Genomic DNA, 141,032 nt, shown 5'->3' on the forward strand with positions numbered 1-141,032 from the left:
TATACTGCTGTACAGCTAATAAATAATAATGGATTACCATGTGTGCTCACTGGCTGATTCTTTGTATTTATTAACTGTTTGTCCTGGCAGTGATTTCCAGACTGTAGTCTCTCCTCCTTATAGAAGGATGCTTCAGGCCTGAAGTTACAGTGTGTCTGTGCCTCTCGTGGTGGGTCTTTTCCTCTACCTGTGCTAAATGCAAGGTACCTACATCTTAAATCATGGTGTGCTGGTTTTGCCAGCCACAGGTGAATGTAGGCACATAATCAAATGCGGTTACTGTGGCCAAGCCAATACACTGCTAGTGTACAATCTGACTTGTCTTCTAGCAGCTTTTTTTGTATGCCATGGACCTAAGCTGCTTGCTCAGCTGGGCCTGAATGGAGGACCATGCCCAGATGAGATAATAACATAAAGTGTGCTGGACTAGCCACTCACTTGTTTAAATAAGTGTTTTCTTGCTTGAGCAAGGAGTGGGAGCAGCAGTTGCTTTTGTTGACATTGTCTGTGACTTCGTCATCTAAACAGTGGGAAGATTAGTCTCATTTCTCAGAATACAATGAAGATAAAACTTGGACTTGCCATAGTGTATGTTCCTCTACTTAGAATGAATTCTGAAAGTAGCTTAAAGAGCTGATAGAGTAAAGCAGTTGGATAACTTCAAACTGTGTAAGTTCTGGTTAGTTACTAACTTCGGAATGGAAGTCACTGCAAATGACATAATAGTACTCCTTTGCCACAGCCCGTTATTGGCAAGACAGGAAAGAACACACACATCAATGTGATGCAAGTTCAATCCACCTTATTATTCTACCTATCTAGCTTATATATCCTTTCAGCAGGCTCACATGTTCACACACTTTACAAAGCATCGTTATTGGTTGTCTAGCATTGTCCAGGTGTATCTGCTCAGTCTCTAATTGACTGCTGTGTCGACTCTCTTCCCAGGTGCATATACTTCCTCTTATCTTGCTGTAAAATAGCCAGGGCCCTGACACTCCTTAGAAAGAAATTCCTTAAAAGCACAAAAAGCAGTTGCTAGACATAATTTTCAGTAGATGTTGGGTTGGCTAGGTGTCTCTGGTTCCTTTGAACTTGGAGAGGGGGGGAAAAAAAAATGTGTGTCTAGAGGTCAGTTTGTGAAATCCTGAGCAGGATGGAAGGTTGCCTCAGCAGGTGGAAGATGAAAATGCAAGGCCTTTCTGGCAAGGATGAGCCAGATCTGGCCGCAGAGGAGGGTGGATTCTCAGCTGGACAAGGAGTTTGTGTCATCAGAAACCGTAAGAGATGCTTCAGATGGAGACACAGCTCAGAAGGAAACACCATTTGCATGAGCCTAGAGCAAGAGAGGCTTTGTGGAAGGGAACTAAGCTGTCTTCAGGCACTGTGCTTTTCTACAATATGCGTCAGTACTGATGGAATAAAAAGTGTGGTAACAACTGCTGTTGCAGATGACTGTCTCAGTCCCCTCCTGTCTGTGCACAGTCCAGGACTTGTGCTGTAGCACCACCGTGTGCCAGGTGGGTTGCAGTGAGCGCTGTCCCTCCTCATGTTACAAATATGATGGGAAAAGAGGGGTGCCGTGATCTCTTAGAACCTGTGGTTTAACCCACTACTGAAAAGGGGAGCATGAAAAATGTTGCAATGCTGCTTTGTTTTAAGTAGTGGTCTGTAATGGTGCCCCGAGGAGGTCTTACATGCGTTCTAGCGGAGATCTGCCTTGGTCCACACCAGCACTACTGTACAAGCTCCCATAAGCAGCAGTTTGTGCTGTTCCCAGGTGACAGCAAAGCCCAAGGCACATGTTGCCAGCTGCCCCAGTGTTCAGAGGAACTAGGAGAAATTGCTTGCTGTGTGAATAGCTTGCTGGTAGGCTGGAAGAGGAGAGGCTGCCAGGTGGATCTGTCTAAAAAGTACAGAAATGACTGCTTCCAAATTGTCTTTAATTGTCTTTTATCTACTGGCAGGCTGTCATGTTTCTTGGCAGTTCTTGCCCTGTTAGTCACAACCCACTGCAGCAGCACATGTGGGAAGATGAAGCTCATTTATCAGGAACTCAACTCCTATTGTGCTTTTTATGAGGAAATGATTTCTAAGCAACATTACTTAACAAAATAGCTATGCATAGTATTCTTAAATTATCAGATTCACTCTGCGTGTATTGTAGGCTGCTTTTTGATTTTCCCAGAAGGCCATACAAGGGTTTAGTAGGGATGGGAGCAGTCACCCTGTGGCCATTTTCCTTTTTGCTCAGACAGGTCTGTCACTACTCTTTCACTTGATAAATCAGCTGACCTGGTTTCTGCATACTTGCTCAGTAAATAGTACTGTCATGCAGCCCATTTTTGATGTGCCTTGAGCTCTGGCTTTTGCAAGGGGCAGGTGTCTCCATTTATGTTCCTCCCACAGGCTTCTGGTTTGCCCTTGGTTGAGCTGCTCTGGAGAAATCCAATGCAGTGTTCCAGCAAGCCCTTGAATATGGGTGGCCAGGGTGGTAAGTGCCAGCATCTCCAAGTGATGTAGCCAAGTCTGAATGCAGGCAGCACATCTCTGCCCTAGAAAAGTATAAAAAGCACAGTCTGTTCCCACCATTATTATCCTCACTGGAAAAGCTGTGTCCTGGACAGCGCATGAAAAGGTATGGTTAGCATGCATCATTGTAGCACCCACCAGCCTGGCCACACTGAGTTAATAGGCACTTGGGTGTTTGGAGGTAGGATTAGCTCACCTGGTTTCCAGACTGTGGCCAGTATCTCTCCCTTAGTGCAGTAACTGCAGACTGATGTAGAATAAGAGGAAAAAAGTCTGTGAGCAAGTCCTGCTAAGGAAGGGAGGTTGTGCAGCTGCAAAGAGTGCTGTTACAGGTCCGTTTGCTCTTTCTGCTGGCATCCAGATCTCATCTGACTTGCCTGGCTGCCATCTCTGGTGCTGTGGGCTGCTCTCCTGAGGGGCCCACGCAGAGAGGGGCGGGGTCTCTGAGTGATTGCTGCAGCCTGCCAAAGGCACATTTGGCTTCCAGCAATTGAGAGCTTCCCCGGGTTAGAGACACTAGTTCCTTTGAAATTACTAACGAGGTACTAAGCCCACTTCTTTAGCAGAGAGTATCAGACTGAAGTTTCAGTGGTACAAACTATGGCTTTTCCTCTTCTACCTCAGTGCAGGAAAAGTGATGACCTCTTTACTCTTTTGTCTTCAGATCATTGCAATGGTCTTCATGCAGGTGGTTCTCTAGATGAGAAGAGAGCAAGTGCAGATCAGAGGACAGTTCAGGAAGGGAAGTGTGGCTCAGCTCCTTAGATCTAGAGGATGAAGAGCCACCCTGGGCAGAGCAGGTAGCATTTTCAGAGCTGCTTGACTCATACAAGGCTTATGGAGGGTAGGCAGTGCTGCCTGTGGGCAGAGTGAATCCAAACTAGCCTTGACACAACTGGGCGTGTGGACATACTGTCCTAAGCTACCCTGGTGGGAACAAGGCAAGAGCTGCAGTAAATTTGCTGGTCTGAGTGTATATTTAAGAGCAGCCTTTGAAACTTCAGCCAGAGCTCTGCAAGCTCCAAGGGAGTCTTCAGCTGAAAGTCAGGCAAGTGTGGCAGAAGGCCAGCATGCATGAATAGGAAGAAAAAAGGAAGCATAGAGAAGGTAGAAGGGGGTATCAGGTTACCCAAGAGTAGGCATTGCCTGAGCATACAAGGGTGGAGTTGGGAAAGCCAAAGCTTAGCTGGAGTTGGACCTAGAGGATGTGAAAGGCAAGAAAAAGGCTTCTATATGAAGGATGCTGTCTTCAGCAGCAGCAGCAGGAGGGATGAGGAAAATGTGGGTCCACTTCCTAGTAGAGCAGAGGGACTAGTGACAAAGGACATGGCTGAGGTACTCAGTGCTGCTCTTGTCTTGATTTTTACTGGTGAGGTCTGCCCTCAGACCTCTCAGGTCCCAAGCCTCATGGCAGTCTAAGAGGTACGTCTGAAGGTGCTGAGAAAAGAGGTCTATGTCAATGTGAAGCTGTGCTCTTATCATCTTGGGAAGGTCTTGGCAATCTAGGGAGGTTTCTGATGACTGGAAAAAAGCGTATGTCCCACCCATCTTCAAGAAGGGCAACAAGGAAGATCCAGGGGACTACAGGCCTGTCAGAGGCACTTAGATCCCTGGAAGTGAATCACTCTGGAAGCTTTTTTTCAGGCACACCAAATATAGAGCAGTGACTCGGAACAGCCACCACGTCAAGGGGAAATCCTGCCTGACAGGCTTTTGCATTCTCTGAGGACATGTCTGACTGTGTGGACAAAGGGAAGGCTGTGGATGCTGTTTATCTTGACTTTAGCAAGGTCTTTGACACTGTCCTCCACAGACTTCTTATAACCAGACTAGAGACACAGGGTCTGGAGGACTTGAGGATGGGTAGAAAATTGGCTACCCTATGAGGCTCAGAGTGCTCAGCAATACAAAGCCCTACTAGTTATGAAAGGTGTTCCTTGGGGATCAGTTGTAGGACCAATGCCTTTTAGCATCTTTCTTAAAGACCTGGCTGATTGCCCAGGGTGAACTCTCATCACGTTTGTGCCTGATACCATACTGAGGGGAGCGGTTGATAAAGTGGAGGACAGCACTGCTGCTCAGAGGGACCTCAACAGGCAGGAAGATTGAACAATGAAACCTCATGGAGCTGAACAAAGGCAGATGCAATGTACCCCCGTGGGAGGGAACAGCCCATGCAGCAGACCAGATTTGGTTGGCTGCCAGTGCAGAAAAAAAGCCCTGGAGGTACTGGGAGACAGCAAGCCAGCCAGGAGTCAGCAGGGTGCCCCTGTGCCAAAGCACCAGGACAGGCTTAGCAAGAACACAGACAGCAGGCCGAGGGGAGAAACTACTGCCCTCCATTTGGCTCTGGTGAGACCACATCCAACACAGTTTGGGCTCCCCAGTGGAGGCCAGACAGTAGCAGACTGTCCAGCAGAAGCCCCTGAGACCTGGGAAGGTCCTAGTATTCCAGGATGGTGCAGGAAATGCCCAGCCCCAATACACTCCGGATGCTCAGGAGGAAGAAAGAGGAAATGGGTTCCTCTAGGCATCCTGACAAAAGTATGCTTGCACAACAGATGGGGAACACTTGTGCACCTGGGAACACTTGTTCCTCTGTCCTCCTCTTGGGGAAGATGTTCTGGTACACTGGCGCTCAGCACGTCCTGGCACACGGGACCCAGTGTTTTGGAAGATAAGCTTGGAGAAGGGGCTTGCTGGGAGGTCCTTTGTGCTTCTAAGCTTCAGTAGGAGCTATCACCTAATGGGTACAAGAGGACAGTCGTTCTCTCCATGTCCTGAATATCCTTGCTAATGCCATGAAAAGCTGGGTCCTACTGCCCCTTCTGAGATGCTCAGACACCAATAGCATGCTCTCTTGTCATTCTGGAAGAGCCATAGATTCAGAGCAGGCTGTCCCTGAGGGAAATGCCTTGAACACTCTGCCTTTTACTGGTGCTTCTCTGCTTGTTGATGTGGCTCTCAATGCTTGGAGGAATGCTGCTTCCACTGTTCTGTTCTTACCCCATAAGGAGGTACCTCAGTGAAAGGTGGTCCCTGCCCTGAGCTATGCTCTCTCCAGCTGCCTTCCCTGAAGTGGTGAATCAAGGCTACTACATGTTGTGGTTGGGCTCTGCGGAGACAGCAGTGTCTGCAGGGAGATCACTTCCTGTCTTGCTTTTGCTTTTACAGAAGATTTGAAAATGCTGTGTTGTCTGCTTGGCCCTGGCTACCCGCAGCAGTATCACCCAGCTCTGCCAGGAATCAGCCTGTCCCAGGCTATTCCACCCCTGGAAATGCTCCTTTGAGAGCCCTTGGTTGGCAGATCTCTGCTCAGGGCAGCCTGGAGATTGGTGGTTTGTCAAAAATTATAACTTAGGGGGATGAGGCATTCGGTACTCTCCATTCCAGTTCGTGCCAGTTGTGGCCTGCTGGCTCCATCAGCACATGCCCCGAGGTTCTAGTATGGTCTGCTGATCCAGTACTGAGAGGTTTGGGTTCCATGCAGTTCTGCAGCACCACAAGGGTCACAGAACAGCTTTCTACAGCATTCCAAACACCTCCAGCATTTGGCCCAGGCCAGAGTTTTTCCTGGGATAGGAGAGTGTTCAGCGTACCAACACTGCTCATCCACATTGCCCCAGGGAGGCCACCCTGTCTCTGTCTCTCCTCCTCACTTTGGGCCAGCAGTTGTGCCACAGTGGTGCTCACCAAGGAACACTTTGGCATGACACCCAGTGCCTTTCTGCTCAGGAGCAGCCACATCTGCAGTGCCCTGCCTTTGGCACTGGAACCCTTCATCTACCCAATGTAATGTTAGGGCCTGGGGCAGCCCCTCATCCAGTATCCTGCATGGGAGCAGAGCTGCTCTCATGGTTCACAGCCATCTTTGGGCACTGAGGCAGGAATGTGCACCCCAAAAATGCCCTCGAGGGCATGCAGGGCAAGAATAATTCAGGACCCTCAAAGCTTAAAGGCTGGAGAAGATGCTGCTCCCAGTAAGGAAGAGCCGGCAGCATGCACGCTCGTTGCCCATGAGAAATGATAGCTTTATCCCATGTGGGAGAAGAAAGGCTGAAGGAGATGCTCAGAAGTGCAGCCCTCCTCCCAGGTAGGCTTATGGCCTTGCTCATGGCTGGGCCTGGCTGAGGAAGCTAGCTGGGGGCCTGGCAGCTTGGGTGCAGGGTTTAGCGGGCCTGCATGGGCTGCTAGCTCCGTCGCTTTCATTTCACTTCTCTTGCTCACTCAGTAAATCTTGCCTGACGGGGCAGGAAGAGGCACCGAGCACTGGAAGGGGGAGGAGGTGCCAAGGCAGTGACACTGCTGGTTGGTAACCTCAGCGCTTCCTCCAAGCAGGGTGCCTTTTGCTCCAAGCGGGATGCTGAAGGATGCTGCCCTGATACCTCTGTGCCCTTCCCTGGGTGGTTGCTGTGGTCCCAGCAATGGCTGTGTCTCCCGGAGGGATCCCTGCTGAGCTGCAAGGTAAGCGTTATCCACCTCAATGCTTCTTGGCTGCCACACAGAACTTGCTGATCTGGGTCCTGCTCTGTTGCTCTCATGTGTGTACTGGGGCTGTTGGGGCTGCTCATGGGTTTATTATCAACCCCAGCTCAAGGGGATCTGAGCAGAGCCTCGGACATGGGGCTGCAACACCTGTTCACTTGATGGTGCTGCTTAGACCAAAAGCATCCCCTAATAACAGGCTGGGTCATCAGGAATGTGGTTTGCCGAGACTTCCACTGACCAGCAGGGTTTTCAGGTGCAGGATGGTGCCACGCACACCTGCAGGCTTGGGATCCCCACACCAGCCAGAGGATCTCCAGCTGTTCCGTGGGACAGCCTGACTGGCACCATGCTTGGCAGGGAGGCATGGCCTACAGCCTTGCCGGGGCTCTCAGGCATCAGAAGGGATGTGTGAAATACTGTGACTAGCCACTACCAGGCCTTCAGGGGAAGTTCCCAGACTTCCAAGATCTGACTGAAAAAACAAATGACCACAGGAGGTCAAGGGGCTCTAGCTTCACCGCCACCATTGTTGCTTGTAGTGTGATGGGAAGGCATGGATTGCTAACCAGCCCTGAGCTAACAGGGCTACCTGCAGCTTCAGTGAGGGCCAGAGGGAGCAGTGTCGTTGTGAAAACTTAGTCCGCTTTGCAAGGAACAGGCAGTTGCAGTTCTAGTCACAACAGCCTGTTCTGAGCAAAAGGTCTGAATCATGAGAAGGAGAGAAGCAGCTAGGCAGAGAGGTGAAACAAAGCTCAAGATGAGAGACAGTAAACAGGAGTGGGGTTTAGGCTTGCCTATAACAACCATAGGAGCAACAGGATTGCAAATGTGGGAAGGCCAGCACACATGACCGCTGGTGCACATCATGGCCAAGAAAATTTCCAAAATAATGGAAAGGCAGAATACCTCCCTGGATGCACCATGGAGAGGGCAGGACTCAGCTGAGGCACTGAGGAGCTTGTGGCGGAAGGGTACCTGTAGAGCTCCCCACTGACCCTATGACTAAGAGCAGGAAGAAAGGAAGAGAAACAGGGACCCAGGTGGAGCACAGTACCAGATTCCGATGAACAAGGCTATTCCAAAGCACGTGCAGTGTAATCCTAGCGTGGGTAGGCAAACACACATTATGTTGAAGTCAAAGGCCAGACATCCTAATAAAACCCTGAGTGAGCCCTGGGAGAAGTCCTGAAGGAGCCCACACAAGAAAGCCAAGCAGTATATCTGTGGAGGACAAACTGGTGGCACCCAAGCACTGTGCTTGCTCCCAACTGTAGCCAAGGCTCCACATGCCAACGAGCAGGTGGATGTGTCTATCACCTGAGCACCAGACAAGATACAAACCAGGTTTGTGAGGAAGTGCACAGCTTTCCTGAAAAGCCGTTAGGCACCGACAACTCAGTCTGACGCAGCATCCAGCACTGCTGCAAAGTCATGGAGAGCAAATGATCAGTGTCTACCTTCAGAAGTGGCTAGAGAAGAACTAATTCCTGGAGGTGCATGGGATGTGGGGCTAAATCAGTTCATGTTTGTGAGGGAGAGTGTAATACCAAAACCAACTGCTTCCTTTCTGCAAGGCCACAAAGTAAAGAGCCTCTCCGCCAAAAGGGGTGAATGGCCAGATTGAAGAAAAGGACCTGTGCCTGGTGACAGGAGTTTTCAAATGGCCTCGCACAAGGGGTTGCCACTATGAACACAGGATGGAACTGGGGGGAGGGTGTCAGGGCATGTAGCTAGTACTATATGGAAGTGACTGGCACATCATGAGGACAAATCCATTCTTGGCTCAGACATGGTAAGGACCACATCTCTGTGTCCTGCTTGAAGTAGCCTGGAAGAGTGCTTTGTGCCTTCAGTCTGTGACAACTTGATGGCAGATCCATGCTGCCTGGGGATGCCCACCCTTGCCAAGGAGGAGGTTTGTGATGTTGTGGTGCTAAAACCACTACTGTGGTTTAGGGGAGCTGGAGCCATGCACGGACCTTCTCCTCAGAGGGATATGCACATCCAGATCCCATCCCTCTCCCCTTAACCTGAGCCCTCGTTCTTGGTGTGGGACTGGGGAGCTCAGGCTGTGTTTGGGGTCACAGGGACCATCTTGGGCATGCTGTGCCAGGCACCCTCCTGGGCACCAGATCACAGGTAAAGGACTAAGCACGTCTCCTAGCTTCAGCCAGATCAGTTACACTTGACATTGGTCTTTTCAGAGGGCATCACCGCCTGCCTGGGGATGAAGACGATCCTCCTGGTCAAGAGTGTCCAGCTGCAGGTGAAACCCAAGTATGATGACTACATCTTGGTACGTTCAGGGTCCAGTACTCCACCCCTTGGCTGTTAGCCTAAGCTTGATTGGGGTCCCGAACCCACAGCGCACACAGGGAGCAGCATCTACCTCGCTGGGCTGTGCAATAGGGCGGTAACCAGACACACAGTAGGGACTGAAGGGGGTGGTTAAACCCAACCGACTGGGCAAATGGTGTCATCAGAGGTATGGAAGACATTTATGTCTGTCTGGATCTTCCCTGCCTGTGCAGGACTTGCAGGGCCAGGCACACATCTGCCCCTCCTCCCAGCACCTTGTAGGGCAAAAACAGGATGGACCCTACTGCAGGTTACAGAGTGCATTGTGTGAATTAGCCAGTAAGTTTTCTCAGCTTATGCTCTCCCCGGTTTCCCCAGGCAGCAACTTAAGTGCTTCAGTGGGCTGTTGGGCTTCAGGGCTTCAGAAAGGCTGTTGCCTGGGGCGGAGGTTGGGGGGGGGGCGCTAGTCTGAACAGGATGCCAGGTCCTGTGTTACCCCACTGTCACCCTACTTTCTCCTGCCTAGGTGCTGACCCCCTGGCGAGCCTATGTGCTACTGGTGACACTACCAGTGAGGGTAAGTGTTGGGGTCCCTCTACTCCATGGTAGACCCGTGCTGCTCCCAGGAGGACCCCACTCACTGCCTTGGGATGCCAGCCCCAGTGCGGGACCAGGTGTCCTGCATGGTGACCACAGGTACCCTGGGTCAGGAGGTCTGGAAAGCCCCAGGGAGCAGTATTAGTCTGTGGGGCTTGCCCCCAGCATGCAGCAGCATCAGGGGCTGCATTATGGCACATGAGGTAGGGTGGGTCAGATAGAAAATGGGAGAAGGAGCTCAGATCAGGACACTGGCAGCCAGGCTGAGATTTTGGGGCTGGAGGGCTCTGGCCAAGTGCAGGAAGAAGCTGTGGTCGGGCACTGCCCTGGGTCATGGGAAAGAGCTTGGAGTCCAGGGTGCTGATGCATCTCTGTCAGCACTGAGGCTGATCCAGCCCTTCTCTCCCACTAGGTGCACAGCAGTTTCAGCTTTTTGGAGGTGCAAGAGATCACAGTGCGAGAGCCCAGCCTGGTGAGTGGCACTCACTGGGAAAGCCTCCCTGGGCAATTCCCACATGGGGCATGTTGGCACCCGGATTGCCAGGGCACATTTTGCTCATCTCCCCCCCTTTGGAAACCCTGGCCTGGAGCCTGCTGCAGGGTCTGCGGGAAGTCGTTGCCCACTGTTTTACATTTGGGGTCACCACTGCAGAGCTTTGGGAGCTTCCCACCATATTTATCCCTTGGCCACCTCGAAAGAAATCCTCTTACAGCTTCGCCCATGTTAGCACCCTCTAGCCAGAGGTAAGGGGAGGCGCTCAGGGGTGCTAAGAGGGGAATACAGGTGTCTGCACCCACTCTCCTCCAGCAGACCTGGCCATGCATGCTGCAAAATCACTACTGAGAGCTGTAGGCAGCTCGTGCCTTCCTTGGCATTTGGGTGACACCTCCGGCACAGCAGGGACAAGGTGATAAATTGCAACTGGCTTACACAGGCAAAGCCAAATTTAGAAGGAAGGTGTTTTAAGCCCTGTTAATCCTCTTAACAACAAGGCATGCATGCATGGTAGATGGAGCAGGCGCAAACCATGAAGGAGAAGAATGGACTGTCCCAAACTGGACATGTCAGCTGAAACCAAGGCTGCAGTTCCTGTTAACCTCTTTCGCTCATTAAAGCACCATCAGCAGTGATAGCCCTGACTTGCAAACAGGGCTTCTGCTGCTTGACATTAGAGAGACAATCCTCTCAGGAGCAGGATGCGTATTTGAGCTGTGCTTTGCTTAGAGATCTTTAACAGGAGCACAGAGTTAAAGAGGAGATAGGCAGAGAGAGCAGAAGAGGAAGCCATGAGCCTTCAGACAGCATAGCATCAGGAGGCTGGAAATGCCTGGTGTCAGCTGACAGCTTCCACACAGACTGGGAAGTACAGGTGGGAAAGTTAGGGGAAGAGCTAGAGCCTCACGTATCCTGGGAGGGGATGTCAGGAGGAGAGGCACATTCTGCCGAGGTATGCTCCAAGGATGCGAGCAGAGACAAGTGATTCGGGGACAGGACGGCATCACCTGGGCACTTACAAGGAAGTGGAAGAACAGCTAACTTCAGATCATTGGCTTGTCTCTGAGACCATTCGATTGGGACCACAGACCTGAGGCTGTATGACAGTTCCAGTGGTTACTCACCCGCCAGTCTGAGCACCTGGCTGGGGAAGGCAGAGACTGGCCCTGCTGTCAAACATAGAGCCCTGCTCTGAAAAGAAGCTCTACCTTTATGCTGCCCAAGCAGATAATTGTCATCTCCCTCCTACATTTCAGTGCGTAATTAAATTGGAGAATGTGTTGCTGTGGGATTTTTGTAGGAGACAAAAGCTAAAAAAGCATCAAAACCAGATGAGACAATTTCAGGGGGGAAATCTCCATCAGGGGCTGTTTAACACATCAAACTGGCTGTGCCTTAGCTGGGAATAGGCAGATGCAGCAAGCCAGCTGCTTCTGTGCAACATTGCTGTCCACCACTTACACTAGAGATGGGACCCTGGGCAGACAGTTGGGTACACAGACCCAGGCATTTCTGCTCTGCTGGCCCTGCCATCTCAATTTTGCAGGGGCTCGCTGTAGCAGTGCAGGCAAAGAGGGGTTTTTTTCTCTGCCGGGATAGCGAGAGGCAGAGCTGATCTGGAGGCAGTTCTGAGGGTGGAGGGAGGTTTTGTTGAGGATGAGCAAGTTCAGGCACTGAAATCAATGCCAAATGGGGTCTGTCTTGGTCATTTCAATCCCTAAAGCTCTTGGTAAGAAAAGGGCAGACCACTAGCGAAGCTACTGTGTCTTTGAAAGCTAATCACTTGGACCAAGGGAAGGATAAGGGGGTGTTAATGCCTTGGTCTGGCACATGACAGTATGTTTACTCCATTTCATCCTAAATTCCTGTTGTTCTCAGCCTTACCTCCACTTACAGTGCTCTGGCTAGAATTATAACTACAGAGATTGGATGCTTGCATTAAGAGTGTAGCCCTTGCAGTGCCTGGCCAATTGCTGTCAGCGTCATGTCTGCAGGTTTGGGATGCCTCACATTGCAAGTTTTCTCAGATGTTTCCCATCCTTTGGCCTCTGCAGGTTGTCATAGAAACAGATATGTCTTCTTATGTCATCCGGCTTATGTCATTTGATGATTTGGAGTAAGTTGTCATCCATGTCACCATGTCACTTAAGAAGGTCTTCCCAGATTTGTCCCCTGGGTAAGGGTTCCCTAGTCCTCAGGGACTAACCTGTAGGAACTGGAGGGACCATGTCACCTTGGAGGAAACATTCTTTGCTCAGACAGAGCCAAAAAGCAGCTTGAATGTCCAACAGGGCCTTTTAATAGGAGGAAACCTTGCTAATGGAAGCCAAATGTTCCTCGTTCCCTGATCGCATTGGGAAGAATATTTTTGGTCACTCTCTGGGCCTGGCAAATGGGTTATAGTTAGGCATATATTGCGGTGGGGATGATTTTCTCCCAGCCTGCTCCCTGGTCCGTCCCCCAGAGCACTGCTCAAGAACTCGCCCCCCAACCTGTACGAGAGGGTACGGAGGATCACAGACTCCCTGGAGGAAATGTTGCAGAGCAACCAAGGGCCCTGTGGTAAGTGCTATTCTCCCTGTACACATACCAGACAGGGGCAGGAGGGTTGGAATACCTCAGAGATCAACCCAGTATCCACACAGTCATTGTCAGTGGCTATTTGTGGCTCCCCCACGTCTGGTGGCAAGGCAGCTCCTGCACTGGCTTATGTCTGTAGGAGCCCTGCCAGCAGGCTGCACTCTCCACCAGCGTACCCCATCTCACAGAGTAGGAACGAGGTGCAGGGTGTGTGAGTGAGGAGCCGATCTGGCAGGCTGGGGAGATTGCAGCTTCCCAGAAAGGAGCAGGATAGCTGTATGGTGAGGATGCACAGTCACGGATGCGTCTACCCATGAGGGTGTGCAACTAGAGTGGGTTTTATCTACCTAATGTGATACTGCTGCAGCACCAAGCCTGGGTTCTAGCTATTTGGAGTAGGAACTTTAAAAGCTCCAAGGGTTTTAGTGGGAGAAGAGTTAGACTAACATAAACTGGGAAGCAAGATGGTTGCTAAAAAAACCAACTACATGAACGTAACCCTGTCATACCTCTGCTGCCACCATAGCAACGCAATTTGCCTGACATTTCTGAGGGGCAAGGGGGGTTGTTACAGCATGGAAACTGGATCCTAGGTCAATCTCTAGGATCGTGGGGTTGTGGCACAGGTTTGGAGCTGAGATGTCTGTGGGCACATTGGAAAAGCAGACTGTGCCCCAGCACGACAAACTAGGAAGAGCACAAGGAATCATAATGAGGAGGCCACAGTGATGTGCAGGGGAGGGCTTCTGCCTGATGTTGGAGCTGTGATGTTTGCAGATGCAGGATGTTGGGGCCAGGCATACAGGAGACATGTGGGAAAAGCAGCATATAGTCCAGATGCCACGTCCAGGCAGGCTGATGTGGCCCGGGTATGGTTTCCAGAGCAGGCCAAGCTCCACCTCTGCCATCCCAGTGCCTAGTTTTACAGTCCATGGTCATAACCACTGTGTTTATAAGGAAACAAAACCTCTTAGTAAAAGGATGCTGAGAGAGAACAGGCAATAAGGACCTAGGATTTCCTACATGGATCAGGTGAAGGGAGCAGAGTTATTGCCTCAGCTCCCTGAGTTGTGCATTCCCTTTCAGGATGGCAGTAGACTGAGCAGGACTCTGCAGCCCCTTTGAGGAGGGCAGGGAGGGCCTCTGCCTCCCACTTTTTGTTTTCTGCCTACCCTAAATGTCTCCTCAGTGTTCCTTTGGGGAGGTCTGCTCACAGTGCCCTAAATACTGCCTTCTCTTTGCAGGTGGGTTTTCAGAGACTTATGCTGCTTTATGTGATTACAGTGGCTTTACCTTTCGTGAGGAGATCCAGTGGGTAAGCTGACCCACGCTGCAGAAAGGAGACAATCATAGCAGGTTGTTCAGAGGGCATGGCAGAGGGATGCTTGCTGGTGCCTCCACCCCACTCTGCAGCCACACAGCCATTCCAGGCAGCAGAGGCATCCTGAGAGCTGGGAGTATCTTGGGCACCAGCTACCTCCCAGGGCTGGGAGTATGCCAAGGTCAAGGAACATCCCAGAGGGCTGGGAGCATCCCAGGGATGGAAACTACAGTTTTACGTTGCTTGAGTGCTCCCTTCTCTTTTGATGTGGTGGAATGAAATGTAGAGAGGGATGAGTTACCTTGGATTAGGAAGCTTCCCAGGCTGATGTATAAGAAAAGCCCTTGGAAACCCATAGTCCTGATGGGTATCTCCAAAGAGAAGAGCTGGTGACAGCATAACCAGCCATGTTGAGACACAGCCACAGCAGCACAGGCTGTCCCCCTCCTCCTGTGGGGCACCAGGTGACTGTAATTCACATCTTTCCAGGCCCTCATCCCCACCATAGAAGGGGTTCATTGGTTTCTTCTGGCCAATCCTTGTGAAAGCAGTCAGGAAGCCACTACAACATAGGGTTGCACCCGTATGGGACACGTGCTCTTGCTGCCTCTGTCCCTAGGAAGGTTTCAGGCTCTGGATTTAGGCATGAGGCTCCCAGCATCTGTTTAGGCTCTTGAGAACTGTGGGAAATGGGTTCTGGGTAAGGGTCCCCGATGAATCAGCCTCTGGGCAAAATACAGCTCCTTCCGTTGACAGCACAGCTTGCCAGGCATGCTAGCAGATGTCGAAGCCCTTCCCCAGACCTGGCACTGAGCCCTGTCTGAGTATCTGTCTGTCTGGCAGGATGTGGACAACATCTACCATAGCCAAGACTGCAGGGAGTTCAACCTACTGGATTTCAGCCACTTGGAGAGCTGGTGAGTCATTCAGCCCCACCAGGTGCATCCAGGAGCACACCATTTCTCAAGCACCTTGGCCATGCTGCCCTGTATCCACCAGCACTTGTCTCCTTCCTTGCTGTGCATTGCAGGAGTTTTTCTATTCTGTTGTTGGAGGTTTTTATCTCTTCATGTGTTCCAAGGATGGTAGGTTTATGTCCTGCTGGCTGTGGGCAGATGTTTCCCCAGAGAAATCTCCAAATTAGAAGGAGAATTCCCTCTGAGAGCCACCTCTGTCCCTCCGGGTGGCTGTCTCAAGAGGCCAGAGAGACTTCCCTATCTGTTTTTAACATCTGCATAACCCTAAGAACCAGCTAAGGAGGTGAAAACTGAAGACTGTGTCAGTCTTTCAAGCTCGTGTCTGTCAGGTGTTTCCTTATGCAAAGCAGCCAGCTCTGCTAAAAGAGCTGCAAAAATTTGCAATTCTCTGTCTCCCCTCCAGATTGCAGCCCTGCTAGTACCCCAGGTTGCTGTTACAGAGTTTTGGCCTTGTAATGAGGCTATGATTTCAGGTTGTGCCCTGAGCCTTACGTTCAGGTTGCCCTAGCAGCTCTTCCCATCAGCAGGGGCCTCCAATCCCTCTATACTTATGTATTTAGACATATTTAGATAGATATAGACCTATCCAGAGATGTGACCTTAGAAAGAAGGAGTGAAGGATTATCTGTCGGAGAAGGTAGTTGGCCAGGCTCTCATCTACCAACTGGGAAATAGTAAGAAGGTTTGGGCTTTTCATTTTGGGGAAAAGAGGATCTGTGTTTGGTCCACCTGAATGGGGACATTTTTTGGATATTTCTTTGGACCAGAAAGTCAGAAAGAAACTTTCTGTTCAGTCAAGCATAACATGCGCTGTTCCTTAAATGAAGATGAGTTTTAAACAAAAATGGACATTCTGATGGGGACATCCAAATTTTTGATTGATTTTCTTTTCACGGGAACAATCTGGTAAAACTGAGCTCTGTTTGTGAGGTGCTTTAAACTCACAGGCCTTCTCCAAAAATGCCTTAGCCTGACTGCTCAGTCCTGCTCTGGTGAACACTGTGTTTGTGCACCCTGGGCCCATTTGTGGAGGTATACCCTGGGGCAGCTGTGGCTGGGTATACCAAAGCTGTTGTGGCTGCGCACCAGGAGGCAGTTGTGCTTGCATGCTCCAGGGTGACTGTTTTTGCACCCAGTGGTGGCTGTGCCTGTGCACCCCAGGGTGGTTGTGGCAGTGCACCAGGAAGCAGTTGTGTGCATGTGCCCTGGGGAGATTGTGTTTGTGCATGCTTGTGTGGTTGTGGCTGTGCACCCTGTGGCGGTTGTACTTGTGCTCCAAGGAGGGGTGCATATGAGTGGGGCCCAACTGGCTGCTTTGTCAGGCAGCCACCCTCAGTCTGGCCCCTGACTGCCTTGTCCTTGTCACCCTGCAGAGACGTGGCACTGCGTGTTGCTGCCTTGTCCTTCAATCTGTGGTTCACAAAGCTCTACTGCAAGGACTTCAGACTGGTGAGTGCCCATCATGTGGCACAGGTCCTGGTGGAGCTGTGTCTCCTGGAGATGGATGGGCTCTCAGAAAGGCTTTCTTTATCTGCAGAACCTGGAGATTTCAGAGCAACTCCTGTATATGCTCAGCAAATCAGTGACACTGGAGGAGTTGGTGCTGGAAAACAGGGGGCTAAAATCGTAAGGAAATACACTGCTTTTCTGAGGGTATTCTGTACTATTGATGTATCCCGGACAGCACTAGATAATTTCTTCTGGTCAGCACAGGGAGCTTCCTCTATCTTTACTCCAGCTATTTGGCTGATTATGTCCTCAAAGTGTTAAAACAGTAACAGTTTTGGTCAGACTTGAATCCATAGGTAAAGCATTTGAGCCATGTCAACCCGCATCTAACAGGACAAACTCCTGCCTTGTAAATTGGAGGCTGGAGGAGGGGGAATGCTTGTCCCTCACAGGTGCTGAAGCACTGATTTGTGCTGGAGGCAGGGCTTGCACCTTCATTAAAGTGGCTGAGGGATCTAAGGATGTCAGAGGGATTCCCAGTTTAGGACTGGTGGGGCTCCTTAATAAGGTCACTGAAATATTAAAGTATACACAGGCCCTGCAGCCTGCCCTGCATGGGTAGAAGACAGCAGAGCTGGACTGCCAGTGTTGTCAGGAGGATGCAGAGCCCTGGCATGGTGCTGAGCAGGATCTTAGCAGCCCTGCCCAGCTCACATTGCATGCATAGTGCAGCGTAGGCCAGCTCACTCCCATGCCAGAGCTGGATGTCCCTGCAACTGGGGTGCTGATGCCACATAGCTTGGACAGGGTGAGAGCCCACTGAACAGCATCCTTCCCACAGCCTGGAGGCCAGCAGACCTGGCTGCAGCCTTGGTGAGGCTTTGCTTTTGGATGGAGCCTGTCATCCTCGTAGGAGCCAGTGCTGCATCCCCACATGGCTACAAAGTGGGCAGCCATGCCTCTCAATGGTGCCTGTACCTTTGTCAGACACATAGCCCTTCTTTCTGCAGTGACTTCGCTTAGAGGATGGCCCAGGCACTCAGCAGACATCCTGACTCTGTGCTGCACACTGTCAATCTTGCTGGCAACCAGCTGGAAGACAGAGGTACCCCACACCCCACAGTAGCAGATGTGTTTAAGCTCATGCAAACTGCTATTTTTCTCCTGTCCTGGGCCTTCCCTTCATCTCTTTCCCCAACTCTGTATCCCATTGGCAGCTGGGCAAAGCAGCTCCCTGCCTGGAAGTGCCTATGGGGAAAGCAACAGGAAGGGGCTGGCTCCATTCTCAACCCCTAATTCCCTGTGTAGCCTGATGACGAGCACGTGGAGCAACCCATGGCCTCCTTCTGCACTTGCAAGGCAGCCCAAGCCACTCATCACTGTTTCTGTGCCTGCAGCAAGCAGCTCAGAGAGCTGTCCTTGTTGGCCTGCACTGTGGGGACAATACTTAAGGGTGGCGGAGGCACCCAGACCTCCATTTGCGCTGTCACGGCTGCTCAGGGCTTTCTACTCTTCCATCAGGGATAATTGCCTTCAGCCGGCACTTTGAGAAGAGGCCCAAGGGCCTGCAGAGCCTCAACTTGGCCAGGACATCACTCACTGCTAAAGGTACAGCCCTGAGACAATATTCCCTCCGCCCCCTTCAGGTCTCGGTGAGGAGGCCAGTCAGACTGACTCTGTCCACAGCATTTATGGCTCAGCGGGGCCAGGCTGACATCAAAGAATCTCCCAGAGGGGATGGCATGGGTGGGCTGGGGCCATGTGCCCTTGATGAGGCATCTCGGAGAATGGCACACTCTGCCCAGAAGCAGCTTCACCACTGGCTGCAAATAAAATGTCTCCAAAATGATGTTGCAAAGCCTGGCTGGGCATAGCATACTTGGGTGCACGGGATGAGGAGAAGGAACAGTCCCCCAGGGATGCCATGCACAGGATATGTCCAAGAACACAATGTCCTGCTGCCCTGGACATAGGAAATTGCCCCTTCTTCTGCTCCATGGCTCTCCACAGTGCAGGGATGCACTCTGTCCAAGATCCGTGGGCATCTGTTTCTTTGGCCTACCCTCAAGCAGGAACGAACACATTATGCCAGGCCCTAGCAGCTAACGAAGCCATCCGCTCTTCCCTCCAGCACTTGGACCTCTCCAGGAACCCCAGCATCCTGGCCATGGATGACACTAGTGTGAGTGCTATGGGCTGAGAAGGGTCAATGCTCTGACATTGTAGGATGGACTGTCTCCTGCACACATGGGGGGCACCTCTTCCTCTGGTGGCCTTGCTGCTTTTAGGAGAGAATTGAGAGAGCTTGCCTTGGTTCATTCAGAAGCTGATCTCTGCGTGTGGCCCAGGCACTCAGAAGTGGCTGTTGCTGGAGGGTCTGAAACCAAGGTGCTTGGCATCCCCGGGTGCATTTGCGCAGAGGTGCTTGGCTCTCTGGAAAGCCATGGCTGTGACATCTTCCTGCCTATCTGACAGCAGCTGTGGGACTCTGCTGTGGAGACACCTCCCCGTCCTCACGTGAGGATCGGAGATGGCATCTTGAGCAAGGAGACACCCCAGGCACCGAATGGCCCATGCATGCAGTGTGGGTCACTGTGTGATTCATCACCATCTTCACTTCTGCTCCCTAGTTAGAAGGAAGGAAGTTGGCCAGATTGGCTGGGATTCTTGCGGAATGGGGAGTCAGAGGGTACCCAAGGTGGATACCAGGGGTGCTGGATGAGCTACTGAATCCTCTCTCCTGACAGAGTTTGCAGAACCTCCTCTGCCAGTGCGACTCACTCTCTCACCTCAGCCTGTCTGGCACTGACTGCTCTTTAGACACCGTGAGTACGCAAGCAGGGGGACCCCAGATAGTTATCAGTGCCCAGCTCCAGAAGCTGTGCCACACCCCAACAGGTGTCCCCAGCCCCATTACTTGCATCCTATGTGGCATGGGGCTGCATAGGCCCAGGGCCAGGAAACTTGTTGGGTCAGAGGGGTATGATGGCAGCCAGCTCAGCAATACATTGTTTTGCATCCCATGGGCTGGGAGACACCAGCTTCAGCAGGAGGAAGAAGAGAGCTGGGAGCAATGGTGGTAGCTGGCAGCCCAAGCATGGGCAGACCTCCTACCTTAGGGTCTCCCACACTGTCTCTTCTCATCTGGCATGCATGAGGTGCCATGGCGCTAGCTGGATCTTTGACCTATCTCAACTTACTCCCTCCTGCAGCTCTTTGGAGCACTGACCCATGGATGCTGCACCAGCCTTGCCCATCTGGATCTTTCCAAAAATGTGTACTCACACAAGTAAGCCCAGCACATGAAAGGGAGGGAATCTGTGCCGTGGCTCATCATTGCCCAGTTGGCCCAGTGACTGCCTGGCACCTCCTGAGGCAGTGGGCAGCCAGTGCCAGCTATAGGCATGCACAGAAGGTGATGCTATTTTGTGCTTTTCCTTTCAGGAGGGTGAAAGATGTCTCTCCTGCCATCAAGCAATTTTTCAGCAAGGCCTGTGCCCTCAGGCATGTTTCACTGGCAGGTACAAAGCTGCCTCCAGATGTTGTAAGGTAAGATGGGAGCAGCATGCTGGCAAGACATCCAGCCACTCAGAGTCCAGCTCCAGGGCCTGACCACCCCTGTTACCCCTGTAGAGGCTCAGCAGGGTGATGGAGAGGCTCTGGGTCTGCCAATGGGAGCAGATTATGGGCAAGTGTTGTCCAGTGGGACATGGCTTAGGACTTTGAAGTTAGAGGGGACAGATGAGGATGCTGGATAAGAGTGGCAAAATACAGAGCTCTGCATGCTGGGAAACAACCCTTTCCCTATCCTCCTTGTCCCACTCGGCAGCCCACAGAGGGTGCTCTATGGCAGGTGTCTGGCACCCACACTGCTCTAGCCAATGGCTTTGGTGGCTTTTCCAGGGCTTTGCTGCAAGGACTGGCATACAACAGTTGCATCAGTGACCTTCACCTGGATCTCAGCAGCTGTGAGGTGAGGGGGCAGCCTGTGTATAGCGAACACCCGTGAGTTGTTTGAGCCCAGCAGTGTTAGAGGCACAGTCTCCAGTCAGGGTACCTAGGGTATCCCTAGGGGTGTGCATCCCTGAGGGGAAGAGGCCATGGCAGAGGAGGCAGGTGCTCATTCCCATATGGGAAGATCCATCCCCAACTACCATGGGGCTGAGGTGACCTTCCTGACAGCAGGCTTATATTTGCAGGGCTTGGCACCTTCCCATATACTGACATGTTTCTGTTTATTTCAAGCGGAGGTCAGCGGGGGCCCAAGTCATCCAGGATCTCATCTCTAATGCCAATTCCATCAGTGACCTGGATTTGTCTGATAACGGTAGGTCATTTTTCCTTATCTGGGAGTGCAATCTCCTCCACCTGTGGGCACAATTGCCTCAGGGTGTTTGGCAGAGGCTGAGTTAGACCCGGCATCTCCTAAGCTTGTAGAAGTATCCTGGGGAGATGGAGCAGCTTTGGAGAGTTGAGCAGGGTCACATCAGGCTGTCAGAGATACTCTTTGCACTCTTGAGCCATAGCTGACCTGTTGCCCTTGCCTGCCTATGACTGCACACCTATACTAGGCTCAAAGTGTACCCACTTTCTGGTGCCCACGCAGTGTCCAGAGCTTTGTCTCAGCAGAAGGCTGTGAAATCCCCCACCTTGAACTACGGCTGCGCCTTCTATGCTTGTCTACCTTTTGACCATGCTGCTTAACATAAATTAGACTGTGCTTAGTCTTTCACTAGCAGCAGCCAGAACAGTACAGGCTATGCAAGCATCTAAGCTAAAGGTTTAGTGGACAAAGTACAAAAGGACAACCAAGTCATACCAGTGTTCCACAAGGATGTGAGTACCCAAACACCTGGAGTGGATTCCTCCGAGGCAAATTATCACTTCTCTGAGATTTTTGTCTTTCTACCCTAAAAACAAAACCTACACGCCTTCCCCAAGACAGGAAAAGACTTGTTTGTGCTCTTCTTCCCCACAATGATCTCCTTCCTGCTATCCAGCAGTCTCCTAATGCACCAGACCTTTTCCATCATTGCATCCAATTCTGGCCAGCAACAGTGGCCCTCACCTCTCATGTCCATGACATTCTTCCCTGTACAGGTCTGCCTTCTTGTAATTTCAACCACGCAACATCAGACTCATGTTAAAAATATATGAGTGCTCATTTTCCATGTACCATTGCAGTTTAATTCCTGCACTTCATCAGGATCAGTTAGTTAAATGGCAAAATTATTGGGGAAATGTGTAACAAGAGTTCATTTCTGGGCTTCAAAAGTGGTGACTAGTTTAGCTGGACACTTGGTGGAGCCAAGGCAGTATTGGGCCTGTGTGGCATTGGCTCCTTCTGTGCTCGCTGCTGAGCCTACAGAGAGTCAAGTGCAGTTTCTCCAATATTTCTTGAAACACTCTGGAGAGATCAAGCCTGCCTCGACTTACCAGCTAACCTTGTCACATGGCACAGGGAATCTCACCAAATGTGGACATACACAAGTCCATGGGTCCTAACGGGATGCACCCATGAGTGCTGAGGGAGCTGGCTGATGTCATTGCAAGGCCACTCTCAATCATCTTTGAAAGGTCATGGTGATCAGGAGAGGTATCTGAGGACTGGAAGAAAACAAATGCCACTCCAGTCTTCAAAAAGGGCAAGAAGGAGGGAACTTCTGGCCAGTCAGCTTTGCCTCAATCTCTGGAAAGGTGCTGCGGCAGCTAATCCTGAATACTACTTCCAAGCATTGTAAAGGATAAGAAGGTGATCATGAGTAGTCAGCATGGATGCACAAAGGGGGAAATCATGCTTAAGCAACCTGAAAGCCTTCTAGGGTGGAATCAGTGCCTCGCAGATGAAGGGAGAGCAGTGGATGTTGTCTCCTTTGACTTCAGTAAAACTTTTGACACTGTCTCCCATAATGTCCTCATGTGTATCTCATCCAGGAAAGCAGACTTTGGGCTCTTCAGAGACCTGCTTGGAGGAATCTCATGTATTAAGGCCTTAGAAGGAAGGGGGTCCAGGGGAGCTGGCTAGTATTCAAACATCACTTCCTCCAAGCTCAAGAGCGGTGCATCCGTATGAGTAAGAAGTCCAGCAAATGGGGCAGGAGACCTGCAGGGATGAGCAAGGAGCTCTTGGCCAAATTCAGACAGAAGGAGAAAGTACACAGAATGTGGAAGAGGGGACAGGCTACTTGGGAGAATTTTAGGAATGCAGTCAGCGTATGTAGAGATGCAGTGAGGAAGGCTAAGGCCCATTTGGAATTGAGTCTGGCAAGGGATGTTAATGACAACAGGAAGGGCTTCTTCAAATACATCAGTAACAAGAGGAGGACTAGGGAAAATGTGGGCCCACTGCTGAATGGGGTGGGGACCCTGGTGACGAAGGATACAGAGACAGGCAGAATTACTGAATGCCTTCTTTGCTTCAGTCTTCACTGCTAAGAGCAGCCCTCAAGAATCCCGGATCCTGGACGTAAGGGAGAAAGTCTGGAGAAAGGAAGACTTTCCTTTGGTTGAGGAGGAAAGGATTAGAGATCTTCTGGGCAAGCTTGACATACACAAATCCATGGGCCCTGATGGGATGCACCCAGGAGTACTAAGGGAGCTAGCGGACATTGTTGCCAGGCCTCTCTCCATCATCTTTGAAAAGTCATGGAGAACCGGAGAGGTGCCTGAGGACTGGAAGAAAGCCATTGTCACTCCAGTCTTCAAGAAGGGCAAGATGGAGGACCCAGGCAACTACAAGCCAGTCAGACTCACCTCCATCCCTGGGAAGGTGATGGAACAGCTCATTCTGGATGTCATCTGTAAGCATATGGAGGAAAAGAAGGTGATCAGGAGTAGTCAGCATGGATTCACCAAAGGGAAATCCTGCTTCACCAACCTGATAGCCTTCTATGATGGAATGACTGCCTGGGTAAATGAGGGGAGAGTAGTGGACGTTGCATACCTTGACTTGAGCAAGGCTTTTGACACTGTCTCCCATAACATCCTCCTAGGCAAGCTCAGGAAGTGTGGGTTAGATGACTGGACAGTGAGGTGGGTTGAGAACTGGCTGAATGGCAGAGCTCAGAGGGTTGTGCTTAGTGACACAGAGTCTAGTTGGAGGCCTGTGGCTAGTGGCGTCCCCCAGGGCTCAATACTGGGTCCCATCCTGTTCAACTTGTTCATCAATGACCTGGATGAAGGGACACAGTGCCTCCTCAGCAAGTTTGCTGATGATACCAAGCTGGGAGGAGTGGCTGATACACCTGAGGGCTGTGCTGCCCTTCAGAGAGACCTGGACAGGCTGGAGAGTTGGGCAGGGAGGAACCTCCTGAGGTTCAACAGGGGCAAGTGCAGAGTCCTGCACCTAGGGAGAAATAACCCTAGGCACCAGTATGAGCTGGGAGCTGACCTACTGGAAAGCAGCTCTGCAGAGAAGGACCTGAGAGTGCAGGTAGATGACAAGCTGACTATGAGCCAGCAATGTGTCCTTGTGGCCAAGAAGGCCAAAGGCCAACCTCATTGGTTGCTCATCCAGCCTGCGCTTCATCAGCTTACATAAAATCACAGGATCAGTAAGGTAGGAAGAGACCTCTAGAGATCATCTGGTCCAACCTCCCTGCTCAAGCAGGGTCACCTAGAGCCAATGGTTCTGTGATTCTGTGGGAGATCTGACTGGGTTATTTGCACCACAGTTTCTTTGACTGGCACAGGGAATGACAGGAGATGATGACCATGCAAAAGCTGCAGCTTTTGAGAGCCCCGTGGCAGGGCATGTACTCTGAGCCTTCAGCTCCCCAGGTAGCTTTCCTTTAAGTGGAGCAGGTAACCAGGACCCGGGCTCTTTTCCAGCAGCAGCCAGGGCTTATGTGTGCCCCAGTATCACTAACAGAAGGGCAATCCTCCTCCATCTGTGCTGGGGAATGGGATGGATCCGATCAAGACTCAGCTGAAGGATAGCATCTTCATCACAGGATGCGGGATAACTTATTTGGCTACTGACTTCTCTTTCCTCAGGCTCTGTATAATTCTCATTTCACATCTTTCTTGCCACAAACTTCTACAGTTCACTTAATTCAAAGTAATCTAACATTGCAAGCTCGAGTTTTGAAATTAACCAAGATGTTTAAAAGCTTTGTCTGAGCTGAAACTCTTTCAGTCCCTGACAGGATCCCTGCCCCGTCTAACCTCAGCCTGCCACAGCCTCTGAAGCCACAGGGTTGCGAGAGAGCAATCCTACTTATTGCAAGCATCAGTTCTACAGCCTTTTTAATTCCACCTGCAAGTCCTTGTAATATCTTAAACTGGCCTCACAAAGATCTCACAGTATATCATGCAGTGCCTCTATAGCTGGATCACTCTAGGAAAGCTGACGTGTTCTACAGTCATTCAGAAACTTGTGCAAAATCAGCTCATGGCTTCCCTGACTCACAAATGCTCCAAAAACTTGCTGCCTTCCAAAAATCTCTAGCCAACCTTTTCCAAAATGTAGTTTTATTTTGTTTTTCCCCAAATAGAAACTCTGTGCTGGAGGGATAGTGAGTGCCTAAGAGCTGCATGCAGTCCAGTAGTCCTCCAGCTAATATCTCAGCACCACAGACTTTGCAGTGGTCACTTAATAACAGCAATTGTTTGCTCCATTGTGCTCCAGTTAAAAATTGAAAAAAGAAGAGGGAAAGACAGATGCCCCTAAAACATTGGTCACAGCCAATGCAGTACCCGTTTTGCAAAGATCAAGGACTCTTAAAGCATATTGGCATGCCACTGATTTCTCTGCTGTGTTGGATGGGGGTTGCATGGAGGATGACGATGCCAGGGAGGGCCCTTCCCTGGCCACAGCTCCATCACTCTGTGTGTGCAAAGGCAGTCAAGGACAAATCTGTGGTAGTGGGCTGGAGAAAACTCCTCTTGGAGTTATGTTGTCTTGGGCTTTGCCTGGTAGGTCTTGGGTGCCCCTTGCCCTGGGACGGTGGAGTAATGGGGTGAGAGGTCCCTGCCCAGATACATGTGCAGCAGCCGGGCCATAAGCCACACTCTAGCCACTTGGGAACCTGCTGACCTCCTCTGTAGGCGTTGGGGTTCACCAGTCCCTTGGAGTCCTGCTGACCTCCTTCCCAGTTTCTGGGGATCACCAGAGTGGCAGTATGGGGATACTCTGTGTTTTGCTGTCGATAGGATATAACCTTTGCTTGCTGAATTTTCCTGGGAAAGCTGTAATCATGAGAATGGGGGTACAGGCCCTAACTACAGGAAGGATGTCTGGGTGCATTCTGGGACAGGGCTGAGGGGGGAGGGCAGCAGAAAGCAATTCCTCTGTAGCCCCATAAGTGCCATAAGTGCTCCCTGCAGCTCAGCACAGCCTTGCCACCCTAGTTCCAAATCGCAAGACTCTCACAGGGGATATTTATTTGCTGGGTGAGACTCCTCTCAGCCCCTGGTTTTACCTGCCCTCTCAGGGGCAGATGAATAGGTCTTTGCCCTCCGTGGGAGAGCCATGAAGAGGATGAAGACATTCAGGGTCTGCCTGAGATTCCCCTCTGCAGCCTACTGGGGCAGTATGGCAGGTCTGTGGGTTGCCGTTGGTGGGCCACACAATCACCTTGGTCCAGCTTTTGTGGTCTGGACTGCTCAGAGCATCCTACTGGGTGTCTCATGGCTGCACTCATCTCTCATAGGTTTTGACTCTGATATGGTGATGCTGGTGCTGTCCATTGGCAGAAGCAAGTCCATTAGGCATGTCTCTTTGGGGAAAAACTTTAACATCAAATCTAAGTAAGTGCAACCTGTGGCATTGTCTTCAGGCCAGTGGCTGCTCTAGCACCACGCACCTGCCTCACTTCTCTCTCTCTCTCTCCATCTGAGCCTTGGGCCAATCGGGAATGCAAGGAATTGCCTCGTCTTCCTTCAAAGGCCTGCTTGCTCTACTATACCAGGGACTCATGGGGGGACTGTCACCTGCTCCTGACCCAGTCTGTGCTGGAGGGCAGGCGTCACAGACACAGGTCACAGCCTCTTGAAACATAGGTAGGAGTCAGGAAGGAGGCTGACAGATGTGTGGTGGTTTTGGGCAAAGGCAGAAGGATTGAGCTTTCCCAGCTGTTCTTGCTGTTCTGGGGGAAGTGATGCTGGGATGCATGTGTAACTATCTGCCTCTCCTGCAGAGATGGGCTGGTGGATGTCCTGCACCGTGTTGTCCAGATTACCCAAGAGGATGACTGTGTAGGTACCTCCTGCTGCACCAGGGGCCCTTACTTGCCCCAGCCATCCTGCCTGTGCCCTGCCTCTCATCAACCGCCATGACCCCAGGGCTCTGTGCAGACTCCGCTCCAGGGATGCTGTCCAACTTGGCATGACAGACACATCTCTCCCTCCTCTTCCCCCTTCCAGACTCTCCAGTCCCTGTCAGCGGCTGAGTCACGCCTCAAGCTGGGAACCAATGTCCTGCTCAGTGCCCTGGGCTGTAACACCAGTCTCATTGCTCTGGACATCAGCAGCAATGCCATGGGAGACACCGGTGCCAAGATGCTAGCCAAAGCCCTGCAAATCAACACAAAGCTCAGGTAGCATGGGAAGGGCATCCTTCTCACATTGTGGCAGGTGGTCTTGACACAATAGTCCTCATGATACTGATACTACTGAAAGAGGCTTATTGCGGCTCCTTGGCACCACAGATGCAACCCTGCCAGTCCCAGCAATCAGCTGAATGCTGTGACCATATCTCTCTTGGCAGTCAGCTGCTGGTGCTGACACATGACATGTGAAAGGCAGGAGAGTATTTAAATCTCTTCCTCTGCATGGCAGCTCCACACCAGCACTTGCCAGCTCTTTTCCAGGCTCCCATGAAGTTCAGAGTGCTGGAGCTGGAGCCTTGTGCTCATTATTCATCCATGCTTTGTTATCAGTGCCCTAGGCAAGAGATGGCAGAGAGCAGTTTCTTGTCCCTAAAATGTCACTTTTTTACCATATTATTCCTGAAAAGGAAAGGTAAAAGTTTCTGGTGGAGAGAGGGAGCTGGGAAAGGTCTGTCAGCTGCAGACATTCCTCTGTGGGACTTCTGCCCCTGCCAGCAGAGTGATGCCTGTCTGAGTAAGGCTGCCCTGCTGTGCATCCCCTCCAGACATCCAGCTACTTTGCAGCCATCTGCAGGGGAAAAGTTTAGCTTTTGAATCATGAGGTTAAGATTTTTAACCCCATTTCCCTGCCTCCTGGTTTGTGGGGTCAGCTTGGCTGAGGCTTCCTGGCACCTAGCAGGACAGGCATAGCTTGTTATGGTCCCGCCTGTTCCTGGCAGCCAGACACCTGCCCTCTATGCCAGCTATCAGTTCCTAGCTGGAGAGTAGGTTGGTGTCCCATTTGGTGAGCTGACATAGGCTACTGTTTTGGTCTGGAGAGGACTCACTCTTGTACTCTTTGCAGGACCGTGGTTTGGGACAGGAACAACACAACTGGCCACGGACTCCTGGAGGTGGCTCAAGCCTTGGAGAGGTAGAGAGGGGGTTGTTTGGTTGACCTGCCCTGCTACCACCATGCACAAGAGACTCTAGCACCAGGACATCACCATTCCCAAGCCCTCTTCCCACTAAATGCAGAAAGGGTATCTCACTCAGAGCCAGTGGGTTGGAAACAGTGCTTAGGGGAGTTTCCATACAGTGTAGTCACTACACGGCCCTGGACTTGCAGCTAGCAAAGCAACCCACAACCCACTTGTTGACCTCATCTTCATTAGTCATCTCTGTTGCTTCAGAGCCCCAAGGCTGGCTGTGGCCCACATTTCCCCCTTCCAGCACCATGGATCACTTAAGAGGAAGAGGGACAAGTTTTACAGCCATGGAGAAAAGTCTTGCTCCTAAGCTGTGGTACCCACCAGAGCTGAGAGCCTACATCAGGAGTGCTGAGGATCTCTATCCAAACCAAGCACAGAGTTTTGTCACTCTGAACCATACCAAAGTCAGCGTACGGTCAGCACAGTGTGATCTGCTCAGGCATAGGTTGTTTTTTGTGGGGATCTGGCACTCTGCTTCCTCCTGCCCACAAAAGATGGAAAATAAATGTTCATTTACTGAGACCACTGTGGGGTCTCATACATGGCCATGCAGATGCACAGGGAGGCAAAACACTATAGGGGCTCCAGTGGTTTGAGTCGAGAGGGCCTCAGTCTGAGTGGCCAGAGAGTACAGACAGGCAGCCACTGTGACCCTGGGGAGTTTACTCATCTGCTCGAGCTTAGCCATCCCCACAAGCCCTGTCATCATGATAATGCTTTCCCCACGCAGGTGTTTCATGGTGAAGATAAAACTATGAGGCTGATGTGCCAGGGTTTCTGCCACTGCAAGGCAGGAGATGCCATGTAGATGCTTGCTTGCAGCAAAGGGGCTGGTAGTGCCACTGTCCTGATGCTCACCTGTGCCATTGCCTCACAGGAACTACACCCTCAAGTCTGTGCCCTTGCCAATGAATGATGTGGTGCAGGTGTATCGGAGCAACCCTGAGAAAACAGAGGAGGCAGTGCACAAGGTGGGGCTGGGGTCTGGGGGAGATGGGCTGGGGTGCCAAAGATGCCTCCTCACGGGGTTATTTACATGCTGCAGATCCAGCCCTGCCTGACAAGGAACCAAATGCGACACATGCTGCCCACACAAACCTTCTGGCTGCAGCAGGGCATCCTGACCACCTCTTCTGAACAGGCAAGTACATGAAACCACCATGTTTGGCTGTACAGCCAGCTGTTCTGCTCCAGCATGAGTAATCTTGGCTAGCGCAGGACATCAAAGCAGACCTCTGCCCACCTCACACTGATCCTTGCAAGCAGCACAGACCACTTTTCACTTTTTGTGAGCCCAGGACAGAGCAGGCCACGGAGAGGAGAGCAGGACTGGGCAGGAGGGAAGGAGGCTGAGGTACTCAAGCAGCCTTCATCCTTGTGCTTCACACAGATTTGGTGCTGAGGAATTTAGGGACTGCTCATCCCCCTCCCCCCCTCACAGTATGCTGCCGTCTTCATGTGCTCAACACATGCTTGCAAGAAATTCCCTGCTGTACAGCATTCCTGGTCACTAGTCAGGGAGGACCTTGTGGAGCATTACCTGCATGTGCTCCCAGTGCTCAATCAAGCAGCACCCATGTGTCCTTCTCCTGGGAAATCACAGAAAGGACAGAGACTTACAGTGCTGCTCAGGCGTTGGTGCATGACAGCATCTCCTCTATGCTCCAGATTGTGAATGAAATCTGCCTCAGCGTGCAGAAGCATGTTGACATCCTGAGCTCCTGCCTGGGCAGGGAAGTGGAAGCTGACATCCTCTTTGCAGAGGAAGCCATCAGGAACGCCAGCCTGTCCGTCAGTGTAAGTCTGCCACACTCCCAGAAAATTGCGGTCACCTTCCCTCTGCTTTGCCTTCCTGTTGTGGGAAAGAAACATTCAATTCATGGGGTTTAAATCCAACACCAAGCAGTTTATTGATTTATTAATGACATTTAACTAGCAAACAGTGAATTTTCAAGATCAATATCATAAATGCAACAGATATACATCACATTACTAAACACTCGTAAAATGTTAAAAAACAGCTTCAAATTTCCGAGCCCCCTTCAAATCCCGAGATGGTCTAATCCACATACATAGATACACACAGTTGTGTGCATACCTTCCCCAGGAACCGTGGGCTATAAGCACATCCCCTCTTCAAAAGAGGAGATTCCCCTGCTTGCACCACCCATCTTTGGGAGCTGCGAATGCTCTGGCTTTGGGCTCACCCATTCTGCTTCTTACAATCTGCTGATGCCGACACTGGTGATAAACCTCCCCATGTTCCTCCAGAGGGTCCCTTCCTTGGGGATCCCCATACTCTTAGCTGCATTGGCTGGATGCAGCCTCCCACAACATGGTGAGGAGAATGTTCCACCAGGCCATGATACTGGTGGAGGCCACTCCTGGCAGTGTTAGACTCTGTTAGACTGCTGCTGTTCCCACTTCTTTCTCCTGATTACACATTTTCTTTCTTCTTCTATACTTCCTTTCAAGCTGCCACTTTTTTTTTTTTTCTTTTTCCCCCCCCTCAAGTCTCTTGGCCACCCCCTAGTTACTGTTTAATCCAGCTAGTGGGCATCTTCTTCCTTAGTGTTATCACTTACTATCTCATCAGCTGCTGTTGCAGGGGAGAGGTGTGGGTCTCTCCACACACCTGAGCCTGTGCCCCTATCCCAAGCCTGTCACTATGTCCTCGTCCCTATGTAGCAATTGTCTCTACATGAGCTGGCGAGGCCAAGAGCCATGGTGCCTCCCCAGCTCCACTGGGCTTTTCCAAGAGATACACTGCATCTCTCCATCCCAGCAGGAGTGAAAATTTGCACAAATCTATGAGCAGTTTGTTAGAGACTGGAGATGTAGAGGACTCCTGGGGGCCAGAATTTCCTTGAGGCCACACCAGAAAGGATTTGCATTAGGTGTTTTGGGGACAGAATTGCTTCAAATACAGACCATCACAACTGCTTGCTTGCAAGGGGCTGGCACTGACTTTACAGCCTACAGTGGCACTGACTTTACAACCTACAGTGAGACCTAACAGAGTCGATGATGCTACTGCAGACAAGGAGAGGAGGGGCTTTTGCCACTTACTGCCAAGTCTCCTGGTAGCACCTGGAGGCTATACCATGGTGAAGATGCTCTGCAGGGACCTGGCACTGTTCTCCAAATGTTGGGGACAAATGGTTGTGCATGGTGAGTACGTATTCCTGCAACAGGGTGAGAAAGAGGTTACTCATCAGCCTCCTGGGTTAGGGAAGGCCTCTAGAGAGATTTAACTAAAGAAGAGAGTGCTGATGCTGCAGAGATACTGGAAGGGATAGGAAAAAATAAACAATGTGAGAGCAGATTGGGCACAACGAGAGGAAAGCTAATAGACTCTGGGGGCAGTGCGCAGGGAATGACCAAGAGGGAGAAGAATGCAGAGAGGCTGGGGGGCCCAACTTCAGCCCAGCGTGGCTAGTAGATCCCTGGGTGTCCTCAGCTAATGCAAGGAGAGCTTTGCTACAAGGCAGCCGTGGACCAGGACTGAGCCTACCATACATGGCCAAGCAGAGGAAAGATAATTTGCTATAGGCTCATCCACACTTTCTCTCCACCCCTTGCAGATTTTGCCTCTGTTGTATGAAGCAGGAAACACCCCGTACCAGAACGGCAAGCTGCAGCATAAGATGGAATGTCTCACAGAGGAAGCGTCACAGGCCTGTGGCCAGGAAATCCAGGTGGGTGCCTGCTAGGAGCCACCGCAGCAAGCAGGGAGCCACCAGTGGCATGGGAGGCTTGTCAGCCTCAGCCCAAGATGTGACAAAGCCCCAGAGGCAGGGACTGTCCTGCCAAAGGGATGACAGCTGCTCTGAGCCTGACACACAGTGTGCTCCAGCAGAGCACCTACTGTGCACCTTCCATCACTCAGGTCCCTTCTGTACACAACATCTCCTGAGACAAATAGGAAAACATCTGAATTCTGATAGAAAAGATGCATAAAATTCCTTTTTCCCACCCCTAAATTCTGGATTTGCTGCAGGCGATCATGCAAGCCATATTGGACACAGTGCACAACCTGTGCCCGGCCATGGTACAGAAGAGGGGAGTCAGGGACCAGCTGGTCAATGCCATGTCAGAGCGCATCTATCTCCAGGACCCCCTCAACCTCAGTTCTGTCCTGGACCGGATGGTCACTGATGTCTTCAACAAGCTGAAGTGGGTGACATGACTTTTTCCCTTTTTGCTCAGCTGCATATTTAAGGGGCTGCTGCACAGCTGTCTCTCTCTCTCATGGGGCAGCTCAAGATCAGAGTCACCCCATGTGGCTGTGCTGCCAGGGAGAGTGTGGGGCAGAGGGACCCAGCTGCCGTGTTTACCCAGCTTTAGCTTTGCTTCCCAACCTGATCCAGCTCGCACCCCCTGCTACGAGTCTCTGGGGAGCCGGGAAGTCCTGGGTGGAGGAGGATCATGCTCATGCAGGCACATCCTCACTGCTGAGAAAGGAGAGCCCTGAGCATTGGAGGGGAGGTACTTGGCATCCTCTATCCCTGCCAGGACATGACCAGCACCTGCTCCAGGTCCTGGTTCCTGCATGGAGAGCAGGAATGGGTGCACATGTCTGGGCAGCAAATTGCCTGGGCATGTTCTCCGTGATGTGTCTCCAGCAGCATGGCCATTCCCTGGCTGAGCCTCTAATTCCCTAGCAGGGCTCTACAGGGAGGTTGCACTCCAGGGACACCTGTGCCTGTTCAGCTCCTGGTGCAGCCAGGCTCAGCGCTTGTGGGGCTGTGGCCACCCAGCTCCTTACCCACGTGTCTCCCACCGAAAATGAAAACACCTATGCAGGCCACCCCACTTATTGGGCTGAGGCAGGGCTAGCTCTGACACCTTCTCTCTGGTCCCAGTGAAATCAAGCTATCTGTCACAGCAGCTGTGGCTGACTGCATTGTGGATGCCATGCTGGGAGACCTGACTGTTGCTCAGTGCAAGTTGGTGAGTGCCAGAGGGTGCCGCTCTTGTGGGTCATGATGGGGATGTGGGATGGGTGTGTATGTTGGCATTGCCCAGGCACCAGCCAACACAGTGGTTGCAGATTTGCTGTCTAGAAAGCAGGACAATTTCCACTCAGGCTGCCTTTCCTCCCAAGTAATCCTCTCCCACAGTTGTCCTGGCAGAATTAACCCTATACAGCTCTTCATCAACCCAGAGTGAGGTCCAGGAGCTGCCCCATGGCAGAGAATGTTGGGTGGGTGCCAGGAGGAAGCCGGGCAGCAGCTGCCCCCATACCAGGGCTCTCTGGATGAGGCAGGAGCAGAGCAGCCCCACCAAGGCACAGCCACGGCTGGCCGTTGGCTAATCAGGCCTAAATCCACTCATAAATCCCAGGCACTGGAAGGGAGTGGAGCAGCACAGCATACACAGTGCAGCCGAGTGCACTTCAGCCAAGGGAATGATTTAAGCATTTCCTCATGATTTTAGGCAGAAAGCCTCTCCAAGCACGGTCTGGACCTCCAATCACTGCAGCTGGAGTCCATTGAAGATGATGCCACTGTGCCAATGAGGGGCAGAAATCCTCTGGATATCGCTGAGAAAGGCTTTGCTGCGGAGGAGGTAGGGCTCAACTCCCTGCTCAGCTGTGCTATGCTAATGAGTGGGCTACTAGAGGGGTCAGTGACATTAGGAGCTATCAGGCCTGACCCAAGCCTATCACTACATGATTCCCTCACCTAGGATGGTTTAGTTAGGTGCTGAAGATGAACCAGACCAAGAGAGGGTGCAGCCCTATGGATTTAGGGGTGTCAGAGGGGTTGCAACAGGCACAGGACCAAGGCTGGCTATGTCTTACTGCCATGGGGAAGACAGGAGGACACTGCTCACCGTAGTCAGCTTTGCAGAGCAAAGGTAGCCAGCATCGAGGCTGTGGGTGACTCCCAGGCAGTGCTTACCTGTGGTGGCCTCTGTTTGGCTCCATTCTCTTGGTGGCCAGGCAGCGAGCGCATTGCTGGATTTGTGAGCAGCTTCTTTCTCCTCCTCTCCCTGCAGCACAAGATGGCTCTACGGAGGAAAAACATTTCAGGAGCATTCGGCCCATGCCAACCATGAGAAGTAAGGCTGCTGCACAGCTGTCCCTGCCTCTGTGCCCTGCTTTGGTGTACATCCATTATGGTCTGGAACAGTGGGCTGCTTGCATGCCTGTAAGGGCATCGCAGTGGCAGGGGGCTCACACCTCACACCAGAGGCATATGATATTTATGTGGGGGCCACTGTTAAGCGCACTCTTCTGACAGTAATGTGGGGAAGAGCTGGCCTTTCGTCGCCCAATGTTTTGAGCTGCATAGGATCCAGATACACTGCTTCCTCAGGAGAGAATGGAAAGTGTGTGGGTGATTCTGAAAGCTTCAAAGCAGCATGCCTCTAGTAGGGACATCTCCTTGTACCATGCTGGAGACCACTCCGAAGGACTGAGCATTGCTTAGCCACCCAAAACATCCAGGGGCTCTGATTTAAGGCCTCAGGATTGCAATGTGGCAGAGGAGGGTTTGCCAGAGGCTGTTCCTAGGGCTGCAGACAAACCTACAGGGCGGCTGCCCAGAGAGAGTAGTGCTGAATTGTCCTGGGCTTTTCTGCAGCTGGTTTTATCCCACAAAGCTCTGTGTGCCCAGGTTGGCTGGGAACTACTGGATCTGAGGAGGCCCAAGGAAAACGACCAGCCTTGTAGTGACTTTTCTCTTTGGGGACTTTGGCAGTGATGCTTGTTGGCATTGAGATCCCAGGCTTCAGCAGAAGCAGAGTTCATACTAGACCTGAGTGCCTCACATCCAGCTATCCCTGTGCCTGCCCTAGATGCAGAGGACTCTTGAAATCTGCTGAGCCTAGCCTTATCCTCATCCATCATAGCTGTGCTGTGTATGCTGCAAAACAAAGTACACCTTTGGTAGCTCATAGTCCTTCCTGCAAGCTGGGCCAGGCCTGGTGTAGCCCATGCTGCTCTCCTGCTGCCTCGGTGTAGGCCTGTGAGGGGTTTGGTGTGTGTCTTTGGACTTGTCTGCAGGAAATCACTTGCGTCACTCCCCCACAGCATCCCATGCTCTCAGCTTTGCCAGCTAGGTGCAAAAACCTCCTTGGAGACCTCGTTCCATTGCGAGAATAGCAGGATCTGGCACCAAATGAGCTGCAAAGCTGTTGCCCAAGGCTGACGTGCAAGCTCTCCTCACCGTCAACAGTGTTCGCACAAGCTGTGGAGGAGCTGCCTGGCTCTGCTCCCCTCCCCTTCCATTTGCGTGGTGCAGCAAGCACCATGGCGCAGCGCTGCTAAACCTCCACCACCGCTGCATGCAGGCTAAGGCTGCCACGGTGGGGAGGTCTGCCCGGGGTTTAGCCGAGGCGCTGGCCTCAGGGCCTGTTCTCAGCCTGGGCCTCTTGCCCTCGCAGGTCTCTCGGAGCTGGAGCTACAGGCAAGCAGGGACACAAGCGGGCTCCGAGCACACCGGGCGCCGCTATCACTCAGCCCCGCCACGCCAAAGGCATGCTCTGCCTCCACAAAGGATGCTGAGCCTGCGAGCAGCTTGCTCCCTTGCATGCAGCCCGCATCTGCTGAATCCCTTATGGACCTACCAACCGAAGGGGAGCATTGCACCAAAGCCAGGCCCCAGCCCAACCGCAGGCACAAGCAGCCTCCAAGCAAGCCAAATGTAAGACTTGTTTTGTTTTTTTTTTCCAACCAGGCAGTTTGTGGGGTAGGAGGAGGGAAGGCTTGTGGGTTTTTTATTCCCCCCTCCCCTCAATGGGATGAATTCTCTTAGTCAGCATTTATTGCAAGGCAGGAACATGAGATGGGCAGAGTGCAGAAGATTTGTGATATTGCACTCCAGCTGCTACTGTGTGCACCTTTGAGGTGGGGGGAGTTGAGAGGATAGGCAGTGGTTTTGGGAGACCGGAGGAGTCTTTCCTTTTCCTCCTGATGAATTTGGCATTCTGCAGAACTGTGAGACCTGAGACACAGGCAGGAAAAAAAAAACATTGTGTGCAGAGGGCTGATCTGTTCGTGAACATCTCCATCTCCCTCTGTCCATCTGCGATGAATTTTCTCTCAAGATTCAAAAATTCTTTTCTGGATCAGCCCCAAAACACTGGTACTAAAATGTGAACGCAACTATCATGGCCCTTGGCAGAACTATGCAAATTGCTGAAGCCATCAGCGGAAGATTGGCTCCAGGGCTCTGCTGGCCTTGGCATGGCTGGATTTAACCCCAGAGCTTTCCCACACCTGCAATATGAATGTACAGGGAGTGATGCTCATAATCTACTGGATGTGTTTGCAGTGCCTCAGACTGGTCTGCAAGCAAAAAGTTACTTTTGGATGTAATTGGGCCAGCATCCATGGAGAAGACCAGGCCTGGGAGAGATAGGTGGTGCTGAGGCAGGGGCTGGAGGGGGGTCAATATGTGCTGTGGTGGGGTGCTTTGGAAAGGCTGGAAGCACTTTGACTGCTGTCTAAGCAATCTCTGCTCCTTCACCCGCCTTTAGAAGGCCTTTGGGGGGCAGCCCCCCACCACACACCTAAAGCAAGTGCAGAAGGGTTGGGAGTGCTCTGGAGAAACAAATCATGGGGGCACTGTGTCAGGTGGTCCAGTTTGTCCCTTGTCTCCCTGCCATCATGACATAACTGGGTCCTGCCATCTGCTGGAAGGCCACGGCATGCATGTCCATGGTGATGCTTATCCGGTCAGGCCCTGTGGTTGGAGCCTGCCTGCCCGCTCCATCAATCTGTTCCGGATAGGCAATGTTCTGCCGAACATTGTCTGTGTGTTTGGTGAGGGCAGGCTTTGATGGATGCAATGTGACAGGTAAAGCGGATATTGGACTGCTGGAATGGATCCTGAGAGGCATAAATCCAGCTGTAATGAAAAGTCATTATGGATTGAAATGCCACCGACCGAGAAGTGCTTTCCGCTTGTCAATTGGAAGCCACCAATCTCGTGCCCTGTGCCAGAGCTTGGCAGATGACATGATTCTAAAGGAAGGTCAGACCATGGTATAGACATGGACATGGTCCAGGCTTGGACACAAAGTGGCTGATCTTTGTCTGAACCACAGCAGTGCTTTGAGTTGGTTGGAGTTGGACTCAACAGGGGAAAACCAGTGAGGATGAGTACTAGGCTCTATGTGCAGATGACAGGACATGAAATAAGCCCTGAGTGCCCAGCTGCATGGCTCGCAGGCAGGCGTAGGCTGTGCAGGACACCCCATAGGATACTTTGCCCCTTCCTCATGGACTGTTGAGCACGGACTCCCTTGGGTGTGGGTTTTCCGGACCTAAAAGCTCACACCTTGATGCCTGCAGTCAGCATCCACAGCTTCTGCTCCATGGGGGAGTTGGTTACCTCATGATGCCCAGCTTCTCTCTCAAAGCCTGGCCGCCCCTTCTGAGGAGCCATATAGCCTAACCTTTATCCTTGCCTCCTGGTGGTATGGATGGATGGATGGATGCAGCCTGCACTGCGCTGAGGGCTGACTGCAGAGCCGTTCTCTCCTAGGCCTCCAGCTGCTTGCTTCATCAGGAGCAGGGAGTGTAAGTGTCCATTCCTTGGTTCTCAAAGCAAGGAACCTTCCTGCCAAAGTCTTCCTTTCCACATGGCCCAAGAGTCTAGGACAGCATACAAATGACTGACCCAGCTATGGGAGATCATTTGCAAGAGTTGGTTCTGACATCGGGCCAGGGCTGTCCTTGCTGATGCTCAGTGCCCACAAGGTGAGCAAAGGCAGGATCTGCCACAACGTGCCCCCAGGGAGGGTCGGAAATGTACTGTGGAGCCATGTGGGCATCCTGCAACACAGGCACTTATGGGTAGAGAGAGAGAGCACATGGGCACCAGACCTTCTCCACAGTAGTGAGCAGGAGTATGAGTGCCCAGCACACGGCAGCGCACCACAGCGGGGGTCCTGGTGTGATGCAACAGAGGAGGGCAATGCTGGGCCAAGGAGGCCACTGCAGGGGAATTGCAGTGGCTGTTCAGGCGAGGTGAAAGGCTGGTAATAAGCTAAGGAGATCTAGGGATCCTGACAAAATGGTGACGTGCCAAGTCATCATGGGATCCTGGCTGGATCACAGTGTGATAACATCCTGATTTGGCTTTAAGGCCAGATGTATGGAACAGGGAAGGGGACATCCTGGTCTGTGGAGGTGCCAGCCCATCCAGCCCAAAGGGTTTCCAGGTCCTTTCTTGCACTGGCATCCACAAGCCTCCTCCCGGCATAGCAGAGAGGTCTGCACGTGCACATGCATGGGACAGGATACGCCTGTATATGACGCATATGTACGTATGCATGCATGGTGTATAATTTTGCCTGCCTGTGTGGCCTCCCAGGAGGTGGTAGGTAAGGGAGATGTACCTACTGCTGCCCACCTGCTGCTCAGGCCTGGTCCCAGATGATGGCCATGCTTGCTTGCAGGTGCAACCTGTGGCCTGTGAGAACAATGAGGACAGGAGCATCACCCGTGTGGATGAGGGCCTTGAGGACTTCTTCCCCAAGAAGCTCATCACAGAGGACCTGCCGTAAGTGAAAGTGGGTGCCCACAGTCCTCTCAGTAGTGATGGTCCAGCAGCCAGCACCACCAGCATGCTCCTGTCCCCTGGTGCACCATGTTTCTGCAGACTACCACCACCTGCAATCCACACTCCCATGCAAACATTGTTGGTTCAAGGTCAGGGCAAAGTGCTAAAGGGATACTTGGGAAAACAGCACCACAGCACTTCTTACCCTAGGCACCTGGTAGGGCAGAGCTCTGCCTGGCCTCAGAGAGCATTTTCAAGGGCAAACTGGCAGGAGGACATTGTGAAGGCACTTGTTGGGTGAGATGCAGGCAGGGCTGGCTTCCCACAAGCTTTGGGGGGAGAACAGTTGTATAAGAGTTGTGGAGGTCTGTCCCACAACAAGGAGGGAATGATCCACCAGGGTCTAGATGAACCATGCCGTGAGAGCTTCCCCAGGTCTACCCAGGGCTGGCTGAGCCCAGCATCCAGGGCTGGCACTGGGTCCTTGGGTCAAACACAACCCCTCGGCAGCCCTGACCTAGCATTTCCCAATGCCTCATCTCTCCCGAGCCCCACAGCACGGGGGACCTGCCCTGGATCAGCCCTTCTGGCATCTTCAAGCTCTCGCACCCTCAAGAAGAAAATTGGGATCTTTTTCACATTCAAGAAGCCCAAGTCCAGCCGGGGCTCAAGGTGTGAGAAGGAGCCTGAGGGCAGTGTCACAGCCCCCAAAAGCAGACGGTCGGTGCTCAGTGACATTTTATGGCCCCCCAGCAAGGCAGGAGAGCCACTGAGCAAGTCTGAGGAGGGGAGCCTCGCTGCCGAGCCCCAGGCAGAGCCTGAGCACAGCCAGACTCCTGACTCTGCCTGCAGGATCAGGCCCAAGTATTCATGGGAGGGCAAGTCTCAGTCACTCGTACTGCTGTCCAGGGAGGATGAGGACACACTTGGGGTCAGGCACAACAAGGTAAGCACTGCCACGGCAGTCCTCAGCAAGCCACCTTGGATGACTGTCATCGACTTGGCTGCTGGGCGCTGCTGCCTCTGAGGATGCTGATGGTACTGGGGCTGCATGCCATCAGGGACTGTGGGACAGAACCAGGGCACAGGGCTGCAGCCCACCCATGACTGAGAGGGAGAGGAGAGCAGGCTGGACACCACAGGGATGTGGGGATCCATGAGCAATGACTGGGGACAAGCCCTACTGGGTTGTGTCCTTGCCTCAGTAAGGGCACAACTAGGGTTGGGGGACCACGCACTCAGCATGCCATCAGGTTGGTGCTGCTCGTCCTATGAGGAGTGCTGCCTCATGGCATGGCTGTGTCTTTCCTGCAGAAGAGGCACCTGGATGAGAATGACGGGGAGCTTCCCAATTCCTTCGAGCAATGTGTGCACATCATGCTCCACCGCACGGGTGTCACAAAGGGCCTGGCCACCGAGGGCAAGAAGCAGCAGGTGGGATCGGCTCTTCTTTAGGGACACATCCTGCACCCAGGGAGGTGGAGATGGTGGCCCATGGGACAAGGTGACCCAGGCCCCAGTCTCATTCCCCTGCCCAGGCCAGACCTGACAGCATACAGGTCTGTCATCACTGCCCGTAGCCTCTGTCCCCTAACCCTCTGCAAGGGAAGCAGCGCATGGATCATGGAAGGTGTCTAGCCATCTGTACCTTCTTCACCAGCATGCACCCATGCCACGCACACTCCTCCCCTCAAGCCCTGGCAGCACACTGCTGGTCACAGGTCCATCAGCCCTGGTGCTGCAATCCCATCGCTATCTCACCAGATTTCTTTCTCTTGCAGAGCAAAGACAGCGAGATCAAGAAAGCTGGTTCAGATGGTGAGGTGCTGTGTCCTGCCCCCTGCTTCCCTCTGCCCTGGCCCTCACCAAGGGTGGCACAACTGGGCATCCTTAGGACCCCATGGGCTCCTGGATGCATGTTTCACGGCAAGGCCAGCCCCCACATCCCATGGCACACAGCTAGCAGGAACTGGGCCAAGCATCACCAGTTTCACTCAGGGCTGCTTTACCCTGTGCTTTAATCACCTCACTGGGTGCTAATGGCATGGGGGTGACCCACTCAGCACACTGTTGCTGACCAATGACCTGTGCTTGCAGGGGACATTGTGGACAGCTCGGCAGACTCACCACCACCCTCCCTGAAGGCGCGCACACACTCCATGTCCACAGGTAGGTCAGCTGTGGGCACAGGTGGACGTGCACAAGTTGCATGGGGCAGAGGATTGGCAAGTGGGGGGAGTCAAGTCTTTCCCACTGTTAACATCCAGCAGCGCTCTATGGGGCCAGCACATTTGAGTCAACATGTACCACTGCTCCAGCCAGTGGGCACAGACACCCTGCTCAGGGTACTGATCTGGCCGTAGTAGAAGGAAATCCAGCCATTCTCCCTTTGTTGCATACACGGACAGAGACATCAGCCCAAGCTGCTGTCCTGCTGCTGGCCCTGGGGACCAAAGCCCACCTATGTCCTGTGTCCCTTGGGTAGGTGCAGGCTGACAGCCAGCACTTTAGAGTTACCCGGCCCTCCTCAGAGCCAGACTCTGGGGAAAACCCTACACGTGGGATATCCATAGCTCTACCCTGCCTTTCCCACAGACACATCCTTACGGAGCAGCCCGGCCAACATGATGGAGGCCAGCATAGGATCTGCTGCTCTCAGGCCAGCCTGGAAAGTTCTGGAGAAGCAGCTGAACACAGAGCTGAAGGGGAAGAGCTCAGACCTGCCCTGGCGCTCTCCCCCCCCCATCCCCAAACAGAGCAGGCAGCTGGAGCCAGCAGGCCGAGAGGGATGGAGCAGCAGCCTGTCACGGCTTGGGAGGAGCACACCAACAAGGCTGCTGCAGAGGGTCAGCCACTATGGGGAGTCGGGCACCAACACCACTCCACTGAGCCTGCCAGCACCTCCTGATGCTGAAGGTATGGGCATACAAGCCGCAGAAAGGACCGTAAAGAGGGGCTAGCCCATTCACAGCAGAGGCAGCCAGTGCTGTGGGAATTTGGGGATGGAGGCCAGCTGAAAATTGAGCCTTGAGCCACCCTCCTCTAGGGAGGAAATGGATACAAAACCTAAAAACGCTGGTTCCCTTCTCTGCCTGGCCCTGATGTGCCCCATAGGCTCTCCCAGGACACCCTGACAGGGCTGCTGGGGAGGAATCACAGGACATGCCTGCGGCAGGGACCATCTCCCCAGCCAACAGTTCCCCCTGGTTTTTCCAGACAATCTCCTGGCTCTGGGACTGGTTGTACCGAGCAGGACCAACCGCAGAGCTGTCTCCATCCACGAGGACCAGCTCAGGGAATCAGAGAGCCTGATGGAGCTGGAGCGTAAGTCAAGGCCAGAGCAGGAGCCCCAGGTGCTGGGGAACAGAAACACCCAGCCCTGAAGACCACAGGCTGTGCAGCTGGGTTTGTCTCAGGATAGAGGAGGTCCTCATCACTCCCATTCAATAAAGCTCTCAGCAGCTGAGGATGACTCAGCCAGACAGGCACAGCCCATGACAAAGGCCTAGCAAAAGCCCTACTGCCCTGGCTCAACCGCGGGACAGACAGGAAGGCAACAGGAGGGAGGGGATGGCTTCACCCTGGCAGCACAAACACTTGCCCTCTGGCGCAGCCCCAAGGGGCTGAGCTTACTTTGGGATGCAGGTGATACAACAGCAACGCATATGGGAACATGGCCTCCAGCGCCTTCCCTGAACAGATCAACAGAGCAGGGCAAAAGCCCCAAAAGTCCATCCATCCCCTTTTCCCTTTCACAGTGTTTCCTACAACACACTGGGGAAGCCACATTCATTGCGGCCACATCCAGAAAACTGCTCTCATGACACTAGTGCTCTCAGCTCCCGGCTTCACCTTCAAGCTCAAGCCAGGCTGCTCCAACCACGTAGCCAGCTTACGTAATGCCGCGTTTTGTTTCCTCCAGATGTAATGATCCCCCTTCGTCTGCGGCAGTCACCTGTGCTGAAACGGAGGAACAAACGCAACTCCCTTGCGGACCCAGAGGTGACCAGCAAGCCCAGCCCATCCTTGGATAGCATGGGTAAGGCTGGGCAACAGGAGACTCTGAGCTGCCTTGCCCTTTCCTGAAGTAAGTGTGATGGCAGTGATGGCTTGTTCCACACTAACACCAGTATTTGTGGCTTTTCCAGATGCTGTGATGCAGGACCAGCCCAGCACTGGGGACACACCAGAGGAGCTGCAGCCTGGAGCAGAAGCAAAAGAAGACCAGCCACAAGCTGTTGTGAATGCACAAGGCTCAACCCTAGACCAGCAGCTGTTACAAAGGCAACAGAGCCACTTTTTGCTGCAGGGACAGCCTGGTTGGGGCCTCATCACAGAGCGGCTGGGGCCACTGGCCAAGCTGAACCAAAAGCCAGGCCATGAGCTGTTCTCAGAAGGGCACAGATTTGCAGCTGCTTCTCTGCCCACTGCCTGGGGCAGCACACAGCATAAGCAGGGCACAGTCTCCCCAGCACCGGGCCAGGCTGGAGCCCATCTGAAGAGCAGATGACCAACACAGCAGAGACATGCCAAGCAGCATCGCCTTCCATGGTCTGCCTCTGCTGACACGCCTGTGGGCTGTGGATGGTAATAGGGAAAGCTGGACCTCTGGACCAAATGCATTACTTACACTGATGTTTACCACAAGAAGAAAGATACTTGCTTCCCCTCTCCACTACCACCTTTTTTTTTTATACAAGAGCTGTGTATTTAAAAAATATATGCTTTTTATTTTTAATCCCCACAGCATAACTCTGAAGGCTATTTTGTAATGAACAGCACAGGACCCTACCCAAAGCAATCAATAAACCTCCAAACTACTGCACTGAGTTCAGAAGGGGGATCACATTGCAGGGCCTCTAGGCTGCATCTTTGCCATCACTGCTGCCTATACTACAGTGGGATCAGAACAAGTCCCCTTCCTGCTGGCTAGGCCGGGTCACTTGTACTAGGCTGTGATACTTCCACAAAGGAGCAGCGTGCCAAGGAGGTGGGAAAAGGAGGCTAGCTCATACACAGGCTGTGCACTGGGTCACTCACCAGTAGCACTGTTTCATATCTCCTTTCCCCTTCCCAAAATGATGGTGCTAACCTCTAACAGGTCATGTCCCCAGCATCTGTAGAGCCTGGGTCTCCAAAGCCAGGTCAACACCATTCAGCTGTTCCCTTGGGGACAAGGCCGCTGGTCATGTCTCCCCTCCCCCCCCACCCCAATTGCTTTTCCCACACAGTTCTACAGTTTGTTTTGATGAACCAGTAAACAAGACAAGAGGCTACTTGTAGCGTACTCAGGCTCCACAACGTCTTGGCTCAGGACTCCACCTCCCTGTCTGTAAGGATCCAGCAGGCCCACTTCAGCATTGCCTTTGAGATCCTGCAAAATCAAAATGTGAGCCCGGGTGAGAAGGGACTCAGCTGGCAACATTGTGCCAGGGAAGTGGGCACATGAAGTTGTCTGCTGCATGCAGTGGTCTGCCTGGTCAGAGGACACAGTAGGTCTCTGTTCTGCTGTGAAGGGTAAGTCAGAGTTCAAGGTCCAACAAAGATGCAGGGACCCAGTGCAGGAGTCTCCAAGGGGACTGTATCCTGAGATGTAAACAGCAATGTCCAGGTGGCACAGGGCCAGCAGCCCTAGAGCTAGCGCAGCAGTAGCTAACTACGCCTGGAGAACAGGCACAGCTGGCTCCACTCAGGGCTATGGATGAGACCTGGCTGAACATGCCCATCATTGCACTGACCTTACAGATCTTATTTGCTCGCAGAGCTCAGGTGATGGGGCCTCATACCTGTACTGGACCGGCTTCTCCTTCACATACTGCAAAAGGGAAAGGGACAGTGAGCCTGGAATCGGAGTTTGGCTTGCCTTCCCGTGGGTAATCAGCCACAAAAGCAACACCACACCTCCACACGTCCCAAGACCCCTTGACAAGCAGAGAGAAAGTCAGGGATCTCTCCTTCACTCGGTCCCAGGTCTTCCAATCCTACTTTACCTGGAGATGTGGCAGAGGCTCCAATGGAGCACCAATTTCCACCAAGCTGGGGCACATGCTCCCTCCCTAGCATGAGGGCATCCTTGCCTAAGACCCCACTGCCATGGACCCTCTCTGAACCTTGTGCGTAGCAGCTCTGCTATGCCTCTTCGAGAGGCAAGGAGGGCTGGTTCTGCTCTCTCCATTGACACCTGTTTTCAACTGCACAACCCCACCAGAGCCAGGTACTGTTACACAGAGACAAGGAGAGGCCTCAGCCACTTCATCTTTACCGGCTGCAGAGCTCCTCGCTGCTCTAGCCTGGAGTCCAGACCACTCAGTGAGGATGCCTGCTCATTCTCCTCCTTGGGGGGTTCCCCTCCATGCTGCAGCCTGGTCGCCTCTCTTCTGCTCTTCTTTGCTCCCCAGGCGCTCACAAACTCCAGCTTCCTGATAGAGTCTGTCTCACTGCCCTGGGGGACGCCACTTGAACGCTGCTTGTGCTGTAGTCCCCGGAGGGACCTACGGAGGTCAGGCAGTGCTTGGCTGTCTCCCACCAACAGCTTCCTCTTGGCACCCACAGACTTTCTGCTGCTGCATGGGGCATCCCCCTGAGTCCTAGCATGAGCCAGGCCAACCTTTGTCACATCCGGAGGGAAAGTTGTGTCATTGGAGTCTGCCTGCTCTCTGTGAGGTGTCCCTTCAGTTAGGGATGCCAAGCGGCTACTGGGCAGGACAGGAAAAGTTGGAGACAGAGACAACTGGTTGGCCTGGAAGCACCTTGATACTTGCGGGTCTTGAGCAGCAGAGGGAGCTCTGCAGGCTGCCGCCGCAGCTGATGTTGCCTGAGACAGGCCAGCCTCCACAGCACTGATATTGCTGTATGACTAGAGCAGTGAGGGGGATGAAGTCTCCACTGGGGAATCCTGCAACAAGCTCTGGGGAGAGTCCTGGCTAGATGATTTCAGAAAGTCAGGAGTGTTGCTGTCAGCAGCCATGTCCAGTTGCACCTTTGGTGCATGTGGAGAACCACACTGAAAGGCTTTCTCTGGTAAGATAGAAAACACTGTCACATTGGGCAAGAGGGAAAGGGGCATACTGCTGGTAGCACAGCGGAGCACAACCTGTCATATGCACACTGGGGAGGTGGGCATCAGAGCGCAAAGGAGGCAGGTACAGAGAACTTAACACTGGAGATCTAAGGCCACCACAGCACTCTTTCCTGGCCAGGGGAAAGAAGTCCAGAATCAAAGAGGAGCTGTGTGTTTATCCAGTGAGAGAAGAGGGGCTATTTGTGCCCCATAAGACACACTGCACCCTGCACAGCACAGGGACTTACCTTCTGGGGAAGTCAGTGTTAAGGACACTGGAGGAAGCCTGTCCAAGGGGTTGTCCAGAGAAGCCTCTGAGCTCTGTGACAATGCTGTTGACTCCACAGCTGCAAAAGCAAGTCAGGGAATCGATTTTAATGAGCTTGCAGAGGAAAGAAAGCTGCTGTCCACTCCTAATCCTGCTATCCACTTCCAACCTTGTGATGGCTACAAAGAACTGTGTGCAGGGTCTCAGAGATACAGTGCTCAAAGGGGCACTCTGAAACGTTTTTTTCCAGTTAAATTTGGGGTGCTAGAGCTTCCCACTGCCCTGGGTTGCCCATTCCCATCAGCCTCATTTCAGCCAGGCTTCTTCTAAAACTTCAGCCTGCCCCTCTATGAGGCAGAGTGGAGAGAGACACTGCATAGAGGGCGGGCAGGCAGGACGAAGACCTCCCTCTGTGCCCCTTCTTCAGTGGGACTACCAGAGAGACTGACCATCTCATTGCTGAGGCAAGCAGAGGCAGAGCCAGCTGGCTATGCTGGGGCACCACTGCATCATGCTCACAGAGCCCACACTTCCCAGGAGGAGATGAACAGTACTGCCAACCTTCTGCACTCTGGTACACGAGAAACTCTGTAGAAGCTGCAAGTGCCCTGCAAACCTGGTCCCCATGAGGGACATGCAAGAATAGTTGCCACCACAAACACACATCTTTCCTGGTATCAGACAGCCTGCATCAGATCTTGCACTGTCCAGAGCAGTAGTTTCTCCCTTGGGCTCCTCTTGTGCACAGAGCTCTTGCAGGTGCTTCTATAGCAACGCTTGTGCTCAACCACAACGGGGTGACACAGGCCTGCCCCGGGGCAGAAATATTGACAGTCAAAGCTGTTTCAGTGCAGAACCCGTGCTCTGACAGGTGACTCAATCAAAGGCCAAACATCACAGGAATGAGCACTCCCCTTGGAACACAGCAGTCAGGCCACTGCAGCCTCTTCATCAACAACAAGCAGTGCACCAAGAAAGCTGCTCTCTTCTCTCCACGGCACTTGACATTTACCAGTAGAAAACTGCAGCAAAGTGCTCCTAGCACAGCAAATAGATACTGCTCAGTAACAAGACAGCAGTAATGGGACTGCTGCCTGCTTGCTCAATGCACAGCTGCAAGTCCTGGTCTCCCAGAGACCCACCTCTGCTAGTAATTCTTTCTCTGCCTAATGCAAGAAGAAAATGGGCTGAGTACACTTCAGAGAAAAATACTAAGAGTCTGGACTGGAGCTGCAGGTCCTGCTACTCACGGCTGACTTGGGATATGGCACTTTGGTCACCTGGCACCATTTGGTCATCACTGCTCTTCCCTGGAGTCATTTCACATGCATCTGCAATGACAGAAGCATTGCTGGTCACATCCTAGTACACTGCGCAGCCAGAGCAAACTCCCCATTCCAGAGAGGCCCAGGCAGCCTAGAGGAATTCCAGCACCTCGGAAGTAGAGGAACTAAGATGCCAAGAAAGCAATGTGCCAAGCAAGCTCACAAGCTACACACCCTGCAGAACAAAGAAACCTCTCAGGATGCTCTGCAATCTGTGGGCCTGCAGCTGTTAACATTTCAGCTTCTAGGAGTCTGAGTGTTGTGCTTAGTCCATAACCATTTTAAAGTCCCCTATTTCACATGCTTGGGCTCTGAACTGCCCACCTGTGATGTTCCAGGCGAAGCCCCAGACTGACCTACCTTGGAGGCATCACAAACTTCCTCCTCTTCAGGAGGGATCACCAAGATGTTGGCTGGCACCATGAAGACATCCTCACTTGGCTGAAATGAGAAGCATCACTTGGCTTCTGCTCTGTCACCTCACCCTAGCAGTAGAAGCACACCCAAAGACAGCAGCCAAATATGTATCTCTCTCCCCAACTCCAGCTCTGCCCACTGCTCTTTCCCTTCCTTTTCCCATCCACCCCTAAAGCAGCCTATCTCCACAAGGTGGCACAGCCCTGTCTCAGTCACAGAGACAGCCTACAGGTCAAGCAGGTTCATAGCAGCCCAGATTGACCTCTTTCTTGCGCTCTGCCTCCCACTGTGTCACAAGAAGTTCAACCTTCTCTGCTGCAGGCAGCTCTTTGGGTATCTGTAAATCCAAGCATTCCTCAGCATTTTGCTTCAAAATCTCAAGCTGGTTCTGCCCTATTGCATCAATCAGCTGAGAGATGGATGGCTCTGGAGCAAGAACAACACATGGATGTTAGCACAAAAGATGCCTTAATTCAGGTACATGCCCTAAGCAGCCCCATTTGCAGATGCTTTTACTCTCCAGTGCACGACTGTCACATGCACTGAAACCCAGGGAAACACATAAAACTCAGCATTTCCTCTGTATCCAGGAACTATCTTTGCCTTTTTCGACCCAGCCACACAGCATCCTCACATATCTTTGAGGCACATTACAAGGACTATTCTGTCATGAATGTACAGCCATTTCAGAAGGGCATGCAGTAAGATGGGGAAAATCGAACATCACTAATCCAGTAGAGACAACTCTACCAGAACCAGGGAAAGAAAAGGATGTGTTCAAAGTTCAAGACAATCTAGCACACACATCCTCAGCATCCTGAACAGGACAAGGGGCAACCGGGAACCCAAGAAGGGAAGCCCTTCAAATTGCAGGCCTAGAACAGACCCTGCAAGCAGAGCTCTGGCAGAGGGGCTTCTCCAGTCTCTCATCTGGAGCAGCACAAGCATGGGTCTGCCTTAGGCTTAGCAACACTGCCTTTCAACACTGCTCTGTGCCTCTTTCTCTTCCTATCAAGAGAAATACAGCCACAGCAAAGTGCCCCCTGAAGTACCTAAGGTTTCCAAATGCTGGCGTGGATGGGACTGAGCCTAGCTTCTGACAGGCAGCAGACACATTGCTGCTCCCCACTATTCTGGTGACCAAGGGTAAATCCATGCTGGTCTCTGCAGCAAGAGCATGCTTGGGGCTTCTCACAGAACCTGGGTTGGCCAGGCATAGCACCCTGTCCAATTTCAAGACTGTGTCATTCAGATCATCTGTGAAAGGGGCTACTCGGAGATATCTGTGCTGTGCCTGCCTAACACAGGCCAAGCGCAAAAGAGCCATGAGTCACCCACTCTGTTCACCTCCAGACAGCCACAAATTTACATGCCTCCCATAACCCTTTACCTGAGCTGGGGTGGCTTTTCAGAGAGAAACTCCTCCTGTAATGATGAATGAGGAGAGAAAGCCAGGTTAGGGTCAAGGCACATCCCAGCCAGTAGCCCTCTGCAGAGGGCTTAACAGATGGTGCACCCTGTCCTGGAAGAAGCAGCTGGTAGAACTAGTGGACTCCCCACTGGGGTCAAGATCCAGCCACCAGGCTCCCCTCAGTATCCCACTATCACCCATCAAGGAGCCTTGTTCCCGGAAACAGGCTTATGAGGAGCCGTCCAGGTCTCCAGAGCTGGGGCTCTTTGGGAGATGCAGGAGTGAAGAACAAGCTATGCAGAGATTTTGCTCAGCCTCATCCAATTAAGTGCCTTGCTTTTCACTTTCTGTTAAGCTCTGTCACATTCTGGGGCAAGGAATCGCACAGATTAACCTGGAGCCACCATAATATGCAGCTGCCCTCCCTAGCCAGTGCTAGCCATGTACAGAGCCTGCACGCATCTCCTCAAGGATGGTGTCTGGATACATTCCCCAGCAATCACTAGCCCTGTACTTACAGCCACAGCTCCTTTATCTTCTGTAGCACTGATGGCTCCTGGTTCCTGGAATAACAGAGGGACTAGTTACTGATCCAGTATTTCATCCAGCGCATGCAGTCTTTCAAAGCTTGCACGCAAACAAATCCTCTTCCAAAGGGCCGATGATCTCTACCACAATCAGATCATACTGGCAGAGCTTCCAGCCTTGTACTGCCAGTGCACACCGTTGCGCCGACGACTCCCAGCCTCAGCAGCATGGGGCAGATGCTGCAAGCGTAGCTCCAGAGAGAGGAGGGAGCCACACAAACCAGAGTAACCCAGCCCACACTTGGGGACATACTCATCTGACGATTCCAACCTCTTCCTTTCCATGGGCAGCACAATGAACCGCTGGGCAGTGAGAAAAAACTCGCAGTCCTCCTACAGGGCAAATGGAGCCCATAAGGCACAGGTGAGTGGTTCCCTCCACCCCCAGACCTACTGAGCACTCATGAACCCACTCAAGCACCACTAGCAACCCTCCAGCCTCAGTGAGGGACACATGGGTCATCCCCTCCCCTTCAAGAGGGGGTTTTGGACCTTCCCAGGTCAGTTCACAGCACTTTCAGTGTCAAGAGGGCTTAATCTGCTGCTCTGGTTCCTTAAAGACTACAGCACTAGAAAGTCTGAACACAGCAATCACAGACACCAAGCAGGAGCAGATCAAGGACTAGCACTCAGCTCCAAAATGCAGCAGCAGACCCTCCAAAAGCCAGCAGCCTGAAGCCAGAAAGGCACCTTGGAGCTGTGCAAGGGGAGAGCAGGGAGCTCTCTGCTCTTCCCTTGTGTCACAAGCAAGTGGCACAGGCCTCCTCTAGGCATGGAGCTGGCAGCTGCAGAATAGCAAGAGGCAGCAGTTGGACGGCCAGGTTGATGAGGCTTCTGCTGACCCCAGAGGAGGTGTGCCATGTCCCCAGGAAAGGGTTGTGCCACTCCCTGCCCTGTCATCCAGCACCCAAGACAGGCTTCCTTCACTGCCACAGAGCCTTCCAGGAGCTGAAGGCCAAAGGCCAAAGGCCTGTTGTGGTGAAAGGGTTTCCAGCAGCATGAAAGGAGCTAAACCAGCCTTCATTTGACCCTGGCCCCTTGATACAGCCCCATCAGTGCCTCAAAGCATAAAAGCATGCAGGAAGCAAGGCAAGGTCAGGGAATAGGTCACCTTCACTCATCAGAAAACAACAGTGCCTTACCAGTCTGGCCTCCTCGCAGAAACACAATGTGTACCTCTGCAAGATGATAATTCTGCAAATAAGGCTGGAAAGCCTGAACTGCATATGGGAATTAGGAAAAGAGCAGAGCAGGACCATCTTGGAGAGATAAAGGAGTCATCTAGCCACACAGCATAGCTCCCCTTTCAGCTACTCCAACCACACAGCGGTGCACTGGAACACATCTCAGAATGAGCATCAGGGACTGAACACAGCACAATGCTCAGAGCTACTTTGTATCCCTGGCTCAGCACCAGTAACTAACCAGTCGCTACTACCAGCCAGAAAACAGGGAGGTTATGTCCAAATGGGGAAACTGAGACAAGTTACTAGCACTGAAAGAGCAGATAACTGAGTCAGGATTAGGTCTCCATGCCAGGCTTTGATACCTGGTCTTGGATCTCTAGACTCAGCCCCAAACAACACAATAGGGCACGAAGAAAGAGCATACAGGCATATCCAAGACATTTTCCTTCTGTTTTTCCTACTAGATCAATTTGTAAATTTTCCCCTTTCCTCCAAGTAAACATACAAACAATTCTTTTTGTGAAAAGAGTGATGGGGAAGACATGCCAACCACAGACTAGGAAAACAAAGCATGCAAATATCCAGTAATTGGCTAGCTTTTGCCTCTCTAAGTTAAAGCCTGTCAAGCCACCTTCACAAAGGCCATAGGCTCTTTAGACATTTCTAACGATGACTACATGGCATCACAATTTCTGCCACCACACCCCTGTGCACCCTAGTTGGTCATGACTGGAGTATCGAGTGCCAGTGTTTCTGCCTGCTTCTTCTAGCAGCAGGTGGCTCTTCCACACAGACTTCCCATCCTGCCACTGATTTAGCTTAACACAACCTGAAACAAGGCCAGCCAGGAGCCCCACTAGCAGCTGCGGTGAGCAGCTTTCCCAGCCATAGCCAAGTCAAGATGGAATCCACTTTTCTTCAGCCTGCAGAGCTTCTGATGTAATAACCACATGGATGTGGTAGGACCCATCTGAGATCTGAAGGACAGCATCACGGAGTTCTCCAGCTTGGCCTGGAGCACTTGGCTCACTCAAAGCCGATCAAGAGATTGAAGAGAAAAGAAAAAAAAGTCTCATTTTCTCATACAAAGTGTTCCCAGGGACCAAAGAGAGCACACCATGCTTAATCAGGAGCCTAGACTCTTAGAAGAGGAGGTCACCATTTACCATTAAGCTAGAGGGTAAAGTTCACCTCAGTGCCCTGGGGTCTTACATGTGCCCATACCTCCTGGCTGGACCAAGCAGACTCAGTACTATAATGCAATTGAGGATGCATCAGATTTGTGGCAACATTGCTGGGGAGAGTAATCAAAGGCAAGGTGAGGAGAAGCCACAACAAAGAATTTTTTATTCAAGTCAGCTGCGGGAATGAAGGCAAAGTGGTCTTGGGAGGCTTACGACACGTGCCCTAATGAAGCAGAGGAAAACACAGAACTGCACTAATTAGCAGAGTTATTGAAGTCATTCTCTTCCTTCTCTGGAGATTTCTGGAGAGCAGCTCTGCAGAGAAGGACCTGGGAGTGCTGGTGGATGACAAGTTGACCATGAGCCAGCAATGTGCCCTGGTGGCCAGGAAGACCAATGGTCTCCTGGGCTGCATTAGGCAGAGTGGTGCCAGCAGGTCAAGCGAGGTGATCCTGCCCCTCTACTCAGCCCTGGGGAGGCCTCCTCTCGAGTACTGTGTTCAGTTCTGGGCTCCCCAGTACAAGAGAGACATGGAGCTACTGGAGAGAGGCCAGCGTAGGGCTATGAGGATGATCAGAGGGCTGGAGCATGTGCCCTCTGAGAAACGGCTGTGAGAGCTGGGCCTCTTCAACCTGGGGAAGAGAAGAACTGAGGGGGGATCTTATCAGAGTGTATAAGTACCTGAAGGGAGGGTGTCAAGGGGCTGGGGACAAACTCTTTTCAGTTGCCCCATGTGACAGGACAAAAGGCAATGGGCAGAAATTGAAGCACAGGAAGTTCTGCCTGAACGTGAGGAGAAATTTCTTCACTGTGAGAGTGACACAGCAGTGGAATAGGTTGCCCAGAGAGGTTGTGGGGTCCGTTTCTCTGGAGATATTCAAAGCCCACCTGGATGCACCTGTCTAACATGCTCTAGGTGACCCTGCTTGAGCATGGAGGTTGCACTAGATGATCTCCAGAGTTTTCTTCCAACCTTACCCATTCTGTGATTCTGTGATTCAAAACCCAACTGGATGCAATCCTGCCTAACAAGCCCTAGGTGACCCTGTTTGAGCAGGAGGGTTGGACTAGTTGATTTCCAGAGATCCCCTCCAACCTCAACCATTCTATGAGTCCCTTGAAGAAAGTTCCTGGTATACCAACCCTGAGCTAGTACTAAGCCAACTTCACGCTGTAACAAAGCAACCCTTGGGGTTGCTCATGGGCATGATGCTCAGGGCATCAGTCTGCCCTGCAAAATCCTACATCTACATCCTAAGCAGGCCAGGAGTTGTGGGTCAGCCCCAACCTGCCTTAATCCATGCTCTCAACTGGGAGTGGGAACTGTGCCAAAAAGTAGGAAACCAGTGATTTCACCACCCACAATCTTCAGACAGGGACCTCAGGGTCTTCTCTCACTGTCATTTTTTCTCCCCATCTCATCTCTTCTTTCATTTAAATCATAAATCGTGCTCCTTTTTCCTCCTGTTAGTAAGGAGCCATCTGAGCTGCCTCAAACACCTCTTCTTCCACGACAGCAGAAGATTGACCTGAAAAAACAGCTTAAAACAACGGTTTCTGCTACAAGTTTCCCAGTTCTCAGAAAGACCAACAAAAAGAAGTGCTACAGCTGGGTTTCTCCAGTAGCCGGGTCAAAAGTACAACCAAGTACAGAGACAGAAACTGCAAATCCTATTCTTGCTGGGTCTCATATTCATTTGTGCACCCAGTTGTCCCACAGCATCTTCATCCAGCCTTACCTCAAAAGCGACTGTGAAGTATTAGAAGGCACCAGTCAATAATTCATATATGTATATACATAAATATATTTATATAAACATATATATTAATATTTATGTTAATATAAAATGTAACATATTTTACCCTTATGTAATTATCTTAATAATTAGCCCAAAATTAACAATAATTCAGCCCTCTACAATGCTTGCTCTGAGACAGAGAAGCTGCTACTGGGTTGCAAAGAGACAACGGGCCTAGAAGAGAATGTCACAGCTTCAAACACCATATAAGAGGAGTCAGCAAGCAAAGCAGCACTGTCCCAGCTCTGCTGTTTTTCTCCTTCTTCCTTTATTCAATCCATAGGGCCTTAAATAGGCAAGAGTTCCCTTATTAAAGCTCTCTTCTGCCGTGTTGGATAGGTCACTGTCCAAAGACTTAGTCAGCACTGCATGTTGCTAAAGATTTCCAGGAGCTAAGCAGCAGGTTTTGTGACCTACAGCCCCATGCCTTGAATCACAAAGCAAAAGGATCTCTCAGATTAGCCAGCATGCAGGACAGGACTATCTATTTTGGTCCCACCAAGCCGTATGCTCACCATCAGACAGGACAGGGATTATGAGTCCAGACCAGGGGACCAGACACCAGCAATGCACCCTTGTGCCAAGAAGGCCAGTGGTCTCCTGGGGTGCATTAGGAAGAGCCTTGCCAGCAGGTCAAGGGAGGTGATCCTGCCCCTCTACTCAGCCCTGGTGGATGCCTCATCTCAAGTACTGCATCCAGTTCTGGGCTCCTCAGTACAAGAGAAACTTGGAGCTACTGGAGAGAGTCCAGTGGAGGGCTACTAAGGTGATGAGGGGACTGGAGCATCTTTCACATGAGGAAAGGCTGTGAGAGTTTGGCCTCTTTAGCCTAGAGAAGAAAAGACTGAGGGGGGATCTTATCAAAGTGTATAAATATCTGAAGGGAGGAAGTCAAGAGGATGGGGCCAGGCTCCTTTCAGTAGTGCCCAGTGATGGGATGAGAGGCAAATGGGCACAAACTAAAATACCAGAAATTCCATCTGAATATAAGAAAAAATTTCTTTACTGTGATGATAACAGAGACTAGAACAAATTGCCCAGATTGGTTGTGGAATCTCCATCCTTGGAGATACTCAAATGGCATCTGGACGTGATCCTGGGCAATGTGCTATAGGTGATCCTGCTTAAGCAGAGGGTTGAATTAGTTGATCTCTAAGGGACCCTTCCAACCTCAACCATTCTGAGATTCTGTGATACCTTCAGAACATCCTCTTTCTCAGCAAGTCCCACTTCAGCCTGATAGGTTGCCCACTATCAGGCCCATTCATCGCAAATAATGTGGCAAAACAAAAAATAGGACACAGAGAAGAGAAAGGCAGATTTCAGGTGAGAGGCTTGGAGGAAAGACTCTTTGCACGAGAGTCTATCACACATACTAGAGGCACAAAAGCTAGCTAAAGCCACAAGAGCTGGGCACAGCACAGTTACTCCACCTTCAGAAAACATCAAAAAAACCCAACAAAAAACAAACAATCAAACAAAAAAGCTTAGAGGAGGAGTCACCCATCCAGAACCACTGAACTGGGAATTGTTGAGTATTTTCAGGAATTCAGATTTCAAATGCTATTTGTGCAAGTTAAGACAGTTCCCTCGGTACCTACCTGCAGGACCTGGCCTGCCAGGAGATTCTCATTGATACCCAGCTGCTCATAATTCACCAAGAGATTTGCAATCCAAGGCTGCAAGACATAGACTTTAGAAGGAGACATGTTCTTGTTTTCGTACACAAACCTGCAAAAGAAGAGATGAGGCACCAGATCTGAACAGCAGATTGTAAAAATGTAAAAAGATCTCCAGAGTCCAAGCAATGGCTTCACACACCAAGCAACACGATCCCAGCAGAAGACTCAAGTGCCCACTGACAGCAAAACGCACCCACTTCTCAGTGATGGCATCCTAAGCTGCGTCTGACCCACTAACTCTCAGATGAGTGGCACCAGGAGGAAGCCCTGACGAGGGAGGTGCAGCAGTAGAGACACCCAGACCCTATGGTATCCACACAACACAAAAAAAGGAACATCCTGACTGGCAGCAAATGAGCCACAGGACCTCAGCAGCAGGAGCTTTGCGCTAGCTGTATGCGACCTTTTGCCAGTCTCCCACCCAGCTCAGAAGATTTTTTTTCTCCCCTTCCATACACTTTCTTATCCTCCATCCTCCTCCATCCTCATCCTCTTCCTCCATCCTCCTCCTCCTCCTCTGCCCAGGCCTTGTTGGTAACTCTTTCAATCCCAGCGAAGGGCACCGCCCTCGCTGCAGGCCCGCAGTGGCCTTCCACCACCACCCTGCCCCTTCCTGGCATCCCTCCTCCTCCTCTTTCTTGGCCTGTCCCACCTAGGCTCCGAAGCCTGACCAGTCACCGCGGCGGCACCCAGCCGCACCGGCTTGCCCTGCTCCTCCACTCCCAGCGCCGCCATAGCCCTAACCCAGAACAGCGAAGGGAACCACCTGCGGCACCACCCGGAAGCGGGGCCAGGGCGCAGGTGCAGCTGCTGCCACCACCATTGCTCCGTCTCCAGAAGGGGGGTATGTGGTTCTAGGGGTTTCTGGAGAAGGCAAAGGCATGAAGGGATGGCGGTAGCAGGGTGGCACCAGCCCAGTGCCTGCAGTGTCATGGGGTTGGTCTGTGCCCTGTTGCACCTCCAGGAACCCAGGCTGCTTTCCCACTGACAAGCTGGCAGAGGACAGCTTGGTCAGATGGGCCTGTGCCTGGGCTTGGTAGCGGGCACCATGCAGGCAAGCTTCCATCCCAGGGAATACCTGCTTGGGGAGGACACTCAGCTTCATTTGCTGAAGCTTGCCTGCCCTTGGCTTCAGGGCATGGATTATAGTCAAGAGACTGGAGAGAATTTCCTAGAACCAAGGGCTGGTGCAAGCCCTCACGAGGAAATACAAGATACTCTGAGTCGCAGAGGGCACCTGCACAGTCAGTGCGATACCAGCACAGAGGCAACAGGAGCAGCATGGGAGGGCTTGGTGTCCGCTCCGCTCTGGTCACTGGGGCCAATTGAGGAATCAGTCTGGGAATTGTCAAGCAGCTCCTGCAGATGCCAAACCAACCCGAGTGGGTCTTTGCAGCCTGCCGGGACCCCAAGGGAGAGTAAGCACAGGTGAGGTTGGACCAGGCTGTGATGGAGCTGGCTCTGTTGAAGAATGGAAATGCAGGGCAGCATGTCAGGGCTGGGAGGGAATTTTTAAGGGCTCAAATGGTGACCTGCATCTTTACAGCATGGCTGCCTGGGAACAAGGCAGCCCAGCTGGCACAGCCGTATGACGAGCTGTGCATGAGGTGTACAGAGGGTCCAGGGCTCCTGGAAGACAGGCAGGGAGCTCCTGGCACAGCCTGGCGCTCATCTCCTCAAGGGCTATAGTCACTATAGATATAGTGACTCCTCCTCCAGTGGTACCTGATCCTTCTGCAAACACTGTGTTGGGCTGGATATTTTACTGTGATCACTTAACTGCTGCATTTTTTTTTTAGCATTCCAATAGATGAAAAGAGCTGGCTCTAATTTGCCTTACTTGGAAAGGACAGCCGTTAACACAGACGTGACTTCTGCAAGGGTTACGGGGTCTCTACCAAATTCACTCAAATATTGAAAAAAAAAAAAAGATTTGAAATATATTGAGTGTAGAGAATTGGCTGGACGAGCATGGGCATCAGGCCATACAAATGAGCAATCCTGACTTGTTGATGTGGAGTAACCTTGGAGACACCTTGAAGGGCAAGTAATGAGGGAGTAAGTATGAATGCTATGTAAAAACAGGATGAAGGAGTTGGCAGATATGTTGATAGCCAATAGCAGAGGGCTTTGCGGCACGTGAGCTTTAGTAGTAATACAATTAGATATTGCCAGCAGGGTGCTTGAGCGTGTGACAGCATGTAGGGGTATATAAGCAAGCTGAGTTGCTGAAATAAAGGAATCATACTGCTAGCTCATATTGAGTCATCTTGGGATTCCGCAAGCCCGCCTCCAACAATTGAGTTTCCTGGTGGTTCTATTTTAATACAATATGCAGATGATTTAATGATAAGAAGCAAAATTCTGATGATTGTGGATACTATATATTTATGCACTGCATTAGCAGCTAAAGGGCATTGTGCACCTCCATCTAAGCTCCAGCTGTGTTGTACAGAGGTGAAGTATTGAGGAGTCATTCTGAAGGAGGGACAGTGAATAATTAATCCAGAAGGAATAAAAGCCTTAGCTGAAGTTCCTCACAATTCCTCCTGCAGCTGCATCTGAAGGGAACTGGAAACCAGCAGAAGGGGAATGCGTTCAACCTCCGACTGGTGTTACATGGGAAAGACCCAGAAATGATGTGAAGCTGTCAGGCCCACCTGAGCCATGCGGCACCCTGCATCCCTTCCACTGGCTGCTCCCTCCCTCCTCACTCAGCACACCTTCTCCTGGGCTCCTGCTTCACAGGGCGAAGGTCCTAGAGGTCAGTTCTGTGTGTTTGGGAATGTTAAGTGACTTTTGGCCTTTGGAGCGATGAGGACTGATGCCCAGGCAGGAAGTGGGTCTTAGAGAGCTAGAGAGACTGTACCTAGAGCGAAGTCTTTGTGCAAGCCTGAGTGGGTGGGGCGGCAGTCGAACAGGCTATAAGTAGCATTAAGGATCTGAGTGAGCTAGTCAAGCTAGAGCAGAGGCAGGAGCAGTAGCATGGGAGGGCTTGGTGTCCGCTCCGCTCTGGTCACTGGGGCCAATCGAGGAATCGGCCTGGGAATTGTCAAGCAGCTCCTGCAGATACCAAACCAACCCGAGTGGGTCTTTGCAGCCTGCCGGGACCCCAAGGGAGAGCAAGCACAGGTGAGGCTCAGTGGAGCTGACTTTGCTGGGGGGTGGAAGCACAGGTCATCACATGCTGCCCGGGGGGCATGTTTGGGCCAGGAGAAGATTTGTAAGGGCTCAGATGGGAAGCTGCAACCCTGCACCGCAGTTGCCAGGGCACAGGGCAGCCCAGATGGCACGGCCGTGCGACGAACTGTGCATGGGGTGTGCAGAGAGGCTACGGCTCCTGGAGGACAGGCAGGGAGCTCCTGGCACAGCCTGGCACTCATCTCCTCAAGGGCTAGAGGGAAAGGCTTGTGTCTGCAACAGGAGGGCAGAGGGTGAGGTAGTGGCATGTGATGTGTGCAGGAGGCACGGAGCCGTGTCCGGCTGGAGCAGGGCACCCAGGGTAGGCCGCTGGGCATGGGGCAGTGCAGGGACAGAGCAGGAGTGACAGTGGCTGCGCTGGCACAGGCTGAGAGCTGACATCTGCCCAGGTGTCCCTGCCTCTCTGTTGTGCCCTCTCTTGCAGGAGTTACAGCAGTTGGCCCCCAAGCACCCCAACCTGGTCATCATCCTGCTTGCTAGGTGCTCCTGGCTGTGCCCCAAGGGTGAGGGGCCCTTGCCCAGGCTCCCCTCATTAACCAGCACTGTCTGCTCCCACAGCCCAGCCACTCACCTGGCATGCTGTGCACACTGCAGCAACCCAGTGAGAAGTGGGAGCGGTGCCAACAGTCCCAGCATGTAGTAGGGGAAGCAGGCTCACTGCTGTCACTCCTGCCCACAGCCTGTCTCCAGCCATGCCAGAGACTCCTGCCTTCCCGCCTGGCAGGGAGTGGCCCTGAGCTCCTCTCTCCTCTGGGGCCCCCTTTCTCCCACGTGCCCTGATTCCTACCCCAGCACATCCCTGAGGACACATGGGGCTCCTGTGCCCTCGCATCAGGTCGTCATGGGAGGCACAAAGGGAAGCAGGTGCTTACCTCGCTCTGTGTTGGCTCTGTAGAAGTCACTGACCCTGTCAGCATCCAGGCAGCTGCAGCCAGAGTCAGGGAGCACCTGAAGGGCTCTGGGCTGAACCTCCTCATCAACAATGCTGGGATTGCAAAGGTGATCTCTTTGGATACTGAGACTGTGGAGAACATGTCCCAGGTGTATGCCACCAACACTACTGGGCCCCTGCTGGTGAGCCAGGTGAGAACCCCCACCTGTGGCTTTGCAGCTCTGCTCCAGGGAACATTGCTTCCCCTTGCCTCCAGCTCCTGGTGCTGGGAGATCCCAGGCAGGTGGGAAGGGCTGAAGGGAAGGGCCTGCTCTCTGCTCCAGAGCCCAGTGGGCTCTCGTCCTGACAACAGCCTTGTATTCTCCAGCTCAGATGGGGAGTGCAAGGAGTCATGAATCAGTGCCAAGGAGCAGGAACCTGGTGGTCTGAGGCTGCGAGAGCAGGAATCTGCTCTCTGATGTGGTGCTGACGTGATGCAGTGTGGAAGGAGCAGTTCGAATCTCCTAAAGTGCATCTACACAGGCCCTTCTTTCCTCTCGTTGCAGGCATTCCTGCCCTTGCTGAAGAAGGCTGCCCAGGGAAGCTCGACCTCTGAGCTGAGCTGCAGCAAGGCAGCCATCATCAATATGTCCAGCATTGTTGGCTCCATTGAGAAAATATGTTTCTGGGATAATGTGCAATATATCTCATACCGCTGTAGCAAGGTACTGCCACGCTGTGCTGGCACAGCATGAGCCCCCAAGCTTTTTATCTCCCAAACCCCCTCAAGCCCTTTTGTGACTCCTCTCCCTCCCTCCTGCCATCTGTTTCCACTTGCAACAGTTCTTGGGAGTCCCTTTCTCCCTCCCACGGCACTCGCTTCCTTCCTGTCCATGCCAGGAGATGCTGTATGCCACTTCCCAGTGCCATTCTCAGCTGTGCTGAGTGCCGGTGCCTGGAGACTGTGGCAGCACTGTGTGTCGCAGGGAGTTCTGCTTGCCTGCCCTCCTCTGCCCCTGCCTTGGAGTCTGCACACGTTCCCTAGGGGAGGGCACTGTTTTCCTCCCCACGGTGATCCTTGTGGTGCCTCCTTGCAGGCTGCTCTGAACATGCTCATCAAGTGCCAGTCCTTGGGGTACCGGCAATATGGCATCCTCTGCGCTGCTCTCCACCCTGGCTGGGTGCAAACGGACACGGGGAACTCAGCAGGACACAAGGTAGGATGTTTTCTGGGGCAGGTCCAGAAGAACCTCATTGTTCAGGAACCCAGAGCGTCCTGTGTACCGAACATCCTGAGAGCTGCCGAGCTCCAGTGGAGCTGTGTGGACAATGCTCGGAGCTTGTGGCACAGGAGGGAAGGAGAAGGCAGGCAGGAAGCCTTCCTGCAAAGTGCTGGTGTCTCCTCGCTTCACTCACCCCAGTGAGCTTCAAGCCACGGGCTCAGGGAGGTGTTGGCCGAAGCAGGAGCCTGCTCAGACCCTTAGAAGGCCTTGAGCACAAAGTTGTGTTTCTCCTCTGTCCCTGCAGCCCCCACTGACAGTGGATGTGAGCGTACAAGGAATGCTGAATGTGCTCTGCTCCCTCTCCGAGAAGGACACGGGGACTTTCCTGGACTGGGAAGGGAAAGCACTGCCCTGGTGAGACACCAGCCCAGCGTCATGCCCGGATCCTGGCAGCAGGTCCCTTTGCTGCTGCACTGTGCTGTGCCCACGTCCTCAATAAACCCGTGTCCATGAGCAGCAGTGCTACCGTGTCCATCTGTGACTGCAACCGGATGTGTGTGGGGGGTATGAACTTGCAGAGGGCAGCCTTCTTCCTAGGCAGGACTCCTTAGCGTTTTGTGTAGCAGTGCCACCAGGCTAGCTCTCCTGACTCATGGCTGTGCATGGGGATCCCCATGAGTGATGACCTGTGGGTTCTGTGGGAAGGTAACTGTGCTCTGGAAACATGGTCTCCAGGAAGCAAATTATCCCGGGGCAGGTGTCCCAGACTGGTGCCCGTCTCTGAGGAGCTGGGTCACCCCAGGGGCTGTGGGGCCCACATGGGTACTGAGGGAAGGCAGCACAGGGCTGGCAAAGATCCTGAGCAGCCGTCAGGCTCCCTTTCCCCCAGCTGGCTGTGCTCGCGTGCCACGTGGACACCACTCCGACCTGGGATAGCTCAGTGGGACTGGGGAGTCATGGGAACTCATGCGCCCTCTCCCCATGTGGGGCTGCAAAAGGGTTGCTCTACAACAAACTGTGTCCTGCCTCCTGCATCCTCTCCCATGGGTCTGGAGCCCACCGGGAACTCCTGGTCTTATCGACGCAAGATGGGACGCAAGGCACTCGCACAGCCAGGGGACAGTGCAAGGAGAGCTGGCCTTCAGGCTCAGCCAGAAGCTACCAATCCATCAGGGAGCTCAGGATGGCATGTCCTGTCCCTGTCTGGATGTTCTGCGGATGCAGCTCACCCAGGACGTGGAGGCTGCTAGCTGAGGCGAGGGCTGGGGAATGGTGCCCGGGGCATGCCCAGCTGGACAAGGCTCCTGCAGGGAACAGGGGAGCTCTAGCCTGAGGACAGTGACCCCCAGCCCCTGGGAGGGCAGGAGGGAGGCTCAGTGCACATGAGGCCACCCGCTTCAGAGAGGGACTGAGCACATGCCCCAGGCATTGCTGGCAGCATGCATGTTGAGGGTGGAGAAGGGCTCCCAGCACGTCCCTGGGGGTCGCCAGTGGTTTGGGCTGTGGATGTGTGGGGACATGACAGCTCAACTGGGTCCTCGCACTTCCCCTGGGGCCAGCTCTACAGTGACAGCCCAGGGCCAGTGAGACTTGGCCCCACAGTGACAGCTTGGGGCCAACCGGATCTGACTCCATGGTGACATATGGGGCTGACAGAGCCTGGCAACAGTCAGACCTCACGATGACAGCCTGGGGCTGCTGGGGCTGGCCCCTCTCCTGCCTGCAGGCTCCGTTGTTCCCCAGAGATGCCTGAGCAGAGAGACACTTCCAGCTTCTGCTTGTGGCCCTTGGCCTCCACTGGGAGGGCAGCAAGAGGCACCAGGTCCCAGCTGGGCCAGGAAGGGCTGAGGGCCCGTGCATCTGCCCAAAGGGTGGGCTGCAAAAGGCTGCGGGCAGCAAGCTAGCATGGGTGCATGGGCAAGGGAAGGGCTGGCTGGGTAGAAACCCCTTCACAGGCATTGCTGCAGGGACACAGCCTCATGCCAGTGGTGACAGGGGGATGCCCTGCCCCATGTCTGGGAGGGCACAGTAGCAGGTCTCGTGGCGGGGATAGACACCTGCCACTCACAAACAGTAACCAGGATGGGGGACCAGGAGCACACTGGTGAGGGCTACCCACTCACAGGCAGCTGCTGTGGGGAACAGGAGCAGGGAGCTGGGTCATCACAGGCATAGGCCACCTGGCACAAGCCCCATACTGGCAAAAGGCTGTGCATGCAGAGCCAGAGGAGAGAGGTGTCCGCTCCTGCCATTTACAGAGGCAGGGGGACAGGGGCACTGCAAGACTCCAGGCATGGGGTAAGAAAGAAGGGAGTGAGAAGCTGACTCTCATGTCCTTCCTATCTCCCTGGCAGCCTGAGTCCAGCAAAAGATGAGCAGCAGACTGTAGGCGCTGCAGCGGACAGGTGAGGGGAAGGCTGGCAGGGACAGCGGACATGGGGCTCCAGTACAGCTCCAGCTCCTGGCCAGCAGTCTATCACCAGGACACGCTGTTTCCTTCCTGGTTGAAGAAGGTACCTGTAGTGTCCTGCTAGAGGCTGGCCAGCATGGTTAGGATGCCCCATACACTGTGCTCCACCATCAGAGGGGCCTGCAGAAGGGGACAAGGGTCAACATCACTGCTGTGGACTGAGACTTGCACAGAATACAGGAAGGTCTGACCAGAGAGTCTGGCTATCCATGTACCTGGCCTACCACAGCTTACTGCCTGCTTGCTGCCAGCTCTCAGCCACCATATTGTCCTAGCATTAGGTGGCATCACACAATATCCTCTCTTTCAAGATACTCTGCCACATCTTCTGCCGTGGCACAGCTACGGCCCTGTAATCACACCTTCAACTATTCTGCCAAGGGCAGCACATCTCTCATGGTAGCTAGTCTGTCATGAAACTTCAGTCAAGGTAGCATGTACATTGCAATAGCAGATACAGCATGGCACCTCTATCATTGGAGTTTCTGCAGTGGTGACACATCCATCACAACAGCACATCTGCTGCAGTACCCCATGTCTCATAGAAGGCTCTGCTGGGGGCTGCACACCTCTTGCGATAGCACATCTATCCTAGTGTTTCATCAGCATGAATCTTGTCCCTTAGGCCAGCACACCAATCCTCCTGGCACATCCCCAGGCTATCACAGAACGGTTGAGATTGGAAGGAACATCTGGAGATTATCTAGTCCAACTCCCTTGCTCAAGAAGGGTCATGTTGCACAGGATCACGTCCAGGTGAGTTTTGAATATCTCCAGAGAAGGAGACTCCACAACCTCTCTGGGCAACCTGTTCCAGTGTTCTGTCACCCTCACAGTAAAGAAGTCTTTCCCCATTGTGAAGCTCTTCTCCTGACATGCATCACAAATGGCATGTGTTCTGCAGCTACCCATCTGTCACAGTTACGTGGCATGTGAGCCGATGCCTGCGTTGCTGATGAGCAGGTTTAGGCCCTAGCCTTTCAGATGGGTCTTCATAGCCTGCCCCTGGGATGCTGTGCAAACTCAGTGTGTCTGCCAGAGTAAAAAAGGATGTGGAGGAGAGCTCTGACAGTTTCCACAACTGCAGGAGATGGGTACTGCCTGGCATCCTGCCCTGTTGTGGGATAGGGTCCTTGCCTCCCTAATGGTACTACACCGCTCATCAGCTCTCTAATATAGCTCACTTCTTCCCACCTCCAATTTGCAGCACCAAAATAACCCTGAATACCCCATGCCTTCCTTGTGTGCCCTCAGAAATATTGCTGTGGTTGGACTAACTCTTTTTAAACAAGTATTATCCAAAAAGGAAGGATTGGTCTGAGTAGATCAGAGTGCTAAACACATCAAAATGAGCAGCAGCTTGTCCTTGCTTATTGGTTTTGCCCAGAAGCCTGGGCTTCACAGACTTAGCTGTGAATATATATAACGCATCCCTTGGGAGGATGTCTAGCTATTTCTCAACATTAGGCTCAAATTTTAAGTTGTTTCTGATTTTGAATATTGAGTTAGGCTTTCTGTTGTGCTGAGGTTTTTGGACCCAGCACAGAGCTTGGACACATTCAGGTGCTGCTCAATTTGGGACTGATTTTGCTGGAAGTCCAAATCCTTTCCCCAGCTGACTCATCCACACACTCCATGCACAGTATCAGCATCTTTAGTGTGTGCGTGTAGCTTCTCCTCAGGATTCAAGAGCGCACTTGTGGCTGGGTACAGGCCGTTTCACAGCATACTCTTCAGTGACCTTTTGGGGGGATAAAATTAACTGATTTCCAGGCTCTGTCACTCACCATGAGGGATCTTTCACCACTTTGGTGAATGATTAATTTCTTTGGACTAGCTGAGTCATTGCAACAAGGAAAAGTCATGGCATGCTTATCGGTAGCCCTTTGAGACCCAAAGCACTTGCATAGTAGAGCGCACACTTGCCTTCCCACACGCCAGCAGCCCAGTGTGCAAGCTGCATGCAGGATCAGAGCCAGGTGTGTGGGATGAGCTCATTTCTTTTGCTACGCCAACCAAATCAGCTTCCCCTATGCAATGGCTGAATTGGTTCCTAAAAGCAAAGTGAACAGCTGAGGGTCTCAACTTTGCCACAGTCAAAGAAATAAAAGGATAAGAAAGGGAAGGAAGGGAATGGAATGAAGAGACAGGTCTTACACATTTTAGAATTAATTTCTAACATCCATTTTTGAAAAGTGTATTCCTGTTATTGGTTGGAAATTATCTTTTCTTAACACGGAGAAAGAACATTTGGAGTAGCTTCTCTTTTTGAATCTATTTTGTTGTTGTAATAGGATTTTTCATCAGTTTTTAGCTTACTTGGAGAGTTGACTCCCTTCTGGATTGCACTCGTTTTAGTAAAGACTTTATATTGAGTGGCCAGCCCCTTGAGATGTCCCTTTTATGCTGGCCAAGCTTTGGTGAGGAGAGTGAGTGTGCTCTTTGCATCACGTATTACCAGTTGGGGATCTCAGGTAATTTTAAAGATGCTATCACTTATTACAAAGAAGGCGTTCTACTTTTAGTATTACGAGAGAAAAATTCACTGCCTATTTTTAGTAAAGATTGACTTCAGGAATGTCTTTTTGGCTAAGAAATGATGAACATTTACTTGAACTTTTTAGATGAATTTTTAACAAATAAACAGGTAGGTAGAAATTGATACAGTATCTGCATTTCCTTGATTCAGTTTCCTTATTATTCACTCTACGGAAGTACTTTGGGAATGAGCTCTGGCTACTTCTTATTTCAGTTATTACAGTGGTGAAACTTTTATTGCAAATGTTCCCTTAGCTGCATGTTTTTATTGATTTATTTATTACCAACTCTTTTTAAAAACCCACACTCTGAGCAGCCCTCACTCTCTTAAGACACTACTGTCTGCCCCCCCAACACACACCTACTCCAGCACTTTCTGTATATTTAACACTTCACCCCAACCCCAACCTTCTCCGGGCACCTTACATCCTTACCCACCACCCCGGCAGGCAAGTGCGCACAAATACCCTATCTTTAGACACATGAAGTGCTGTCCTGTCTTCTCTCCCTGTTCCACTACAAGCCTTTATGCTGTCCAGATCTGCTTGCTACCTTCTCCTGCTGCTCCCCAGTACTGCTGACAAAGGTCAACAAATTTGGTCACCTTTGAAAAGGATAGGAAAACTCCCCAGTCCAGGCTGCAAACATCCCATACCAGACTGTGTCTTTGGGCCTGAGCATCAACCTGCAATATCAACACCAACAGAGAGACAGATTTCCCATGTACATCCTTTTAGCCTATTTCTTCTCCCTCTCTTTGCCAGCAGCAAAGGAAAGGATGACCAGAATCACCTCCAAACAGGCATCAAACCAATCCTTCTGCTCAGGAACTGTCCAGTAAGTTTGAATGTTGTGTCCTGCCTTACTTTGGTTTGTGAATCTATGTGTCACAGTCCAAAAAGCCAGGCAAACTCAAGTACTGCATTCAGCACTTTTGGGAACTGGTGTGGTACCTTTCTCATAAAACTTGCTTGGTCAAGCTGTCCAGACCCACCCCCACCTGCCTCTGAAGCTAGTTTGACTGCTGGTTTGACAGAGGACAGTGCTGCTTGGCAGGAGGGAGTGGGCCAAGACATTCATGAATTTCCTCCCTGCCTGGCGGGGCTGGAGCTGTCTGGCTGCCAGCATTAAGGCAGGGTATCTAACAAAGCTGTCCTCTGGCCCTGAGGAAAACAGTGGGCTAGAGACAATACCCAGTGCAGGGAGAAAGATTGCTCCATAGCTAGCTGGACCAGTTTCACGTTGGAGTGCTGGGCAGGTAATTCTCTCAGGGCCTGGAAGCGAAGTGATGGAGCAGGGGTTAGATGGCGCTGGTGACCAACAGCATGGCTATGTATCCCAGATGCAGGACCACTCATCTGTGCCAGCCCAGCCGTCAGGTCAGCCCCAGCCAAAGCCTGTCCAAGATGGCTTTGCACAGGCTAGGGAAGGATTTGGTGGCCGATACACCTGAGGGCTGTGCTGCCATTCAGAGAGACCTGGACAGGCTGGAGAGCTGGGCAGAGAGAAACCTCCTGAGGTTCAACAAGGGCAAGTGCAGAGTCCTGCACCTGGGGAAAAATAACCCTAGGCACCAGTACAAGCTGGGGGCTGATCTGCTGGAGAGCAGCTCTGCACAGAAAGACCTGGGAGTGCTGGTGGATGACAGGTTGACCATGAGCCAGAAATGTGCCCTGGTGGCCAGGAAGACCAATGGTCTCCTGGGCTGCATTAGGCAGAGTGGTGCCAGCAGGTCAAGGGAGGTGATCCTGCCCCTCTACTTAGCCCTGGGAAGGCCACATCTCGAGTACTGTGTCCAGTTCTGGGCTCCCCAGTACAAGAGAGACATGGAGCTACTGGAGAGAGGCCAGCATAGGGCTATGAGGATGATCAGAGGGCTGGAGCATCTGCTCTATGAGGAACGGCTGCGAGAGCTGGGCCTGTTTAGTCTGGAGAAGAGAAGACTGAAGGGGGATCTAATCTGTGTATAAGTACCTGAAGGGAGGGTGTCAAGGGAATGGGGACAAACTCTTTTCAGTTGGCCCATGCAAAAGGACAAGAGGCAATGGGCAGAAACTGAACCACAAGAAGTTCCGCCTGAATGTGACGAGGAATTTCTTTACTGTGATAGAGTAGTGGAACAGGTTGCCCAGAGAGGTTGTGGAGTCTCTTTCTCTGGAGATATTCAAAACCTTCCTGGATGCAACAGTGTCTATCATGCTCTAGGTGACCCTGTTTGAGCATGGAGGTTGCACTAGATGATCTCCAGAGTTTTCTTCCAACCTTACCCATTCTGTGATTCTGTGATTTTAGTGCATTCCCAGCAGACAGGGCAGTGCAGCGTTCTCCCGGATGGCATTGCCAGGGATGTAGGGAATTTTGTCGTCCAACCAAGAGGCTGGCAGGAGAAGGGGTCCTGCTGGATTCAGGCTCTCACACAACAGCTTGGGTGCCCCTCCAGTCTCCTCACATGCAGCTGGGTCAAGCACAGCCATAACCATGAGGCTGGCCTGGGCCCCAGTTGCTGGCCAGGGGGCTGGCAGCTCCCCAGAGACATAGTGAGAGTGTCACATGGGAGTGACTCAGCCAGCCTGCTCCAAGCTGGGAGCCAGACCCTGCAGAGACCTAGCAGGGCCATGGGGTCTGCAAATTCCCCTTCGCTCACCCAGTTTGTGGCCATCCCTGTGCCTTTCTCCTGCACTGACCTACCATCAGGTTCGCAGCAGGTGGCAAAGATGTGCTAGGGGGCCTAGGGGCTTGCAGCAACCTACCTCACCAGCTCCAGCCCAATGTCTGAGTTGGACCCTCCCACCAGGACACTTTGAGCCAGCACAGCCACTCTCTATGCACTGGGTGGTGAAAAACAGGCTGCACCTGGCAGAATTTCCAGGTGTTCCGCAGGAACAGGAGATGAGGAACAGGCCATGGTGTGGCTCTGGGCTCCTGTGGAGATGGTGACAGTGCTGGCAGCAGCTTGCCCAGGCTCAGGTTTGCCAGGCTAGGGGCCGAGGTTGGGCCAGGAGTGCCCCAGCATGGTGAACAAGGGGCCAGATGTCCCCCATCTGGCAGCATTACCCAGTTTTCCAAGATTTGATTCCTTCCCTGCAGCCCCATCTGCAGTTCCTGTAATCATGGAATAAGGATCACTTCCATTCAGTGCTTGGAAGGATGCCTGAAACGCAATCAGAAACCAGAAGAGATCTAAACAGGTCTGAAATCTGACATTTATTATACAAGCTGGCAAGCTCAACTTGTATAAACGATCTCCCTCAGAGCACCCAGGAGCCAGCAGAGGAGGCCCCCAGCTCTCCGCAGGCAGCTGTCTACAGCTGTCAGGGCACAGCCTATAGCCATCACCTTTCTCCCTGCTGGAGGACAATGCAGGGAGGCTTATCAGACCAACACATCTCTGCTAAGCCAAGGCTCCTGCAGCCAAAACCAGCCCAGATGCATGGATATGGGGAAGGAAGGAGTAACATGCTGAAAGAAACAAGGGACTGCCACACAAAAAGTCTCAACAGAAGTCTCACGGTCTGTGTTTGGCCCAATATTTGGGGCAACCTGAGCTTAAGATCGGGGAGGAAATAAGAAGAAAGTAGTGGGGATGGGTGTGTTACATCTGGATGTGTCTAAGAGCATCTCTGCTGCTCAGCCCTGCTCAGCCTCTCGGAGGAAAGTGACAGGCTGGCTATTCCTTGAAGATCCAAGTAGTTTCAGACCTGGCACTCACCAGAGAAATATTCTGGCTTCTGCCAGCAGCTGCTAAATGGGGGAGGGGTAGCTAAATTTGAAAAACCTGTTTTCAGCTGACATAGTGCATGGGAAGAAGAAGCAATGTTTCCTTCCATCTCAGTGGGTAGACTAAGGCCTCCATGCAGGGTGTACATTTCGGAGAATGGCTGGCATTAGACTGATCCACTGTAGAAGGCTTTTATTATGGGCATAATCACCCATGCAAGCAATTGCACTATACAGTCTTGCCTGTTCCTGCTCCTATCCACAAGGCAGCACCTAGAGCAGACATCCCATTGGAAACCAACATGACTAGAGTTTCTTCTTTTTCTTTCTAGGCTCCTGGGAAAGGAGAAAATACACATGAGAAAAAGGCAGCTGAAGGACCAGATCTGATGAGAACAGCTGCTGGCCAGCCAAGCACAAAGCTGAGGAAGCCAAGCAGCAAGCAACCTTTGGAAACATCCAACTGTTAGCCAAGGTAATGGCCAATATTTCGGCCATCTTCGCCATTTTGGCCAACCAGACAGCAGCACAGACATGCCAGGGCACAGGTCATGGCTCAGGAAACACTACTTGAGGGCAGGTTTCCCAAGGGTTGCTGTGGGAAAGAGATGAGACAAATATAACCAAGATCTCCGTGCTGTCAAAGCACCCTGTGACTCTTAAGAATGGGGAGGACATCAGGAGGACTCAAATCCAAACCCCCTTCAGAGGCAGCTCAACACAGACTTCACACTAGGTTGCCCGGGGCTTGATCAAGCCAGGTCTTAAAACCCCCATGAAAAGAGATCCCACAGCCTCTCTGGGCCCATCTTTCAATGTCTGACTATCCTCACAGTGAACTTTTTTTCCTCTAGGTCAACCTTCTCCATTTCTACCTTATAAACACTGCCCCTTTCACTCAGGCTGTGCACCTCCCGTTACCTGCAGATCCCTGACTGCATGAAGTGAGCACAATTGCTGCATATTGAACAACTGCAGTACATCTTGTTTGTGAACTGGTCCCCTCAGACCCGCTTTGCAACTGCTACATCCCACACAGGGGGCCCCGCCGTATTGACTGAGAGGCAGGCAAGGAGGGCCTTGATCACTGCTGGCAGCCACCCAGTGGATCCACCCTTCCAGCACTGGCTCTTTCTCCCCCTTATTCCCCTCCTGGCCCTGGCCTTTCTAGCAGCCTGTCGCCCCTCAGACGCCAGCACCTCAGGCCTGCGCACCAAAGCGAGCCCGTGCTGAGCTCCCCGAGGCCTTGCCGTAAGGCGGGATCACAGCGCCTGCAGAGAGCATGCGCAGAGAGAATGCGCGGCGCTGCCTGCGTGGCGCTGCCTGCCCGGCGCCACCAGCAGCGCTCCACAGCGAGGCCGCGGCACCTCAAATGGCCGCGCCCTGCCCAGCTTCCGCCCAGCTTCCGCCCAGCCGCGTCACGTGGCCTCATGTCCCGCCATTGCATCAGCCAGCCACCGCCCCGCCCCTCAGCCTGGCAAAGGGGGCGGGGCTTATCCTGAGCGACGACAACGACGACAGCTAATCGGAGAGGGGCGCCCGGTGCGGTCGGTGGGGGCGGGGCAGCTCTTGCCGTGCGGCCGGTGGTGCAGAGTGAGGGGCTGCGGTGGCGGCCGTGCAGGTAGGGGGCTGGGGGGTGCTGCACCAGACTGGGTGCTGGCGGCAAGGCGCTCGCGGCATGCGCAGCACTGCTGGGCGCGAGCCTGCCGCAAAGCGTGCCGGGAGCCTGCCTCTGTCAGCGGCCATGGCGGATGCGGGGGCCAGAGGCGGGACCTGCAGGACCTCTGCCGGGGCTCTGGGCGGCTTGGGGAGCCGTCGGCATTTGGGTTTGCCCCCACGACCTCTCTTTGCCTCTCAGAACGGTGCCGGCCGGGGGAAGGTTCCCCGCAAGGGGGACGGTGGTGAGAGGGTGAAGGCAACAGCACCGCTGGTACTGGAGCCGCTGGCAGAGGCTTTTCTTCCCGCCTCTCTCAGAGGCCGAGGACAGTGCTAAGTACCGGGTACAATATACAGGAGCTGGTCTTCTGTCACTGGTGTGGGTACGGTAATGTGACTGCTTGCAGGGGTGATTTCCAGGCATCCTTACAGCTGACCCAGCTTGGAGCAGGTGGGTTGGAGCAGGCGATCTCCAGAGGACCTTTCCAACTGCAGCCATTCTACGATCCTATGATTTATTCACCTCGAATGGTTGTAGGACTTAGCAGTTCTCCCCAGAGATAGGGCAAGGCAGACGCAGTCTCTGACTAACAGTTCATTATCCAGGTGAACTTGGGATCTTCAAATACATGGTTTCAAAAAACAGGTAACTAGAGCTAGAACTGCAGACATCTGGGAGGTTGGAGGGGGTATGTTTTGGATCAGCACCATTTGGGACGGACTGATGATTAAACTGGGGAGTTGGTGAAAGTAATTGTTAATGTGAGGAAACCCTTTTAAGGGATAAAGGCAGTGATCCTGATGTTAGTGCTTGAGTTGACAACGTGATGTCTTGATGTAAGAGCCTTGTTCTTTGCTGTCCCCTCAGATTGCACCAAGGCCTGGCTGCTTTCCCTTGCACTTGCTTTTGACAGCTGTGGCTTGCAGTTTTAAGATGGAAGTCACACTAACAGCTAGCCAGATCAGGCAACGATTTATTGACTTCTTCAAGGAAAACAAGCACACTTATGTGCACTCTTCTTCTACAATACCCCTGGCTGATCCCACACTGCTTTTTGCCAATGCAGGCATGAATCAGGTAGGATTCCCTCTCTGGTACTGTGGTTCTTATGGACATTGCCTGTAGCAGTTGAAATCTATGAAGCTGTCTGCAGAGCTTTTGGAATGCCCACCCCTTTTTAATAAGCTCCTCCTGGATGCCTGAACTTACCAATAGTTTGTCAAGCTCTAGGTGCAGTCTAAAGCCTCTTGTAGCCTCTTAGATGGCAATGCATTTGCCTTTCTCCTCTTGGATAAACGCCTGCTCCAGGTGTGACTAGCTCTGTAAACACTTCAATTTGCAGGGAATTCAGTTTTCTCTTCATATTTTAGTGGCTGGTCTCTGGGCTGAGCTTGGTCACATTCCTCTGATTTCATTTTAGTGAGGTTAAGATTTGTCCCTTTATAACCTGAAGACGGGGTTTTCAAACAAACTACAATCTCTTCCATGGATTGTTGGAAAGTCATTGCTGTTTTCATGATCTCCTTTAATCACTTTGTTATAAAGAGGTAGTTGGTGCATCTCCTGGAGTCCCCTGCTCTATTGCAGAGTTGGTAGAAACACTAGGAGAAGTTTCTAAGTCTGCTGGGTTGACTGTGCAGCCATGGGAGCACTGCCAGTATCCCTTCCTTGACCCTTTGGACCACAGCTGGTGCTGCAAATAGGTGCATGAAGAATCCTGGCACAAATGACTAATAACTATTTTAATGAGTGGTTGGGGCTGGGCTACTGAAAGTGCTCTGCAGGAGATCAGCACACAGTTTTTGCTAACTATATTGCCAGCTGGGAATCTGGCTGCTTTCAGTCCCTTTGGAAGTCCTGGCGCTTGATGTGCTCCAGGAACATGTACATGTGCTGAGTTATGGCCAGTTTTACTCCTCCTTCCATGTAGGAGACAGCAGCCTTGATGTTTCTGAATGTTACTTCAGGTATGTCCAGGCTGATGACATATCACAAGGTGGATAAAACTCATTGCCTTGCTTTTGCTAGCAACATTTGAAAGTGAGCTTATGATATTTTTCCTTCATTTAGATTTCTTTTTTCTTTTTCCTCTCAGTTCAAACCCATCTTCCTCAATACTATTGACCCCTCACACCCACCCGCTAACTTGAACAGAGCTACCAACACTCAGAAATGCATCCGAGCTGGAGGCAAGCACAATGACCTGGATGATGTGGGAAAGGACGTCTACTGCCACACATTCTTCGAGATGTTGGGGTCCTGGTCCTTTGGGGAGTATTTCAAGGTAAAACTGGCAGCTCTGAATCTTTAGCACAAAGTTGCCCATCTCCATGATTTCAGCAAAGTGTTTGTCTACAAATGTACCAAAAGGAAAGAAAAGACCTCTGCTCAAGAGTAGTTCCAAAGGTTCCCAAGGCATATTGTGCTCCTTTGGAATAGATGAACATGGAGTAAAAACCCCACACTGCAGGATGTTTTGAGATTAGTCTCTTAGTGTTTACAAAGGTGCTTATATTCTCACTGCTGGTCTTCAGGTAGAGGTTTTATTGGCAGTAGCCATGGAAAGTTGCGTATGCTCTGACTATGACCTCAAAGAGGAGTGATCATAACATAATAATATTGTTGCCCAAGCTTCTTGCTAGAGGGTTCAACTTCACAAAAGGGATGTTAAGAATACAGTATAACAGCAGATTTCAAAGGCGTTTTTTAGGCAGAGAACCTTCTAGGGGCTAATTTGACTGCATTTGGAAAGCCATATGAGATGTTCCGTGTACCTTGTGCGTTACATATATTGGTTTGCATATTTTTTATAACAAAAGTCTGTAAATTCTTGACTGTTTCCTCTGTGGAGAGCTGTTCTGGTCCAGCTTCTGTCTGGTAGACCTAATAGCACAAGGAGACGTCTGGAGAGACTTGGCTGAAATGTGTGGAGACTAGTTTCCTGATCTTCTGAATGACCCTAAGTCAGGCATAGAAGGTTTCTGCATGTTTGAGAGACTCCCTGGGTAGACTGTAGTCAGCTAGTGAGTACAGCAGCTGATATTCTGCATGGGCAGGTGTTGCATGTTGAAGAGAAGCTTCCTTTTACTTGCTTACTTCATCTTTCCTTCTACAGGAACTTGCTTGCAACCTGGCTCTGGACCTTCTCACCAAGGAGTTTGGCATCCCTATTGAAAGACTCTATGTTACTTCCTTTGGTGGAAATGAAGCTGCAGGATTGCAACCAGACCTGGAGTGCAAGCAGATCTGGCTGGATTTAGGGTAAGGTCCTACAATCAAGGAAGCTGCATGTTTTGATAAGTGTAATAAATTTTAACTATTTGTTCATTGTTTAGAAGGAGGAATAAGCCGATGGAGGGGGAGGAGGAGGTTTTACAACAATCAGGGTTGAGACATGGTGTCAGACAAATAAATTATGGTAAGCACAAAAGCTTATATGACCCCTTGTGGAACCAGTGTCGGGGCCCTAGCTATCTTGCAGGACTATGAAGAGCTGAAGTAAGCAACAAGCTGCTCAGAGGTTTTGAAGGTAAAAGGATAAAGAAAAGATAAGCAGGCGCCTGTAATTTTCTCACAGAACAGCATCCCAAAAGGGAGTCAACACAACAGATAAGCAAACCCCTGTGATCACTCACAAGGAGACAAACCAAAATAAAGAGACAGAAGACCACGGCCTTCCTCTCCACGACCACCAGAGAGCTTCAGACGACCCCCCCAGCAACTCACACATGCGCGGGATGCACCAGGAGATTACAACGCAGACTATAAGGGGGGGACTGTGTGTGAGGGAGGCGCGCGCCGTTGGCAGAGCTGAGACTCCCCGGGCGCCCAGCGCTGTTTTGCTTGTGGCTGCTTACTTAATTAAATAAATTGTTCACATGATTTAACAAACTCTCTGTATGAATTAACCTTCAAGAGAGTAACTTATGACAATAAGCAATAGGGAAGGTGTCAGCTAGGCAGCGTTGGAGGCTTCTTTTGTGGCTTGAGGGGGACAGATGTCTCTGGTCCTGCTTGCCCAAGTGTGAGTGCACTTCTAAGTTTTGGTAGTTCTACCCAGTTTAGCCAGCAGATGCAAGAGGTCAATACTGTTGAGGAAGGTGGGTTTGAACTGAGAGGAAGTCTAAACCAAGGAAGGCATCTGGGACCTGTCTCCAGCACTCAAAAGTACAGCTTTGTGTTGACGGGCGCTCCTTTGCATCAGGAAATCTTTAATTTTTCACAATTTTTGCAACTGTCTGCCTTTGTTCGGAGAAAGGTGGCATGCCTTATGTGGCTGAGTAACAGGCATATCTGGCATATCACAAATAATGTTTGCAGGGTGGTAGAACCGCAAAGCCAAAGGGAAGCACTAGTGTTAGATGGAAGAGGCCAAGACCTGTACCCTAGGTCTTCCAATTCAAAATTTCTTGTATAAGCTTAAGAACATAAGTGCCCTGCTAGGTCAGACCAACAATCTTTTCAGTTCAGTGTGTTGTCTCTGACAGCAGGAGGAGATGCTATTCAAAAAGAACAGGCGGGCCTGGCTGTGGTCTGCACTCTTTTCCTCATCCATTTCCAGCATCTGCAGTTGTTGGATTAAGGACAATAGAGCGTGTGACCACAAGGCAGGCAAGGAAGGGTTAGATACTGGTGACACTCAGAGTTCATGAGGGGTTAAACAGGATAGATTTAATAAAGGACTTAACGCTCCAAACTGCACGGGAAGCAGTGGGAATCGCGCAGAGGAGTTACTGATGGGAGGCTGCCGGAGGCATGGGTCAGACACATGAGTGGGACGCCCAGACAGGACTCCACTTGTATCCTAGGGGCTTCTTAGTCTACTAGAACTGTTCCTTTGTCTCTGTTTTGCTAAGCCTGAGTAGCTGCTGGCCAGGAAGCAGCTAGACATTGTTGACAAAATGGAATGTGCATGCCTGGGCATGATGGGAATTTGGTCAATGTGTAGTTTCACACGCTGGGCCTCCTATCATGTACTCTGACAGTCACTGACTCTTCAACAGATCTTCTGCAGGTGCTCTCACTGCAGAGGGATACCCTTCTATTCTGTTTATGTTGTGGGGACCTGCACCTCTAAAGTATATCTGATCCTACTTTGAGCCTGTTGGATTTTTATAACACTCAGTCATAGTCCACCCTCAACCTCCTCCCCTCCAAACTGAAGACTCTTACTATTTCTAGCTTCTCTTTGTAAAGCAGAAGTTCTACCCCTAGGTAGTTTTAGTTGCCCTCTTCTGTTCTTTCTCTGCCTCTGCCTCACCCTCCTTGAGATGTGGAAACCAGAACTGCACTTAGCAGTCAAGCTGTGAGTATACCAAAAATTTGATGTAGCAATGAAATGCCTTTGGTATTGTGGCTGTTGTCCCCTGTGAAACCTGTTATGAACCCCATGACACAGATCTAGACTGTAGGGCAAAACCTGCCTAGCATGCATTAAAGTGAGATAGCCCCTTTTGTTCCTGACTGAGGCTTCACTGAGAAGTTCTGTAGGCCTCTGCCTACTCAGCAAGGAATCTGGGTGGTAGGATCGTGAGAATTAAGCCCTTGGCTTGGTCTGTCACAGGACCCTGACCACTCTTCTGCCCATTCAGGGAATTGCTGAACTGAAATCTCTTTGATATAGTCCTCAATTCAGGGGATTCCTGCCTTGCCATGAGTCTCTGTTGTTCAACAGGAGTTTCTTATTACAGGCTGTCTGAGAGTAGGATTCTGCCTGGCAATATGAAGGATAACTTCTGGGAAATGGGAGACACAGGCCCCTGCAGGCCCCTTGCAGCGAGATCCATTATGACTGGATTGGGAACAGAGATGCCTCGCACCTGGTCAATCAGGATGACCCCAATGTCCTGGAAATCTGGAACCTGGTGTTCATACAGTTCAAAAGGTGGGTGAGACCTGCATTTCCAGGTGGCTCCGGTTTTGCATGGGAGTTTACTCAGGCTGTGTAGTTAGTGATGGCATTAGTGACCACATTTTTGACTGTTCTGCCCATTTTTCTTCTGAGCTGCTGAATGGAGAGCACAGCTGAACTATGAGTCCTGGGACTTGCATTTATCCATGCTGTTCCTTGTTAGACATGTAGAGTCCCATTAACCACAAGCCATCTCTCCTGTCAGCCTTAACCCCAACTTAGCAGTTTGGCCACTTTCTCGGCCCTCTGACTCAGATGTCTCTTTACTGCTTTGCTGTTTGCTGTAGCCTCATTCCTGTACCTACAAACACCTTCAGCAATTTAAGCCTTGTAGAAAGCTTTTGAACCTTGGTATTGCACCACTGAGAAGTTAGAGGAGTCGTGGAGCTTGGAGGCTGGGCATGCTATCATTGACCGAGGGAGAATCCATATGAGCCTTGCTCTTCATTCAGTCCTGCAGGGTCACCCTTCAGTGTCTCCCTGTCTCCCATCAGGCTCTTGAGGTCAACAGGTTTGGGATTGCTGACCATTCCTTTTTTTCAAGAAGCTGTGCACTTTGCAATGTTCTGTCCCCCAGCCACCTTGAACAGAAGAGGTTGGTTATACCTGGTTTTGAGGGCAAATTAGGAATGATTCCTCAGCTCACTAGTAGGGGTTAAGTGGGAAAGAGATGCCATCCTGATCTGGGTCTAGGTTGTTGTTGAGGTTCTTGTTAATTATATTTTGTCACAGTTCCCCTGTGTGTGATTTGTGTATGGGCCTGTCTCTTAAATCTTATGCAACAAAATCTCATGGAGAGGAGAGATGGGCATGTCTCTGCAGTGCCTGTCTCCATAATGGCTTGTCTTTCCTTTTGGGTTTGGACAGGGAAGCTGATGGGAGTCTGAAACCTCTTCCCAAGAAGAGTATTGACACTGGGATGGGTCTGGAGAAGCTGGTTTCTGTGCTGCAGAACAAGATGTCCAACTACGACAGTGACCTTCTCATTCCTTATTTTGAAGCCGTACAGAAGGTATGAACAGGGTAGTCTGGGCTTGAAGACTGACTCAGCTTTGTCTGTTTCCCTATTTCCTGGACCCTCAGGGAGATGTAGGGAGGTGATTGGGCAGGGATAGTGTCTGCAGATCTCTGCTTTCCCAGCTAGGGTGAGCTCTGCAGATTTGTCCTTTGCTGAGGAGGGTAGAAACTCAGGCTGGCCCAACTGATTGCTACCTTGGGGTATGTTTCCAGGTCAGAGTGAGGGACATGAGCAGTGCAGCTTTCCCATCTATTTCCTGTGAGCTGTCCTAATCGTGTACTCCTTGGTCATCTCTGACAGCGGGAGATGCTCTGACCAAGAGCCATCCTTTCGCCAATGATAGATAGCACATGTTGCCACTGAGTACTAGACTCAGAGACAGAATCTGTCCTTCAGACTTCTACCCAGAACCTCATGTTGTGCTAATCTGCAGAAATCCCCTGCAGAGAGGAGATCTCTGCCCTAAACCATGAACTTGCAGAACCAGTGTGCAATTACTCTGTCTTCCTGGGTGGGGAAGGCTGTTACCAGTGCCAGGAACTAACTGTCATGAGCCCTCTGTGTAATACACATTTATTCCTATGGAAGTGCCAGAGCTCTCCAGCTGCAGATTGTATTGGAGAAAACACAGAAAGCTCAGATACTTCCTGATCCTCAGAAGGATGTGGGGCAGAACTTCAGAGTTAGAGCTATAGGGCCACCTTTCCATATGTTAAAGCCATTGGCTAGGCAAAGCAAGTGTGTTCTTGTTGTTTTCCTGCTGTGTGTGGATGTGCTGGAAGCCTGACTGTGAGGACCTTGGCCCATGGTGCAAGATTTTCACCATGTGCAGCCACTCCATTATTACAGCAGTGTCTTTCTCATGGGTAGAGATAGAGACATCCCTAAAAAAGGGAAACTTGAACCCACATGACAGAATTGGAAAGGCTTTTTCCTGGGCAGGTTAATGCCAGGCTGGAATCTATGAGTCAGTGCACAAAACAGATGTTTTCTTCTTTGGATCTCCGTTCACTTTGTCCCTCTCCCTACCTCTGCTCCCTTGGGTTTTTTATGCTGAGGTAATTTTACTCTCCCTCCTTCTGGCCCTGGACATCCTTTGGCCCTGCAAATGCAGGCTGTGGCACCATGTGGAGCCCAGCAGCTCTCTGTCTTCCCTGGATACATCAGCTCAGCTTCTTGTAAGAGGAGTATGCCGTCTCTGAGCCCTGGGAAGGGAGGGGAGATGAGGCTGACTTGTTAGGTGCTTCCCCTGCAGTTCTGCCACGGTGCTGATCCCCACCGCTGTGCCAATTGCCTTCTCTCTGCACAGGGCAGTGGTGCCAGGCCGTACATGGGACAGGTTGGTGCTGATGATGCAGATGGCATAGATATGGCCTACCGTGTGCTGGCTGACCATGCACGAACCATCACGCTGGCCCTTTCTGATGGGGGCAGACCTGACAACACTGGCAGAGGGTAAGAAGGGAACTGCCATGCTGCTGCTGCTTCTGTTTTGTTCAGTACAGCTTTCCTGAGGGGAGTGGAGTCTTGTGAGTCTCTGAAATGTCTTTGAAGGCATCGCTAGAGCAGTAGATAGAGGAGTGTTTGCCACAGTATATTTGACACTTCAAAAAGCCCTGCAGCACAGTCCCCCAAAAGATGAAGACACGTCAGTCTGAATGCTCTAGTGAGTACCAGTCCCACTGTATCAACCCTCAAAAAGGTTCATTATGGACAGGTTTACACAGAACTACACTTGCAGTAATGCTGCTGTCAAAAATGTAATGAAATTTGGGCTGGGGCACTGTGCAGTGGGTACCGCTCATAGGACTGGTTCTGGGCACCTAGTGAGTCTGAGGAACAGGGCTGAGGCCAGGCACTTCACCTCTGGCTTGCTGCTGGTGAGAGCAGTTAGTTGAGAGAAAATATGGAGAGAGAGAGAGGGTGAACAAGCCTGCATTCTTGGTCCTGGAAGGGGATGCTGGTAGGTGGATACAGAGGGATCTTATGAGCATGAATCGGAGATGTAATGTTAGCATGAGGGCTTGTGCTATCTCCTAGGTATGAGCTGAGACGGATTCTCCGACGGGCTGTGCGCTACTCCCATGAGAAGCTCAATGCCCCCAAGGGCTTCTCTGCTACACTGGTTGATGTTGTGGTACAGTCATTGGTAAGTTCTCTTTTCACTCTGCTATATGTGCTAGCATGTGCAGATCACCATGCTGAAGGGCTAATCCTCTTGGCTGTGTAGGGGGATGCCTTCCCTGAGCTGAAGAAGGACTCGGATATGTTGAAGGACATCATCAACGAAGAAGAGGATCAGTTCCTGAAAACGCTCACGAGAGGACGTCACATCCTGGACAGGAAGATCCAGAGCCTAGGAGACAGTAAAAGCATCCCCGGTAAGGCTGCGACTTCTTTCCAGATGCACCAAAAGATGTTTATCATTTGGGGCTGAGTCAGGGCTTGGCTGGGCTGGGAGCTGCGAGCTGGAGTCAAAAGCCTGTTGCTCAGCGTAGGGCCACCTCATTTTTCTTTCCTCTGTGTTCGCTTCCTTAGATCTGCAGCAGCCCAGACACAACATGGTAGTGTGATCTCTCTGCCCTGAGCATGCCAGTGAAGAGCTTATCAGGTGTTCATGTTCACCAGAGACTTGTTTTCTACCCTGCCAATTGCTGACTGCCATAGCACAGAGCCAATTGGGTGGGACAACCAGTTGAGAGCAGGAAAAGGGATATTGGCTCAAGGAACAGGAGTGCTGACTGCTGTTTTTACTCTGCAGGTGACACTGCCTGGCTTCTGTATGACACCTATGGTTTTCCTGTGGATCTCACTGGGCTGATTGCAGAGGAGAAGGGCCTTGTTGTGGATATGGAGGGCTTTGAAGAAGAGCGGAAAAACATACAGGTAGACAACAGCTCAAGGGGGCACTGGTCTGAGAGGATGCAAGGAGAATTCCCAATCTTTAAGCTTCTGGTCGTGAGACTGCTCCTTTCTTCTGTGTACACTCACACCTCTGTGCCCTATGGGAGAGTCCGGAGCACACCACGAGACTTCCTATGGGACATGCCTTTCCTGTGTAGCTGAGGCTGTGTTTGTACACTAAGGTTGTGAGGCCTGTGGCCTCGAACTCAGCCTTCAGACAGAATTACTGAAGTCCTGGGAGCACCTTCCCTTGTTCCCATGGAAGTCCTGGGTCTCCCTGTCTGAGAAGCAGAGCGTCCAGTCAGGCCTGTAGCTTGGATGTGTCTCCTGACACATGCAGTACAGCAATATAGGGTAGCATGGATGAGCAGGCCAAGTACTTGACCTGCCTGTGCTGGGCTCAGACTTGCTTTGAGTGCCTGCTGGCAGTGCTGGAACAGCCTGCTCTGAAGCCAGAAGAGGTGGGAGCATTCTACCAGGTGGCGGGTGTTTGCCCAGAGCATAGCTCTGAGCCAGGTGATCCTAGGAATGCGAGAGTGAGAGATGTGTGTCTAGGCTGGTGTGTGCAAGCCAGTGCTGAAGTGGGTTCTCTCAAACTTCTGTGCTTGTCACTTGCAGCTCAAATCCCAAGGCAAGGGTGCTGGAGGGGAGGACCTTCTAATGCTGGACATTTAGGCCATCGAAGAGCTAAAGGCCCGAGGGCTGGAGGTGACTGACGACTCACCGAAATGCAGCTACACTTCAGATCCAAGTGGTGCCTATGGTATGAGAAAGCCTTCTCAGAACCATCCTCTGCTGTGAAACCTTTCCTCATACATCTCACAGGCAGGAGCTTCTTTGCCAGGTCTTCCTGGCAGTTGCCTCAACAAAGGCCCCTCTGAGTTTACCTTCCTTGGGGCATGAAAGTGGGTGAAATGCGTGCACATGAATAGCACGTTTGTAATAACTTGAGCAGAGAAAGAGAATTGCAGACTGTCCAAGGGCTGCTCTAGGGACTGTTCACATCAGTTGCTGCTAACCTGATCAGAGAGACCTAAGGGGACTCTTCCCCGCAGCTTCTTGTCTCCACACTACAGTGTCTGCATTTTCTACGTGCCCATTGCCAGTGCCACACAACTTTGCAGATGCTCTTCAATCTATTAGTGTCCTTGGCCTGCTTGCTGGTTTTGACTCTTGCTGCTAATTCTTTGATATAGCCACACGTGCTGCTGGCTTGTATTGTGAAAGTGTGGAAAGAAGTGTCATTCTCTGCCTTGAAAAGTATTGAATCAAATTCCCTGTTCCTCAGCTAAATGTTGTCCTAGTTCTTCCTCTTTACACCTGTTTGTGTGTATAACTGCCATGAGCTTGTGCAGTAACTGGGAGCCTTTGCTATGAAGTTCTGCTTCTACATGGTATCTGCCAGGTTTTCCTATTCTACTGACACTGCCTGTCCTCCCGGTGACAGATTTTGGGAGCCTCATGGCCACAGTGAAAGCCATCCGCAGGGAGAAGAAGTTTGTGGAGGAAGTGTCCACTGGCCAGGAGTGTGGGATAGTACTGGACCGCACTTGCTTCTACGCTGAGCAGGGTGGGCAGATCTATGACGAGGGCTAATTGGTCAAGGACGACGCCAGCAGGGAGGATGTGAGTGGGCTTGAGAGCCTGTCATAGTCTAAGCTGGGGCCTGGGCGGGTGCGTTCAGAGAGGAAGAAGGTGTCAAACAAGCTCTAGCAATTCCATGTCCATAGCAGGCATCAGACATTGCACAGGTTTCCTTCTTGGGGGTGCGGCATAGCACAGGTGTGCTGGGGTTTGCTCCCCTGCTTCTTGGGAGGCTTCACTAAACTTCATAACTTCATGCTGCAGTGTTAGACTGTCACCAGGATGCAGGTGCCTGCAGTGGTGGTGCTGGGACATGGTGCTTCTGAGCCATGAAGTGGGGAGCTTATTCAACTCTGCCATGCCCTATAACTGTGCCCCAACTTGTCCTTCATTCATTTCTCTGCTTTGCAGCCTGCATACTATGCCTGGATGTGCTTAGCTTGCTCATACTACATGCACCAGTCCAGCTTTCCCTCAGCTGAGGCTTTTCCAGTTGCAGTCAAGGCCTCTGGTTAGACTGTCTGTCTCCCCCTTGGTCTGTCTCCCTCTGCTCACTGAATGCCTTTCCCTCCTTGTACAGAAAACAGAGCTCATGGTGAAGAATGTGCAAGTCCGAGGGGGCTATGTGCTTCACACAGGAACTCTGTATGGGAGCTTGAAAGTAGGAGATCAAGTCCATCTGTCTATTGATGAGGTGAGTTAAGACACAGTATAATAGATGGCTTCACCTCTCAATTCTGGGAGGTTTTACCCATTTCGTTCCATTAGTGCTGCTCTGGGATGAGAGTCAGCTCTCCCTGCAGCATGTGGTGCAGGCAAGTAGCATGGCTCTTCCAGTTGAGCTGGAGTAGTGGCCCTCCTGCCTGAGATCTGGCTTCCTCCTTCTGCAAGGCAGATAACACCCTGCTGGCTCTGAGCTACGGACACTGGCTTTTGCTGGTCCGTAGCAGAATCATGTTCAGGGCATGACTGGGAGCTGAGACATGTATGCTGCCCCACTGTCTTGGGGATGACAGCTGAGAGCCTGGGTGGGCTGCCCTGGTCCAGACATTGCTGTAGCAGGCTCAGCCTGCCGAGTGAGCGCTAGGCTAAGCCCAAGTCTGCAAAATGCATTTCCCTTCCCTGAAGGGGCTCTTCTGGAGCAAAAAGGAAGGCTACCATCTTGCAGCGCTTTTACCTGTTGAGGAGGGGAGACAGTGTCTGTTACCTGGTCTGTCCCTGGCCTCTTTCCAGACAGGCCCAGTGAGGGAACATCCTGGGAAATGCTGTGTGCAAATTGGATGGGAAATTCCCTACTCCCTAAGCCAAGGCTCCAGGGCAGTGGATTTGATGAGCTGTTTCTGGTCTCCTCAGGCTAGTTCAGGTTTCTCTTGAAGCTGCACCATAAAATGCACTTCCCTTGCTAGAGACTCTGCAGTGCAAGGCCCTATTTAACAGTGGCTTCCTGCCCCAGACAAGGCGGAGGTCAGTCATGAGCAACCACACGGCCACCCACATCCTCAACTTTGCCCTGCGCTCAGTGCTGGGGGAAGCTGACCAGAGGGGGTCATTGGTGGCACCAGACAAGCTACGGTTTGACTTCACGGCCAAGGGAACCTTCTCTACCCAGGAAATCAAGAAAGTTGAAGGGATTGTCAACCGGATAATCGACGAAGTGAAGGTGGGTATGGCTGTCAGATTCAGAAGGACCTTGTGGGCTGGGATGGTACTCAGTCAGTTCACTGTCCCAATCCTGTAGAAAGGATCCTGTTCTTTTCCTGGCAGACCCAGGCATAGGCTTGCCACAGTGTCTGAACCAGCCTCAGTGGACGACTGGGGCACCAGTTTTCAGAAGAAATCTGGTGTGAACCCCATTCATTCTGTGCTTTCTCCTCCCTGTGACTGAACTGTGCAGTATAACATGGGTTTATGTTTGTTGCCATTCCCCAAATGTTTCCGGTCAAAGATAAGTTTTGCCTTGGTCACCAGTTCCCATTGACTCTTCTCACATGGACTGACTCTCTGTGTTCAGTCTTTATGTTCAGCTGGATAGGGACATAGGGACGTAGTTAGGAAAAAATGCCTTGGGTCAAGTTTTTGTATGATCTGGGATGCTGGAAGTTTGGCCCAGCAGGAGTTTGCTGAGCTACTGATGCAGTATTGTGCACAGACCTGAATGACCTCAAGAAAATTTTGATTGATACCTTGCTCTGTTCACTGGTTCTGAGGCCTCTCTAGGAGTGGAGTAATTCCTTGCCTGCTCTAGTGTCATATTAGCTATGAGAGCCAAGGAGAACTTGACAGAGTAGTTTCTCAGGCCTGGCTGGTGATGTGAGCCAGACCCACTATGATGTGAGAGAGTTGCTCTGCCCAGCACAAGCCCTGTCTCAGAGTGGACCGTGGAAGGAACCCTCCGCTCTGCTTGGGAGTTTGTAGTTAGAAATCACTGAATGTGCAGGAGCACACAGGGTCTGTGCAGGCCCTGGTATCAGGAAACTTGAAGATGGAGTAACTGTTAAACAGTTTGGGATCCCTGCAGCTCAACAAACTGTCACTCCTGTGAGGTACATAACTTTCCTTTTAGGATATTTCAGAGGAAGCCAGAATTCCGTGGGAATGCAGGCCTTTGGTCACAGCTGGCAGGACCAGCTCTTATCTGCACTCCTTTCCTGTCCTCTGCAGACTGTGTATGCCAAGGACTGCATTCTTGCAGCAGCCAAAGCTATCCAAGGCTTGCGGGCTGTTTTTGATGAGACCTGCCCTGATCCTGTCCATGTGGTCTCACTCGGCATCCCTGTGGAAGAGCTGCTGGCTCACCCCTGTGGCCCCGCAGGCTCGACCACTTCTATTGAGTTCTGCGGAGGGACGTGAGTATCTGGACAGGCAGTGGAAGGCAGTGGGGTGGGTGAAGAGGAGTCCCCGTGGATCCTGAGTTCCTGAAGGTCTGCTGTTATGTGTGCTGGGCACAGAAGGGTGAGAGCTTGAGGTAATGATTATAAGCCTCAGCGTTCCCAGTGCACTGTCCTGAGTAAAGCTGTGTTTCCTATCAGCCTTTGCAGACAGGGAAACTGCCTATACACCTATGTCCCTGCCCACATATACAGTCTATGGCAGTGCTGGGAGCATAGTCTTTGCCACCCTTTTTTCCCTCTTAGGCTTTTGATGGCTGAGTTGAGTCCTGTCTCCACTCTTGCTGCATCTCCTTTTTAATTTTTTTATTTTTTTTGTTCCCGTGCTGATACCTGCTGAGATTTTTAACTCTCTCCTGTGAGTTTGTGTCTGGGTTCTTTCAAAGGCACTTGCAGAACTCCAGCCATACTGGCCCCTTTGTGATTGTGTCAAAAGAAGCAATTGCTAAAGGCATCCAGAGGATAGTTGCAATCACTGGTGCTGAAGCTCAAGAGGCAGGAGATAATCTTCTGTGAAATCTGTGCGCTGCAGGAAATCACTGGAGCATGCACACGCACATGGTAACCCTCTACCGAGGTTCCTTTCAGTCAAGTTTGGCCAGTATTTCTACTGGGATAACTCAGCGCCACGGGGTATCGTTATGAGTACGTAAAGGACTCCTGGCTTGAACTCCACCAGCCCAGTCACAGAAAGGGATGTTGCTGTCAGTGAAGGTTGTGCTGGAAGTCTCTGTGTATGACATAGCTGGAGGAGAGAGTTGGAGGAGGCTAAGCTCTAGCTGTCATGTTAGTGGGGCAGAAGGGCATAGGGTGGATCCCAGAGGTGGCTGCAGGGCAAGCTCACATTGATTTGCAGGATAGGCTACAGATCTAAAGTCCTCTTGGGGGCGTGAGTGTCAGAATTTATTCGGGCTTGGTGCTGTGCTCTCCATTGAGTGTGGGAATGGCAAGGAGTCTCCGTGTCTGGAACTGCAGCATATGGTTCTGGGCAGAGGTCAGCTTGGTAACTCTCTCTGCAAAACATAACTTGAATTTTACTCTGCTAGGCCCTCAGGAAAGTAGACAGCCTCAAGAAATTGCTGTCTGACCTGGATGCCAAAGTGAAAGTGCAGAGAGCTCCCAACAAGGATGTGCAGAAGGAGATTGCAGATTTAGTGAGGTGAGGATGGCGGCACTGGAGGGGGGGGTTCAACTCGGCTAATAAAGGCTGCCTGCCGCATGCGCCGCTGGCTGTGCTTGGGGGCCGGGCCGGGCCGGGCTCCTCCCTCCCTCCCTCCCTCTTTCCCTGCTTCCCTCGCGGGGCGGCCAGCTGGAGGATGCCACTGGATCACCGCCGCCTGCAGGGCTCCGATGAGTCGCAGCTACCAGAGGTGTGGGCAGCGGCGGCGGCCGAGGAGGAGGAGGAGGTGCGGGACCCGTGCGCCTTGCGGCCGCTGTTCACACACATGGGGCTGCTGAGCCAGGCTGAGGGCTTGGCCTACGTGGAGCTGGCGAGCGGCACCAAGGTGCTGCGCGCCACCCGGGGCCCATTCGAGGCAGCAGTGGCGGGGCGGTTGGTGTGCAAGTTCCGGCACATGCCCTTCGCTGGGCGTGGGCGGCGGCGCGCGAGGTGGTGGCGGCGCTGCACAAGGCGCTGGAGCCGGCGGTGCGGCTGGCACGTTACCCGCACGCGTGCCTCACCATCAGCATGCTGCTGCTGCAGGACGGCAGCTCCGCCCTGGCCGCCACCATCAGCGCCGCCATGCTGGTGCTTGCCGACGCCAGCATAGAGATGTATGACCTGGCGGTGGGCTGCGCCCTGTGCCGGCCACCTGGCGCTGCCGCCACCTCCTGGCTCCTGCAGCCTAGTGAGGCCAAGGAGCGCCGTGCCGCCACCCTCCTCACTGTGGCCCTACTGCCCTCCCTCAACCAGGTGTCAGGGCTGCTGGGCTGCGGCCAGGGCAGCCCCCCTGACAGCTGGGCCTAGGCACTGTGCCTCGGCCTCGATGGCTGCCACCACCTCTACCCCGTGCTGCGACAGAGCCTCCTGCGCACTGCCCGGTGCCGTGCCACCCCTTCCACTGCCTCAGCTGGCCTGAAGAGCCCCCTCTGCTGCCGCAGGCCCCAGAGGCCAGCAGAGTGGCCTCGTACTGCTAGAGCCCCCGGATTTGTCCCCCTGCACTGCCAGAGGCCTCTCCGGAGCAGCCCCCCGCTGCCCGAGCCTGCTGGAGTCCAGCCGAGCAGCTGCCTCCACTGCCAGAGACCCCCAGAGCCTTCCTGAGCAGCCCCTCACAACACCGCAGATGTCCCAGAGCACCCCAACTCCTGCCTGAGCAGCCCATCCATATTGCTAGAGGCCCCCCCCCACCTTTAGCAGCCTTCATACCACCTAAGCCCCCCAAAAGCAGCCCCTGTACACACACACATTGCCTGAGCTGCTGCGGAGTGGACCCCATATCACCTCAGCTGTCAGAGGCTGCCTGTGCCCCCCACCCCTCCACACCACTGGAGTGCTCCTGGACACCCCCCCAAGGGACTGCCCACACTGCTCAGATCAGCTGATTTAACCACTGGATCTCCCCAAGTGCATCTTCGCACCTGCTGGAGCCCCCCAGTCAGCCACCTGCGCTGCGGGAGCCCACCAGAGTCTACTAGGTCACCCCTGGACTCACCAAGGCCCAAAGCTTGGAGGTGGCCCTGGTGCCAAGGATGAGACTGCCATGCCCAGCCTGTCCATTACCAACACCCCACCACAACCATCCACACAGCAGGACTCGAGCAGCCCTGGCAGGAACCATCTATCACTACAGCCTGTGCGTTGCTTGGACTTTGTATACAGAGACTTGCCTGGACAGTGCTTCGGGGTGGTGAGAGGCATGTTTTGGATGTTTTTTGTTATTTTGTTTTTTTTTTTTAATATATATAATAAACCTAGCTTTTCTGATGAGTCTTTGGCCCACTTGGGTCTGCCAGCAAGACATTGAAGGATGTGCTCATTTGCCTGGCACCGCTAGTCCATGGCTACTTGTCCAACTGACTGCCAAGCAGCAGGCTCGGTCCTTCACAAAAAGGGGGCTCTGCACACACACTTGGACATTCCTCTGTTGGCTCCTGGTTATGTGCAACTTGGTGTTAGAAGTGGCAACTACAGCAGCAAATTTTGCCCAATGTAGTCTACCTCTGTTCCTGATTCAGGCAAGACCTGAGATCAGGGCTGCCCTTACCACTGAGCACAGAAGTGGCCTGGGCCAGGCACTGCAGGGAGGTTGTTTTTCTGCCAGGAGCACAGCTCACTCAAGTGGCCCTTTTTTTCCCCATCAAACCCCAAACTGTTTTTGGAAAACAAGTAGCAGGAGTCACACTTGACTCCCTCCTGGTTCTGTTGTGCTGAGCTGTCCCATGAACCAAGGAGGTGCCCTGGCCCTGGGTTGTCACAAGGAGAGAGCAGCACTGAGGCCAAGCAGGGCTGTGCGCAGCCCAGGAACAACTTTTCTTGTGCATTGTGCTGTCAGATGCTTGGGCTGATGCAAGGCAGAATCTTGCGGGCAATGGTAGCAGGGAGGTGCAGAGGCAGATGGGCACTGACTTGCCAGACTCTGAGCTTTGAGTTGTCACTGGGGATGGAGCGGAGCTGGTCCTGTCAGGCCAGCTGCATCATGCTGCACCAGCCTTAGGACACTGAGGTTTGCCTCAGCCCATTGAGAAGGAATATCCTGGGCAAAGACGGTGACAAATGTGTTTCCACTGAGAACGCCAACTTCATGTTCATGCAAAAAAGCCAAGCTGTGGTTGGTCTTGTGACTCAGCAGGGCTGGGTTGTCACACCTATGCCCATACTGCACCATTGCTGCAGTGAGCTCTGGGCAGGTGAATGGGAGCGGAGCTGGGAGTGCAGTGGATGCTCATCTACGGACAAAGCAGCTGCTTACAATCTCACAGCCGAGCAAATTACTTTGTGGACTGGGGATAACTAGTACAGTCTCAGAGTGGGGGGCGATGGATAGCAGTAACATAGAGCCTAAGAGAAACCAGGCTGGTACCAGCCTAGGGTTACAGGACAGCCAAAGCCCAAGGCAGCTTCACACCATGCTTGGTCCTGGGAGTAATAAATGCTGCAGCTACTTTTAATCAGGCAGCATGAAAAGCACTCAGTTGAAGGCTAGGAGGGTGCCTTAATCCTCTTCCTCCTAAAACCGTGAAGTCACAGGAGCCCATGTTGAGTTGCGGGGCAGCTGTGTGGCTCTTCTTGCTGTCATTGTTTCCTTCCCGCAGGTCCATGGGAGGCTTGGGCTCGACTGGGGAGCTGGAGTAGAAACCACACAAAGTGTAGTGTTCAGACACTCCTGCACTTGGGCCAGGCCCAGCACCAGTTGCACAGCTAGGCTGGTCAATCCAAGTCTGCCACATGCCTGTTGCTGACTGTACACCCGTAGAAAGTGTTAAGATTTCAGTTTTAATCACATGCACCCAGGAGCTGCAATGGCACCTCCCACACCTTCCACCTGCCTGAGACCATGTGGATCCAGCTCAAGAAACCTTTGCTTCCTTGAGCAGCCCCCAGTGCACATGTGCATCCATGGAGGACTCAGAGGCCTGCTCTCTTTAATGCCACTTCTGCCACATGGGCAGAAGTAGCCCATGTGGGCTACTTTCCAAGGAAGTAGCCAGTATATACTGCACAGTATATCCTAGGACTGTGTGTGGCAGCTGCTTGGCAAAGTCATTCTCTCATGGATGCAGAAAAGCAGGTGCATTTAAGCTTGTTAAAAAGTACATCACACTCAAATAACCAGAGAAAAGAAATATAAATTTTATTTTGTTTTCCTTCCAATACAATACACTCTGTTACCAAGGCAAATTAGAAATACAGAACAATTTCCTACCAGCAAGAGAAGGACAACCTAGAAATGAGAGACATTGAAATAAGATACAACTCTGCAGAACATGGAGAATGAAAGGGACCACAAGTTCCTTGGCTGAAGATAAGTCCCAAAGCACTCTCCTGCCACTGTCTACACAGCCAAAACGTGCCTGATGGCAAAGCAAACACCTCCCATTATTGGTGACAAAGCTGCTCAGTGGGAGTCCTGGTGACTGCAAATGCTGTCGGGTAGCACAGCAGAGAACAGTCAAGGAGTGACCAACAAAGACGACCCATTTGTGAGTGTGGGTGACTGGCAGCAATTGGGCTTGCACTACACCCCACTAGGCTGCTGGCATTGAACTGCAGGGAGCTGCCAGACCAAACAGGAGAGGGTGCAAAGGCCCCTTCCATGTGCAGTTCCTGATGACTGGGCCTCCCATAAGCAATGAGGGGTATTTCCAACCTGTCACCTCCCAGAAGAGACAGAGCTGCAACTTTGCCCTGTTTTGTGATGCCAGTGACACAGGTGGAAAACTATAGCTTACACCAGCCTTCTGCATTCGTCTGCCAGCGCTGAGGCTGAGCTCAGACCAAGCTCCCTGTTTGGAAACACTCAGCCCTTGCTGTTAAGGCCCCCTGGAGCCACCTCAGGGTGGTACTCATGTGCACAGCCTCTGATGGTACAGCAGAAGGACGACCGCACAGGGGTTGTCACGACATGATGCCAATGCAGCTCTGAGCGCCTTGGCCTGCTGTACTGGCACCCGCTGAACTTTCTGAGAGGCCACACTTTCTGAGAGGCCACACAGTGCCATGGCTGGCACAAGTTCCCTGTGGGGCTCAAAGTGCGCAGACAAGGGCTGTGGGAAGGGCAGGCTTGAGGACATGCTTTCAGGGCACAGGAGGCTGACATGTGAACTGTGTAGCACACAGAGGCGTTGGTGCAGTGCCTGGCACGGGGAGAGCTAATGGTGCTGGGTCCTTTGTGATACAGTGTGCTGCACCAAGCTCCAGGGCCTCCTTGCTCCCTTGGCAGCACAGTGCGAGAAGAGGGAGGACACTTGCTCACAAGGTGGCCTAGATTTCTGCTCAACACTGATGTTCCTTTGGGACATGATTCTTTCTGCTTCTACCCTCTAACCCTCCCTCCCTCCGTACACATTTATTTATCCCTAGTCTAAAAACAGAAAGGAGGGGGGAAAAAAAAGCGCAAACACAAAGGCTTCTCTTACCACAGCAGGCCAAAGTCTCGTAGGAGCGGGACATGGGGCTGCTGACAACAGTGGCAGGGGATGCCCATGCTAGGCATGAGTGCTGACAGTGGGTACTTCACATCACGTGTGGCATTAGGTGTAGGCCTCAAAAGAAAGACAACACAAGACAGGAACTGCTGGCCCACCAGGAAGGCCACGGTATCCCAGTCCATTTACTGACTCCCCTCGAGGTCTGATGTGTGATTTTTCATCTGCAAGAAAAAACATACAGCATGGCCTTTCCATGAGGAGCCCTCTGGCCCTGTCGGCAGAACCAGACACATCACCTGCCCAGCACAGTGCGCAGCAGCACCATGGCCTGTGCATACGTGCCTGTTCCACCGCAGAGACAAGGGAGGGAGCCTGGAATCACCCCTAACAGTCTCAGTGCCAAAGCAGCCTCAAGCTCTTCTCTCTGTATTGCACAGGGCGCAAGAGCCACAGATCATCACTGTGCCCAGCTGACAAGTCAGCCTAGGCTTTGCCAGCATCACAGCTGCAGCCAGATAGGGCTCTGCAGTGAGCTGGCCAGGAAACAGTGCCTGCTGCTGTGTGCCCTCAGGGTAGCAGGGTGGGGGGCGTAGCAGCCTGCACTGGCATCTACGGGCATCCCAAGGCAGCCTGCCTGGGGAAATGGATGCCTGTGCCACCACATGCCCAGAGACCAGTGGCACCCTCCAACTCATGAGCCCATTTCTGCCTCAGGTGGGTAAAGGCAGGTCTGCCCACTCAGGCATAGCTTGTATGAGGCGATCAGAGAGCAGGGGGTATTTTTAGGACTGACTAATTCCAGCCTCCTTGTCACAGCTGGCCACAGGCCACCACTGTTTTCTCTGGACACCCCTTCCACTCCTCATGACAGGGAGCCACCAGAGAAGTGTCCCAACAGAGCGGGTGGCTCCCTAGCCCTAGCCTGGCCACAGTCCCTGCTTCCCCATCCTCCTTCTGGCTGCAGTATCTTTGCAGGTACTGAGAGAGCCACAAGTGGTTATCTCCACTCCCATTGTCACCAGCCTGTCGGTCACCCCAAGATCCTGCACTGCTGGAGCAAAGAGAGCTGAAGGTGCTGAGTCCAAATGACACAGAGCAGATGCTGCCAACACTGCACATCATCGCAGCAGCTGGGATCCCACAGCCCCACAGGGCTGTGTGATTACATGGGAAAGTGCAGCCTCCCTGGCAGATGGCTACCTCTGACTCAAAGCTCAGAGGAGGCACATGTGAGAAGCAGCTGCAGGTGCTTGTTGCGTTGAACAGCTTTGATAAAGGATATTTGCATGCTGATGGTTTTTGCACCTTGGGCTAACCCCTGCACTGCTGGAGTAAGACACTCACAGCTGTTAGCTGCATGATGCACAGGTATGGGGCAGGGGCTGTCTGCTCATTTGCCCTGCCTGGCTCTCTTGATCAGCATTGCTGTGGGGCAGGAGCTCCTGTGGCTATGCTGGTTCAGGGCTCCAGAAAAGGGCCAGCTCTATCTCCATGTTCCTAAGGACCCTGGGCACAAACATATCCTGGGAACACAGCTTGATCTAGTGCTGCAGAGCACAGGCCCTAGGAGCCAAAGCTGTGCCCTGGACCTGGCGTGCTGGCAAGGGCCAGTCTAGGCTGAGCAGGAGTGGTCCTGGTAGCAATCAGCATGGGGAGGGCTGGCCACAGGCCTGGTAAAGGGCCATAAACTGCACGGGCAAAAATCACCATCTTCCTTGGGCCTTTCCCAAACCTACAAAAGTTGTAGCCCTAGACGGCACGACAGGGCAGTTCAGGTGCCCTAGAACCCCAGGGCAGGGACAGCCATACTGCTTAGGCATCTCCTCCACTCCGGGCATATCCCAGCAGAGCCCATACAGGCAGTGGCAGGGCCACAACCAAGAAGTCCCTTCTAAGGGCTCCTCCAGCATCTAGGCACTGGTTATGGCTGCACATCAGCACAACACAGCACTTGCTCCTACACCTCATAGTGCAGAGTTATGCAGTAGGTCAGCTCTGAATCCTCCTCCAAGCCCACCAAACCCTCACAAACCCCAGGGCAGAGATATCCAGGCTCAAGCAGAAATAAGTTTTTGTAAAGGAGATAACTAGGGCCACGGTGCACCCTGCCTCCCAGTACAAAAGCTGGCCCTGGCCTTACCGTCTCCTCAGTGTCTGTGCTCTCTTCTGCACTGTCGATGTTGCGCAGGTCACTGTGCCCATCAGCTCTGGATCCCTCCTTCCCTTGGGGCTCCCGTGGCCCCTCTCCTGCTGGGGATGGCAACTCTGCACCCACTTCGACCCTTTTCTTCTCGATCTCCTTTGATCCTGCAGGGACAGAGACTGCAAAAACTTGGAGTGCCTGAGCAGAACATTAGTCTCATCCTTGCAGGGCAGGGGGTAAAACTCCATGATGCCAAAAGTCTGTGGTCAGCTTTCCCATTACTAGGAAGGATGGAGGCCCAGGGAATTTTCCAGCAGGCTCTGGAAGCCAAGCTCACTCCCTTGCATGCAGAGATGGTGCCCACCCCTCAACTTCACACTGCCTGGCAGCTCCTACTCAGGGTTAGGCTCACACTTTGGCATCCAGGCTTCCTTGTACCTGCAGGCTGGCCTTGTACAAGCTCTGTACAGACACATGGACGTCAGAGCCAGCTGGGATTCTCCCCATCATGATTAAGTATGACATGTATAACATCCCCTCACCTGAGAGACGGTCTCTCCGCTGGTCCATGCTGTCCAGGCTTTCCAGCAGACTGTCCACCTGTGCCTTGATCTGACTCAGCTCCCCTTTGATCGAATGCAGCTCTTCGGACCGCACTACAGGCAGTGTGGGCAGAGGAGCTGTTAGAGTCCCAGACAGGGAAAAAGCAGAGCCAGGGGAATTCACAATCCGGGGGCAGCATGCTCCAAAGCATCCTCCCACCAGGCTCCTTCAGTCTTCCCAGGGCAATCGCATCTCTGGGCAGTGGCAACGGTTTCAGGAGACAGCCCCCAGACAGGCAGCCAGCCCAGGATGGACTGTTTCTCTGCTGGAGCAGGGGACTCACAGCCGCAAGGTTAGCACTGAGCAATTCAGGCACAGGCATTGCTGTCAAGCATCAAGAAACATAGCCTAGGCCTCTGTGGCTTAGCAACTACCAGGGGAACTGATACTTTGTGAGTCTGTGTCACTGTGTTTCTCCCCCCCACAGCACAATCTTGCCTCCATGAGCAAATCCCCAACCTCTGTGATCACCAAAATGCTTCCAGCATCCTCAAGGGCTTAATGGAACTATCACCTTGCTCCTTCCCTTCTACCCAGGCCACATAACACTTACACTTTGTGCGTCCTGTCATGGATCTGGTGCTGCTCCTCGTCCCAGGCTGGGGACTTAGACTGCTTTTGCCTCCTGCCCCAACATGAGTTCGTCTGGCCTTGACAGGGATGCGGTTAATGAGGGGCAGGATCTTCTGGTACTCATATACCCTACAAGAGCACAAAACCACAGCAGTGTGAGCAGGGCCTAGAAGGCATGGCAGCAGGACAGGTTAACATCTCTGGCTCTGTTCCTTCAGGCAAAACTGACGGGTGAGGGATTGTGCCAGGCAAAGGTACGCCTGCATTACAGGAGGTCACAGTGCCTACCCTGGCCTTGCCCCTTGCTGGAGCAGGCCAACACACTGTCCCTGTCCCAGCTGCTCCACCCTCAAGGTATGCAGCCCCAGGAGTCTGGGTACAGGTGTTCCTTGAAGAGGGCAGTCCTGCTAAACTTCTCCTAGAAGTGGGGAACAGATGCCTGGGGCTGCCAGCCTGGGACACCCAGCTCACTGCTATCAGTCAACAGAGCTGTGATCATTTGCCAACCCACATGCAATCAGCACATCCCAGGCCTGGGAGGCCACACTCACCAGTATGGGAAGTCATCCCTGTAGAGATTGTAGTCCAGATCACAATTACTGCTGCAGGAGGTAAGAAGAGAGAGTCACTCACACTGCAGTGACCACTGACGTGCCACAGCATGGCACAGCACTGCTGTGAGACAGCCACATTGAGCAACATGTGGGCACAGCAGGACAGGGACATCCACTCATCCTGCACAACCTCCTCCTCTGCCTGGGGAGCAGGAGGCATCTTTGAGGGTACCAAGTAGGCTTCCATGCAGGACAGCACTGGGAAGGTGGCTCTGTGCTGGCAGCAGTCTGCCCCCAGAGCCAAGCAGGGTATTTGGGTGCCCGCAGTGGAAAGATCCCCCTATGCAGCACCAGCTGGAGGCCTTGCTATCTGGAAATCTGCATTCAGCGCTCTCTGATGTTAAATTTCACAGTCCCTCGCTGTCTGCTCACTCAGCTCCAAATTAAGAAGTGATCTGTCAGGAAATCACCTCCAATGCAGGCAGCTGACATGGCTGTAAACCAGAAGGGGATTGGGGGAAGAAAGATGCTGAAGCTCATTTTGCCATTTCAGCTCTTGCAGAGTTGGTGAGTGTTAGATTAAACCTAGCACAAGGTGAGACAAAGCTCTGCTTGGAGCATCATTGCTCTGCTGGGAGTGGGAAGCCTTCTCCAGCTATGTGCTAGAAGGGCAGTTGAAGACAAGGTCCCCCTAGGGCCAACAATGTTGCTGCAGGCAGCAGGAGCAGCTGCACCTGCCCTCAGAGGGAGCAGTGCTGGAGCTTGGGGTCTCTAGAAGAGCTGAATGTCTGCTGGAGGGTCTAAAGAGCAACCTTAGCTTCCCTGTCTGTGCCACTAAGCTGTAGCCACTTGGGCTGACACTTGGGTGTCAGGCTGTGGGTGCTGCTAGTGCTTGGGAGCTGGCTTGTGGTGCAGTGCCTTTGCGGGCAGTGCTTGTCAGGTGCTGTCGTCAGTTGTTGCCAGGTGACTTGTGCAGCAGTGCGTGCTAGGGCCATGCTAGGCCCGCAGCAGCTCTGTGGGCTTGTGAGGCGACTTTGGTGTGAGGCCCTCCTTGGCAGTGCTCTGGCCGTTGGTGCAGTGGCTGGTTCTGCTCGCTTGTGGCACAGTGGCTGAGAGGCCAGAGGTGTAAGCAGGCTTTGTGCTGAGGTGCTTTGTGTGTGCGTGCCTTAGTGGGCAGTGGCAGGCACGTGGCTGCTGTTAGTGTCTGTGCAAGGCGACTCGTGGAGCAGTGCGTGCTCGGTCAGTGCTTGGCCCCTGGCTGCAATTTGTGCTTGTGAGGTGAGTTGTGCCCGAGGCTCTGATTGGCAAGGCTGTGGCGCTTGCTGCTGCTAGTTGCTGGGAGGCTGCTTGTGGCAGAGTGTCTGCTAGGCCAGTGCTCTGTGGGGACCTGTAAGGTCCCTTGTTGCTGTGTGCTTCGGAGGCCAGGGCCAGGCCCCTGGATGCTGTTGGTAGTTGTGAGGTGACTTGTGCAGCCATGCGTGATTGCGGTGAGCTGTGGGCAGGCTTATGAGGTCCATTGTGCGTGAGGCCCTCGAGGCCAGTGTGAGGCGCATGGGTGCTCTTGGTGGTGTGGTGCTGATGTGGCTAGAGTTGTGCCAGTGGCATGCCGCAGAAGGCAATGGTAGGCGCGTGGCTGCTGTGTGTGGTGCTGAGGTGACGTGTGGCTGAGGCCGTCGTTGCCAGTGCTGTGGCCCTTGGTGCTGGTGGTGGCTGTGAGGGCCCTTGTGGCACCCTGCGTTGTAGGGCAGAGCTGTAGGCAGGCTTGTGAGGTGCCTTGTGCCTTGTGCATCAGCGGTCAGTGGCAGGCTGCTGGCTGCTGCTGGTGCCTGTGAGATGTCTTGTGAAGCAGTGCCTGCTCGTGCAGTGCTGATTGCAGGGCTGCTCTTTGCTGTTGTGAGGTTGCTGCTGCCTGAGGCCCTGAGAGGCCATTGGCAGGCTGGCAAGCTGATGTTTGTGATGGTGAGGTGCCTTTTGCCTTGTTGTCCCAAAATCTGGGTTCAGTTATCCGGTGTGCAGGCAACCATAGACACACAGGGTCGAGATACTTGTTTATTTCATTTCTGCACAGAGATGGGTGTGAGGTGGCAAATCTACAAAGCTAGCACACCTTCTCCCCCTCTCATTCTTGATTTATACACACTTTTCAGGGAGTATTTTATACAAATCTTTCTATTGGTTACAATTTCATTACCTCAGGTAATCGCTCTGTGCTTGTGCTTTCACATTCTTGTTAATTAGCATAGGAAGCGAAGAAGAGGCGGTAACATCATTATCATGCCATTTCCATCTCATTATTCATTTAGGGGGTGTGAAGTTTAATATGTTAATAAGCCTTAATGAACCTAAGGTCACTTCTGGGTTATTCTGCTGTTTTTGTCTTACCTACCCCTCGCAATCTTCAAAGTGCTGTCGTTTCATCAAGGTTCTTTAGCCGGAGCTGGTTATCCTTTGCAGTACTGTTTTTCTCTCCCCCTTGTCCTTGAGTCTTGTTAACTATTTGCAAGGTTTTTCTCACAGTATTTCTCTAACACTGGCTCCCCTTCCCAGACACCTGAGCCCCTCCCCAGACACCTGAGCCCACTTGCTCGGACGCCTGGTCTCCTCCCCGGATGCCTGGTCCCCTCTCCCAGATCCCTGGGCCCCTCTCTCAGACGCCTGGGCCCCTCCCCGGATGCCTGGGCCCCTCCCTGGATACCTGGGCCCCTCCCCAGATACTTAGGCCCATTCCCAGATACCTGGGCCCCTCTCCCAGATGCCTGGGCCCCTCCCCGGACACCTGGGCCCCTTCCCTGGACGCATGGGCCTATTCCCCGGATGCCTGGGCCCGTTTCCAGATACCTGAGCCACTCTCCCGGACGCCTGGGCCCCTCTCCCCAGACACCTGTGTCCCTCCCTGGATGCCTGGGCCCGCTTGCCCAGGCACCTGGACCCCTCCTTGGATTCCTGGGCCCCCCTCCTGGACACCTGGGCCCCTACACAGATGCCTGGGCCCCTCTCCCAGACACCTGGGCTTCTCTCCAGATACCTGGGCCCCTCTCCTGGACCCCTGGGTCCCCCTCCCGGACACCTGGGCCCTTCCTGGGATGCCTGGGCCCCTCCCCAGATACCTGGGCCCCTCTCCTGGACACCTGGGCTCCTCCCCGGACACCTGGGCCCCTTCCCTGGATGCCTGGGCCCCTCTCCCAGACGCCGGGGCCCGTGTCGCGGCGGGTGCAGGGCTCACCACGGGGATCGGGGTTGGGCAGGAGCCTTGTGGGGTTCAGGGCTGTCAGGATGGGAGTGCTTGGGCCCCTTGGCGACCTCGGGGCTCTTGTTGGGGGCGCAGCAGAGCTGCAGCTTCCCCTTGAATTCGGCCCATGCCTGCGCCCGGCACACGCTAAGAACACGCTAAGGACATGCTCTGGGGGACACGGACACACTGCAGGGGACACCGGGCCACATGGGCGCCAGGAACGGGGCTCTGGGACGCCCTGGGGCGGAGTTTGGCCTTGAGTTTAGCTTGTTTTCTCACACGTGACATGCTATGGACACGCTAAGGACACATACCGGGGGGCAGGGACATGCGGCAGGGGGCAGAGGGCCACGTGGGCACCGGGAACGGGGCTCTGGGGTGCCCTGGGGTGGAGCTTGGCCTTGAGTTTAGTTCTTCCTTCCACATGTGACATGCTAAGGACATGCCAAGAACACGCCACGGGGAACACGGACACGTCGTGGGCCACACGGGCGCCGGGAACAGGGCTCTGGGGCTCTGGGCTGTCGTTACTGTGTGTTAGCGCGTGTTTGTGGACAGCAGCTTGTTGTTAGCGTGTTAGTGCGGATTAGAGCGCTAGCGTGTGATAGCGTGTATTACTGCGTGTCAGCACATGCTAGCGTGGTGCTGGCATGTTGTTACCACATACCAGCATGTTGCTGGCATGTTCTTGGCGTGTTATTAGTGTGTGCTAGTGTGTTAGCGCATGCCATGTGTTGTGAGTGTATATTAGAGCATGTCAGCACACGCAAGCACAGTGCCAACATATTGGCATGAGATACCAGGATGTTGCTGGCATGTTCTTGGCATGTTCCTAGCATGTGCTAGCATGTTAGCATGTGGCAGTGCATCACTAGTGCATATCAGAGTGCATCAGCAAGCGCTAGCATGGTGCTGGCATGTTACTGTGTATCAGTGCGTGGGTGGCATGTTGGTGACATGTTGGCGGTGGGTGGTGGCGTGTTGGTATGTTGGTGGTGTGTAGAGGTGTGAGGGGGCCTGCAGGGGCATGTCAGTGGCGTGTGGGGGCATGTGGGGGCATGTGGGGTCCTGTTGGTGGCATGCGGGGTCGTGTGGGTGGCGTGTTGGCATGTGGGGGTATGTGGGGTCATGTTGAGGGCGTGTGGAGGTGTGTGGGGACCTGCGGGGGCATGTTGGTGGCGTGTGGGGTCGTGTGGGGTCGTGTGGGGGGTCATGTTGGTGTGTGTGGGGTTGTGTTGGTGGCGTGCAAGGGCGTGTGGCAGCATGTGGGGGTGTGTTGGTGTGTCAGTGGCATGTGGTGGCATGTCGGGGGCGTGTCGGCAGCGTGTGGGGTCATGTTGGCGGCATGTCAGCATGTGGACGGCACGGGAGGGCGTGTCAGTGGCATGTGGGGGCGCATGGCCGCACATGGGGCTGTGTCGGCGGCGTGCGGGGTCGTGTCGGTGGTGTGTCGAGGGTGTGCAGGGGTGTTTTGGTGCCGTGCGGGGTTGTGTTGGTGGCGTACCGGTGGTGTGTGGGGGCGTGTTCATGGTGTGTTCATGGCGTGTTTGTGGCGTGTCAGTGGCGTGTCGGAGGGTGCATGGGGGGGGCGCACCTGGAAGCAGGCGGCATCGCGGGGGCCATGGTCGCGCTTCCAGGGGACGTGCACAGCGCTGTGCACCCCGGCGTCCCCCTCGAGCCCCGCGACACGCCAGTGGCACGTGAGCGACACGCCCATGGCATGCTTGCGGCCTGTGCAGCACGCCAGCGAGGCGAGCAACACACCAACAGCATGGGGAGGACCTGAGCGACACGCCAACAGCATGTCAATCAGGTGAGCGACAGGCAAAAGACACGCAAGCGGCACGAGGACAGGGCGAGAGATGGGCAAGCAGCCCGTGAGCGAGGCAGCCAGCACGGCAGCCACACGCGAGCGACACGTGACATGCAAGTGATACGTGACACGCGAGCGACAGAGCCAGTACAGCAGCCACACGCAAGCGACACATGACAAATGAGTGACACACGGCATATGAGCACCTCCCCCACCCTGCCCTGCCCCATAGCGGCCCCCCGCCCCACAGCCCCCCCCAAGAGCCCCTCAGCGCCACCCTGCCGCCCTCCCCAGGACCATAACGCCCCCCCACCCTCCCCCCAGCCCATAGCACCCCCCCAGCAGCCCCTGAGCACCCCCCTCCCCCACGCCATAGCAACCCCCGTCACCCCCTCCTGCCCCATAGCACCCCCATCACCCCCCCCCCCCCCGCCACATAGCGCCCCCCGGCACTCACGGGGCTCTGGCAGCGGGGCCAGCGCCACTGGGCCGGGCCCTGCCCCCCGTCGAAGAGGAACCTGAATGAGCACTGTGTGGGGGGCGCGAGGGGGTTGGCCCCACGGCACCGCCCCATGGGCAGCCCCTGGCCCCACGGCACTGCCCCACGGGCAGCCCCCGCCCCACAGGGCCGCCCCAGACGAAGTCGGGGTCGCGGAGCAGCTTGTGGCAGAGGAGCCCGAAGGCGTCGGTGTCGGGGCAGGCGCAGAGCTGCGGGCAGCATGGTGGGATGGGCGCGAGGAGGGGGCAAGACGCGCGTGCGAGGGGGGCACGGGAGGTATGCGGGGGGGACACGCGTGTGCGAGGGGGCACACGAGCGGCTGGGCATGCGTGCGAGGGGGGGCGCGTGTGCGGGGAGGTGCACGAGGGGCTGGGTACGTGTGCGATGGGGGGCTGGGGGCACGTGCAGGGGGGGCGTGTGCGCGAGGGAGGCACATGTGCAGGGGGACGTGTGCGAAGGGGGTGCACAAGGGGCTGGGCGCATGTGCAAAGGGGGGGACGCGTGTGCGAGGGGGGTGGGGGGCGTGCGTGGGGGCACACGAGGGGCTGGATGCATGTGCGAGGGGGGATGCGTGTGTGAGGGGGGCGGGGGGAGTGCGAGGGGGGGCACACGAGGGGCTGGGCGCATGTGCGAAGGGGGATGTGTGTGCGGGGGGGCTAGGCGTGCGTGTGAGGGGGGGTGCGGGGAGGGCACGTGTGCAAGGGGGGGACATGTGCAAAGGGGGTGCACAAGGTGCTGGGCGCATGTGTGAAGGGGGATGTGTGTGCCGGGGAGGCATGGGGGGCTGGGCGCGCGTGCGAGGCGGGGTGAGGGTGCGGGGTGGGGGCACGCGTGCAGGGCGGGACGTGTGCAAAGGGGTTGCACAAGGGGCTGGGCACGTGTGTGATGGGGGGCTGGGTGCACGTGCAGGGGGGGCGTGCGTGCGAGGGGGGGCGCGTGTGTGCAAGGGGGGGCGTGAGCAGGGGGACACGCGTGCGGGGGGGGGTCAGCGCGTGCGGGGGGGATCACGCGCGTGCGGGGGAGGCGCGTGTGCAAGGGGCGGGAGGGGGCAGCAGCAGCGGGAGCCAAGGTGGGTCGGGGCCTTCGTGCAAGAGTCGCACGAGTTGGGGGGGGACCGGGGGGGGGGCGTCTCGGCCCTCGTGCGAGTTGCACGAGCGGGTTGGCAGCAGCCGCACCCGTCGCATGAGCGCTCCCGCCCCCCCCCCCGCACCCGTCACACGAGGGTTTCAGGTCCCCCACGCGAGTGGCACGAGCCCTCCCGCCCCCCCACCCACGAGGGTTTCACGTCCCCCCTGCAAGTCACGTGCGAGGCGCGTGTGTGCACACCCACCTGGGCGTCGGCAGAAGCACATGGTGCCCTGGCACAGCGGCAGCAACGGCACCTGCGCAGGCACACGTGGGGGGCGCAGACAGGACCTCTGCCCCACGGCGCGCCCCACACATACCCAGGGGCGTGGCAGGGCCCAGCCGCACTCCCAGTGCAGCAGGCATCGCGCGAAGGCCTGGTCTGACGAGGCGCGCCACACATGGGGGGCAGCAGCCAGGACCCCCACCCCACACCCCAACCCACACCCCAGCCCACTGCCTCGGCCACGTTGCCCAGCACCCGCCGCACCACCACCTGCGGGTGGCAGCTGACACCAGTGAGCACCAGTATGCACCGGTATGCGCTGGTACGCACCAGTAGGCACCGGTAGGCAGGGGCGACAACCTCCCCGCCCCCAACGGTGCCTCCGCCCCACCCAGGGCCCCCCAGCATCCCCCAGTCCCCTTCCAGTTGCCTCCCAGTGCCTCTACCCAGCACCTCCCCAACACCCCCAGCCCCCTCCCAGTGCCCCCAGCCACCACCCAACATCCCCCAGTGACCCCCAGTCCGCTCCCAGTGCCTCCCAGTCCCCTCCTGGTGCCCCCCAGCACCCTCCCAGGACCTTCCAGTTGCTTCCCAGTGCCCCCAACCCCTACCCAGCACCTCCCAGTGCCCCCCCCAACACCCCCAGTCCCCTCCCAGTGCTGCCCAGCCCCGCCCAGCATGCACGCTGACCTGCTGGTCAGGGCCCTCGAGGTCCAGGGAGGGCTCATAGGCAGCCCAGAGGCGGCTCCGGAAAGGCACCAGGCACCGGCACTGCAGTTGCCCCAGGGTGGCCCAGACGTTGCCGGCGCCCGCACCTGCGCGCACTAGTATGTACCAGCATGCACCAGTATGCACCGGCGCACGCCGGTACGCACCAGCATGCGCTGCTCCCTGCTCCTGGTGCTTCCCAGTACAGACCGGTGAGACCACTACAGGCTAGGGGTCTTCTAGAAACACCTAGACTCCATCCCAGTGCCTCCCAGTATGGACCAGTAAGATTACTACAGGCTGGGGGCCCTCTAGAAACACCTAGGTCCCATCCCAGTGCCTCCCAGTATGGACAAGTAAGATTACTATGGGCTAGGGGCCCTCTAGAAACACCTGGGCCCCACCCCAGTGCCTCCCAGTATGGACCAGTAAGACCACTATGGATTGGGGGTCCTCTAGAAACACCTGGGCCCCACCCGAGTGCCTCCCAGTATGGACCAGTAAGACCAGTACGGCCTAAAAGCTTTCCCAGAGCCGCCCCAGCTCCACCCCAGTGTCCCCCCAGTACAGACCAGTATGACCCAGACTTGGCGACGCCCCATGGGGATGGGGGGGGCTCCCCACTCCCCACCCCCAGGCCCTGCCCACGGCCGTACCACGCCCCCTCACACTAAGCCCCGGCCATAGCCACGCCCCTTCCCGCTTAGCCACGCCCCCTCACGCCTAATCACGCCCACGACAGCCCGCAGCCGGGCTCAGTGCTACCCTCTGGGGACAGGAGGGGGCTCCCCACACCTCACCCCACAGGCCCCGCCCCCAGCCTTAACCACGCCCCTCACGCTTAGCCACGCCCCCTCGCACCTAACCACGCCCACGGCAGCCACCCAGGCAGGCTCAGTGATACCCTATGGCAACACGAGGGGGCTCCCCAAACCTCACCTCCCCCGATCCCGCCCACCTGGCAGCAGCGAGCGCCCAGGGCGCAGGGGGTGGGGGTGGGGGTCAGCGCCGGCGGCATCCCCACAGACACCCCAGGGACGCACGGACGCCCCCACAGACACCCGGGGACACCCCAGGGACCCACAGACACCCAAGGGCCCCATGGACACCCAAGGGACACCCCAGGGACACCCCACAGTCACCCAAGAGACCCAGGGACGCCCCCATGGACACCCAGGTGACACCCCAGGGACCCACAGACGCCCCCCAGCCACCCCTGGGGCCGCTCCACGGCCACGTGGCAGGGCCAGCCCACACCCCCTTCCCCCTGGGCACCCTGGGGTCTCCAAGAGCCGCACCCCACCCCCCGAGGCCACTGCATGGGGCCTGGGGATTCCCCCCCCCACTGAGGGACCGAGCCGGGGCGGAGTGATGACGTCACTGCCCCCAGGCGATGACGTCACGGCCCCGGGCGATGACGTCACAGCACTCACGCTGCCAGCGCCGCGCGGCGACGGTGGGGGAGGGGCCACCGGGGCGGGCGCACACTTTACCAGGGGGCCCCGGCCCCTCGTTCCAGTAGGTGCAGTGGGGGCAGGGCCAGCCCTGGGGGTCGGGGGCGGCTCAGCGCCTCGCCCAGACACCTGGGCCCCTCTCCCGGACACCTGGGCCTTTCTGGAGCCACCTGAGCCCCTCCCCCGGACGCCTGGGCCCCCCTCCCTCAGCCACGTCGTCCCATCCCCTCAAACCCCAGAGGCCCGGGCCCCGTTCCGTCTCTTCCCCACACACACCGCCCTCCCCGACGCCTGGGCCCCGCCCCGTCCCGCCCCACCCTCCCGGACGCCTGGGCCCCACGCCTGGATGCCTGTGCCCCCCTTCTCGGACACCTGGGCACCCTCCCAGAGGCCTGGTCCGCCTCCCGAGACAACTGAGCTGCTTCCATGGCCGCCTGGGCTCCTCTCCCGGACGCCTGGGCCCTTCTGGAGCCACCTTCTGGATCACCAGCTCCTACTGATGTTAAACAGTTCACTATGAGCAGCACAACTTTGCCAGAGACACTTGGCAGTAAAGTTTTGGCACAGGAGCTACTGCTGTAGCATCATGAAGCTCCACAAGTGCCGGATTCTCTGGTATGAGATCTGGGATATATCCACATCTCTGCACCAAAGGCTGAATCCAGAGTCTGCAGAATTCCCTCTCGTAGAGTTCAACAGCTGCAGAATGACTGGATACCACCACAACAAACTCAGCATGGCACCTCTGAACTACAGGGTTAATAAAAGCATACGGCGCTGGTCAGATTTTACTGACCAGGAGTCTGCCTTCACTGAGGGGAGATTTCTGCTGGGAAGTCGGCATTTCTCATCCCCCTCACTCACCAGACACCTCAGCTCCTCTAACACCGGGCACTGTGAGCTGGTGATTGACTCTTCTCGAGTCCGTGTGTATGGTGGGATCAGGTAAAGGATGACTGCACGAATATAGGTTTCCAAAAGTAAAAGCGATTGCACTCTCCTTCAAAGACTGGGAGAAACTAAGGACTGAATCGTCAACAAGTTTAACCACACAAGGCTTTTTATTTGTTTTAAGCCACAATAAACCTCCCTCTCCTAGTGCGAGTAAATCTGATACTCATGTGTTTTCTGAGACTCCCTGATAAGCCACAAAAAAGCAGTCTGTGAGTTTTCTGAAAGTTACAGCAGAACACTTTTTTCCTTTGGTGGAAGGAAAAAGCACTTCGTAACAGGCCTCAAGAGGCAACAAGATGGTGTTTGTAGGAGATGAACAAATAGGTGCGATGTTTATACTGCTTTTAAAACAAGGAAGGAATGCCATGATCAACATTCAACATTTCACTCTCTCACAACCTTTATCGTTGGAGTTTGTCTGCCAGACACGTACATCCGATCCATTCACATAGTTATTAAAGCACCACGTAAATGCTGCGACCAGAACTGTACCAGGAGTTATGCACGGGTGCAGCCGAGTTGGCTGCAAACGCCACATCCCAACAAGCTGGGGATGGAGGTGGGAGGAAGAGAAAGCAGAGGTGGTGCTCAGGAGAGGCAGATAAAAGCTCCCTGATGAAATACAGTGTAATGATCATCTGAAAGTAACAGAAAACTCCAGCCCCGTAAAATGCAAGGCCGGCACATGATTCGGGGTGTGCGCACGTGGGTCGGCTTTAACCGCTCTGAAATGAAGCTGTAACACAAGGTCTATCTGCCCGTCTGCACGGGAACGGGGCTGACGTGCACGAGGCGATCCTCGCCGCAGTGACCCGCACGTGGAAGCCTCAGCAGAGCGCAGGGAGCGAGCGAAGCGACCCTGAACTCCGTTGAGTTTTCGCTTTTAACAAAACAAAGCAAAACAAAACACAGAACAGAGGATTTCAGCCATACGCTTCCCCTGGAGATGGGTAATAGACGGGTTGGGAAGATCCCTCTCTCGGCTGCACGTGGAGCTCTAGCAGCAAGCGGGGAGACTGGGAAATTTTGGGTAAGCTTCATCATTTAGCAGCATTCTGCTGGTATCGGTGCCACCAAACTTCATGTATCTTCTCGCACCATTTATGAGCGTTCCGACTCGGGTCCCTCAGCCAGTACGTCCTGTTTGGCTACAAGGGAACAACATCCCCATGAGTATTCCCAACACGGTTAACCCAAAAAGCAGCAAATATTCTGCACCTACCAATAAAATAAATATTCAGAATCGGTTCATCGCCTTTTCAAAAGTTAAATTTAATTACCATTAAATTTATATATATTATATATATATAAAAAATATACATATATATAATATATATAACAATATATATATTCGTGAGATAAGTAGTCAAACAAACTGACAATATATTGTTGGCATACTACTTGTGAGCCACTCTACACAAGAAGTGCTATATCTCAAAAGTCATTCTTAAGTACTTCTTTTCAGACCACAAAATCTATTTGCATCGTATTTATACTTATATAAAACTTAAAACTTACTTCAAGAGAAGACACGTTCTTTTTTTTGTTAAGCTATTAAGGCTAGTAACCTGCAGTCAAAGTAATCTTACACTTAATGACTATATTTAAGGAATTAAATCTTCTCTGGAAAAAAATTCTTCATTGTTTCTAACAATTCACAATAGTTTTCCTAGAATCTTAGTGTAGCTCGTAAAAAAAAAAAAAAAGAAAGAAAGAAAGTCACTTACTGTGTGAACAAAAAATGTCTCAGAATTCTTGGCTTCTGGGCGCAGCTCAAAAGACCAGGGAATTTCCCCTTTTAGGACTTTCTTGACGGGATCCACATAATAGAGATGGGGCCCTTCCGTCAGCAGCAGCTGGCGTCGCTGTGCAAACAACCCCTAACGAGAGAAGTAGAAACAGCAATACAAAATGCATAAACGATAAAACTACCTAAAATGCTCAGATCTGTTTCCAGTCTGGGGGGTCTCTGCAACTACACTGAAACGAGGGTTACCATGAGATCCTCGGTTATTTAACGATGAAGATCTATAGGCTGTAAACCAGCCAAATTAACACGCTCTAGTTGGCAAAACACAGACTTTTGGCTTGGGAGGGAGGGCAGGGGGAGATGGGGATGTGAACTTCCGAATTCGATGGAAGCAGAATTAAAACAGCTCAGTGGGAAGATAATTTGGCTGTGGAATTTCTTTTACTTCACATATATGACCTCGCTCCTCTTTTTCTCCGTGTCTCGGTGCGTTAATACCATATGGCAAAACACAAGTAGGATTTTAAGCAGTCATGGTTTTCTGCAAAAAATAAGGAGTAAAGAGCTAATAACTTAGCTGGAAGACAATCTACTTTCCTGTAGAGCTGGCAGAAACTAAGACCATTGCTACTCCTACATACTACATCACTGTGAATTTTTAAGGCTGTTCTAATGCCACCTCCTCTCTCTCTGTCAGGATATGGGCACTAATAAGATCCAGGGAAAAAGAATGACAGTTCAGAACAACATGGGCTTGTATTTTAGCTCCAAATATTAGTGTCTCAATCCCCAGGCAGACATGCATCGAGATAAAGTATTTACTGGAGCATCAGATAAACGGGAGGAGAGGGAAAGAAAATTTACTGTGGTTTTGAAATGAAAGCACCAACAGCACATTCACTTTTTGCCTTTCTTAAAAAAGAGCATACCGCAAAATTAAAGAAAAAAACTCTAAAGGAAAGCACTACATCTTCTATGAAAATAAATGAGTTTGACACAATTAGATTAAATAAGGAAGTTTTAAAATAGATTCCTCATCCATGCTGCAAATGCGCAAGAAAGTCACAACAAAACTTTTGCTACGTGGATTAAGGAAAAAAAAAAAGAAAAAACCTTACCTTGCGTTTGTCTACAGGGCCCATTTTTAGGATTAAGTTATTTTCTACAAACTGATGCCTTAAAAGAAAGAAAAATAACTATTATTGCACAAGTAATTCTTCCACAGAACAGTCACCATTATTTTAACTTAGTAATTCTCCATTTTTCTCTCATGGTCTCCTTTTCTCAGAGTCATGAACAACTTTAATAGATGAGTTTTGGCCTTTTCCTTATTCCATCCTGACCAGCTATTTTCTAGAATCTGTCAGGAAAGTCACAACCGAGAAACTCTTCTCAAAAGTGAAGAGAAATGCTGCTGAGCACGTCTGGAAAGTATTTGGGTTAGGTATCAACAGAATAGTATAATTCAAAAAACTCGTATCAGCTGTGAGAACGAAGGAATCTAGCTCGCTCTAGGACTCTGCAGAGGCGCAGACTTCTCAGCACCGACACAGTGTCATTTCTGTCCATCCCATACACGTCCTCCATGTCTTTTAGAACTTGCAAAGTTTAGAAATGCAGCATTAGAGATTTTTTTGGTGCTACTGCTTTAAAATTAAACAGCAAGAAAAATCTAAGTTTATAACTGTTCACTTGAAGATGTCAAGTTGCACAAAAATTAATTTGAATCAAAATAACTTTCTCCTTGATTCCTTACTTCAATGCAAATAACAAATAACTACACTCAAAAGAGCTTACCAAGGATTTCTACAAGCCTGTTTTGCCAGAAGTAACCATTTTTCATCTTCAGAAAACTGTAGGTCCAGCTCAAGGGAATTGCTGTCAAGCTCATGGATATAGTGTTCAATGTTGCATCCTGATGCCTGTGGGGGACTCGTCTCTACGCCAGGCAGAGCATGGGAAGAGGCAGAGTCAGAAATGCGCACGCAGTCAAACTGGCTCAGGAGACTGTCATACTAAAGGAGGGAAAAATTGGAAATTAGTGTTGCTTGCTTGCTCGATTAAAAGTTTCCTTTGCTATGAACACTTACAGCTGCTTTTAGTTTAAGACTTTGGTCCAGCACACTTCTGGACACGAAGGCAGCCCACTCCATAGATGACAGGCACTTCTCACAAGAAGCTTGCTTGGCCAAAAGCAAGCAAACTCGAATGTCTTCCAAGCAACAGCTTAATCAGAAAAGTGTTGACTAGTTCAACTTTTGCCCATTAATTGTTTATTAAATTCTGTTCACGAAGTCTGTTCATTAAAATACAACCAGCAGTAGTTTTACCGCAAATGCTTGATAAAGCAGTGATTATGCTTTATAACAATCTCAAGCAGCATCAGAGCTGATTATAGCAAAAGACAAACATACATTTCCGTAACAGTCTTCATTGTCCTCTGACACAGCAGGTAAGTATGCTGTGAATGTTGGCGGGGTCTGAGGATGTGGGTTCTCCCATACGATGGATTCAAAAAAGGGATGAGCCTTGAGAGGTCCATACCCTCCCATTTCTTCACATCCTAATCTCTTGGTAGCGTCCCGAACCTGAATAAATTAAAATGAAGTTAATTAATGCATATAAAACAAAAAAAACTTTCAAAAGTCACACTGAACTCTTGAACAAGGGCCGAGGACCATTCACATTTGTGCTGCTACGTGCAGAAACTCTTAAAACCAGTTGGTCTTACTCCCTTGAACATACATGTCTGGAATATGAGGAGACTGATTAAAATACAAGATGCAAGTCACATTTTTTTTCCCATGCTAATACACCACACTATCCAGCTTCAAGAAGCCTAAAACCAACAGAAATGTTTTCTTCACATTCATTTTAGTATCACTGCTATATCTCACTATTAAGACTTTTTTTTTGTCCCCTCTCCTTTTTTCCCCCTTTTCTGACAAACATTCACATAGACAATAACTATTTGGCTGATACGATAATGAGACGTGAACTAAGTGCTCTAAAATGCAAGGCAAGTTGGTTCGTATTTTAACGAATAACATCTCTTGTGATAAACACAACGCTATTTTCAAGGAAATAATACGTTATGCAACTTGTGAAGAATTAACCTGAGTACCATGTAAACCTGAATATTTGAATCTCAAATTTTGTATGTACTGAACAGCATTTCAAACCATTTGCTTCCACTTGCCTGAGATATATTTCCTGTCTAAACTTTAGAATTCAAATACAAAAATTTCTAAGTGCTGTTTAATGACAGGTATCAGCTCCTCTACACAGTCAGTAATACTCAGAGTTGGTCTTCCTACAAAGTTTGTGATAGAGTCAATAAAACCTTCAGGAAAAAAGAACCACGTGATATATTGAATGTTCTCAACATCATCAAGTCATTTAACGAGAGCAAGTATTTACCAAGAGCTTTTCTACAAGGTCTTTTGCCTTGGGAAAAAAATTTTCAGGAAAGTCATATTCCAACTTTATTATCTTCTGGAATATAAGATATTCATTTCTGCAAAAGAGAAAGAAATAGCTCTAGTTATCAGTTCTCCCTTAGCTCTCTCATTAGTTCTCTTGAGTCTCCAACATGATTCTTTCATCTCAGCAGTGTGCAAGATGGATAGATATTAAATGGGGGATCTACAAGCTAAAAGTCGAGTTCCCATAAATCCCTCTGTCATACTTAAGGGGAAACAGTCTTCTACGTATGATCTGGTAAGCACTGGATGCTTGAATAATAACGGGAAAGGTTCAAATGGCTCAATACAGGGAGCCTCATATTCTCTTCATGAAGACGGATTCCTCAGGGATAGAAACTACGCAGGGAATCCTAGGATAAATTTAGCACTCTCTCCCAGGAACTCCAGCTATACTTGTCTTAGCATCCTCGTGACTTCAGGAAGGAAATCTAAATCAATACACGAGTAAAAGCAGACATGTCAGTTACACCGAAAATACACTACAGTAAGTTATACTTCAGAACTGGGAGTAAGGTAAAAACAAAACCAAGTCAATGTATTCAGGTAACTTAAGTCTCTTACCCAGCTCTAAACGGAGGCAACCCAGCTATGAGTTGATATATTATACATCCCAGAGCCCAGAGGTCAGAGCTTTGAAAGAAAGACAGAAAATATATATACATACATAAACATATATATATATATAGCAGCTAATATTTTTCTATAATAAGCCTGTAGACTATGCACAAACAATTTAAGCGTCTGCTAGTTAGAACACAGCATGAACAAAGCAGACAGATCTTCCACTGAGCATAATTTCTACATAATTTCACTTCATTCCTTGACATTAATGCATTTACATCAGGATTTTCCATATTAACCCAGGTTTATATGAAGTAGAATTAAAAGGATTGTTTTATTTGGGTAGAACAGAGGGTTTTTCTGTTGCTGTTGTTAATGGAGGAAGTAGAATTAAACTTTTCAGTGCACACACCATCTTCTCCTGGAAGCACCTAATCCTGTCTGTAGGACCCCAAAAGGGAAGAGCCACTGAGAAAACCAGCACTCATATAAGGAGCAATACTCAACTAAGGCAAGGAGTAATATTTGCTACGAAAGAATATTTTAACTATCTTTTAGGAACTCTATAGTAAAGCATCTCGTTTCTTTGGAATACTAAATATTGTTTCCATTTAATAGTGTCCTGATGGAAATCAGTACAATTCTCAGACACAACAGAGAGTTCTCACCTTTTACAGGCAGATTCCTTTGTCAGGAGTTCTGGAGAAACATACTGCGCTGTCCCTACAAATGAGTTTGCCCGTGCTGGGAAGAGAAGTGAAAGAGTTAAGCAAATACCTACTTACGGGGAAAGAAAAAAGATTGAAAATTATGTAATCTTATCAAGAACCCACAGGGAATTTTTTTTCCCCTTCCCATTCACAAAAACTACTTGGACAAGACAAATCAATTTATCTCACTGATGTGTATAGTTCAGGAAGTTAGGCTTTTTTTATTAAAAAGAAGCAAAATGAAAATCTACTAATTACATACTGGTTAAAAAAAATCACATTTATCATAAAGAATATTATCTTTCAATTATGTCAATATTATCCCATTGCCTAAATTTTCAGGAGCAGCAGTCAATCAGCTGAACAACCTCCTTTAAACTGCGTCAAAGGACAGCAACAGATGCTGCTAGTTCGCGTCCCTTCTAAATCTGCGCTCCGTTTTTACTACGTGTTATTCAGCAGAAGTCAGATTTGGTGAACGAAAAGCAGTTCAGTCTTGTGCTTCTTCCAGACACGATTTGCAGCGTGAATTCGCTGAAGTTAACACCAAGCAACAAAGGAAACAACAATTCTTAATTGTTATATTTGAGCTACTTCAGTATTAACTGGGGCTTAAATACAGAAGCACAGAGTAACAGCTTGCTGTTTCGGGTGAGCCGTACTATTTGTTTGCATTCTTGCCTTGCAAAAGAAAGGTCGTTTGGACTAGTTTAGCTCCCAAAGAAAATATCCTTTCTGATAATTGGTAGTTTACTTGGCTATACCACTGAAACAAATATTAATTCTTCTGACATAATTGAAGCAGAAGCAGAGTGAAAATTGTTTTAAGATCCCTAAATAATTTTTTTGGTGGCTATGGGGTAACGACTAACTCAAAGGTTATAATTTTATAAGTTCATTTTGACATACATCCTGAGGCACCACCAGCTATGCCACGTGACAAGTGAATAACTGCACACCTTGTCTTCTGTTTGCAGATAGCACTTTTGCTGTTCCAAAGTCTGCTATTTGAATGTGCATGTCTTCATTTAGCAAAATGTTCTCTGGCTTAAGGTCCCTGAAAAAGGTAGATTTTTATATCAAAAATAGCATATAAACTCATATTTCAGAACAGACTAGGTGGATTATACAGATAATGCTATCACAAATAACACATCCTGAAAACATCGTTACGCCATCTTTTCCTTGACTTGTACTTATCAAGATGCAGACTGACGCTAACAGATTTTGCAAAGCTCATTCCACTTCCATTTCTTCTAAAAAGACCTGATGTAACGGACAGTTAGTCAATCACAAAATGAATTACTGTGTTTTGTTCAACAGAATCCAAAAATCAGTCACTCCCAAACCTTAATTTAAATCATTTCTGATAGACTGATATGGCAATAAGATATTCCAGACCCACTTGCACACAGTGCAGAGCTTCACTCAAGTCAAACGAGCACAAAAGCAGCTAACAAAACTAAATGCCTAGAACGGATGAAAACTGTAACACACCTCCACTCTTAACAGTGGCACACTTACCTTTGCCACTTAAAAATCCATGCGTAATCTGTATTTCAAATGCACACATACCATTTGTATGATCACTGCCTCTGGCTGCACGTAAAACCAAGGCTCAGTTTCACACACCCACATGTAACAATATATAGTTAGATGTCCAGAGATTCACTTTGCAAAAAAAGATAGTAACAGATTAAAAATATATTTAAATACATATTTAAAAAATTGCACTGGGTCACATTGTTACAATGCTAACTACCTCATACCAAGTTTTCTCGATTGACAAGAGCAGCCCACATCCTTCCTTCCTAAGAAGGATACTGGGGTGCTTATAAAGACTTAGAAGCTGGGGCAGGGAGTGGAGCATTACTGTTTTTAGTTCACCATCAAGAAAAAATCACCATGAGACCGAAGCTGTTTCTATGGAGTGCTGCGCAGCATTATTTTCCTCAGATTACATCAACTGGTCTCCTGTTATTAAAAAGTATTGGGTTGTGCAGTTGCAATTAGCAGTGGGGTTTAAAGTCTATGGACCAGCACAGACAACTGTTGCAATGAAGTAATTAAGATATCCGAACCAGAAAAATAATTCTGTTCATTCTCCTACACCTATTGTAAGAGGTTGAGACCAGCAGAAAGCATATGAATAGAACATCCTTTTAACGGTTTTGTTCAGTGTATTTTTTATATCTATTTATCATAGAATCACAAAACGGTTGGCGCTGGAAAGGACCTCTGGAGATCATCCGGTTCAACCCTCCTGCTCAAGCAGGGGCAGCTACAGCAGGCTGCTCAGGGCTGTGTCCGGTCGGGTTTTGAGTATCTCCAAGGACAATGACTCTGCAACCTCTCTGGGCAATGTGTTCTAGTGTTCAAATACTCTTACAGTGAAGAAGTGTTTTCTTGTGTGCAGGTGGAATTTTCTGTTTCAGTTTGTGCCCATTTTGCCTCTTGTCCTGTCACTGGGCACCGCTGAGAAGAGTCTGGCTGCATCTTCTTTACACTCTCCCAAGCAGGGATTTATGCACACTCAGATGATCCTCCCTGAGCCTTCTCTTCTCCAAGCTGAACAGCTTCAGCTCTCTCAGCCTCCCCTCATATGCTCCTTAACCACGTTATTGCCTTCACCAGACTTACTTCAGCAGGTCCACGCTGTCTCTCTGGGTGCTGAGGTGCCCAGAGCTGGACACAGCGCTGTGGATATGGCCTGCAGAGCACTGAGCAGAGGGGAACGATCGCTTCCCCACAGTCTGCTTGCAACACCCTTCCTAACACTGCCCGGGATACCATTGGGTTTCTTTGCCGTAGGCAGCACAGTGCTGGGCTACATTCAGCTCGCTGATGACCTGGGCAGCCAGAGCCTTCTCTGCAGAACCGCTCTCCAGCTGGTCGGCCCCCAGCTTGCACTGGCACAAGAGGTTATTCCCACCTGAGCGCAGGACTTCACATTTCCCTTTACTGAACTCCAAGAACTTCTGTGCCCATAATTTTACATAAACATCTATACACATACAATCTATCTCCACCCTAAGTCTTTGAGAGCAGTCTGTCATCTTAAGGCGGTTCTGCCTGACGTCGTATTTCCTTAAGCAGCAGAAAATCCCAAGAGCTTTCGGGCACTGCTAGAGCTTTTGTCTTCTAATTAAATAAACCATACAATGAGTTCTCTGATCACATTTCCCTCTCATTTCGAGCTTCTCATAGTGATCTTCACACAAAGGCAAGTGTAACACACTCCTTGTATCATACAAGATTTCCAATACACGCTCAGTAAGACTGATGATCGTGCAATATTGATTTTAGAAGCATTCTTTCAGTCTAACCCATACGTAACACAATAAAAGTGAACCTGGGAATCCACGAACTTTTTTGTAGCGTATGTCCTGTTTCAAATTCCACCAGAAAATTTTACACTTTCAGTGATTTCCATACACAGCCCCTTTAGATCCTATTCTCATAAAGAAACAGATATCACAGAAAGATAATAGGAAAATATTTTGTCCTTTTAAATATAACTAGAAGTAGTAAAAATGCTATCATCAGATTTATGATTAACCAGCTTTTGACAACCATCAACTGTTCCATGAACAACTGCTTAGAAACCTATAGATGCAACAGATTTCTTCCCAAACACTCGTTCTGTGGCTCATACTTCTCAAACTTACAAGCTCATTTGACTATTGCAAACAGTTTTAATTTACATTTACTCAATATTGACAAAATGTGCTTATCCAGATAACAGTATCAATATAATTGAACAATTGGAAAAGTCCTATTAAAAACGTTCGGCTAATTTTCACCATTTACCTAGTTCTTGTCCAACTGTTGGACACTCAGTGAAATTGGATAAAATGGGTCACTCGGTGAAAATTGGCTTACATCAATTTACTTTTACCAACCAAGTGCTAAACACTAATTCACGCACAAACAGAAATTTAGGTGGTTTTGCTGCATAATATCATAGGGGGAAAAAAAAAAGAAAAAAGGTTAACCAAAAAGCCAACCTCATTTTCAGATCTCCCAGTTTGAAAAAGACAGAGAAGCTTTGGGGAATGCAAGTCCTACGTCTGGAAGTTTTCCTATTTTTCCAGCCAGATCAGTTGGTCTAGTAATGGAGATCAGCCCTCCTCCTAAAGTTTGCTTTCTTTAGCTCCCCGTGTTATCTTAACAGTACTACCACTAATGAAACACTATTATGTTCTTATTAGCTTTCACAAAGTCCATGTTTGGTTTAGGTTTCATTAAGAACATCTCTAGAAAAATACCTTGAGCATAATCAAAAGCACGTTGCTCTTAATTTTGTATATTACCTGTGAATAATTCCCTTCCCGTGCAAATACTCCAGGGCTGACACAATTTCTGCAGTATAAAACCTGGTACAGGGCTCATCGAATGAGCCAAATTTGCGTATATACTTTAGAAGATCTCCATTCTTGGCATAGCTAAGCCCAAAATCTGAACGCAAGAAGTTAAGGTCTATCACTAGGACATTTTACAACAAAAACCCCACACCTTATTCTGAAGACAAGAATGCAAATAATGAACAAAAAGAAAGGAGCAATAGGGAAGAAGCTCATTAATTTGAAATGTTACATACTAACAAGCCCAAACATGTTCTTATTAAATGCATCCCAAACCCAGGACAGAGGTCCTAATTTCGTAAGCATAACAAAGACTAAATAGGAGGTAAAACCATAATTTTCCCCGAGATAGTCATCTGAAGATTTGATTTAAATTGTACAAATAATTGACTACAAAGAAAACCATTTACAGTCATAACAAACATTCAATCTAAGCTTGTTATTGCCATTCATCTGGAAGGTTACAAAAAGTTAGTCTTGTATACGATGAGTAAAAGTCTACACTGCAAAATATTTAGGAGGAAATTCACATTACTGACAATCCCTTCACAGCAAAAAACCAAAAATGCTCCAACCAAACCAGCTGCAAACCAATGAGCTTTCCAGACGAAATTGCACTTCGCACCTACTGCTGGGGCAAAGATTCAGGAGCAGCTGCTCAAACAGATTCAGTGCTCTTTCACTCAGCCTGGTCTATAAGCACTTATACATGAGAAACCCTATAGCAGACCTAATTGATTAAATGAGAAATAATAGTAAACACAGCTGGTTACTCCGATCTTAAATATAAGAATTTTGGTATTTTAATTTATATCAAAAGTAAAACATTTCACACACATCCCAGGAAAAAATACTCTTTTTTTTTTTTAACACGAACTTTTAAAATTTTTCCTTTAGAATTTGTATGAACACTAATTTCTATTCAGCTTCTCCCACCCCCACCTTTCCCACTTCTCCTTAAGGGGGCACACTCATTCTAATCACTCAATTTTTATTATTAAAAGCATGGCTGCAAAAATTGCATCTCAAACATTTGTGTCCAAATATTTTAAATATCTGATTTTCATCATTCATTAGCTGCTGTTTAAAGGAATCAAAATTGGAGGTTATTATTTTTAAGAAAGCGTAGTAGCAAATACTGAAATTCAAAGGATACAGAGCTTTTCATCATCCTGAAAGGTGAAGTAGAGTTTCACAAAGAAGGGGTGATCCAGGCGGGACATTACATCTCTCTCACGCATCACATATAGCACCTTCTTTTCTTTTATGATATGACGTTTTTCCAGAATTTTAACTTAATGCGAAAGACAGAGTGAAAATGCAGAGGAGCAGCAACCAAACGAAGTTCATCCAAGCAAATTTTGTTCGATAAAATTGGCGTAAAGATCCTAAATCTTACTTTTGCACATTTCGTAACATAACTCTATTGATACAGTATCTTAAGAAAATATTTATGCTGAAGGAGTCGGTACTTACTGGCGTATTCTCTAGAAGTTGCCAGTTCTCGAGCCAAGACAACCTGTTGTGACAGGAGAGAAAACACACCGTAGCTGTTCATTAAAGACATATAGCAACATCGATTTTGATCTTCCAGTATTTAACATTCTCCTTGCCCAGAATAAACTATCGTGGCTCCAGCCAACAAAATATTTGAGCATGTGCTTGTATTATGCTGGTTTCAGTGAGACCTCTGCAGAAATTCTGTCCAGAGTAACGCCATTTGTTTTGCTAAAAGACCTATAAACCTGCTTGGGTGATCATTAATTCACATTTTATTTTGTCTTCAGAAGAGTTTGGAAGATTTTAACATAAAACAAAGTAAATTGCTGGGGGGGGGAAAAAAGAGAGAGTAAAGGTCTTTTAAGAAGTCAATTGCCATACATTGTACTTTTTCATAGCAAAAATGGCAAAGATTTAAAAACAAAATTTTTGTGAAAGATTAAAAGGGAGAAGCAAGACAGCTGTTAGATATATACCGTTTGTTAGGAAAAACAGTTAAAGAAAGGGAATAAGAGATTTCCAAATAGCAGAAGCACGGGATAAAGTTTTAACTAAGTAGCTCTACATTTTAGAGGGAAATATTTTTAGAAGAATATAAACTATCTTTCCGGAAATACAAATTGTCTTTCAAGAAAGAAGTTCTATAAAAGGCAACTTCTAAGATACTCTGAAAAATCCTCTTATGCGAATCCAGGCAGTAACTTAGTTACAATATGTTACAATAAATTTGGGGGGAGGGATCTCCCCCATTTCAGGTTTGTCGCCATCCCAATACAGGGTTAGATGTCCACATCATGCAAGAACAATTAAAAAAAAATCACTGCACAAGGCTTGTTCCTAATCCGCTTCTCTCACTCTATCCTACCCGCTTGCAAAGTCAATTATAACCGTACTACAAAATCGTATTCCATATACCTGACACGAGGTATTTTGGAAAAACGGAGATTCTAAATAAGATCCTTTCCAAGTCAGCTGGTTTTTCAAGGTGAAAACAGAAGTGCACACCATGACACTCTTTCAGTATTAAAAAAAAATGTAATCTTGGTGCAGTAGTGAGAGGTACCTTCACTTTTCTAAATAAGGACAACTCCACAAACATGTCAGAAGTTCACAGTATTTAATCAATTAAAAGTTTCACTCTAAACAGTCAGTTTATTCCAAGCTGTCTTTACAGAAACAATTTTTGAAATTCTCCTGCGTACACCTTTGATATTCAAATCAGGCAAGAACGTTCATAACTTTTCTAACGTTTGTGGCCAAGTTTCATCAGTCAAGTTTACCGTGAAAGTTCCTGAGAATGGCAACTTTTAAAACTCATTATTTAATAAATAGCCAGAGAGCCAGATATATACTGCTTTCTTTCTGCATTTTGGAAATGGCTATCTTTTTATTTTCATAAAACAACTCACTGCCATAAGAATCCCCATCTGTAAAACTCGATCTTTCCTGTCCTTTACATATTCATATTGTGCAGCTGTGTTAGGTAAATACACAGGATCAAAGATCCCCCCCCAGCATAAAATCCTTTGGTTCTCTTAGGTTTCCTTCCACTGAACGCATTCGAGTATACCACATGGTCTCAGTTTGTCCTAACCAGTAAGCCACAAAATAAAATAAGATAAAATAGTGGCATTACAAGAAAGAAGAGAGAACAGCGGGGTGCATATTAACACCACACATACTATAAGGGGCTCGAATCTCATCCACTCTGTGGGAGGAAGGGACAGGAATAAGGACTGTGAGTCCTACAGAAAGGGATTAGAAGCATCTAAGGTAGATAAAACTGGAGAAAGACTCACAGAACGTGTAAGCACCAAATTCGGGTAACAACAAAACAGAAAAAAAATCAGACTCCTCAAATTGGAGAACCAAGACGAGCAAAGAGCCTTCAAAAGAAGGCTCCAAAGCAGAAATAATTGCCGATATCCCTGGCAGACATCGTGTCCACGCCTAACTCTGAGCTTGAATAAATGCTTCAGCTTGCCAGAGACAAAGCTGCTATTTAGCCAAATACTCATAATTCTCTTATGAAAGTTGTCTATGAATCAAGTGCATTTTCACTGCTTTTCAAGAGCGGAGCAATAACCAGGGGGCCCGAAGGCAGAGTTTGCCCACGTTTGTAAAACCACCTGTCTCAGCCGCAGGTTTAAAGGCAGTTGCCACTGCAAAGCTGTGCAGTGCTGAGGGCTGGTCACACACATCTCTGATGAACTCCAAATTTAGTCCTAGAACCAGGCAGAGTCTATAGGAATTTAATATAAGCCCATGCAAATGGAACAGATTTGTAACAGATTCGTAACAATTCAGAGTAAATTTTTGTTTCTTTTAATGTCCGAGTCACTAAGTGGTCATTGGAGTCGTGTAAATACGAAGGCCCTTGCTTTTGGAGATAAACGCTTGCTCAATCAGAATACTGGTGAGGATCCTGAGGAGCATCAACAGACCTCTGAATTTGCAACCATCTTTATAAAAAAACAGAAGCTGTCTGCGAGATGGTATAGTAGCATGAAGATACATGCACCATAGATACACAAGCGCAAGTGTGCTTCCTTCCTGCAGGAAGCAGGCCAGAGACTGAAGCTACTTGAGCTTAAAGTTTCTTAATTAAAAAAAAAAATCAATTGCTGAATTGGCCAGATTGGCCATTGCTTCCCCTTTCCCCCCATTTCGTTTTAATAGTAAAAAACAACTATTCTCGAGTCCTCCTGCAACAGTTTGTTAACTTACTCGAGGGCTATGAAAGAAGAGCACAAGCAAGCGTCTCCTGTGGAGTTACCTCTGGAGAGAAGAGCTGGAACTGGCTGGTCCCAAGTAACATACCAAAACTGTCAGTGAGTTTATAAAATCATAACATTGCAACAGTGAACCAGACACTGCCATGGTCAGCAGAGGACACGATAGGCAGGGAGAGCTGTAACTCCTGAACACGCTTTTACTCGTGCTACTGGAGGCCCAGAAAATTGCGGTAACCGAACTTCTGCTTGTGAAAAACAAACCAAAAAAGAGAGCTATACGAGCCTCAACACTTCCATGGTGTTCAGCTTCTCCCGCTGCCCACCTGAGTGCACTTCACCTACTCGGGGGAGATAAACAGGGAAGGGAAAAAAAAATCTACCAGTGAACAGAGAGCAGAACTCTGGAAAACAAACTTATTTCATCTGAATTAGGTTCTTTGAATTTCTCTATTTACAAGAAACGTGGCGACAGTTTCCAGAGAATGCCAGCAGAAACGGAAATTAAATCGTCTCACTGAAGTAGACTGAAGTCACTGAAGGACCGTGCTCTGTTACACCCAGGGGAGAGCAACTCGGAAGGATCCTTTAGGGAAACCTGCAGACTGCAAGGGGCAATGCAACTACGTGCAAACTCCTCCCGATGACTACTAGACGCTTGCTTACTAAGTATCATACTATATCGATGGGAAGGAAAAATTAATGCTTTCATTTTACGCTCTTGCAGTTGCCTTCGTTGTAAAACCATGAATAATTAATTGTTCCATATCTTTTTCATGTCAGTCACAATTTTATATGTATTATATACGTCTGTGGTGATTGATGTAAAATGCTCTTTAGTTGCTTTGTAGGTTATTTAAATGATAAAGTAAAAAATTCTTGTGGGATGCCCTGGACACTGGAAGTTTTAATAAAATAAAATAAAATCCATCTTGAATTTCCAGAAGTTCAACAGCAAGCAAACAAAACAAGGCTGTATTTTAAACTCCAGTGATTAAACCACCTTTGCCCCTCTGCCTCTTAGAACATAGAAATAGTAATAAAAATAAAGGAATTAAGTCTTATGTCCTGACCGTCTGCCTTCCGGAAGCCCTTCCCAAGGCCTTCTGGAGCCCTTATATGACACAAGCCCCCAGCCCTGGTCCAACCCTTCTGATAGCTCAGAGAATCATATTAAGCTTTTGCAATCAAAAACTTGCATTCAGAAACATGGTCTCCTAAAAATCCAAGCATCAAGTTTTCAGGACAGAATAGAACTTTGGATGATCTAAAAAGATCCAGGAAACCCAGTGCTCTCATTCAGCGCAACGTGTAATTTGAATAGTGGAATTCAAAACCATTTTCTGCCCTGCTCATTGACTCTCCAAGCTGGTTTCCCATGTGCAAATTTTACTGGTGCTACTTGCATACCAAAATTGGAAGTTTATCTGAGATATTTGGCAGACTAACGAGTAGAATTTATTAGAAAGTTACCGTAGAAAAAGCTCCTTTACCCAGGATTTTCCCAAATTCGAAGTCATCGGGTCGTTTCAGTCTCGGCCGTGGAGGCTGCTGCCCTACGCGTCGCTGCGAGGGGCTAGAACTAGATCCTGCTCCAGCCGCGAGGCCTTCCATGGGAGAGCCAGTCTGCTGCCACGGGGGCTGGCCCGCCTCTGCCCGCCTCTGCCCGCCTGGACCCCGCCCCGCCCCGCCCTCCCAGACGCTTGGGCCCCTCTCCAGATACCTGGGCCCCTCTCCTGCACCCCTGGGTCCCCCTCCCCGACACGTGGGCCCCTCTCCAGATACCTGGGCCGCTCTCCTGGACGCCTGGGCCCCTTCCCGAATGCCTGGGCCCCTCCCGGACACCTGGGCCACCTGCCCCAGATGCCAGGGCCCCTCCCGGACCCGTGGGCCCCGCTCACCAGGGGGCGGCAGTGGGCCTGGAACTGCTGCACTTGCTCTCGCAGCGTCTCGGGGGGCAGCTGGGGCCAGAAGTCGTGGGGGGGGGCAGTGCCAGCCGGGGGGGCCTGGGGCGGCCCCACACGTCCCTCTGTGCCCCACACATCCCTCCACACCCCACACGTCCTCACCCAGCCCATACATCCCCCCCAGCCCCACACTACCTCCCCCACCCCACACCTCCCCCCAGCCCCTCCCCAAGCCCACACATCCCCCCAGCCCCACATGCCCCACACATCCCCCCCCCAGCCCCACACGGCTGCCCAGCCCCACAAGTTCCCCCCCAGCCCCACATGTACGTTGGGGGGTGGCGGGGGCAGGACGAGCCCCTCCGGGGTTCTCAGCACTGTGGGGCAGAGACGGGCTCAGCGGCTGCCCCCCAAGCGCCCCCCAGCACCCCATGTGCCCCGCTGCCCCCCAGGCCCCCCCCAGCCCCCAAGTGCCCCCCAAGTGCTCACTGGGGGGTGGGGGCGATGCCACCTCCTCAGGAATCCCCTCCACTGTGGGGCTGGGCGGCGCCATGGGGCCGGGCGGCGCCGTGGGGCTGCTGCCCCCCAAGTGCCCCCCCACACACCGCTGCAGTGATTCCCCCCCCCAGTGCCCCCTGCCCAACAAGTGCCCCCCAGGCCCTCCCAGTGCCTCATAGTCCTCCCCATCTCCCCATTCTTCCCAGCCCCCCCAGTCCAGTCCCCCCAGTCTCTCCCAGTACACCTCAGTCGCCCCCATTCCCCCCAGTCCAGTCCCCTCAGTCCAGTTCTCCCATTCCCCTTAGTGCCCCCCAGTCCCCCCAGTCTCTCCCACTCCCCCCATTCCCCCCAGTCCAGTCCCCCCAGTCCCCCCAGTCCAGTCCCCCCCCCAGTCTCTCCCAATCCCCCTAGTCCGGTCCCTCCCAGTCTCTCCCAGGCCCTCCCAGTCTCCCCAGTCCAGTCCCCCCAGTCTTTCCCATTCCCCCCAGTCCAGTCCCCCTAGCCACTCCCAGTTCCCCCAGTCCAGTCCCCTCCAGTCCCCCCAGTCTCTCCCAGTTCCCCTAGTCCCCCCAGTCTGGTCCCCCCTAGTTTCTCCCAGTCCCTCCCAGTCCAGTCCCCTCCAGTCCCCCCAGTCTCTCCCAGTTCCCCTAGTCCCCCCAGTCTGGTCCCCCCTAGTTTCTCCCAGTCCCTCCCAGTCCCCACAGTCCAGTCCCCCCCAGTCTCTCCCAGTTCCCACCAATCTCTCCCAGTCCCCCCAGTTTCTCCCAGTCCCCCTAGTCTCTCCCAGTTCCCTCCAGGCCCCCCCAGTCCCCTCAGTCCCTCCCAGTCCCCCCAGTCCAGTCCCCCCAAGTCTCTCCCAGTCCCCCCAGTCCAGTCCCCCCAGTCTCTCCCAGTCCCCCCAAGTCCCCCTAGTCCCTCCCAGTCTTTCCCAGTCCCCCCCAGTCTTTCCCAGTCTCTCCCAGTCCCCCCCAGTCCCCCTAGTCCCACCTGGTGGCAGCAGGTCACCCCCAGCCTCTGCCAGCAGCTCCAGCTCCTCCATGGTCGCTTTGGGTAGCTCCGACTGCAGGGTCTGGGCCAGGTGAGGGGGCGGGGCCACGCTCGGGGGCGGGGCCGGGAAAGGGGGTGGAGCCACGTTCGGGGGCGGGGCCATGTACAGGGCTGTGATAGGTGAGGGGCCGTGTGTGGCAGCGGGGCCACGTGCAGGGCGGGGGCTGTGGGGCCACGTGAGGGGGTGGGGCCTCTCCAGCTTTTGGGGGGCACATGGGGGCGGGGCCATACCCGGGGTGGGGAGCAGGGCCCTGCTATGGGGCAGGGTCTCACCATGGGTCTGGGCTACGCCATGGGGCAGAGCCCACCTTGATGGAGGGGGGGGGGAAGGGCTCCGCTGCTTGCAAGGCTACTCTTTGCTGTTGTGAGGTTGCTGCTGCCTGAAGCCCTGAGAGGCCATTGGCAGGCCGGCCCGCCTATTGGCTGTCCTGAGGAGGAGGGCGGGGATGGATTGGAATGATGGCTGTCTCAGCCAATCGGAGTCCAGAGTGGGAAAAGGCCAGGAGAAGGGAGACGTACAAGAGGGGAGGGAGCGAAGCAGGCGAGAAGGGAGCGGGAGTGAGAGCGGGTATGAGTGGGGCTGGTGGGGGCTGCAGGTGCGTTCAAATGCCGGCGGGTGCCCTCTCGCTGCAGCAGGGGCAGCGGTGCTGGCGAGGGGGCTGCTTTCCTGCAGGGGCTCCCGAAGGGGCTGTTGGAGCTGTGACCAGGGGACCCAGCGCCCTGTCACCGAGGGGAACTGACCTGCGAGCCAGGCGTGCCGGCCTGCGCCGAGCAGCTGGGCCTGGGCGGCTTGGTGGGGTTTGGGTGCAGGAAGCTTTGAACCATTTGTGGATCTGAGATGCATTTTCAAGTGTTTCCCTAAGTTGCTGCTGCCCTCGCAGCCCCCAAGTGCTGCTCAGAGCTGTGTTTGGGATCTGCTGGGCAGAGTGTGAGCAGGTTGCTGGTGTCCTCACGAGATGCCCTTCCCAGCAGTCTCTTTTGTTGTGGAAACTGCATTTCAGAGTGTCTCTGAGAGAGGATGTCCTACATGTCATGTCGTGTCCTAGCTGTTGTTTTCGGGACCTGGTATAAAGACATGGTCTCATCTCTGCCAAAAAGAGGAGTAGGACGTCTCAGTGGCCTTGCTGGCTGTTCTCTCACAGAAACAGCTCTGCATGGTGGGGAGACATTTGCCCCTAACTGTTGTGACTATGTAAGGCCAGCAGAACTGACAGTAACACTCCGATTCTGTCTTTCTTTCTAGGTTGCTCCAGTTGTGTACATTCCCAGTGCAGTCCTCAGGCCACTGAGAATGGAGGCAGTACGCCAGGGTGTGTCCCTGTAGCTGTCAACATCTTTGCCAGCATCTTGAGCCTCTGTGGCAGCAGCTGCAAGTGAATGAGATGAGGCTATGCACGGGTGCGACGGCTTCCATGAATGTGCCTGGCTGTTTCAGTATTGGAGAGGCCAGTGGTATTAGGAGCGGACCTCAAAGGATATGAGGAGCGTCCATCTCGGTCGTGGGATGCATCTCCTCTGTGCTCCTCTTACCGCCATAGGAAAGGGACTGTGGTCAGATGGGAGGGAGGCATCTCAGCAGTGGGGTGATGCTGCCACTTGCCAGCTGTGCCCCCAGGACTACGGCTGGCTTCATCCGCCTTCCTGCAAATGCCTCCTTCCCTTTTTCAGGCTCAGAAGGGGACGACAAGAGACACACAGGATCACAAGGCAGAGCAGGACATGGTGAGCAGCATCATCGGTGCGCAGGTATCAGGAAAGCAGTCAGCTGAGGCCAGAGACCTTGTCGGGAAGGACTTTGGAGGGGCTGTGGGACCAGGCACTGGTCATGGGCTCGTGTGGGAGCACAGTGTCACGTTCAGCTCCTGCAGCAGAACATCTGTTTCAGAGGAGGCATGGCTCTGGGGCAGAGATGGAGATCATCTTGCCTTGTCTCATTGCCCCAACAACCAGACCCATCCTTTCGTCGTTTTTGGATTGCCTCACTGGGAACCCACCTTTGCGTGGGGCTCGGGGCAGGCTCGTGGTGCATTTGCACCTTTCCCTGAAAGACAAGTTGCCTTCAGAGCTGCAGTTGGGCCGTGCAGCTGCCCCATTATGCTCCTGAGAAAAGTGTCAGCGAGGCTGTGGTGGTGACCTGGTATTCAGCGTGGCGTGACAGACAATTGCCCTGTGCCATGGGTAGCTCTGCAGCCAAGGCGTCTGTTGTCCTTGTAAGGTTTTGCATCTGGGATGCTGTGGAGGAGGCAGGCTGTCGAGCCCTAATGCCAGGGGCACCGTGGAGCACGGTGGGTGGGAGCTCTTAGTGGTGGGGCTGACCTCAAAGGATATGAGAGTCAAGGGCTATTGACTTGTTCTTATTTCCTCCAGGGTTTTAGTCCCTTGCACTGTGATAGGCAGGTTGTCCGTGGGAGCTGCCTGCTAATCTCCATAAGGCTGAAGAAGGCTCCTTCTGACTCATTGTGCCAAATGTTCCTTCCTTTCCAGCCCCTGCCAAGGATTCCGAAGGCAAGTGCAGTCCCCAGAGCATCCAAGAAAAAGGTAAGCGCCTATCATAGCCCCCAACATCCTTACTCTGGAGCTGCTCTACCTACAGGCGTAGCTTGGCCGGGCTCTGCAGATGAGTCAATTGGTGGAAGTTTTGTAGCAGAGCTGAAAAAAAAGGGGCCTATTCAAAGCAGTGAGAGAAATGGAGGCTCTGCACATAGTCTCCCTGTGAGACAGCATGCAAGAGCTAGCACTAGTGCGTGCACTGTCAGAGTGAGGCGTGCCTGTGGGGAAGGTCTGTCTTTGCAGGTGGTGTGGGCAGCCCGTGCCTGATGAGGGTCCTCAGGCCTTTGCAGCGTGCCCGTGTTTGGGTGCAGCTGGCAGCAGGGCCCTGGTGTGCTGGGTGCCCCCGAGGCAGGCAGGAGCAATTGCCGTGCTGGGAGGGGACGCACATGCCGCCTGAGCAGGACCTGCATGTGCAGAACACGCGTGCCCTCTGTGCGGCTTGTTGTGTAGCCCCAGTGCTCCGGGGGACCCAGCAGCACCTTGCCCTTGCTGGCCTGGTGATGCCCTGGGAGAATGTGCCCTTGCTGCGTTTGCAGGCATTGCGCAGGAAGTCTAGCACCATGGACATAGAGACCCCTCGGAGTCTTCCAGCAAAGAGGCGGCATATACGGCCTGCTGCAGAGGAGACACCAGAGCCAGTGAGGCCTTTTTATAGGGTAGCACAGGCCTGACATGGTACCAGGTATTCCCGTAGGCACAAAGTGCCCTGGGCAGACAGAATTCCTGGAATTGATTAGAGCCCAACTTTTCTCCATACCAGAGCATCTCCAGCCTGGTGTGGCACTCCGCCCTGTTCCTGGTCCAAGTGGGACCAAGCTCTCTTTCCTTGTGTGCTTGAATGCAAAGTCTGAAAGTTAGGCACAGCAGGTCTCACCACACCACCAGCATCATCAGGCTCAAACCTCCTGTCTGGACCAAAATGTAGAAGCTCGTGACTTTGAGGCAGAAAATGCTCTCTGGTTTCCACAGCACCTGGACAGTTGGCCCAGGCAGTGGGACAGGTCGGACAGAGATAGGCCAGCATCTGTTTGAGTCTCCCTTGAAGGATCCTGTGTACTGCTAGGGGGAACCTAGATGGGAACAGGGAGATCTTTCAGGATCTGCTGTCAAGCTGCTCTCCACCCCTGGAAAGCTCCAGGGAGAAAACCTTCCAAGCTGGTCTCGAGCCAAAGGAAGAGATGGGTGCTATTGCTGAGCTGCCAGCAGAGTCATGGGATGCCTCTGCTCTGCGCTCCTCTTACCGCCATAAGAAAGAGACTGCGGTCAGATGGGATGGAGGCATCTCAGCAGTGGGGTGATGCTGCCACTTGCCAGCCATGCCCCCAGGACTAGGGCTGGCTTCATCCGCCTTCCTGCAAATGCCTCCTTCCCTTTTTCAGGCTCAGAAGAGGGCTAGGAGGACCACGTCAGAGCAGCAGACAGAGCAGGACACGGTGAGCAGCGTCATCGGTGCGCAGGTATCTGGAAAGCACTCAACTGAGGCCAGAGACCTTGGCAGTAAGGGCTTTCGAGGGGCTGTGTGAATGGGCGCAGGTCATGGGCTCGTGTGGGAGCACAGTGTCATGTTCAGCTCCTGCACCAGAATGTCTGTGTCAGAGGAGCCAGAGCTCTGGGGCAGAGATGGAGAGAATCTTGCCTAGTCTCATTGCCTCAACAACCAGACCCATCCTTTCCCCCTGTCCTCTTTGCCTCATTCTGACTGCATCTTCGGACCAGCCTTGGGGCAGGCTTGTGGTACACTCGCACCTTTCCCTGAAGGGCAAGCTGCCGTCACAGCCATGCAGCCCCCACAACGCTCCTTAGAAAGGTGCCCTAGAGGCTGTGCTGCCAGTATCGTATTCAGCCTGGTGTGCCAGCCAGCTCACCTCTGAGGCAGGGACCCCCACAGCCAAGGCACCTCTTGTCCTCCTAGGTTTTCACCACCTCCCTCCTTGGGGCTTCTGTTGAGTCAATGGACTGGTGCTGTGAAGGAGGGACAACAAGGAGAAAAGTAAGACACCACTGCCAGACCAAGCCAAGAAGGTGAGAGCCTGTGTACAGCAGGCATCACGCATGCACAGGGCTGTTAAAACCTCCCAGGTGCTCCTGCCGTATCCCCGAGCCCAGCCAACCGCCAACATTGCTCACAGGTCAGGAACAGACTGGGGCTGGCAGTGGGGCAGACATGGGGCTCCTGCTCAGTGCCCACAGCTGGGGCAGGGATTCACCTCCATGCAAGCTGTGATTAGGGGTTGCAAGACAGGCCCTGCGCTGGCAGGCTCTAGGTTGCTCCCTCTCCCACGAGCCAAGTCACATGGCAGCCTGGGCCATGCTCCACCAGCCCCTGGTGCCAAGGCCATGCTGCCACCTGCATGGTGTGAGTGGGCCTCAGAGGGATGTGGGGGGATCAGTCTGGGCTCCTTCCCCAATGCTGAGCCCAGCACACGTGACTGTAGGACACAGCAATATCTGGCCAAGCTGACATCAAGAGCCCAGATCCCTGCGCTGGTGACCATCACACCACAGCAAGGAGGTACACTAAGGGCTGTGCAGTTCGGGGGACGCCACCCTGTGCCCCTGCTCCCCACCACTGCTGGGGAAAGGGTCTCCACGGGAGGGAGCAGTGGGGGAGACGAGTGCTCGAGGGACAGCTCCTACCAGCAGAGAGCTCAGCCGTGGGCGCCCCCAGTCCATCGGGCTGGCATGCACTAGTGACACAAGAGGAGAGCACACCAGCCGCCACCAGCTTTACCAGTCCCCTCCCCTAGCACAGAGCACTGACCACAGCCACGTTCACAGCTAGGAGAAAACAAAGTAATTGATTAAGGCAGCTACAAATGGACTTCTGCAATGCTGCTCAGTGTTTTAGCAGTCTGGGAAAAGGGGCCTCAATCTACTATCTAAAATACTGGAAAATGCTGGGATGGTGCCCAAAGACAGGGATTGCTGCAAAGGACAGCACTGTCTTGTAGGCTGTAACACCTGGCAAAGCAGACGGGGCAGATGCTGAGTCCCAGCCCTTCGTGTGCAGCACCAGATTCTGCTGCAGTTCAGCACAAATGCACTCCCGGGAGGCTTGTTTTGAGGAGCACCCTGGTTGGAAATGCTGTCGTGGGAGAATAACCTCCCGGTAAAGACACTTACAGGACCCAAGCCTTTCACTGTTACCAGAATCATGGGCCTGCAGGCCTCCTTGATCATTCTCTTGGCAAAACCAGGAATTTAAGTCAGAAACAACTGTTGTAATCTGTAATGCATCATTCTCTTTAGCCTCCAGAAACGGGCGGCGTTGGATTGCGAGCCTTCAGGAGCCACCAGGAAGACAGGGCATAGCCAGCAGTCATCCACCGCGGCAGCCCACAATCACCACTTCAGTCACTAGCGAGAAAAAGAAAATCAAGAGTATAGTGGAGGGGAGAGCCAAGATACAGCACAGAAGGGCTTTAAGGGAAAAGGCTCATAAGACAATAGGCTCATGTATCCGTACTACGTGATACTTGATGGGAATGGTCCGTGTTGCAACTTTTGTATCTGTACTACCTGATACTTGGTGAGAATAGTCTAGTGCTATAACTTTTTAGTGCCTGGAACAATACCGCTGTGTTAAGCGGGATACAAATAAGTAACTAACAAGGTCTTGGAAATCTGTGAGAAAGAACAGCGGTTGGTCACATATAGATTCTGTGGCTTCCAGGCACAGAATCACCATGAGAAGCAGTCAACATGAAGGTCAGAAGCTGAAGAGTAGTGAAATACGGACCCCCAAAGTCAAATGTGGCCCCCGAAATAAGTCTGCACGTGTGCTCAGTATCATAGCCCAGTTATGCAACCAGGGCGGAGTTAGGCTAAACTCCCTGCACTTGTTGGCCCCAGGTACCGGGACTCCCGCCTACCGCAAGTAATCATAAATGCCGGAGTTTTCCAAAGGAGGGGGAGGCTGCTACACAACAGAGGATCACGTTGCCTCCTCAGGGACGCCCGAAAAGATTGTGCCTGCCGACTCTCCCTCTCACCATGCAGATGACTGGGACAAGCATTGGGGTGGTCCTTCTGGAGATTACCATCGGGTCGGTCTGTTTGTAAGTATCTACTAATAAACTGCTTGCTACTGAAGAGTGTTTGTGGGTGCGTGTGTGAGTTTGTGCTGGCTTGCCAAAGCGGATGTTTGGCCCCCGGGAATCTAACTAGAACAGCTCATAATCTTGTACTATACTACATGCAGATTTCTAATAGATACAGTTCTCTGTAAATTGTACCGTAGTCTGATAGAGTAAACTATACTGTAAATTTTACTATATACTGTTAAGTTATATTACAAATATGTAATAATGAATACATAAATAAAAATGTATGGCATTCTCCATGGGGAGCTGAGTGATGCTGCTGGGGAGGCCCTGGGAAGGGAGCTCTGTGTAACCCAGGAACTCGCCGAACACTGCAGGGTCCCTCTTCCAACATTGCCTGGGAGTGGGACAGGGAGGAGGTAGCAGGATCCCACGGCAGGGCCTGATCCCCGCTGCCCCTCCCTGCCCGGCCCCCACAGCCTCCTGAGCTGCAGCGAGGCACCACGAGGTCTTTGGGGGGATGTGAGGAGACGCCCCAGCCCCAAGCACAGCTGGCTCTGTGCCCCGAGCAGGCAGGCAGACATGCGGCCACCAGGGCCGGCAGCGGACGGGCAGCTGTCCACACGGGGCCGGGTGCCAGGGACCTTCCTTGCACTGCTGTGCCCCGCGGCTGGGCGCTGGCAGGTCACTGTCACCGTGGGAGCTGAAACCAGCTGGGCTGTGGGGGCCTTCTATGCCCCCGGCCTCCAGTCAGGGTCTGCTCCTCTCGGGACCCCTCATCTGCCTTCCTGTGCAGCCCATGCCCCCCCCCCCCCCCGCCACGTCCTGCTGGAGTTTCATCAGGATTTAGAAGAATTTGGGGCACAGTGACATTGTTAAGATTGACCTGTCTTCTTTAAGAATGTTAAGAAAATGCTATAACCATCAGTTAATAATTACATAATGTGAATACTCATCAATTTAAATAAATACTTGGAAATACAAATGCTATAATAGTTATTTTCAAAAACCATTTCAATATATTTTTTTTGGAAGGGCTCCTTCTACCTTACCACCAAGTTTATACTTTCCAGAGGGTGCTTCCGGGGGCTCTGATGAGCATTTTGCCCCTTTTTGCTCCAGCAGGGGTTGGGCTTGGTGCTGACGGAGAGGGAAGGTCTTGGTAGGGGGCGAGAGCTTCCTCGGTGGCTCCTCAGGTAGGGTTCTCCCCCACAGCCGCCTTCGTGTGTCTTTTGGTGCCCCCCAACACCCTCCTGCTGCCTTTCGGAAAAACCCAGATCTCTATGGGGGCTACTAAAGGATACGGTATCTGGCAAAATAGCTCCCCTCAGATCACTTTTTCCCCTGCCTTGGGATTGGTGATATAGGACAAGGTTCAGCTGACAGTTAAAGTCCAGGGTAGGGGTTGGGACAGAGCAGAGAAAGCCTCAAGCTCTCAAAAAGCACATGCAGGTCCCTGGGTGGCCAACTTCTACCCTGACCAGTACACTCAAACTCTGCGCTGTTGCAAGCATGTCTCTTCCACTGTTGGCATCCACAGAGGTGTCAGAGCTGTGCTCTGGCAGGAGGTCAGAGGAGGGAATGGCTTTGGAGGTTAGGGAGCAGGGAGAGGCTTCGGGAAGGCTGGGGTTTGGCTTACAGTTTCCGGTAATCAGCTAAGGTATGTTTTAGAGTTTGGGGTTAGAGGACTGGGTTCAGGCTGGAGTTTGGGGCTTACATATTAAGGCTAGGCATAAGAGCTAGCAACTAGAGTGACTCTTGGGGGAAGAGTTGGGTGTTACCTGTAAGGAATTAAGGGTTTGGGTTTGGGCTTTGTGATCAGAGTATCAGATGGGGACTAAAATGGGGCATTGAGGGAAGGGTTAGGGTAGGGTTTAGGGTTAGAGGTAGTGCTTAAGGTCAGTTGTTAGGCTTAGCGGCAAGGGCCTCACACAAGTGGTCTCACAGTCACTGACCTCATCACCAGTACCTGAATCTCCTGTACCTCCCCCAAATCTGTTACCTGTTATTACCACTCGCCGTGATCTCTCTAACTTACAGGGTGCCCTGTGTGAAACAAACCTCATTTGTACACGCTCATTAGATCAAAAAGCAAACAAAGGGTTGATCCCTTCCCTAGAGACTAGCACTAGAATAACATTCCTCACCTTTTCAGCCATTATAGCCGGTGCCGCTACTGCCCCTCTGAGTGTCTCCAGAGAAGGAGACTCCACAACCTCCCTGGGCAACCTGTTCCAGTGCTGGGTCTCTCTCGCAGTGAAGAAGTTCTTCCTTATATTCAGGCGGAACTTCTTGCGGTTCAGTTTGCCTCTTGTCTGTCGTTTGGCACTGCTGAAAGGAGTCCAGCCCCACCCTCTTGACACCCCCCTGCCCCCCCCGCTTAAGGTATTTGCATACATTGACAAGATCCCCTCTCGGTTTTCTCTTCTCCAGGCTAAACAGGCCCAGCTCTCACAGCCTTTCCTCAGAGGGCAGATGCTCCAGTCCTCTGATCAGCTCTGTAGCCCTCCACTGGACTCTCTCCAGTCACTCCATGTCTCTCTTGTAGTGGAGAGCCCAAAATAGGATGCAGTACTCCAAGGAGGCCTCACCAGGGCTGAGGAGAGCAGCAGAATCACCTCCCTTGATCTGCTGGCAACACCTTTCCTAATGCACTCCAGGATGCCTTTGGCCTTCTTGGCCACAGGAGCACATTGTGGGCTCATGGTCAATTTATTGACCACCAGGACTCCCAGGTCCTTCTCTGCAGAGCTGCTTTCCAGCAGGTCAGTCCAAACCATCCCGGTGCTCTCCGTAATGCTCCCTTCTATGCTGCCTCTCTCTCTCTCCAGCCCCATAGCTCGCTTCGCCCCTGCACTCTGGCGTGCCTGGGAGTCCATTGCGGACTGGGAGCAGGTGTTTGCCTGCTGCTTCCTCTCCCTCTTTGGGATCCTCTCCTGGGGACCTGCCTCTCTGGCACCAAAAGGGAGCAGCTCCCTCCTGACCCAGCCGCTCTCCTCACAGTGAGGACCCAGGGGGCCCTGCTCACAGCAGGGACACAGTCCCCACACAGACCGCCCCATCACAGTGGCCTTGCGGGTACCATGCCACCACCATCACAAAGCCCTGCTGCTCACCGTGGCAACAGCCCTCAGCAAGGCATTCCTGCATGGGAATATCCCTCTGCTGGGATTTCAGAAGGTAAAACTCAAAGTGACAAAAAATGCCTGTGTCCTCCAGTTCAGCTTTTACCCAGAGACATGTTTCATGTGGATCTTTCATTCATACCTCGCCGGCATCGGTCTCCCAGCAGACACAAAGCACAACCCAGCCCCCTCCAGGCGATGTCCAGGGATAACTACAGACAGGATGAACAGGGGCTGGGGAAGCTCTGGGGGGCAGGACCAGCCCCGGCAGGGCAGGCTCATTCCCCCATGGAGAGGGGGCTGCATGGGGCAGGGCTGCTCACAGCTCCCACTCGACCCCAGTACACTTACCAGTCCCCGGCAGGGACACAAGAGCCAGTGGCTGCCAGGGGCCGGAGATGGTCCAGGCCAGGCCGGGCCTTCCCCAGCCGCTGCTGCCACACAGCCAGGCCGTGGCGGCTCCGGCTGCCCCCACGCGCACGGTCGCTTGCTCTGCCCAGCCTGCGGCCCGCAGCCCGCGGCCCCGGCACGGCAGCTCCCGGCGCTGCGGCTAAAGGCTCCAGGTGGCCCCGGGCTGGGAGATGCTGCCGCGTGGCAGCAGCCACCTCTCGCCCCCTCCCTGCCCCGAGGGCCCGGGCAGCCCTGGACCCGCCCTGCCCCTCACCGGCCTCCTCTGGGCCACTGCACATGCTCTGCCCTGCCGGCCACGCCCCTGCTCTCCCCGCAGGGCCCCTCCCCTCAGCTCCCCTGCCCGCCCATCCCCACCCGGCCCCTGCACAGCGCACGCGCACTGCTGCCTCCCTCCCGCCCCTCCCTGGTGTCCAGCCCCACGAGGCCACGCCCCACGGGAACCAATTAGAGGAGTGCGGGGTGGGAGGGTCTGTGGTGCAGGGGGCGTCACTTCTGGCTGTGGGGGTGGGACCTGTGTGTCGCTTGGTGCGGGTGCGGGTGCGGGTGCGGGTGCTGGTGCGGGTGCATGGGGAAACGCTGCTGCCGGGCGCTGCTGCCACAGGGGCCCCGCTCTGCCCTGGGGCCTGGGCAAGTCTGCGGGAGAGGAGGAGAGGGGAGGGACGGGAGAGAAACCTCTGCACTGTGCTGGGGGCAGCTGCTGCCCGTGAGCACCCCGGGGACACAGTGGGGGTTTTCAGCCTGTGCTGTGGCCTGGCAGGTGCCGAGAAGCCCTGAGCTGTGAGAGCTGCAGCACTAGTGACTGCGCAGGCAGCAGGGGAGGAGGGAGAGGAACAGAGCAGCTGCTGCCTGTGCTGCTTCTGCCCTGGGATGTTCTCCCCTTGTGGAAAGCTGAAATGCCCTGGGTGTGTGTGGGGAAACTGTTGGGGAAAGCAGACAGGCAGGAGCTGCTGTTGTAGTGTGCAGGGGCAGTGCAGTATTCAGTTTTCTTGATCAACCTGTGAAAATTTGATTTATTTTCAGCTTTAACTTACAAACTGTAGCAGTCTGTCCTCTGCAGTAAAGAGAAAGAGGAAAGAAGAGGGCTGTGAAAAGAGCAGGGCCTGAGCCCTGATGTATGTATGTGTAGAGCTCTAGTGCTTTTTTGGTAGCTTCCTCTCATCTTCCTTTTGCTAAGGAGGAAAGGAAAAAGATGGCCACAAATGGGCTCTGTCCTTGCTAGAGCAAGGAGAAGGATGTGGACACACCCTTGCATGGAGAGCTATTTCGAAGAGCTTACAGGTCAAACCCCGTTGTTTCTGTTTATTGACCTCGGTGTCCTTATTCCTTTTTCCCAGGCCCTTGGTTAAAGCTACATTTTAAAGCCAGAACATAAGGTTGGAGACAGAGGTATCTAAGCAGAGATACTTTTTTTTTCTTGCGTCTGCGTTGTGGCCATCCGTGTTCCCTGGCTGCGGCTGCTTTAGCAAACCCAAGCTCTCTCCATTCATTCCTGAATATGAAGAGAATATGATTCCTGTATGGTCAAACTACTTCTGACCCCCAGAGTGTTTGATAAGGGCAGAACAAGGTTTCCCCGCTTGGTGAGTGCTCTCCTAAAACTGGAGAAAGGTATACTTCTGTTCAAGAGCAGGTATTCTTACTACAGCCAGGTATTTAAACTGTCATCATCCCTGAATGTCACCTTGAGCAGGTTGTAGTGTTCTTTCTCTCTGCTGGCAGGCATATGCTGGCCAGTTGTGACTGAAGAGAGCTCGGCAGAAACTTGTGTCTTGCTGAAAGCTGACCTGGGGGACACAGAAATGTTTTGCGTGCTTGAATTTTACTTTCCGAAGTAGCAAACCCTGCTGAATGAGAATGTGTTTGGGGGCAGGTTTAGCTCAGTTGGTTAGAGAATGGTGCTGCTAATGCCAAGGTCGTGGGTTCAATTCCCATATGGGCTATGCCGAGGGTTGGACTAGATGATCTCCCAATGTCCCTTCCAACCTTACCATTCTAGGATTCTATTTTTATAGGAATAGATTTATGTTTGTCGTCTAGCCCCCGAAGACTTCTGCTTGGCTTGAGTAGTCTTTTGACAGCAAATAATGGAAAGTGCAGCTAAGGATCTTAGTTCTGCTGTAGGAAGTTTCTGTGCATCTGACACAAAAGGGAGATGGTCCTGTAGTGATGATACCAGCTGGGTTTGGGAGCCAAAGTGTTGAAAAGAAGTGCTTTTATTGAAGAAGGTTTGAAGAATCCCTACAGTGTTGCCTAGTTTTTTGGAAAACAAGCAGAAAACTTGTCAACAGCTTTCAGTCTCTGTTCCTGAAGCAGAACTACTCGCAAGCCTCCATCTTTGTATCTGCTGACCAAATGCTTCACCTGAGTATTGCCTTCCTCACTGCCTGGTAAGGAAGTGTGCAGCTGAGACTTACTGAAGAGCCTAGCTCCTGAGGCCTCCTTTGGTAGGACATGACTTCAGTGGGTGCCTGTGAGTTGCTTTTCTCTTTCTGGAGCTTACAGAAGGTAGTGATTTGTATGTTTCTTTCTGCTCTGAGCTGGCCTAGTAATCGTTAGTGTGTTGCTTTCCTTGAGGAAGGAGGCAAGCTTTATGTGTGGGCAGGGGTAGTCTGATGTCGTTAGTAACAACGGAAGGCTTGGGTGCTTGACGGGGGTGTTACTGGGAGGCCTGTGAGAAAGAGGCTGAAGTTGCTGTGGATTTGGCTAAAGGGACAGGCTCCTAAAAAGCAGAACAAGCTTTAAACTCCCTGGAGTGCAAACCAGCAGCTCGATACAGGAATGAACAAAGAGGAAGGGGAGGAGTTACTTACTTAATCTTGCCTTTGGGATGGTTCTTTTCATGTGGGACTACAGCTTATACGTATGTACCTGCTAATTCTGCAGGAGGTCCCTGTGCTGTGGGAAGAGTAATGTTAAGTATCTTGCCTTACATGTTAAATAAAACTAGATTTCCACAGCATGTTCTGGACAACACATGTAACCCCCATGGAAGCCTTTTTTTCACATGGAGAAGCTCTAGGGTTGCTGCAAGGCCTAGTAAGGATCCCGGGGGTGCTGACCCATAACTATTGGCAATTCGAACGTGTAGCTTGTGCACTGGCACAGGGTCTAAATTGGACATTCAAGGCTATCGCCTCACACAAGAGCTACGTCGAGGAGTACTGCAGAAGAGATTGGTAAGTGACTATTTGCTTCCACGCAATAACCACAGATTCCACAGCTTTGTAAGAACGTGGTGTTTTAATTTAACTGATGAATCTTTGAGTATGATGTTGCTCATATCGAAGAGCTTGTCCAGTATGATGGTGACGCATGGCTGGCTGAGTGGTGGGCTCCTTGCCTGGATGGCTTGGACACCGTATCCAGGCGGTCTCGTAGCATTGCTGGCTATCATAACACTATGTGTATTACTTTAAACATTATGTAAATTGCCTTGTCCGGCATGCAAGTCCAACGAATAACCCGGTGTCAGGGCAAATGTTACTAATCAGCAACTATAAATATCTGCTCACAGGTGTGCTAAGCTGTTTATATTTTGTACGTTAGGATAAAGATGTAATACACACGTACCCCATAAATCTGTGTGAAAAGAACATTTGATGATTGTAATATTTATTAAGCTGTCTATAAAATGTAAAAGTGAGAGATGGTGGGAGTTCCTCACATCAGAGCCGTGCTTGGGACAGCCCCACTACTCTAGGTTTTGCTGCACAATACAGGGAGATGGAGCAGGATACAACGAGAACATCTGAAACTGAAATTCACCTGCAGCAGAAAATTAAGAGTCAACAACCTACAAGCGTGGGGAAAATAAAATAATTACACGATGCATAAAATCAGTTACTCATGGCAAGTGTTTTCATTGGAAGTGCTCCAAAATAAGGCAGCTGATGACCAACTTGAGTGCCCCTCATTGCTCAAGGCACAAAATATCAGTTGTCAGTTCCACTCCTGAGCTAAGTTAATTTTTTTTTTAAACAAACAGATGTAGTATGGAAGCACTTCCACTGACCTGCATCAACTCCTTTAGGAAGTCAAATGCTTCAGAAACCAATTCTTTCCCCTAGTAAACATACAAACAAAGATACATAGCTACAAGCCTGCTGCATTGATTCACGGTCCCAGGGCTTTAAACATTTTGCGGCAGGAAACCCTCCAGTACCCACACATATGCTGTGCTTACAGGGGAAGTCCGTGTGCATGGTAATATCCCCTCTTCCTCATTGTCTCACTCTTCTGGAGTAAGAAACACATGGTCCATGCTAACCAAAAACTAAAATAAGCTACAAAATATTTTTTCTTAATTTGGCTCTTTCCTCCCCAAAATATAATTATTCAAATTGATTTCACATATTTGAGGGATACCCTTAAAGGCCCTCATTTATCCCATTTTTGGGCAAAGCTAACAGGCAAAAGATTCCTGCAACCACTAGGAAGTTTGTGAGCGCATTCTAGCTGCAGCTAATTTATTCCTGGGGCAATACCTGGTCACAAAACATACACTGTGAAAGGAATACTGGCACCAGGCAAGCTTTGAAGCAAATTAGGACATTCTCCCCCTGCTTCCTCTTATACCAGTTAGACTCCCTGATGGAAGTCCACAAATAATTTCTTCTCTAAGAAGACAATAAAAGCTCCTAATACAGTCTCAAGAACCATATATACACATTTGGATATTCGAAAATGCTGGCAAAAGTCCACAGAGGCAGAAGATAAAAAGCATGAAAGCTAAATCTAACACCAGGTTCTCTACTGAACCTGACACCTAGAAACAAAACAATATAAGGCTTCTTTCTTCTGAAGTACCCTCCCCAAAATGCCTGTGATTTTTCCAGTCAAATATGGAAGAGGCCAGCTGTCGAGACCCTATTTCTTTCTTCATGATTTAGGAAGCAAGATGTTATGCAGCAGACAGGCAGGCTTGACGAATACTCTGTGCCCAGGTGTTTAAGAGTGCAGTGACTGAATGCTTGTCTGGAAGTTGCAATAGTTTTGAAGTCATGTACCGATACACTGACTGCAAAAACGGATTGGCTGCTGGAAAATAAAAACAACAGATAAACAGAGTTATATTAAAAAAAAGATGAGTAACAGCAGACACTCACATTCCCCCCGACACACATCATATAACACGTCAATAAATATCACACTACCATCTTCATACCATATTGTCTCGGGTTTTTTATCCACAGAGGGCTTTGATCTGGGTAGTCTGCTGGAACGCTGAGCTGTAGTGGTGGGACATTTGGAAGATTCTTGTCATCTAGAATGTAAACACACTTTGTATCAGAATGAATCACATCTTCATATATGGAGGGTTCGTTTTATTTTATTTATTTATTTTTTTTAAGACAGCTTGGTCTCTAACCTCTCTGCCCAAAGCAAGAATCAGGTTTTAATTCCCTATTTTTGTTGGAATGCAATCTCATTGCTCACTTTAAAAACATTCCTAACTTCTTGGAAGAAAAGTCTAGCAAACACAGATCCATCTCTCATATTTCTGCGCTCTGCTAATTTCACCATTTCATCAGCTGAACTTCAGTAAGATAGATGTCTCATTTGTGAGAATTAAATTCCTTTTGTATTAATATTCAGGACCAGAACAGTTCACATTTCTCAAACTAAGTAAAAAAAAAAAACAACACTATTTTCCCTGTTTGACTGCAAGAGCAAAGCAAGCTCAGACTGTAACACTTTTTGTTTATTCAGCTGAGACAAGAAAGAAGAAATCTAAATCCTTTTTTCCAACATTCACGATTGTCAGTGACTACTAGTACAAACTGAAATAACCCCTCCCAAATGTTAACGAGCCATTTCTCTAACTCTGTCCTGGTTGTTAGAGACAGAACAATTCTCATGTGTCAGTAAGGCCAAAAATCCTTATCAGGCCAAATCAGGAATCACGATTGGTGTTAGCAACAAGTAACTTTCCTGACACCAAATGAAATTAATTACTGCCACCTCCGTGCAGAGAAAGGACTAGTGGTCAGTGTTCTTCTACAGTGAGCAACTAAATACTGCACTGCTTCACTGCTGCAGTTACTCCATAATGGCAAGTGATAAGCAAAAAGAAAAATAATGCTATACTTTACAAAAAAAAAAAAATATATATATATATATATATATATATATGCTTTATGCTACCAGGAATACAGACTGCATGAAGACTTTGTTTAGACCCAAATTTAAGGAGTCAGTAAAACATATATAGAGAAAAAAATAATGCTACTATTTCAGCATAATTAAACAGCATTCTACTTGGAAATAGCTTAAATATTACCATCCTTTACTAGTATAGTACCACAGCACAAATGGGAGAAATAGGCTTATGGAGGCATAAAAATTAATTTCCTTTGAAAAAATAATTTCCTACTTAAACAAAAACTGTACAGGGCAAAACCAGCGGCTTCATTTAGAATGAATGAACTCTCCTTGTAGCAGGCTCTACAAAATGGCATAATCAAGCATTGCTATAGCTTTGGTAAGTAAGGCCTTCATATAGAAGTCACAGACTGACAAGCCTCAGGACTGTCACAAGCAACTCTTCTAGAACTGAATTCAACACTTCTTTTTAACGTAGCTTTTAGTTTCTTCTTGCTTACCTAGCTTGCATATGAGATGAACTGTGCCGTTATTACTGCAATGGGAGGGGTCTAGGTTCACCAGGAATCTAGGATTTAATCTTGCAACTTCCCCTTGC

At 51.7% G+C, this 141,032-nt stretch overlaps 3 protein-coding genes, 1 long non-coding RNA gene and 3 pseudogenes across 4 annotated transcripts in view; 4 read left to right on the forward strand and 3 right to left on the reverse strand.

Moving 5' to 3' along the window:
* Positions 1-6,956: 6,956 nt before the first annotated feature.
* On the forward strand, positions 6,957-43,286 carry LOC134149729 (capping protein, Arp2/3 and myosin-I linker protein 2-like; annotated as a pseudogene).
* Positions 43,287-46,119: 2,833 nt separating this feature from the next.
* LOC134149749 (uncharacterized) lies at positions 46,120-48,196 on the reverse strand. The gene is made up of 4 exons (XR_009960489.1): positions 48,109-48,196; positions 47,786-47,870; positions 47,355-47,435; positions 46,120-46,183 (listed from the first exon to the last, which is right to left on the reverse strand). It is a non-coding gene; the product is annotated as an uncharacterized LOC134149749 (long non-coding RNA).
* A 10,485-nt stretch (positions 48,197-58,681) lies between these two features.
* LOC134149775 (C-signal-like) lies at positions 58,682-61,409 on the forward strand. The gene is made up of 6 exons (XM_062592983.1): positions 58,682-58,828; positions 59,322-59,367; positions 59,787-59,980; positions 60,335-60,493; positions 60,866-60,985; positions 61,296-61,409. The coding sequence occupies exons 1-6, from the start codon at positions 58,682-58,684 to the stop codon at positions 61,407-61,409; spliced, it is 780 nt and encodes a 259-aa protein (XP_062448967.1).
* A 10,897-nt stretch (positions 61,410-72,306) lies between these two features.
* On the forward strand, positions 72,307-86,841 carry LOC134149730 (alanine--tRNA ligase, cytoplasmic-like; annotated as a pseudogene).
* Positions 86,842-86,994: 153 nt separating this feature from the next.
* On the forward strand, positions 86,995-87,990 carry LOC134149731 (exosome complex component MTR3-like; annotated as a pseudogene).
* An 18,699-nt stretch (positions 87,991-106,689) lies between these two features.
* Positions 106,690-124,306, reverse strand: LOC134149732 (3-phosphoinositide-dependent protein kinase 1-like). Its single transcript, XM_062592938.1, has 16 exons — positions 124,144-124,306; positions 122,983-123,035; positions 122,653-122,712; positions 122,225-122,377; positions 117,996-118,038; positions 117,676-117,813; positions 116,469-116,613; positions 113,115-113,212; positions 112,114-112,189; positions 111,446-111,514; positions 110,820-110,916; positions 109,814-109,987; positions 109,197-109,414; positions 108,518-108,575; positions 107,377-107,529; positions 106,690-106,797 (listed from the first exon to the last, which is right to left on the reverse strand). Exons 1-16 carry the CDS (start codon positions 124,304-124,306, stop codon positions 106,690-106,692), a joined length of 1,806 nt encoding a protein of 601 aa, XP_062448922.1.
* A 14,876-nt stretch (positions 124,307-139,182) lies between these two features.
* Positions 139,183-141,032, reverse strand: part of LOC134149733 (mediator of RNA polymerase II transcription subunit 15-like) — a 19,139-nt gene continuing 17,289 nt past the window's right edge. Inside the window, exons 12-14 of the mRNA XM_062592939.1 lie at positions 140,935-141,032; positions 139,497-139,595; positions 139,183-139,369 (exon numbers count right to left, since the gene is read on the reverse strand). The exon at positions 140,935-141,032 is cut by the window's right edge and continues 69 nt beyond it. Coding sequence (XP_062448923.1) covers positions 139,233-139,369; positions 139,497-139,595; positions 140,935-141,032 — 334 coding nt within the window. The 3' untranslated portion in view covers positions 139,183-139,232. The remainder of the gene's footprint in view (positions 139,370-139,496; positions 139,596-140,934) is intronic.

Source organism: Rhea pennata, chromosome 21 (genome assembly GCF_028389875.1).
Source record: "Rhea pennata isolate bPtePen1 chromosome 21, bPtePen1.pri, whole genome shotgun sequence".
Classification (NCBI taxonomy): domain Eukaryota; kingdom Metazoa; phylum Chordata; class Aves; order Rheiformes; family Rheidae; genus Rhea; species Rhea pennata.

What these genes read in the sequence shown, in the direction of transcription:
- LOC134149775 (XM_062592983.1), top strand. Translation starts at nt 58,682, where the DNA reads ATGGGAGGGCTTGGTGTCCGCTCCGCTCTGGTCACTGGGGCCAATCGA. An exon ending in CCAAGGGAGAGCAAGCACAG is followed by an intron (nt 58,829 to 59,321) that starts GTGAGGCTCAGT and finishes CCTCTCTTGCAG; the next exon opens with GAGTTACAGCAGTTGGCCCC. An exon ending in GGAACTCAGCAGGACACAAG is followed by an intron (nt 60,986 to 61,295) that starts GTAGGATGTTTT and finishes CTGTCCCTGCAG; the next exon opens with CCCCCACTGACAGTGGATGT.
- LOC134149732 (XM_062592938.1), bottom strand. Translation starts at nt 124,306, where the DNA reads ATGGCCCCGCCCCCGAACGTGGCTCCACCCCCTTTCCCGGCCCCGCCC. An exon ending in TCAGGATGATGAAAAGCTCT is followed by an intron (nt 116,614 to 117,675) that starts GTATCCTTTGAA and finishes TCTTGCGTTCAG; the next exon opens with ATTTTGGGCTTAGCTATGCC. An exon ending in ACCTTGTAGAAAAGCTCTTG is followed by an intron (nt 109,988 to 110,819) that starts GTAAATACTTGC and finishes TAATTTATTCAG; the next exon opens with GTTCGGGACGCTACCAAGAG.